At 44.0% G+C, this 144,179-nt stretch overlaps 1 protein-coding gene across 3 annotated transcripts; it reads right to left on the bottom strand.

The window, feature by feature from the left end:
- Positions 1–11,601: 11,601 nt before the first annotated feature.
- Positions 11,602–102,085, bottom strand: SLC25A42 (solute carrier family 25 member 42). Of its 3 annotated transcripts, XM_040417419.1 has the most exons (8): positions 102,003–102,085; positions 82,561–82,681; positions 45,376–45,490; positions 31,820–31,845; positions 25,687–25,853; positions 17,737–17,853; positions 16,136–16,287; positions 11,602–14,022 (listed from the first exon to the last, which is right to left on the bottom strand). In XM_040417419.1, the coding sequence occupies exons 2-8, from the start codon at positions 82,633–82,635 to the stop codon at positions 13,697–13,699; spliced, it is 978 nt and encodes a 325-aa protein (XP_040273353.1). In that variant the 5' UTR covers positions 82,636–82,681; positions 102,003–102,085; the 3' UTR covers positions 11,602–13,696. The 3 variants fall into 3 exon arrangements, with proteins under 3 accessions (XP_040273353.1, XP_040273354.1, XP_040273355.1); XM_040417420.1 differs by lacking the exon at positions 45,376–45,490; XM_040417421.1 differs by lacking the exons at positions 45,376–45,490; positions 82,561–82,681; positions 102,003–102,085 and adding an exon at positions 40,722–40,771.
- Positions 102,086–144,179: the final 42,094 nt, after the last annotated feature.

Here is a 144,179-nt window from a genome sequence, read left to right on the forward strand (position 1 = left end):
TAGGGCCTGAGTCACAGGCTTCATCTCCCTATGCTTCCGGAGCGTTGTAGGAGCCAGGTCCGCATAAATGTGCACCTCAGGTGGGAGATCAGGCAGGGCCGCCAAATTTCGTGCGGCGTTTAGTATCATGTCTCTCACCTCCGGATAGTGTAATTTTAGAACCACATCCCTAGGGGTGTCAGGGATGCGTGGTTTCCCCAGGGCCCTATGAATTCTGTCCATCCGTAATTAACTCGACTGGGCCTGAGGGAGTAAGGCAGTAAACAGAGTGCCTATTGTGTTTGAGAGGTCCTGAAAGGATTCAGGTAAGCTCTTGATACGCAGGTTCCCTCTCCTGGACCTGTTTTCCAGGTCCTCGATCTTCGTCTCAAGGGCTTTTAACTGGAGGGAGTGTGAGTCAATGTCCTCTCTATCAGCGCCTATGGCGTCAGGTCTGAGACTCTGTTCCCCAGTTCGCCTATCTGGCGGGAAAACTCTGCAACCGCTTGTGAGAGTTCGGTTTTGAAGAGGGCTGCAATATTGGCATATAGATCTGCCTGACCTGCTTGCGATGGTACCGCATCCGCGCGGAGTTCACTTTCAATAGAGGAGGCTGGGCTCGCCAGGGAAGCTGCCTTGTCAGCCATGATGGAATGCCGCGTGGTCCGGAAGATCTCCGGTATAGTCTGTGGTAGCCGGTGTTCCTGGGGTTTTTGTTCCCCTCTTGCCTCGGGCAGACTTCTGCGACCCCTGCATGGGTGCTCAGAGCTTGTGGAGCCGAACAAACGGCGCTAATGTAGGGAAAATGCCAGCGGTCGGAGCGGAGCTCACAGAGACATGTCTTCCCTGTAAGCCGCGCGCATGCGCCCCGCTTAAATGGTGAAGAATTAAACACAAACATTGTAGAACATTTCATTGTACAATGATTAAAGGGAAAGTGTCATCAGAAAATCAGGTTTTATGTTAAACATTTTTTTTTTTGAATTTTGGTGAGTTTGTTTTATTTTTAAATGTATATATTCCCGCAATTTTCACACTGGCCACAACACCCAATAATAAGTCATGATTTCTTGTTATGTTCAGGTAATGTCTCAGTAGCCATCTCGTTATCATTATAGGCAGAATTACAATGACAGGTAACACCTCTGTGTAGATGAGACATGATACACCACTCACAATAGGTGATATCACAGCTTATCAGCTCCCTCCTGACCTCTGCACAGGTGACAGAGCACACCTTAAAACACTCCCATATAACTCAATAGGGTCAACTCCTGTCCTTTGTCCCTATAGCCCATGTAGCTGCTCTCCAAAGAGAGGAAGTATTAACATATTTTAGACCTAATGGTCAGTGTGAAAATTGCAGGATTATATACATTTTTTTAAAATAGTGACATGGAAAAGTAAAAAAAAAAAAAAAAAAAAAACCAAAAAAAATTGTTTAACATAAAAACACGATTTAAACAATAGATCAGTTTCTGATAATACATTACTTTTAAGCTTCATTTATTTAAAAGCAATATAAAATAATCTGCACGTACACACATGTATATATGTATGGAGAAATAAATAGTAGGAATATTGCTCTGCTTTGAAAAATAAGTTCCCACAACTTCAATATTGAGGAGAAGATAGAATAGCTTCCAAGAGCTTTCTCTGGCTATGTGGGATTAAATGCTCATAATAGGCTGCTCAGTGGTTTAAGAAGGCATGATATAATAAGGGCAGATAATTGGGCTGGATATCTGGAAAGTGTCCGGTGACAATGACTAATCATCAGCAGAATATTTCAGGTGCTAATATATTCAGGGCTGCAGGCCGACTGCTCTCAGGGGGTCTCACCCAGACGTGACCCATGAGGTTGGGACAGAGCGTGTAGGACACAGTTCAGTCATGTTCACACGCAGTCTTAATAGAGGCTAACTAATGAGAGGGGGAAGGGGACACAAGGAGGGATGTCTGAGCTACGTAGATGTCACAGTAAGTATTAACAGCCCTGGGATTCTGATACCAATGATCATTTGTAAGAGGTCATCTTTACCCAGGTCTATTAAGGAGAATACCGGAGGCATTTATTAGGATGGAGAACAATTTGTAGCAAAGTGAATTCCATGAAAAAGTGAATACAGCAAACATTAACACCAGATGTGCCATCTTTCTAATTCATCAGGGTTCTAAAGTTTATATGGGTAACTATGGCTTATTATTCAGATCACTATGGCCCTGATTTATCAAGATTGGCGTGTGCTATGCTGGTCTTGATGGACCCGGTGGCATTTAATTTGTCTTTGTCATAAATTAAATGCCTCCTCCTTCAGTCCGTGCGCCGGACTCAAAATCTACTCTAGCATCTAGCTGCCATAGATTTCAGTCATCATTTACATCAGTTTCTGTTGTAAATGGTGATAAATGTGCTGGGCCAGATGGTCCTGTCCGCTTTTAGGAAACTTCTGAAGGAAGAGTGAAAATGCCAGTTGCAACTAAATCTAGTTCCAATGGCATTTGAAAAGTCACCGGGTTTTGCGACTTTTTAAAGGCTCATGCACACAAACGTGATTGGCCTAGGAAACGCGGTCCGTATGTCAGCTGCATTCCTTGGGCCGAACATGGCTAATGGTATTTTACGATGCAACCAGTCTATCTGATCACGAAGCTATTGCTGTGTACTGACGTCATCACGTCAATACACTGAAATAGCCCTGTGATCAGATACAAGCTGACTGTCATAAAATACTATGTAAGGTCTCATGCAAACGACGGTTCTGTTTTTTTGCGGTCCGCAAAACACAGAAGTCGCCCGTGTGCCTTTCGCAATTTGAGGAACGGAACAGGCGGCCCATTGTAGAAATGCCTATTCTTGTCTGCAAAACGGACAAGAATAGGACATGTTATTTTTTTTGCGGGGCTACGTAACAGAGCAACGGATGCGGACAGCACACGGAGTGCTGTCCGCATCTTTTGCACCCCATTGAAGTGAATAGGTCCGCACCTGAGCCTCAAAAACTGCAGCTCAGATGCGGACCAGAACAACGGTCATGTGCATGAGGCCTTACAGTCAGTACAGGGCAGGGGGGCCTACAGTCGGACCGGAAGATGAAGCCAACACCACAGAAAGTGTTCCCCGGGCTGATAACGGTCCAGGCAAGAGCCCATAGGGGAGATTTATCATTCCCATACTTCATGGATTTGGTGCTAAAAAGTTGCATGGCTGATCACGGTCGTGTGTTTGAGCCTGTGTGAAATCTAATCTGCTCTAAATTGTAACATACATTATGGTTAAAGGTAATACAGAGTGTTAAAAAATGGTCAAAAAGCTTAGATCTTGTGGACCACAACTAAGGCTACTTTCACACTAGTGTTTCTATTTTCCGGTATTGAGATCCGTCATAGAGTCTCAATATCGGAAAAAACCGCGTCCGTTTTGTCCCAATTCATTGTCAATGGGGACAAAACATAACTGAACAGAACGGAACAAAATGCATTCAGTTCTGTTCTCATACCGGAGAGCAACCTGCAGAATGCGGATCCGTCCTCCATTGACTTTCAATGGAGTTCATGACGGATCCGTCTTGGACATGTTACAGATAATACAACCGGATCCGTTCATAATGGATGCAGATGGTTGTATTTTCAGTAACGGAAGCATTTTTGATGAACCCTGCCGGATCCAGTAAAAACGCTAGTGTGAAAGTAGCCTAAGGATGAGTGGGAAGCTGAGTCTACAGATGTAAAGTATAAACATACAGGAAAATATATGGACCTGTACATATTTACTAAAATGGCTCATTACGCAGTAAAATAAACAGCCTTTTCACAAAAGCAAATAAAAAAAAAACTTCTATAAGGAATCCTGCACAGAAGGGTAATCGGGATCCCTGTCGTATGGCTAACGAATAGACAGCCCATAATGTCCCATGGACCCATGGTGTACCTTTATGTGCCTTGTACTTTTAAGCAGAAGCGCATGGAGGGAAAAAAATGCAGCATGCTGCCTCACAAATCGTGTTGAGACTTGAATTGCAGTCTGTGTGCTACCACCCCATGTGCTTAATGCCTTAATCACAATTTACACATAAAAGTTGATCTACCCGAATGAGCAACAATAAACTAAATATAAAATGAAATGCATCAGTGTGCCAAATGAAGCCTACTATCGCCCTCTTGTGGAAATTGTACATAAAAGCATCACGAATGGTACTTTTGCAAACCACACATTGTTAGACAGCATTAGTAAATCTGCCCCACACAATCAAGTCACATTATATGATCACTTCCTACTTTCGTCATCAGCAGCATGTAGCTTATGAAGGAAGTCACATGTCGTGAGCTGGCTTTGTGGGAATATAAGGTGTTAGCCTGTCTGCACACATATCCCTCGCTGCAGTCATGGGTCCAAAGGGGCGATTTATCAGAGTTGCAAAAAACGATGATTATTGGCTTTCAGGTCAAGGGTGGCAGTATTTCTGAAACTGCGGAGTTTGTGGTAAAAGTGTATCGTCAGTGGACAAATGGCACCACTGCCTAATAAGTAACGTGGAAATTGTGGAACACCACATGCCATTGAGTGAGAAGTGAATGTTGGCTACAAAAGTGTGCAAGGACGGACTGACGCTACAGTGGAGCAGCTCACCGCCAAAATGAACCAAGGGGCTACCAGACGTGTCTAAAGCAATAGTTCAGTGAACTCTACAGCGTATGGGACTCTGAACCAATGGATGATCACGGCCCCTCTGCTAATGAATTTGTATCGGCAGAAAAGGCTTCAATTTTTGCTGCATTATCAGAATTGGACCTCTGCTGAATGGCAAAGGGTTGCGATCTCCAATGAGTCATGATTTCTGCTTCATTGAATGGATGGATGGATGTTGGCGTGTCAGGCAAAAAACATCAAAGAACAAACATCCTGCAACCATTGCTGGAAGAACACGAGCTGGTGGTGGCAGTGTTATGGTCTAGGGCAGTGATGGCCAACCGCCGGCGCTTCAGCTGTGGTGAAACTATGACTCCCAACATGCTCCATTAATTTCAACGGAGTTCTGAGAACAGCCAAGCAAGTGTACATCTTGGAAGTCGTAGTTTTACCACAGCTGGAGTGCTCAAGGTTAGCCATCACAGGTCTAGGGAATGTTTTTGTGGCATTCTCTGGGCTCACTCATCCATGTGGAAGGCACGCTCAACCGATTCAGATATGAATCCATACTTGCAGACCATGTACAGTCGTGGCCAAAAGTTTTGAGAATTACATAAATATTGGAAATTGGGAAAGTTGCTGCTTAAGTTTTTATAATAGTAATTTGCATATACTCCAGAATGTTATGAAGAGTGATCAGATGAATTGCATAGTCCTTCTTTGCCATGAAAATTAACTTAATCCCAAAAAACACTTTCCACTGCATTTCATTGCTATCAAAGGACCTGCTAAGATCATTTCAGTAATCATCTTGTTAACTCAGGTGAGAATGTTGACGAGCACAAGGCTGGAGATCATTATGTCAGGCTGATTGGGTTAAAATGGCAGACTTGACATGTTAAAAGGAGGGTGATGCTTGAAATCATTGTTCTTCCATTGTTAACCATGGTGACCTGCAAAGAAACGCGTGCAGCCATCATTGCGTTGTATAAAAATGGCTTCACAGGCAAGGATATTGTGACTACTAAGATTGCACCTCAATCAACAATTCATAGGATCATCAAGAACATCAAGGAAAGAGGTTCAATTCTTGTTAAGAAGGCTTCAGGGCGTCCAAGAAAGTCCAGCAAGCGCCAGGATCGTCTCCTAAAGAGGATTCAGCTGCGGGATCGGAGTGCCACCAGTGCAGAGCTTGCTCAGGAATGGCAGCAGGCAGGTGTGAGCGCATCTGCACGCACAGTGAGGCGAAGACTTTTGGAAGATGGCCTGGTGTCAAGAAGGGCAGCAAAGAAGCAACTTCTCTCCAAAAAAAACATCAGGAACAGATTGATCTTCTGCAGAAAGTATGGAGAATGGACTGCTGAGGACTGGGGAAAAGTCATATTCATCCGATGAAGCCTCTTTCCGATTGTTTGGGGCATCTGGAAAAAGGCTTGTCCGGAGAAGAAAAGGTGAGCGCTACCATCAGTCCTGTGTCATGCCAACAGTAAAGCATCCTGAGACCATTCATGTGTGGGGTTGCTTCTCATCCAAGGGAGTGGGCTCACTCACAATTTTGACCAAAAACACAGCCATGAATAAAGAATGGTACCAAAACACCCTCCAACAGCAACTTCTTCCAACAATGCATTTTCCAGCACGATGGAGCACCGTGCCATAAGGCAAAAGTGATAACTAAGTGGCTCGGGGACCAAAACTTTTACATTTTGGGTCCATGGCCTGGAAACTCCCCAGATCTTAATCCCATTGAGAACTTGTGGTCAATCCTCAAGAGGCGGGTGGACAAACAAAAACCCACTAATTCTGACAAACTCCAAGAAGTGATTATAAAAATAATCGGTTGCTATCAGTCAGGAATTGGCCCAGAAGTTGATTGAGAGCATGTCCAGTCGAATTTCAGAGGTCCTGAAAAAGAAGGGCCAACACTGCAAATACTGACTCTTTGCATAAATGTCATGTAATTGTCGATAAAAGCCTTTGAAACGTATGAAGTGCGTGTAATTATATTTCACTACATCACAGAAACAACTGAAACAAAGATCTAAAAGCGGTTTAGCAGCAAACTTTGTGAAAACTAATATTTGTGTCATTCTCAAAACTTTTGGCCACGACTGTACAATGCTGATTGTTTTCCTTGGGGCAGATGGGATCTTCCATAAAGACAATGCGACCTATTACATAGCTAGAAATGTCCAGCATTGGTTGCTTGAGCATGACCAAGACTTCCAAGTACTTGCCTAGCCCCCTAATTCTCCAGACTGACCCCCTTGTTTGTTGTATTCGCTCTAGGTTCATCCCCACGCTCCCTCCAGCAGCTGTGGGATGCACGCTCTAGATACCCATTACCACCTAGGAGGACCTTATTGAGTCACTCTCATTCCGTCTCGCTGCTGTCTGTGCTGCACACGGCGGTTACTCTGGATATTATCTGGTAGTCATAATAATGTGACTTGACTGTGTATTTAGTCTAACGAGGTGTCAGATTTATCACGGTGGCTGAAGGTGGCTAATAAATATGGCACACCTTTAGATTGTCTAGTATAAGTTTTTTCAACCTATAAGTTCTCTTATTTTATATAAAAATAATCAGCAGGCACTCACCATCTGTATTTCACACATATATAACACATTTATTATTATTTAAAATTTAAAATAAATTAAAAAAAGAAAATGGATAACAATATACCTTAATATACCTTAATTGTGCACACAGTATAGAAAGTTAATAACCATATGTTAATATATAATGGATAAATGTGGTAGAGTCAATTTATAAAAAATCGATTAAATATTCCAATAAAAAAGATCGATTAAATAGTCAGATAAAAAAAATCGGATAAGTGGTCGAATAAATAGCAGAGAAGTGTCTTTAGATTATTTCATATAAAATTTTCGGATATTATATGAATATAATTTTGAAAATTCGCTAAGTAAACTTGTCTTCTTATTCTTATGGGTAATCCAACATATTCCAGTGTTAAATTAGTTGCAGAATGTTCATAATATATTATAAGTTGATCAATTTTCATACATTTCCTTAATTTATACCATGGAAGATCTGATATTCACAATAGAGCACTGCAGCTATATAGTTTATCAGTGGGTGATTTTCGAATTAATAGTTTAGTATAGATAGTCTTGTTATAAAATTCGATTGTGCTTGCTGTGGAGGCGTCCCTCTCACAGTTAAGCTTACTCACCCAGGTCTAGAGCGCTTGTCTATGTGATGTGTTTATTTCGTTCAGCTGTCAGCATCTCACATGGCATTGGATGGAAAAAAGATGAAGTTGTTGGAAATCTTGTATGATCCTTACTTTTTTGATTCTTTGATCTTTAATCCTGCAGGATGATTTGGTCTGTAGTTTGGTTTCTTTAATCCGCCAGACGCGTTTCGAGGTGACTGATAAACTATATAGCTGCAGTGCTCTATTGTGAATATCAGATCTTCCATGGTATAAATTAAGGAAATGTATGAAAATTGATCAACTTATAATATATTATGAACATTCTGCAACTAATTTAAACACTGGAATATGTTTAAATTGACTCTACCACATTTATCCATTATATATTATATATTAACATATGGTTATTAACTTTCTATACTGTGTGCACAATTAAGGTATATTAAGGTATATTGTTATCCATTTTCTTTTTTTTTATTTATTTTAATATTTTAAATTTTAAATAATAATAAATGTGTTATATATGTGTGAAATACAGATGGTGAGTGCCTGCTGATTATTTTTATATTTACTTACTTGTTAAGAGATTGGGTGAATCACTTGCAGCAGAGCACCATTACCGCGGTGTCAAACAGAGTGAGCCACTATAATTCACAATTTAAGTATACAATCTCTTATTTATTTATTTTTTTATCATTCAAAACGTTTATTTTTTTCCAGAAAAAGTATTGACAAGGTTACAAGGTAAATACAAGATTCTTACTGGTGAGTGTGTAGAATACATAAGGCAACAATAGTTTTTCAATACAATTGGGAGCCTATCCCAATAACAATAATAACCGCAAAAGAGGAATAGTACCAAAAAAATAAATAAAAAAAAAAATAAAAATAAAAATTCAACAATTACAAGGGACGAAAAAACAAGACACGGACAAGAGAGAGAGAAACGACAAGGGAGAAAGGAGGGGAGGAAAGGAGGGAACCCTATACGAACACTTGCTGCAGACACGCTTCCCGGAATTCGTCAGAAGTGCGAAACAGCTCCCAGGGACTCCATACTTTAGTAAAACGAGCAACATCTGGAGGGGTAACACAGATCAGGTCCTCCATTCTTTGGTGGAGAGCAATTTCCTCAAACCACTCCTTGAGTACAGGGGGGGAAGATGACTTCCAATGACGAGGGATGACCGTTCTAGCGGCTTGAAGCATATATTTCAGGAGGGAGGCTTTGTAGGCTGGGATAGTCAGGTCAAATATGGACAGTAAGAGGGATTCAGGCGTATTGGGAATAGGAATCCCTGTCACGCTCTGCGTGACTTTATGCACTGAGTCCCAAAAAGGTCGCAGGAGGGGGCATTGCCACCAGACATGAAGCATGGTGCCTTCTTCCGACAGACATCTCCAACAGTTATTGGAAACAGTCGGGAACCATTTATGTAGGAGAGCAGGAACTCTGTACCATCTAGACAGGACCTTATAATTTGTCTCCTGCGCCCTTGTGGGAATCAGCGCCTTATGAGTCAGGAGGAAGGCTCTCCTCCACTGAGAAGGGGTGAGCTGCACATCCAAGTCACGTTCCCAGGCTGAACAGAAAGGGGGGAGTTGGGTAGAGTGTTGGAGGGTGAGTAGGTTGTAGATGGTGGAAATATCCCTGAACACTGCCGAAGGGGCCAGACACATTTGTTCGAATGACGTTAGGGATCTAGACAGAGCGTGGGTTTTGCGCATGGACGAGTAAAAGTGTTGGAGCTGGAGATATTGAAAAGTGTGACCGGGGCGAGTAGTAGAGGGCTCTATTAGCTGATTAAGAGGTTTCAACGAGGACCCATGTAGGACATGACAGAATCGGAGAGGGCGCAAGCTCGTGCCTGTCAGGAAAGAACGGGCGGAGCTGCCAGGTGGAAAATTAGGATGATCTGTAATTGGGGTTAAAGGGCCCTTGACGTCAATAAGAGAAAGGCTGCTGTGTATGGAGGCAAGTGTTGCAAGGGTGTGGGTAGTCGTGAAGGAGGGGCTAGGGGCAGAGACACTAGATGACCCAATAACCCAAGGGAGAACCAAGAGCGAGGTAGGGGAAGAACCCCGCGCCATATGCACCCATTGCTTTGCTGAGTCCACTCTCAGCAAGTCCAGAAGTCTGGCGTACGCCGTTGAGTAATAGTATAATCTACAATCTCTTATTTTATGCCAGAATTTTACGCCCAAACTCTGGCACAATTGTTATGCATAAGTTAACAATTGAAGCCATACTCCCTTTCCTGCTAACCCATGTCAACTTGCCATGTGAGGTGCAAAAATTATCATGATAAATACAGCGAACAGCATTTAAGACATTTTTAATAACAAATCTGCCCCTTTGGCTACAAAAATAAGTGCATAAGTTGGCCTCTGCAATAGGGCCCATTCACATTTTATTCATATACTGTTGTACCCAGCAGGACTATACCAATATTACTAAAGGTAAGTATTTTGTATTTGCATAGGTAAGTGTACGCACACGGGGCACGTAGATTATCCATCCCAATTCCAAACCTATTTTATTTAATGCTGCAAATACTTCTAGGGGAGAATACTTTTTACATACAGGCTGTGGTGAACCATGTCTTGCAGGGGAAAATAAAATTTCAGTGTGCCTCTGTATAAAATTGGAGACACACCAGTGGTCTATTGAATTATGAGGGAGCCATACTCAGGATCTAAGTCCATGGGTCCTGGTTGGAATCTGCAGTCTGATCCTTTGTTATGCTGGACAACAAAACACTACATGGGAGACCTCCATCTCATGAAAGATCATACTGCAGATGCCTATGGAGAAATGCTACAGAGCACTAAGCTTTCAAGTGGTTTTAATAGGCAACACTGTATGAAAAATTGCACATAAAACCGTAGAATCTTAAAAAAGTGTAAAAGCAGATATGTCTTCTCAAATGATACAAAAATATAGTTTGACTAATATATGTTATCCATCGGAATTAGCCTACCATGCAGATCACACAATCCCAAGTTTAAAACAATGAAACGATACACCTTGTCATTTTAGAATGTTTTATTAAATATACAATCTCTTGCAACAATTATTTAAAATATATGCATATACCGGTATATATAACTTTTCCAAAAGTGCTGGCACTGCAAAACAGCAGAACAGAGGGCAAAAAGCATCAACTCCTCTAAATTGTTAGCTATTAGAGAAGAGAAGCACTTTAGCAGCATGGCTGTCTGTTTTGTAGTTGTGCGTCACTGGGCAATGTGCTTTATCATAGGGAGATATTGGTCTGCCGGCTCTAACAGATACGTTTTTAGACAGCTAACCTCTATCACATATCCAAAGAACAAACACTGTTGAAAACATATTAATACAACCACAGAAACACTCTCTACTATGTAAAAGTCGCCATTGAGTTGCTTTTGTGCGTTTCTTATCATTAAACCAATTAAACAATCCTGCATCAGGCCACTCTAAAGATGGCCATACATAACAAACTAAAGTTGATCAAAGTGGTTGCATTTCAACCAAAATGAATGTTCATCATTTGAACAACGAACAATCGTTTTAGGCTACTTTCACACTGGCGTTTTGGCTTTCCATTTGAGAGATCCATTCAGGGCTCTCACAAGCGGTCCAAAGCGGATCAGTTTTGCCCTAATACATTCTGAATGGAAAAGGATCCGCTCAGAATGCATCAGTTTGCCTCCGTTCTGTCTCCATTCCGCTGCTTGCAGCGAAACTGACACGATCTGGCGCAATAGAAAACGGATCCGTCCTACATTGACTTTCAATGGTGTTCAAGGCGGATCCGTCTTGGCAATGTTAAAGATAATACAAACGCATCTGTTCTGAATGGATGCAGACGGTTGTATTATCTGAATAAATCTGTCTGTGGAGATCCATGACAGATCCGCACCAAACGCGAATGTGAAAGTAGCCTAAGCCGACAGATGACAGACCATCAGCGCCTGAAAAGAAGTTGGCCGTGTTTGATATTCTTTCATTCAAAGAAAGATTATTTGTGAACAAAAGATCTTTCTTTGAAAGAACGTTCCCAGAAAGATCATTCATCCATTGCCCGGTTTAACTGAATGTGTATGGCCAGTCTGAACAACTGTAACGGCCAATATGGACTATAATCTGTGTGGTCACGTCTATGAAAGGAACATTCACCAGATGATTGTTGAGTCAACTGATGTTCAACTGTCAACCAACTCTTATCCAATGTGTAAAGCCACCTCAAGGGCCCTATGAGACCAAACGTCTTTGTGGGTCAATTATTGAGAACAAGCATTCCACACAATTGCCCTGTATAATTGTGCTGCCAATCAGCCAATAAATGAGCAATCACATTTGTCAGATGATTTGCATTGTTCATCAGAATAAAAAATGCATTATTATTAGCAGCTCATGTCCATGTATGATCAGGGATGTGCTGCCAATAATCAACAGAGCAGAGTAAGAGAGAAATGTCTGCGGTAGCGATCATTTCTTTCCCATTCACTATGCATTGGTCTGTGTAATAGGCCGATGAAAACAAACGCCGATCAACGTGTTTGTTCATCAGCTCTCATCCTGCGTGGGCAGTGTAATAGGGCACTAAAGGGGTTGGCCCACGTAAGACACTTATCTACCCACAGAATAGGTGAGTAATGTCAGATTGCTGTGGCCTCCACCAATCAAGAGAACAGGGGTCCGGGGTCACGCATCCATCTATGGGACTGACTGAGATAGGTGGGCACTGTACAGTTACAGTTTCAGAACACTCACAATTAACAACTGTGTAAGTTTTAAGGCATTGTCCAGGATTAGAAAAACATGGCTGCTTTCTTACAAGAACTCCGCCACACCTGTCCATGAGTTGTATCTCATATTTCAGCTTGGCTGTAAATACTACACACAGAGCGTGGATAAGGTGTGGCGCCAAAAGACATGGTGGTCTAATCCTGTGCAACTCCTTTAAGGCTAGGTTCACACTGGTCAGTTTTCTATAGCTTTTAATGGGTGAACCTGCCCTAAAAGAGACCTAGAATTATCTGGATCCATTAGCTGAATTATGACAGGGGTTCAGCTAATGGGACAGAGTAGGCACAAGGTAAGCAAATGTCCTACAGCTGCTCTGCCCAGTACAGAAGGCTGCTGTGATCCCCGTAAACCCTTATCACCCTAACCTTTTGGTATAAAACTACTGGTAAATAGGGATTATTAATCCCCAACAGACATCCTTATTCATATGAACGTGTAGGCACATAACAAATTTCCATGTGTATAAAGTGCCTACTTGTACACAAACACACAGCAAACAAGCAGCATACTTAGGAGCGTAGACAAAATGTGCACAACTATGTGCAAGTATACATATTTTTCACAATAATGGCACTTTACATCTTTTACTGCAGCTGAAAGGGTACAATTAGAATTTGTGTCTTTCAAAATACAAGTGAAATTGTGGTAAACGATGGTACATTTGGCTTGTACTATCCTGTTTATTGAACCGGTACCGCAGCCCTTGAAGCCCCAAATATCCGTTTTGATTTTAGATACTGCCTGCATTACTGGTATTCAAGTGTCTAGAAGAGATTTATTAAGAAAGGGTAAAGCCAGCACGAGGCATCTCTGGCAGACAAGGAAGCAGGGCACAGAAAGGCTAATGAGCATCTCTGAGACAGCTTCCACTACACCCCCATTCCATACAATGGCACTGCTATCTCCTCTTTTAGCAACAGCAATGTTTCTCCTGTAGCCATATTGTTTTGGCTAACTAAACTAGCACCACTTCCTTCAAAAACGCAAAGCCAACCTTTTCCTTCACACTGGGAAGAAGAAATTTGTGTTTCTAACGTCTTCAGTGTCAAAAGGATCTTTCCGAAACAGCAAACAGGTTAAAAAGTACCATCAAAATGACCGTCCACTCTACCGTTGAACATCAGACACTCGCTGGAGCTTCTTCAGAAGAATCTGTGTGAGATCAAAGGTAGTAAAGCTTATACCGACTGCCACTGGCCCCTTTACCCAGTTCATGCTGAGGCCTTTATACAGTCCACGGATAAGGCCTTCTTCTGCCACCACCTCCTGCATGGTTCCAAGTATGGAGCTGTATGTATGTCCAGTTACGCCAGCAGTCTGCATGCGTCTCCTCACTACATCCAGTGGGTAAGAGGCCGACTGACCAAGGAGTCCAGCGCAGGCTCCAAACAGCAGACGTTCAAAAGGGTATGGTTGAGCCCTGCCGCTATTCTCTAAAATGACAAACACAGAAAAGTGACACTGCTTTAACGATACTGGTTAGATCTAGTCCGACATAATAAGTGAAGAGAATCTAATGAACTATTACATCTATCAAAATGTACTCTAACCTGTGCTTCTCTCAGCTGTCTGGCAAAGAGTTACTTCATAACCTGCTCCAGGACACCGTCACACATTTTCTCCAAAAAACATAGTTTTGGGACTATTTTGAGAGATAAAGCAATAATTCTGGTGCACTTAGAATAAGATAATAATTATCTTGTACATGACAAATAACCCTTTTAAAGAATATGGTGATCGTTATCCTGCTGGACTAAACCATAATCAAAGTTAGAACTATCTGTTGTGTATTGGAAGCTTTTGTAGACTATGGAGGCAAGTCATTGCATACATTATCAGTGGAGGTTCTAGCTGCCAGACACTCACACATGACTAAAGGCCCCTTTAAGGTGGATTTAGACAGGCAGATAGTCGGGCAAAGTGTCGGGAAAGAACGTTCCTGCGGATGCTCCTTCCCAACAATCTGCCCGTCTAAATGGGCAGCCGATCACCCGATGAACGAGTGGAACTCTCGTTCATCGGTTGAAATGATCGTTAGTGCAGGTACATAAATGATCATTTCTGGGTAGCAGATGGTGCACTCTGCTGCAGAGAAACAATGCAGCTGTATGAGCATGAGCGATAGCAGTAGTGATCTCTAATCCTCATACTGTGGAGGTGATCGCTGCATGTAAATACAGAGCTTCACCTCCACTTAACAAGCAGCCAACTGTTGGGAAGGAACGATTCCTTCCCGACAACCTGCTGGTCATCAGCCCGTGTAAGGGTACTTTCACACTAGTGTTTTTCTTTTCCGGCACTGAGTTCCGTCCTAGGGGCTCTATACCGGAAAATAACTGATCAGTTTTATCCCCATGCATTCTGAATGGAGAGCAATCCGTTCAGGATGCATCAGGATGTCTTCAGTTCAGTCTTTTTTACTGATGAGGCTTTTTAGAAAACCGTAGCATGTTGTATTCTTACCTCCGGCCAAAAATCCTGAACACTTTGACTGAACACCAGATGCAGAATTTTTCCCATTGACTTGCATTAATGCCGGATCCGGCGCCGTGTGTTCCGTCAAACCGGATCCAGCTTTTGCATGTTAAACCCGAAAAATGTGCAAAAAAAAGTTAAAGTCCATAAATGGAGGATCCGTTTTTTCCAATGCATTTTTTCATTTTGATCAGAATCCTAAATGTAATCCGCTTTCACACGTTTTTCCGGATCCGGCAGGCAGTTCCGGCGACAGAATTGCCCGCAAGATTTAAACAAAGCTAGTGTGAAAGTACCCTAAATCCACCTTTACACAGACCAACACAGCAAACAATTATCTGAAGCGAACCATTCATTTCTGATAATTGCGTGCTCATCAGAGGAGGTGAGAGCTGTAATCATCTCCTTTGTATAAAGAATCGCTTGTGCCCATAGAGAACTACTGTTTCTGGGCAGCAGATGGTAGTTTAGCCAGCACAATCTGCTGCCCAAAAACGATGATTTAGGTGTCAGCACTAGGAATGCCTTCACCTGATGAATAAGTGATGGCTACCTTGTTGGGTGACTACCGGCACCTTTTCAGAAGGTGATCATCTGGAAATAGTGTTCGTAGGATTGCCCCAACAGGCCAGTGTAAAAGGGGGCCTTAATTCACTTTTTTTAAAGGGGTTACATTGGAAGCCTATCAACCTTGGTTACTTGGGTCACTACCAGGGATAGTAGAAGCAGTATGCACTATACATGATAGGTTCATACCCCTGTGGAACATATACAGCCTGGAAATCACTGCATCCTTGTTTGATCTAGAAATTAAAGTAGAAGGTACTCAGCTGACAAAGAATATAGTATGTAGCTAAAGCTGCTTGTACGTTTTACAGAACAAAGTGCGGCAAGATCCCTCTGGCAGCAGCTTAGCTCCTGCAGGATCAGATTATTAGGCAAGTTGAAATCCAAGGCGGCAGGGCAGAGTTAGGACAACCCCACATACTTATTAAAGAGTTTGCCAGTGCCACCATAATCATTTGTGCATTAGGTACCTTAATATTACAGTAATGTGTTGGGTCTACTCACCCGCATGTAGCTTCTTTAGTGTCTCATAAGTGAAGAAGCTGATTCCAGCATAGGGAATGACACCTAGAATAGTAGGATTGAATCCTCGATACACAGACTTCAAGCCTTCTTCTTTGGACATGCGTATGAAGACCTGAAAAATGCTACTGTACCTGTAATATATAAAACATTACATCACTAACTAGAAATTGAGCTATTAAGTAAAATTTTGAAAGAATTTTTTAAAATGTTATTTTTACTTTTCCATGTGACTATGTTTAAAAAAATAAAATAAAAATAAAATATAGCAGTTTTCGCACTGGCCACTAAGCCTAATAGGTGCCACTTCTTGTGCTGTACAGATCACTTTTCAGCAATCATCTCATTATCACAGGAAGGATTAGAATATCAGATCCAGGTGATATCACAGCTTATCTATTCTGCACAGGTCACAGAGCAGGCCTAGAAAACTCTCCCATAGTCAACGACGTCCCCTCCTGACCATTGTGTCTATGGCCCATTTGGCTGCCGTAAAGCAATTCTTTAAAGAGGACCTTTCACTAGAATAGTAGCGCTGTAGCGCTGGCCAATCGCAGCGCTCAGCTCATAGCCTTAGAGAAAAAAAAAACTTTTCAGGCTATGAGCTGAGCGCTGTGATTGGCCAGCGCTACAGCCTGGGAGAAGGAGACGCCGGCAGGCTCCACCCAGTTGAGCCAAAAATCGGCGCATTGCCTATAGCACAGACCTTTCACTTACCAGTAGGAGGAGCTCCCGGCCGGACACAGACATCGCAGCTTTTCAGGTAAGTATAATGCTTCTATTTGTTGCTAAGTAACCATGGCAGCCAAGACTGCAATAGCGTCTTGGCTGCCATGGCAACCGATCGGAGCCCCAGCGATTTAAACTGGGACTCCGATCGGTACTCTCCGCTGCCACCAATGATGGGGGGGTGATTTTAATTAGGGAGGGGGGGGGGGGGGGAGAGGGGAGGCCGCACTGGTCACAATACTTGGAATCCGCACTGGCCGGGCCACCAATGAATATAGAGGGAGGGGGAGGCCGCACTGGTCATATTTAATACTGGGGAGGGAGGGAGGGAGGGGGAGGGCGCACTGGTCAAATTTTAATACTGGGAATCCACACTGGCCACCGATGAATATAGAGGAAGGGGGGCCACACTGGTTACAATTAATACTGGGGAGGGAGGGGGGGCCCGCACTGGCCACCAATAAGTTAAATACAGGAGGGGGGGGGGGGGGGGGGGGTCTGCCCCCTGCTGCCTGGCAGCATCTGCCAGGCAGCAGGGGGCAGTCATGTACACAGTTCTCAGTATATTCTAACTTGAAGCGTCCCCATCACCATCTGTGAAAAATCAGATCTGAAATAAACAGTTATGCAAACGGATCCGTTCTGAACGAATGCAAGCGTTTGCATTATAGGAGCGGATCCGTCTGTGCAGACACCAGACGGATCCGCTCCTAACGCAAGTGTGAAAGTAGCCTTATAAGGCGCAATAACTCCGAAAATAAAAAGCCTGTTGCATGGCAGAATGCTGTTACAAGATTAAATTGTGAGTGTATTCATTCAAATAAATAACTGCTTCTAGACCGTGGTAAACTTACATCTCCTTAGGTGTGACAGCCATACGTGCACGAACCAGATCTAGTGGATAAGTCAACATTGCAGCTGTTGTACCTGCGAGAGCTCCTGCCAGAAGGCGGGGGATGGGCGTCAAAGCACTGGAGGAAAAAGAAGAAGAGCCATTTTTTCCCTTAGTAAATTTGAGGATGAAAGATATGCAATCTTTAAGTAAACTTTGTACATATGTACAGGTTAGTGTACTAACCAGATTGGTAGGGTAGTTTCACACAAACAATTTTTCCTTTTTTTTTTTTTTTTTAGCAAAAAGGGCAGAAGCCACGTTACAGGAAATCATAAGGCTAAATGCACATGATCAGGATTGCGCGCGGATTTGCGTGTGGAAAATCTGCACCATAGGTCATGTACATAGTACTCTATAAGAATTTAAAATTCTTAATGCACACGATTTTTTCCGCACGTATTTTGACCTGCGGTGCGAATTTTAAAGTCCGCAGCATGTCAATTTGTTTTCTCCATTCACTTAGTAATATCCGCATGAGGAAAATCTGCACCAATTGATGCGGATTGACCGCACGGATTTGCCTGCAAACACCTGCAGATTTCAGTGCGGATTCTCCGCACATGAATCCTGAACGTGTGCATGTACCCTTAGGCCCCTTTCACACGAGCGAGTATTCCGCGCGGATGCGATGCGGGAGGTGAACGCATTGCACCCGCACTGAATACTGACCCATTCATTTCTATGGGGCTGTGCACACGAGCGGTGATTTTCACGCATCACTTTTGCGTTGCGTGAAAATCGCAGCATGCTCCTCTTTGTGCGTTTTTCACGTAACGCAGGCCCCATAGAAATGAATGGGGTTTCGTGAAAATCGCAAGCAAGTGCGGATGCGGTGCGATTTTAACGCACGGTTGCTAGGAGACGATCGGGATGGAGACCCTAACCTTATTATTTTCCCTTATAACATGGTTATAAGGGAAAATAATAGCATTCTGAATACAGAATGCATAGTAAAACAGGGCTGGAGGGGTTAAAAAAAATAAAAAAATCATTTAACTCACCTTAATCCACTTGCTCGCGATGCCCGTCATCTCCGTCTGACTCTTTTACTGTATAGGACCTGTGGAGAGCATTAACTATAGTTTAAGGACCTGGGATGACGTCACTCCGGTCATCACATGGTACGTCACATGATCTTTTACCATGGTGAATCACCATGGTAAAAGATCATGTGACGTACCATGTGATGACCAAAGTGACGTCATCCCAGGTCCTTAAACTATAGTTAATGCTCTCCACAGGTCCTTTACAGTAAAAGAGTCAGACGGAGATGACGGGCATCGCGAGCAAGTGGATTAAGGTGAGTTAAATGATTTTTTATTTTTTTTAACCCCTCCAGCCCTGTTTTACTTAGCATTCTGTATTCAGAATGCTATTATTTTCCCTTGTAACCATGTTATAAGGGAAAATAATACTATTTACAGAACACCGATCCCAAGCCCGAACTTCTGTGAAGAAGTTCGGGTTTGGGTACCAAACACGCGCGATTTTTCTCACGCGAGTGCAAAACGCATTACAATGTTTTGCACTCGCGCGGAAAAATCGCGGGTGTTCCCGCAACGCACCCGCACATTTTTCCGCAACGCCCGTGTGAAAGAGGCCTAAGGCCCCTTTCACACGAGCGAGTTTTCCGCGCGGGTGCAATGCGTGACGTCAACGCATAGCACCCGCACTGAATCCTGACCCATTCATTTCAATGGGTCTGTGTACATGAGCGCTGTTTTTCACACATCAGTTCTGCGTTGCGTGAAAATCGCAGCATGTTCTATATTATGCGTTTTTCACGCAAGCAAGTGCGTGTGCGATGCGTTTTTCACTGATGGTTGCTAAGAGATGTTGTTTGTAAACCTTCAGTTTTTTTATCACGCGCGTGAAAAACGCATCAAAGCGCATTGCACCCGCGCGGAAAAAACTGAACAACTGCTTGCAATCGCAGACAAAACTGACTGAACTTGCTTGCAAATGGTGCGACTTTCACTGAACACACCCTGAACGCATCCGGACCTAATCAGTCATGCTCACGTGAAAGAAGCCTAAGGGTCCATTCACACGTCCGTATGTGTTTTGTGGATCCGCAAAACACGGACACCGGCAATGTGCATTCCGCATTTTGCAGACCGCACATCGCCAGCACTCTCCTAGAAAATGCCTTTACTTGTCCGCAATTGCGGACAAGAATAAGACATGTTCTATTTTTTTGCGGAACGGAAGTGCGGATCCGCAAATGCGGATAGCACATTCCAGCCCCATTGAAAATGAATGGGTCCGCACCTTTCCGCAAAATTGCGGAACAGATGCGGACGTGTGAATGGACCCTAAAACTGCCAACACGGTTTTTTTTTTTTTTTGGATGCCATTTTTTTTTTTATGCCTTGCCATGTTTTTTTTAAATTGTAGTGAGTTCTGGGTGTGGCAGTTTTTTCTTCTGGCATTTTCCCATAGATAAAATTGCCACCGATATAACACAAGTAAAATGTTGTGCGGTTAAAAAACACCACTATTTTTTTAAAAAGCCAAAATACCCACCCCCAATAAAAAATGTAGTCCTGCACGTGGGTGTGGATGAACACACATAAGATCCGCACTAATTTCTGTGCTGATTTTTGTGGGTCTCTGCAGCATATCCGCACCTAAATCCGCAATGTCTAATTTGGTGCAGATTAGATGTGGTTTTGCTGCAGAGGTGAAATCCAAAGCTAAAACCGCAAACATAACTGACATGCTATTTATTTTGAAGTCCGCAAGGCAGGTCAATTTCTGCACGGAAAATATCTACAAAGTGTACATGAGCTCTGTGTAATCCGATACACTTTGCTGGTGCTGTAATACACTGCGGTAACACCACACATTCTGCAGCGTGGGCAGGTGGCTTTCGGCTGTTGCCTCACTGCATCTTTCCTTGCCTTGGGGTGCCGTTTTTAAGTCATTTTTTTCCTGACTTATTTCCTATAGGGAAGTCTACGGGAAAACATAGGAAGAGAATTCCACATTCAGAGTAGGCTGGAATAAAAAATTAAATTAAATTGCCACACTACCACAAAGAAACTGTTTTATAATTTCCTGTTGACCGGCTTCCAAAAAAGAACATAGTATGAAACCACCCTTAGGGCCGTTCCAGACGAGAGTTTTCACTGCGGGAAACATGCTCCATGTGGGAGCGTGATTTCTCAGACTGGACACTTCTCCTATGGCAGAACCGTTAGGCATTATAATGACTTCTAATGCTGCGTGTCTCATGTTTGCCCACGACTGTAATGATTGGCACTCACATAATTATATTACAGTGGAAGTCAGGCAGCGACACACAGCATTATAAATCATTATAATGCTGTGCAGTCCTGTCACAGAAGTGTCCAATCTGGGAAGGCATGCTCCCATGCGGAGTGTATTTCATACAATGAACAAGCTCGCCTGAAAATAGGTTTGACTCAGCTACACACCTAAACATACACATACAAAACAGATTTTACAAGTTTTATTATTCATTAAAGGGAACAGGTCACCATGAAATGCAGCGTAAGCTGCAGGAAACATGTTCTAGAACAGGAGGAGCTGAGCAGATTGATATAGAGTTTTGCAGAAAAAGATCCAGAAAAACATATTCATTTAAACCTCTACTTTTATGCATAGGAGTAATGTGGGCGGTGATTGACAGCCTTCCCTGTAAGCTTGGTCATGCAGCATTGACACATGACTCCAATGCATGAAAAGAGCAGAGATTTCAATGTATAAATTACGCCTGCAGGTTGCACTGCATTTCATGGTGACAGGCTCTCTTTCGCATTAATAAAAACTACTTGATTCAAAAATACTACTAGTTTTTCACAGAGTGAGGTGCACACCTAGAACATGTAGGACATGTCACACAGACGCCCTCGTATTTAGGTGACAAATAATCACCAATGATGCGCCAATGCTACAGCCCTTCATTCCATACAGTATACGCTCAGTCTCTATAGGAGGGGGCCGAATCCTTGTTCTTTCACACACTTCCATTCAGGAATCAATTTTTATGTTTGATTGAAACAGAAGATTTTGAGAAAATTGAATGTCTATTTGAAAGGAGGACATATTCCCTCACTTTCCTGCTACAGAGCAGTCAAGCAAGACATCATGTTGCTCTTGTAAATCAGTATGTGATTCATATGAGGCACATGACATCCAACAACAAGAAGGCGGCCTTGTGACCAAGGGCAGGCTGTGTGATCTGTACATATTAAATGCACACAAAGCGCACTCTGTTCAGTTACCTAATGTACTTCTATTTTGTTTTGTCATATTTCCTCCTTTTCCAATTCAACCCCTTAACCCATAACGCTGTATATATACGGTGTTATGCGCCCGCGGGTGTATGGAGCGAGCCTCTGCAGTGACCCTGCTCCATATGCGCCATGTGCCGCCTGTTTCATACAGCCGACACCCGGCCGTACTGACAGGGAGCAACGATCGCGCCGCCCCCGTCATTTAACCCCTCAGGTGCCGCTATCAGCGCTGATCACGGCACCTGTGAATGAAGGCAGAGGGATGCAGTTCCCTTTGCCTTCCGATTGGAGCCCCAGCAGTCAAATTGGGGGGCTTCGATTGGTTGCCATGGCAGCATGGACGCTTTTGAAGCAATCCAGGCATGCCATTGCATTCTCCATGGCACAGCTCATAATGAAGGGAGTAAAAATCCTATTCACCCTAATAGATCTCTATTAGGGTGAATAGGAGAGGGGATCAAAAGATCCTGTGTACAAGGCCCCTATCGGGGCTAATAGTTATAAAAAAATATATTTAAAAAAAGTGAAAAATGAAAAAATACACCAATATATTAAAAGTTTGAATCACTACCCTTTCCCAATTTTACATATAAAAATACATAAACAATAATAAAAAATAAATAAACAGATTGGGTATCGCTGCCTCCGAAAATGTCTGAACAATTAAAACATTTTAAAAAAATTCCTGTGTGGTGAATGCCATAGCAGAAAAAAAATTGAACAACACGCAATTTGCTATTTTTTTGTCATTTTGTTCCTCCAAAAAATCAAAGCGATATAGCGATGCAAAGAAAAAAAACTAAAAAAAAAACTGTTCAGGTTTGGTATTGCCGCATTTATATTGAGCCGCAGAATAAGAATGTCAGGTCATTTTTAGTGCATAGTGAACGCTGTTCTGTTTTTCCTTTTCAATTTTGCCACACAAAGAATTTTTTTTGCGTTTTCTAATACAAGACATGGTAAATGGGGATGAGCGAATCGACTTCGGATGAAACATCCAAAGTCGATTCGCATAAGATTTTGTTTGAATACTGTACAGAGCGAGCGAGCTCAGATGAGCCAATGGTATTACTTCTCGAAGTCTCGTAATAACTTAAAAAATTTATTTCTACTGTTAAAAACCTTTTACCGAACTCGGGGTCGGTTGCAAGGTACCATACTGACATAAAGCTGTCACTGTGATTCTGTAGAAGAAAGGTCAGGCAGAGGTACAAAGCATTATCAATCATGATAATGCCCTGCTCTTCTGTAAGTCCAGAACGCAGGATCCCTCTCTCACGCGGAGCATTAGTCCCACAAGGAACACACTTGTGTGAAAGAGCCCTTAGGCTTTCTTTGTGTCTCAGTTTTAGTTACAGTGGAGGTATATGTTGGAACTATTCTACGACCTATACATCTGATGTGTCCATATACCTGCATACAACCAGCAAATGCCAAAAAAGCATCTTTTTGGCATACGCTGGGCTGGTATGTGGCATACCGTACTTTTCATTGTTTGGGAAAGTCCAATATAGTTTTGTATGAACAGGGACACAGTACAAAAGAAAAGAAAAAAAAAAGTTTCTTGACGTGCCTGATATATATCTCCAATGTAGGAGAAATTATTTGGTTTTGTTGGTGACTGATGTATGCACTGTGTGTTACAGAACACAATTCTTATAATGTATGTGTAATAGACACAATGTTAGGTTCAGATCAAGCAGTGATGTCTATTAAAGCTGGGACTATAGTGAAGAGGAGGCAGTTGCATTGCATTGTGTAAAAATCAATTGAGCATGTATGTCTGAATCAAGAACTCTGAATCTAAATGATATTGTGCGTTGTGATGAATTATTCTGTAAGCAATTAATGATCAGCAGCGTGACCATGTAATGTTTAACAAGCTGGAGAGCAAATCACTATGCTGGTATCTACTTCACCTACAGAATGTCAGCAAGTGTCCCTGAGGACTACTAAACAGGAGTGAGAACGGCTACCATCATCATAGTTTCTGGAAATTTACAGAGTGCATTCGACACCATCCACTCTACATAGAGTACTGCCTTCTCCATACTTCAGAAATAAAGGGCCAGAATGCCAACTCATCACCAATCCACAGATTAATTAAGTGCCTGATCAGTGGGGGGCTGACTGCTCAAACTCTCACCGATCACAAGAGTCCTCATTTAAATGGTGCGGCAGTCTCATGCTTGACCCCTGCTCTATTCAAATGGAGGACATGGAACCCCTGTTCTCATAGAAAAATAGAAGAATGATGGTAGGAAAAGACCATATGGCCCACGTGGTCTGCCCTTATATTATTTCCTTTTTCACTTTTTTCTTATGATAGATACATGTTGGTGTCGGGCATGTTTAACTTGATTTTATAGCCACATCTGCTGTAAGCTTGTTGTCAGCAACTACTACTCTCTCTGAGAAACTATACTTTCTGATATTTTTTTGTCTGCCTCCCAACTAATTTCAGATTGTGCCTTCTTGTTCTTGCCTTCAGTTTCTTATTTGAAAGGGCTGTCCCATTACAACAACTTATAACCCATCCACAGGATAGAGTGGTGGACACGCATGCACGCTGTCAATTCATCTCTATGGAGATGCTGGAGATAGCCGGAACTTGTACTTGGCTATCTCCGGCAGTCCCATGCAGTTGAATGGTACAGCAGTGCAAATGCATGTCCGCCACTCCATTCAAAAGCGGGAACACAGCAGTGCAAATGCATGTCTGCCACTCCATTCAAAAGGGGAAACACAGTCCACAGTTCATGTGATTGGTGGGAGCCCCAGTAGTCAAACCCCTGCTGATCACTTACCTCCTATCCTATGGATAAGGGATAAGTTGTTGTAATAGGACAACCCCCTTTAAAACATTTGCCCCCCTGGATCGTATTTTATCTTTTGTCTATAGGTATTTAAAGGTTTTATCAAGTCATTCTTCTTACTGAAGGCTATACAAACTAAGGGTCCATTCACGCGTCCGCAATTCTGTTCCGCATTTTGCGGGACACAATTGCAGACCCATTAATTTCCATAGGGCCACACTATGCTGTCCGGATCCACACTTCCGGGTCCGCAATTCCATTCCCGAAAAAAATAGAACATATCCTATTCTTGTCCACAATTGCGGACAAGGTGCCGGCGATGTGCGGTCGCAAAATGCGGAACGCACATTGCCGGTGTCTATGTTTTTGTGTATCCGCAAAACACATACGGATGTGTGAATGGACCCTTTGGGGGAGATTTATCAGACCGGTGTAAAGTAGACCTGGCTTAGTTGCCCCTAGCAACCAATCAGATACCAACTTTCATTTTTCAAAGGAGCTGTGAGTAATGAAAGGTGGTGCTATGGGCAACTAAGCCAGGTTTACTTTACACCAGTTTGACAAATCTCCCCCTAATTTCTTCCTTGACAAGAGATACTTACTTCCTCCTTTCCCCTCTATAATCTGTGGATCAGACATACGGATGTGGAAAGAACATGGATGACATCCGTGTGCTGTCCGCTTTTTTTCTGCAGACCCAGACCTCTGAATGGGCCCGCTTGCAATCCTCTCCAAAAAATGTAGATTGGATACACATAAAAATTATGTTTGTGTTCATGAAGCCTTACACAAAAGATGACAGTATCTTCTGAAGTGCATCTAGATACTTACGCTCCTTGAAAGCCATAATAGCTGCCAAGCAGGTTTTTATACTGTTCATGAGCACAGAACTGTATGGCAGCATAGGGGATGACCCGCACCATAGTGGCCGAATTGCCTCTCCAGAGACTCAGGAATCCCTCATTGAGGTAAGTGCGATATATCAGCCTGTAGGCTTCCTGTCAAAGAGCAAACAGTAATTCGTACTATATATGAACATCTGAGTGAGGATCCACATTTCATTCAATTATTTTTTAGATTAACAAACTATTTAAAAGAAAACAAAACAAAAAAAAAAAAAAAAACACTTGAACACCCCTAATAACTGTTCCGGCAACTAATTTTAAAATCATTTGGGGTGACCTCAGAATGGCCTTTTTTTTTTTTTTTTTTTTTAAATGAACACATGGAAGATGAGGCTGCAAATGTACACATTTCATTTTCCCTTTCACATATAGTGAGATTTTTAAAACTCTCGCCCACATGCTGCAGAGATATTCCACAACTATATCAGCGGATAACTTGACATGCTGCGTGGAATCCACATCATGTCAACTAATGTTACGGATATCTGCTGCAGATTTTACCCTTTGTAATGCAGAGGGTGAAATCTGCAGCAAACACACAGCATTCCCTTGATAATTTCTGCACTATTTGGTGTAGATTTTTCCGCTGTAGAATATTGCCAGGCTGTAGATTTTCCAAAGAAGAAACTCTTTGGTGGGTCCGCTAGGTGTGGCCACTCCTTAAAGGGTTTGTGTCACTTCAGCAAATAGCATTTATCATGTAGAGAAAGTTAATACAAGCCACTTACTAATGTATTGTTATTGTCCATATTGCCTCCATTACTCGCTTGATTCATTTTTCCATCACATTATACACTTCTCGTTTCCATGGTTACGGCCACCCTGCAATCCATCAGTGGTAGCCGTGCTTGCACACTATAGAAAAAAGCACAAGCCTATGTGAGCTCCCACAGTCACAGCCGGCCCTTTTTCCTATAGTGTTCAAGCACGGCCACCGCTGATGGATTGCAGGGTGGCCGTAACCATGGAAACGAGAAGTGTATAATGTGATGGAAAAATGAATAAAGCCAGCAAAGGAGGCAATATGGACAATCACAATACATTATAAAGTGGCTTGTATTAACTTTCTCTACATAATAAATGGCACTTGCTGAAGAAGTGTATAATGTGATGGAAAAATGAATAAAGCCAGCAAAGGAGGCAATATGGACAATCACAATACATTATAAAGTGGCTTGTATTAACTTTCTCTACATAATAAATGGCACTTGCTGAAGTGAGACAACCCCTTTAAAGTTAGACTACAGTGAATACTGCTGAAAGAACTAACTACTGTGAGTGAGTGGGTAAACTATGCGGGGAGAAAACCCTGCTACAGAACAAACAAAATAAGCCATTGTAGATTGTTGATAGAATGGCCTCCTACTAAAGACCATTGCTGTGCCTGAAAGTTTTCTGGGTTGTGGCCCACGGCACCAAGTATTCTTACATCTAAATGCAGAACTGCCTGCAAGTAATTAAGAATTTCTTACCTACACTTTCAAATGACATTTCAGAAGAAGAAGTTTAGCAAGTTCTGTACTCCAGAATTCTTGCATAAAAAAAGTCACTGAATAGGGTTTACGACTTTTTGGGTTTATTTTTTATTGGTATTATTTATGCAAACAATTTTGCAATACTTCAAATTTTTTTAGTAAAAAATAAAAAAAAAGTGGGAGAAAGAGGGCGTGGTTAGCCCATCGAATGAATTTATAGGAAATCTGTGACAGTGAAAATGTCAGAGCAGGAGAGGCTAAGAAAATCGATGTATAGTTTTATGGTAAAAGATTCAGTATAACTTGTATATCATTCATTTACATTCCTGCTCATTCTGGGCTTTGAAGACAAGGAGGCGGTCCTATCAGTGACTGACAGCTATCTCTGTATACACAGTCATAGAGGGAAGGCTGTCAGTCACTGATAGGACTGCCTCCTTGACATCAGTCAGTGACTGACAGCTATCTCTGTATACACAGTCATAGAGGGAAGGCTGTCAGTCACTGATAGGACCGCCTCCTTGTCATCAGTCAGTGACTGACAGCTATCTCTGTATACACAGTCATAGAGGGAAGGCTGTCAGTGATAGGACCGCCTCCTTGACATCAGTCAGTGACTGACAGCTATCTCTGTATACACAGTCATAGAGGGAAGGCTGTCAGTCACTGATAGGACCGCCTCCTTGACATCAGTCAGTGACTGACAGTTATCTCTGTATACACAGTCATAGAGGGAAGGCTGTCAGTCACTGATAGGACCGCCTCCTTGACATCAGTCAGTGACTGACAGTTATCTCTGTATACACAGTCATAGAGGGAAGGCTGTCAGTCACTGATAGGACCGCCTCCTTGTCATCAGTCAGTGACTGACAGCTATCTCAGTATACACAGTCATAGAGGGAAGGCTGTCAGTCACTGATAGGACCGCCTCCTTGTCATCAGTCAGTGACTGACAGCTATCTCTGTATACACAGTCATAGAGGGAAGGCTGTCAGTCACTGATAGGACCGCCTCCTTGACATCAGTCAGTGACTGACAGCTATCTCTGTATACACAGTCATAGAGGGAAGGCTGTCAGTCACTGATAGGACCGCCTCCTTGATATCAGTCAGTGACTGACAGCTATCTCTGTATACACAGTCATAGAGGGAAGGCTGTCAGTCACTGATAGGACCGCCTCCTTGTCATCAGTCAGTGACTGACAGCTATCTCAGTATACACAGTCATAGAGGGAAGGCTGTCAGTCACTGATAGGACCGCCTCCTTGTCATCAGTCAGTGACTGACAGCTATCTCTGTATACACAGTCATAGAGGGAAGGCTGTCAGTCACTGATAGGACCGCATCCTTGTCTTCAGTCAGTGACTGACAGCTATCTCTGTATACACAGTCATAGAGGGAAGGCTGTCGGTCACTGATAGGACCGCCTCCTTGACATCAGTCAGTGACTGACAGCTATCTCTGTATACACACAGTCAGAGGGAAGGCTGTCAATCACTGATAGGACCGCATCCTTGACATCAGTCAGTGACTGACAGCTATCTCTGTATACACAGTCATAGAGGGAAGGCTGTCAGTCACTGATAGGACTGCCTCCATGACATCAGTCAGTGACTGACCGCTATCTCTGTATACACAGTCATAGAGGGAAGGCTGTCAGTCACTGATAGGACCGCCTCCTTGTCATCAGTCAGTGACTGACAGCTATCTCTGTATACACAGTCATAGAGGGAAGGCTGTCGGTCACTGATAGGACCGCCTCCTTGACATCAGTCAGTGACTGACAGCTATCTCTGTATACACACAGTCAGAGGGAAGGCTGTCAATCACTGATAGGACCGCATCCTTGACATCAGTCAGTGACTGACAGCTATCTCTGTATACACAGTCATAGAGGGAAGGCTGTCAGTCACTGATAGGACTGCCTCCTTGTCATCAGTCAGTGACTGACAGCTATCTCTGTATACACAGTCATAGAGGGAAGGCTGTCAGTCACTGATAGGACCGCCTCCTTGTCTTCAGTCAGTGACTGACAGCTATCTCTGTATACACAGTCATAGAGGGAAGGCTGTCAGTCACTGATAGGACCGCCACCTTGACATCAGTCAGTGACTGACCGCTATCTCTGTATACACAGTCATAGAGGGAAGGCTGTCAGTCACTGATAGGACCGCCTCCTTGTCATCAGTCAGTGACTGACAGCTATCTCTGTATACACAGTCATAGAGGGAAGGCTGTCGGTCACTGATAGGACCGCCTCCTTGACATCAGTCAGTGACTGACAGCTATCTCTGTATACACAGTCATAGAGGGAAGGCTGTCAGTCACTGATAGGACCGCCTCCTTGACATCAGTCAGTGACTGACAGTTATCTCTGTATACACAGTCATAGAGGGAAGGCTGTCAGTCACTGATAGGACCGCCTCCTTGACATCAGTCAGTGACTGACAGCTATCTCTGTATACACACAGTCAGAGGGAAGGCTGTCAATCACTGATAGGACCGCATCCTTGACATCAGTCAGTGACTGACAGCTATCTCTGTATACACAGTCATAGAGGGAAGGCTGTCAGTCACTGATAGGACTGCCTCCATGACATCAGTCAGTGACTGACCACTATCTCTGTATACACAGTCATAGAGGGAAGGCTGTCAGTCACTGATAGGACCGCCTCCTTGTCATCAGTCAGTGACTGACAGCTATCTCTGTATACACAGTCATAGAGGGAAGGCTGTCGGTCACTGATAGGACCGCCTCCTTGACATCAGTCAGTGACTGACAGCTATCTCTGTATACACACAGTCAGAGGGAAGGCTGTCAATCACTGATAGGACCGCATCCTTGACATCAGTCAGTGACTGACAGCTATCTCTGTATACACAGTCATAGAGGGAAGGCTGTCGGTCACTGATAGGACCGCCTCCTTGACATCAGTCAGTGACTGACAGTTATCTCTGTATACACAGTCATAGAGGGAAGGCTGTCAGTCACTGATAGGACCGCCTCCTTGACATCAGTCAGTGACTGACAGCTATCTCTGTATACACACAGTCAGAGGGAAGGCTGTCAATCACTGATAGGACCGCATCCTTGACTTCAAAGCCCAGAATGAGCAGGAATTTAAATGTATAAATTACAAGTTATACTAAATCCTTTCGCTTAAGACAAAGGCCTGTTTCACATCTGTGTTGCGCTGCCAGAATTATGTCAGGCCCCATTAACTATAATGCTCGCAACCTGGCGAATATGGCGAGAATCAGCTGGACGAATATGGCGAGAATCAGCTGGACGAAATGCGTTTGGCTGATTCTCAGCATGTTTGCCGGGTTGGGCCAAATCTCTACCAGTTTCCATAGTGAATGGGGCCAGCGGGGGTCATGTAGCATCAAGCAGTGCAGGATTCAGACATCTCTAGTGTGAAACTAGCCTAAATATCAATCTACTCAGCTCCTTCTGCCCACAGATTACACTGTGTTTTCATGATGACCGGTTCCCTTTAAGCAAAATGTATTAACTGCGACTTTTTAAAAAGTCTCAAGAATTGTTGCACTCTTACTCCAGTAATGGAGTGGTGTAAAAATTTAAACATCTCAAACTGCAAATATGAAAAATTTAGCACAAGCGAATGTCAACTCCTGCAAAACAAATTTTTAAAGAGGACCTTTCACTACAATAAAAAATCTAAACTAAGCATACAGACATGGAGAGCGGCGCCCAGCGATCTCCCTGCACTTACTATTATCCCTGGGCGCCGCTCCGTTATCTTCATATGTTCAGCTCAACTGGATGGAGCCTGCCGGCGTCTCCTTCTCCCAGGCTGGAGTGCTGGCCAATCTCAGCGCTCAGCTCATAGCCTGAGAGTTTTTTTTTTTCTCTCAGGCTATGAGCTGAGCGCTGCGATTGGCCAGCACTCCAGCTTGGGAGAAGGAGACGCCGGCAGGCTCCACCCAGTTGAGCCGAACATATGAAGATACCGGAGCTTATACCGGGAGAACGGAGCGGCGCCCAGGGATAATAGTAAGTGCAGGGAGATCCCTGGGCGCTGCTCTCCATGTCTGTATACTTAGTTTAGATTTTTTATTGTAGTGAAAGGTCCTCTTTAAATTCCCCTCATGATAAGTTTCCTCCTACATCTGGCCATTATATCAGCTGTATCTGCTATTTATCACAAGTTTATCCCTGTAGGCGCCATTTCTAATTCTCAGTTGTCTGTGAGCTGGGGAGTGAAGGCTAGCTGTTATCATGTCTCCTATACACTGCTTACATAAAATAGAGGAGAATCTGCTTACAGAAAAGTACTATGAACTAAATATGTGAATAAAGCAATTCAGGTGAGATTTAACACTAACTATTAGCTACTGCAGGCTCAGTGTGTTTATCTGTGCCTCTATTCTAAATGCTTCTTCAGCATTTTCTCTCAATAGACTTATATGTATCGCGTTTATCCATAGGCAGATTTAATAGACAATTCTCCAATTAGTTAGTTTAGGAAAGGGACGGGGGAGAGGAACCTGATGGGTCTTATATTTACCGCTAATACAGTCTGTTGAAAGTGTAGTGACCATTTAAGCAAGTAACTCTTACCTTAGCAGAGAATCTGTTTGAAGACACTGTATATAAGATAAAAGAACATTATATTAGTGGCTGGGCATACATACAACAACTGTTTACTATACATGTCTTTTAGTGACTGTGTGACACAAAGACCTGAAGAAGAGGTGCATGACATTGGTGTTCTCTGAATTGTACCCCCCCCCCCCCCTCCCTCCTCAGGCATAACAGTGCACAAGTTTTTCTTGGACTGCTTCTTTAATCATTTATTCAGAGAATGACCCAGATTCTTTTTCTAATCTGTTTTTATTTTATGATGGTAGATTTTTTTTTATTCTATTTCCTGAACATGATTATGGGGGCTGCCATCTTGACGGAGCTTGTGTTAACAGCATTCAGAGAGTTACGGACATAGGAATCTGTAGTCTAGAGATGTTCATAGACTCCTTCAGGAGGGTTTTCTAGACATGCCTTAGGATCTGTACAGAGGTCACTGTGGAGTGGTCAGGAGGTTGTAGATCTTTTACAACTGGGCAAAACACTTTAATCAATTTATAGCGGTTTTCAGGGCTCACAATTTTGATGGCTTATCCTCAAGACAGATCACCAATATCAGATCAGTTGTGGTATGACTTTTGGTATCCCTGCTAAAGGGGCCTCTGAGCTTGTGCGAGCTGTCAAGGCTCTTCACGGTTTACATGGGTTCATATAGCTGCATGCTGTTGCACCCCCCCTGATCTGATGGCGTATCATGAGGATAAGCAGTCAATAGAGTTAATCGAGAAAACCTCTAACCTATCAGAATCATAGATTCACTCGCTGCCAACATTTTACTGAAAGCAGGAAGCGCACTTAACCACTTCCCAACCGCCCATTGACTATAAAAGTCCTTGGGCGGTCGGTTTATCTCTGAATGGACGTTCTGGAACGTCCATTCAGAGATGGCAGCTGCACGCTAATTGTGCAGCTGTCGAGGTGGGACCCGCTGTCAGTGACAGCAGGGCACCCCAGGGAGAAGGCAGGGACCGTTCCTGTATATACAGATTGCTGTATACACAGAGCTCAATGAGCGCTGTGTATACAGATCAAGAAGCGCTATCCCGCTTCCTGTCTCGGCCCGTTGGTCATGTGACCGCCAGGGCCAGGGGAGTGCAGGAGCTGTCGGGTCTTCCATAGACCACGATCAGCCCTGCACTGAGGCTGTACAGCGCTGTATTATGTTGTACAGCCTTTCTGTGGGGTGTATTTCCCCTGCAACTGGCGCTACTATGTCAGCCCCAGTTACAGGAAAATCAATAGTGGAAAAAAAAAAAAAGTTAAGTTAAATGTCCCCCAGAGGTCTTGTATGACCTGATGGGGGTGACAAAGTGTAAAACAAAAAAATAAAAAAATAGTGTTTGGAAAAAATATAAATAAAAAAAAAGTTTAAAATTTTTTAAAATAAATTTCCTCTCAAATCAGTTATTCAAAAAATGCAAAAAAAACAAACAAAAAAAAAAACGGCTCTATAATAATATCATATGATCTACCCTATCAGGTGAACGCCGTAAAAAAAAAAAATAAACATTGCGCCAAAACAGTTTTTTTTGTGAGCTCCCATTCAGAGATGGCAGCTGCACGCTAATTGTGCAGCTGTCGAGGTGGGACCCGCTGTCAGTGACAGCAGGGCACCCCAGGGAGAAGGCAGGGACCGTTCCTGTATATACAGATTGCTGTATACACAGAGCTCAATGAGCGCTGTGTATACAGATCAAGAAGCGCTATCCCGCTTCCTGTCTCGGCCCGTTGGTCATGTGACCGCCAGGGCCAGGGGAGTGCAGGAGCTGTCGGGTCTTCCATAGACCACGATCAGCCCTGCACTGAGGCTGTACAGCGCTGTATTATGTTGTACAGCCTTTCTGTGGGGTGTATTTCCCCTGCAACTGGCGCTACTATGTCAGCCCCAGTTACAGGAAAATCAATAGTGGAAAAAAAAAAAAAGTTAAGTTAAATGTCCCCCAGAGGTCTTGTATGACCTGATGGGGGTGACAAAGTGTAAAACAAAAAAATAAAAAAATAGTGTTTGGAAAAAATATAAATAAAAAAAAAGTTTAAAATTTTTTAAAATAAATTTCCTCTCAAATCAGTTATTCAAAAAATGCAAAAAAAACAAACAAAAAAAAAAACGGCTCTATAATAATATCATATGATCTACCCTATCAGGTGAACGCCGTAAAAAAAAAAAATAAACATTGCGCCAAAACAGTTTTTTTTGTGAGCTCCCCTCCCAAAAAACATGTTAATCAATCAAAAAGTCATATGTACCCCAAAATGGTAGCAATAAAAACGTCACCTCATCCCGCAAAAAAGACCATAGCCAGAAAAATAAAAAAATATGGCTCTAAATATTCATCACATGATCCATCTCTTTTTCCATCACCATGGTAAAAGATCATGTGATGGATCATGTGATGACCGGAGTGACGTCACCACAGGTCCTGTTCCTGTAATGAATGCTCACCACAGGTCCTGTTCAACAAAGGAGACAGACGAGAAGCTGGGCAGCGCGATCAAGTGGACTAAGGTGAGTTAAATTATTATTATTATTTTTTTAACCCCTCCAGCACTATTGTACTATGTATTTTGTATTCAGAATGCTATTATTCTCCCTTATAACCATGTTATAAGGGGAAATAATAATGATCGGGTCTCCATCCCGATCGTCTCCTATTCACTTCTATGGGGCCTGCGTTGCGTGAAAAACGCAGATTATAGAGCATGCTGCGATTTTCACGCAACGCACAAGTGATGCATGAAAATCACCGCTCATGTGAACAGCCCCATAGAAATGAATGGGTCCAGATTCAGTGCTGGTGCAATGTGTTCACCTCCCGCATTGCACCCGCGCGGAATACTCGCCCGTGTGAACTCAGCCTTAGTCTCAGGAACTCTGGATTGGGATGTGAAATCAGTCCCTGATGAAAAAGGTTCTTCCTGGATGGAAGAGGCCAAGGATCCGAGATGGAGAGTTTCTTGAGAGAGGAAAACCAGCTTCTCGTCGGCCAAAATGGGGTTATTGGAATTATTGTTGTATTGTCTTGATGGAGGTTTTGAATCACTTTTGGAATGAGTGGAAGCGGTGGAAAGGCGTAACTGAGACCCCAGTCCCATGCTAAGGCAAATGCATCTAATGCCCAGGGATTGTCCCGGGGCTTTAGGGAGCAGAATCTTGCCACCTTCGTATTCTCCCTTGAAGCAAACATGTCCACTTCCGGAACGCTTCATTTGTCTACTACAGTCCTGATCAAAAGTTTAAGACAACTTGAAAAATGGCAAAAAATCATATTTAGCATGGCTGGATCTTAAAGTTCCAAGTAGAGCTTCAACATGCAAGAAGAAGAAATGGGAGTGAGAAAAAACATTTTTTGAACATTCAATTTAATGAAAACAACGAATAAACTGAAACAGGCTGTTTTTCAGCTGATCAAAAATTTAGGACCACACCTCCAAAAAAAAACTAACCCCCCCCCCCCCCCCAAAAAAAAACAAAACTGAAATCCAACTTCCAAACCTGAATTCAGTAATGAGTAGCTCCGCCGTTATTGTTTATCACTTCAAAAATTCGTTTCGGCATGCTTGATGCAAGCGTTTCCATGAGGTGAGTGGGAACATTTCTCCAAGTGGTGAAGACAGCCGCACGAAGGCCATCTACTGTCTGGAACTGCTGTCCATTTTTGTAAACTTCCCTTGCCATACATCCCCAAAGATTCTCAATTGGATTTAGATCAGGGGAACACGCAGGATGGGCCAAAAGAGTGATGTTATTCTCCTGGAAGAAATCCCTTGTCCTGCGGGCATTGTGTACTGTAGCGTTGTCCTGTTGAAAAACCCAGTCGTTACCACACAGACGAGGGCCCTCAGTCATGAGGAATGCTCTCTGCAACATCTGGACATAGCCAGCGGCCGTTTGACGCCTCTGCACTTCCTGAAGCTCAATTGTTCCACTGACACCCCAGACCATTATGGCGCCCCCTCCACTGTGGCGCGTAGAAAACATCTCAGGTGGGATCTGCTTGTCATGCCAGTAACATTGGAATCCATCAGGACCATCAAGGTTACATTTTTTCTCATCAGAGAATAAAACTTTCTTCCACCTTTGAATGTCCCATGTTTGGTGCTCTCTTGCAAAGTCCAAACGAGCAGTTCTGTGGCGTTCAAGGAGACAAGGTCTTTGAAGACGTTTTTTGTTTCTGAAGCCCTTCAGTCTCAGATGCCGTCTGATGGTTATGGGGCTGCAGTCAGCACTAGTAAGGGCCTTAATTTGGGTCGAGGATCGTCCAGTGTCTTGACGGACAGCCAATTGGATCCTCCGGCTCATTGCTGATGAAATTTTTTTTGCGTCTTCCACTTGACTTTTTTATTCCATAACCCTCAGGATCATTTAAGAAATTCCAAATTACTGTCTTACTGCGTCCCACCTCAGCAGCGATGGCGCGCTGTGAGAGACCCTGCTTATGCAGTTCAATAACCCGACCACGTTCAAAAAGGGAGAGTTTTTTTGCCTTTGCCATCACAGCGTGTGACTTCCTGACAGAAAATGACAATGAATCCACATCTTTGCACAGATTTGGCCTTTTAGAGGCATGTGGTCCTAAAATTTGGATCAGCTGAAAAAAAGCCTGTTTCAATTTAATCGTTATTTTCAATTAATTGAATGCTCAAAAAATGTTTTGTCTCACTCTCATTTCTTCTTGTTGCATGTTGAAGCTCTACTTGGAACCTTGTTAAGATCCAACAATGTAAAATATGATTTTTTGCCATTTCTCAAATGGTCTTAAACTTTTGATCAGGACTGTATTTGTCGACAACAATATGTTTCTCAGGGGTATATATTTCTGCAAACTTATAATTAAGTATTTATGGGCCTTAATTTATATAATTTATATAAATTAGAATCATTTTAGGGTGGGCATCTGGTATTTGCACAGATATGGCCTTTTAAAGGCATGTGGTCCTAAAATTTGGATCAGCTGAAAAACAGCCTGTTTCAGTTTAATCGTTATTTTCTATTAATTGAATTGTTATTCTTGTTGCATGTTGAAGCTCTACTTGGAACCTTGTTCCAACAATGTAAAATATGATTTTTTGCCATTTTTCAAGTGGTTTTAAACTTTTGATCAGGACTGTATCATTTGAAAGATTTCTGTATTTAGAGACCATTCTGTCTGGTCTAACTTCCCCCGACAGAGAGTCTGCCTCTAGATTCAGCGACCCCTTGAGATGAATCGCCGAAATGGATCTTACGCTTTGTTCTGCCCAGTTGAAGATCTTAGTGGATAAGGACAGGAGATTTTTCGACTTTATTCCTCACAGATTGGAGAAGTAGGCAATAGTGGTCGTATTGTCTGAAATAATTTTTAGGTGGGAACCCTGAAGATTTTCTTCCGCTATCTTTAGGTATTCCCATACTGCCTTCAGTTCTCTGAAATTTGATGACTGAGAGCTGATAGACTGGGGCCAGGAGCCCTGATAGTAATAATCTCCCACTTTCGCTCCCCATGCTGACTGACTTGCATCCGTCATGATTTGTACATAGGGAGTTCTCTTCTATACTACTCCCCTAGAGAGGTTCCTTGAGACTGTCCACCAACATAGTGATGTTTTTACCATGTGAGGAATGAACACTCTAATCTAGAGTAGAGTAATCTGTTGCCTGTTCCAAACTCTGATAATCCAAGTCTGAAGAGGTCGAAAATGCAGTTGACTCCAAGGTACTGAGGGTATGCATGATGTGAGTAGGCCCAGTAGACTCATTGCTTCCCTTATGGTGATCTTTTTCTTTTGAAACAGTCTGACTTTCTCTCGCAGTGATTTGATTTTGTCTTGGGGAAGAAAAGTGGATTAAATATGAGAGTCTAGAATCACCGCCAGGAAACATATTTTTGTTGACGGTTGTAGGTTTGATTTGTTGATGTTCACTATCCACCATAGTTTTCCCAGTGTTGACAGGAAGGTGTCTAAATCTGCTAATAGGTGGTCTGCAGTATTGCCAATTAGGAGAAAATCGGCTAAGTATGGGACTAAGATTAGTCCTCTTTCCCTCAAATATGCCACCATCTCGACTACGAGTTTGGTGAAAATCCTGGGAGCGGAGGAAATTCCAAATGGAAGGGCCGTGAATTGATAATGATGTATTAACCCTCTATGGTCTCTGATGGCGAACCGCAGGAATTTTTGGGAGTTGAGATGAATTGGAACATGGTAATAGGCGTCCTTCAAGTCCACCATGCCCATTAAGGAGTCTTTTACTAACAAGGGTATTATGGACCCTAGGAACTCCATCCTGAATTTTTGTTAAGATATGAATTTGTTCAGAGATTTTAGATTTATTATGGTTCGAAATGAGCCCTCTTTCTTTGTTACTAGGAATAGACTAGTCTTGCACTCCCTGCTCGATCTTGTTCTGAGCTGTCAGAGATCTGAGACGGGACACAAAGAACTTGTTTGGCGTCATTGTTGATCACTGGGTTTGTTCTGGGGGTTAAGGAGAAAACCCTTTCCTCTGCCCCCTTTGGGGTAGCTCCAGCGTCCTGATTTTCCCTTTCCTCTATACAATCTATCCTGGCCCGAGGAAGAGCGAAAGGGATATTTTTTTCTATATGGTAAGTCTTCGGGAAAACCTTTTTTCTTGTCTGAGGCTTTCTCCAAGATCCTATCTAGCACGGGCCCGAAAACATATTCCCCCGAAAAGGGAATGGAACACAGCTTCATCTTTGAAGTTTTGTCTCCTGACCAAGACTTCCTCCAAAGGACTCTGCGAGCCACTTTGGAGAGGCCCGCGTCTTTGGCTGAGAATCTTACCGACTCAGCAGAGGCATCCGCCAGGAAAGTCGTGGCTGATTTTAGCAAGGGGATAGAGTTTAGACTCTCCTCTCTAGGGGTATTATCCCTAATATGGTTTTCAAGTTCGTTTAGCCAAAGGAACATAGATCTAGCGACAGATGTTGCTGCGATATTTGATTTAAGGGTAAACATCGCTGCTTCCCATGATTTTCATAACAGACTGTCAAGCGTTCCTTTCCATGGGATCCTTTAACTGGGATGCGTCTTCAAAATGCAATGATGTCTTCTTATTGACCTTTGCCACTTGCACGTCTATTTTAGGGATCTCATTGAATATTTTAGATTCAGCCGGATCAAATAATAGACGGTTTTTGAAATCCTTCGACACACCCAGGCGTTTTCAGGGTCAGAACATTCCTCTAAAGTCTAAAACTATGTCTCTTATGTTCTCATTAATGGGGAATACTATTTTTTTTTTAAACCTTAGACCCCAAACATTTCCTCCTGGATGGAATGGGTTTTCTGCACCTCTTCCACCCCCATAGTGGCCCTCACCGCTTTTAATAGATCCGGCATTTTGTCCACAGCTAAATAGAATTTTCTATCGCCCTCAGAGAATTCCGTCTCTGAAGCAAGGTCCTCACCATCCCAATGCCTGGATGAGGAGGCATCCTCCCCCAAGTATTCGTAATCCGAGGAGGAGGGTGATCTTAATTTTTGTCGCTTAGGGGGAAGAGGTCCCCTAGGAGTCGTAGACAAATTAGATAAGGAGGATTTAACTTCTTCCTGTATCATAGCCCTAAATTTGTCCATTAGTGAGGGATGTTCCTCACAAACAATACTTGCAATACAGTCATTGCATAATCTTTTATGGTGGTTATCCAGTAGCCGTTTGTAACATGATATAAATTTTGACAGCTTCTTTGGATTCTTCTGCGCCTCCTTGGAGACCTATGAGGCGAGAACAGACCAAAGTCAGGATGAGGCCTGTATATCAACAGCGAGTGCCGGTCTTTTTCATTGATTATATATATATATATATATATATCTATCTCTATATATACACACACACACATACACACATGTGGTTAACCCTGGTGAAACACCTTTGTGTTTAGAAAAGGAGAGGGGGATCAATAATGGCTCCCTGACCTGACCATAGTGCACCCCGAACATAATGAGCGAAATCTCAAATTATTTCTCCCCACAGGGGAACTTACGGAGGGCAGCACTGGAGCATCCAGCTCCCGTGGAAACGTGGCTCTGGTCCCGACATGCTGCCACAATGTACCAGACCTCAGATCAGTGTGGCTCCTCTGCTTGATGCCGGCCAGAATGATGCACACCGCTCTAGTCACTTCCTGTATCCGCCGGAAGTGACGTATTTAGAAAGCGCCGAACGCAAAAACCCAGCTTACCCCACCAGGGGCAAGGCGGGAGACGTTGCCTCGGGAGCAGGCTCCAGATCAATTGGAGCGAGCCCTCCCCATCCCCCCCGCTCAGCATTAGTACGGGACCGCAGGATGACATGATCTACCCCATCATATGACATGATCTACCCCATCAAGTGAACGATGTAAAAAAAAAAAATATAGAACAATAGAAAAATTTGTGACTTCACCTCCCAAAAATTAGATAAAAAGCAATCAGAAAGCCAAATATGCCCCAAATTGGCGCCAATAAAAACCACAGCTTGTCTCGCACAAAATAAACCCTCACCTCATTCAACAAAAAATAAAGTTATTGCTCTTAAAAACCATGACAGAAAATTCCATGTTAGAAAATCCAGATGCCTCTCCTTCGATTCTGAGCCCGGGCGTATCCCCAAATAACAGTTTACGATCACAATTGGGGGTGTTACTGTATTCAGGAGAAAGTGGGTAGCAAATTGGGGGGGGGGGGTATTCTCCTGTTATCTTTTGTGAAAAAGAAAGTTTGGGCCTAAAGGACCATTTTATTGTTAAAAAAAAATATATATTTTTTTCATTTTCACACGCAAAAATTTAAAATTCTATGAAACAGTGAAGTGCTCGCTGCACCCCTTAAAAATTCCTTGGGTGGAGTAGCTTACAAAATGTGGTCACTTTTTTGGGGGTTTTCACTGTGGGGATACCTAAGGGTCTCTTCAAATGCAACATGGTGCCCAAAGACCATTCCAGCAAAATCTGCCCTCCAAATATTATATGGTGCTCCTTGCTTTCTGTGCCCTGTCGTGTGCCCAAGCAGCAGTATACGACCACATAGAATCAAGGTAATAAATATTGAGGTTTATTTTGTTGTTAACCCTTGATGTGTTCCAGGAAAAAAAAATGATTAAAATGGAAAATCTGCAAAAAAAGTGACATTTTGAAATGTAACCTCTATTTTGCTTTATCCATAGCTGCACCAATCTCCAGCAAGCACCCCAGCACCGCCATCTGTGCCCCAGCACCCCCCAGGTATTTAGGGAAAGGTTGGGTTAGGCAGGGATATTCAGGGAAAGTTAGTGAGAAAAAATAAATAAAAAATACACATTTTTCCCCCTTTTTTTTGTTAGTCTTTTTTTTTTTTTTTTTGGTCTGTTAGGTTTAGGGTGAGTTTGCGAACACCTGTGCCCCCACACACACGCACACTGAATAAAGATTTACACGCACACACACTCCCCTATGGCCTGCCGGATGTTCTCAGCCGAGGAGGCATACGCCCATCTTGCCTCAGAGTCCGAGAGTCCCAGTGAGGACGAAGATGACCCCACTTTCCTGTTGTCATCCGCGTCCTCCTCATCATCTAGCGATGATGATGACGCCGCCAGGCGGAGCAAGGGGACCGCCATGCTAGGGACCCTGTGGCCCACCCTAGTACGAGAAGCTCTGGGGCTCATACTAGTTTTCCAGCCCACCAGTTAAATCCACCGGAGCCCCCTGCCGGTGAACTTGTCTGGTGTACCCAAGAGCGATTTGAGCCCGTGATTCCTGATTTTGTAGGCCAACCAGGAATCCAGATTTCCACAGTAGGCTTCACTGAATATTACTATTTTAGTCTTTTTTTCAGTGACCACTTTGTAAATCTGATGGTGGAGCAGACGAACCTGTACGCTCAACACCCGGGCTCCTTTTTGGCTAGGCCCGGTGGCTGGACCCCAGTCAGTGCAGCCGAGATGAGGACGTTTTGGGGCCTCGTGCTGCACATGGGCATAGTCAAGAAACCTAGTATCAGGCATTACTGGAGTGGGGACGTCCTCTACCAGACCCCACTTTACAGTACAGCCATGACACGCTCCCGGTTTGAGGCTACCCGGAAATGCTTGCATTATTCAGATAATGCAGCATGTCCCCCCTGAGGTGATCCTGCCTATGACCGCCAGTACAAAATCAGGCCGGTAATCGATCACTTTGGGGTCAAATTTGTACAGAACTATATACCTGAGGGAGGTCGCGGTTGATGAGTCTCTCATTGCGTTCAAGGGGAGACTCATTTTCCGCCAGTATGTTCCCTCAATGCGGGCAAGGTATGGCGTGAAGCTGTACAAACTTTGTGAGAGTACCTCAGGGTACACTTACAAGTTTCGTGTACAAGGAGCGAGATTCCCGTATTCAACCCCCAGAATGTCCCCCCACTCTGGGTGTTAGCGAGAAACTTGTGTAGGACCTTATGCACCCACTGCTAGATAAGGGTTACCACCTGTACGTGGATAACTTTTATACTAGTATCCCCTTGTTCCAGTCCCTCGCCGCCAGATCCACGTCCGCTTGTGGGACCGTGTGCAGAAAAATCAACGTGGCCTCCCTGCCCACCCCCTCCAGGTACCTATCCCCAGGGGTGAGACCTGTGCCCTTACCACTGGAAACCTGTTGCTGGTCAGATATAAGGACAAGAGGGATGTCCTTGTACTGTCCACAATTCATGGTAACAGCATCACCCCTGTCCCTGTGCGAGGTACCGCGGCAACGGTCCTCAAGCCCGATTGTATCGCCGACTACAATCGGTATATGGGAGGAGTTGATCTCTCTGATCAAGTCCTCAAGCCATATAACGCCATGCCCAAAACCCGGGCATGGTACAAAAAAGTTTCGGTCTACTTGGTGCAGGTTGCCTTGTACAACTCTTTTGTGCTGTCCCGGAGCGCTGGCAACAAAGGGACATTCCTTCAGTTCTATGAGGCAGTCATCCATGACCTGATCTTTTCTGACCAGGAAAGAGCAGGCCGGAGTACCTCGGGAACTGGAGGCGCCCGGATCGTCCCTGACCAACACTTTCCAGGTGTGGTCCCCTATACTGGAAAGAAGGGACGGACCCAAAAAAGGTGCAGAGTGTGTCACAGGAGGGGGATACGGAAGGACACCACTACTCAGTGTGACACGTGCCCCGATCATCCGGGCCTCTGCATTGACGGTTGCTTCAGGGAGTACCACACTTCCATCGAGTACTAAATTTATATCCCAAATTAGCCAATGACAATCGGATAAAAAACTGGTTCTCAGTAGAATTTAAAAAAAAATAATTTAAAAATATTATTTTCTAAAACTAAAATAAATAAAAAAGTAGACCTATTAGGTATCGCCGCGTCCGTAAGAATCTGCTCTATAAAAATACCCCCCCAACCCCTCAGATGAACACAGTAAAAAATAAAAACGGTGCCAAAAAAGCAATTTTTGGGCAAATTTTCCATGTTAATCAGTTTTTTTCCCAATAACAAAGCAAGGGTTAACAGCCAAATAAAACTTTATATTTATTACCCTCATACTGCAGTTTACAGAAACACCGCATATGTGGTTGTAAACTGCTGTATGACCAAACGGCAGGGCGCAGAAGGAAAGGAATGCCGTATGGTTTCTGGAAGGCAGATTTTGATGGCCTTTTTTTTTTTTTTGCACCATGTCCCATTTGAAGCCCCCCGATGCACCCCTAGAGTAAAAACTCCAAAAAAGCGACCCCTCAAGGTATTCAAAACTGATTTTACAAACGTCGTTAACCCTTTAGGTGTTCCACAAGAGTTATTGGCAAATGGAGATGAAATTTCAGAATTTCTATTTCTGGTAACCTTGCCTCACAAAAAATAGATAAACCAAAAATCATATGTACCCTAATAATAGTCCTACAAAACTGCCACCTTATCCCGTAGTTTCAGAAAAATTTCAAGATTTGCTTCTAAACTTCTAAGCCTTGTAACATCCCCAAAATATAAAATATCATTCCCAAAATGATCCAAACATGAAGTAGACATATGGGGAATGTAAAGTAATAACTATTTTTGGAGGTATTACTATGTATTATAGAAGTAGAGAATTTGAAAATTTTTGGTAAATTTGGTATTTTTTATAAATAAAAATACATTTTTTTGACTTCATTAGGTGTCATGAAGTACAATATGTGACGAAAAAACTATCTCAGAATGGCCTGGATAAGTCAAAGCGTTTTAAAGTTATCAGCACTTACAGTGACACTGGTCAGATTTGCAAAAAATGGCCTGGTCCTTAAGGTGAAATAAGGCTGTGTCCTAAAGGGGTTAAAAAAGTTGACTTCTGAAATTTTTAAGAAAATTTTCCAAAATTGCTTCTAAAATTCTAAACCTTCTAGCGTCCTAAAAACATAAAATTACATTACTAAAATGATGCCAACATAAAAGTAGACATATGGGAAATGTTAATAAATATTTTATGAGGCATCACTATCTGTCTTAAAGGTAGAGAGAATCAAATTTAGAAAACAGTGAATTTTTTCACATTCTCGTTAACTTTTGGATTTTTTTTATAAATAAATAAAGGTAAAACATTTTGACTCAAATTTACCATTAACATGAAGTACAATGTGTGACGAGAAAACAATCTCTGAATGGCTTGGATAAGTAAAAGCGTTCCAAAGTTATTACCACATAAAATGACATGTCAGATTTGCAAAATTAGGCCTGGTCAGGAAGGGTGTAAATGGCACGGTCTGGAAGTGGTTAACATTTATGTTTAAATACCAAAATGGCTTTGCTTATTCAATTCTAGCAGCAGTTCTTAAAGGGAACCTGTCACCTGAATTTTAGGTATTGAGCTGAGGACATGGGCTGCTAGATCGCCGCTAGCACATCCGCAATATCTATTCCCCATAGCTCTCTGTGCTTTTATGGTGTCAAAAAAACTATTATATATATATATATATATATATATATGTAAATGAGGCTACTAACGTTTCCGGAGCCCAGCCACGCCCACTGTGAAGGAGCCCAGCACCACCCCGCATACTCCGAATCTCCTCCTTGCTCCCCAACATCACAAAGCTAGAGCGCCGTAATCTCACGATGCGTGAGCTAGCGCATGCGCAGTGTTGGTATAGTGTTCCTTCCCTGTGCTGGCATCAGCCTCAGGGAACGAACTGTGCATGCACTAGCTCGCGCATCGCGAGATTACGGCGCTCTAGCTTTGTGACGTCGGGGAGCAAGGAGGAGATTCGGAGCGGTGCTGGGCTCCTTCACAGTGGGCGTGGCTGGGCTCGGGAAACGTTAGTAGCCTCATTTACACATACATACATATATATATATAAAATTGTTTTTTTGACACCATAAAAGTACAGAGAGCTATGGGGACTGGATATTGCGGATGTGCTGGCGGCGATCTAGCAGCCCATGTCCTCAGCTCTATACCCAAAATGCAGGTGACAGGTTCCCTTTAACGATTTTAGCACAATTTTAGACCAATCTAGCATATGAAAATGTTGCTTTAAAATAAGCTTTAAATACAGTATGCAGGGAAGATCTTTGGTTGTAAATGTACCATACTAGCCAGGGGACTTGCAACATTTACCTTGGAAGATGATTTTGGTTCGATCCAGTGGGGCAACCGCAGTCTTGGCAACAGCACCCGCCAAAGCTCCAGACATTAAGGAGTTAAGGACTACTTTACCATTTTTGTTTTCTTTCTATAAAGTAAAGAAAAACTGTATGTTATAATGTCAATGTGCAACCCAAAAAGACGTACTGTAGTAGCACCAGTAAGAGATGAAAGTACTGGATCTTTTATTCATACCACATGTTTTGCTCTATCCATAGCCATCATCAGCAGTGATGGACAGTTCGCATTGTTCGCCAACGAACACATGCAGGCTGCCATCTTTTCTCACAAGTCCGGCGATGCACAGGTAAGTCCTTACCCGTGCCTGTGCCGGTCTGAAATCAAATGCGGTCACCGGGAGCAGGCAGTTCCGAGAACAGCCGCCGGGGACCTTCATCGGGCTGTTCTCAGAACTGCCTGCTCCCGGTGACCGCATTTGATTTCAGACCGGCTCACGGCAAAGGCACAGGTAAGGGCTTACCTGTGCATCGCCAGACTTGTGAGAAAAGATGGCAAACAATGCGAACTGGCCATCACTGATCATCAGGTTAATACAAAATCTCAATGAACAATCATGGGACATATACAATCAGGTCCATAAATATTGGGACATCGACAATTCTAACATTTTTGGCTCTATACACCACCACAATGGATTTGAAATGAAAGAAACAAGATGTGCTTTAACAGCAGACTGCCAGCTTTAATTTGAGGGTATTTACATCCAAATCAGGTGAACGGTGTAGGAATTACAACAGTTTGCATATGTGCCTCCCACTTGTTAGGGGAACAAAAGTAAAAGTAATGGGACAATTGGCATCTCAGCTGTTCCGTGGCCAGGTGTGTGTTATTCCCTCATTGTCCCAATTACAATGAGCAGATAAAAGGTCCAAAGGTCATTTCCAGTCTGCTATTTGCATTTGGAATCTATTGCTGTCAACTCTCAAGATGAGATCCAAAGAGCTGTCACTATCAGTGAAGCAAGCCATCATTAGGCTGAAAAAACAAAACAAACCCATCAGAGAGATAGCAAAAAACATTAGGCATGGCCAAAACATCTGTTTGGAACATTCTTAAAAAGAAGGAACGCACCGGTGAGCTCAGCAACACCAAAAGACCCGGAAGACCACGGAAAATAACTGTGGTGGATGACCGAAGAAATCTTTCCCTGGTAAAGAAAACACCCTTCACAACAGTTGGCCAGATCAAGAACACTCTCCAGGAGGTAGGTGTATGTGTGTCAAAGTCAACCATCAAGAGAAGACTTTACCAGAGTGAATACAGAGGGTTCACCACAAGATGTAAACCATTGGTGAGCCTCAAGAACAGGAAGGCCAGATTAGAGTTTGCCAAACGACATCTAAAAAAGCCTTCACAGTTCTGGAACAACATCCTATGGACATTTTTTATTTTTTTTGGCTCCTTAACCGCCTCCAGACCGCTTAACGCAGGATTGCGTTTCGGCGGCGGTCGATTTGTTCCTCCTTCACGCTTCGGGGCGTGATCTCGCGAGACGCGAGATTTCCTGTGAAGGCGCGCACACAGGAGCGCGCGTTCACAGGATCAGGAGGTAAACGAGTGGATGTACAGCCTGCCAGCGTTGATCATTCGCTGGCAGGCTGTAGATGCGATTTTTTTAACCCCTGAAAGGTATATCAGACGCTGTTTTGTTAACAGCGTCTGATATACCTGCTACCTGGTCCTCTGGTCGTCCCTTTTGCTTGGATCGACCACCAGAGGACACAGGCAGCTCTGTAAGTAGCACCAATCACCACACTACACTACACCCCCCCCCTGTCACTTATTAACCCCTGATCACCCCCCTGTCATTGATCACCCCCCTGTAAGGCTCCATTCAGACGTCCGTATGTGTTTTGCGGATACGGACGTCTGAATGGAGCCTTACAGGGGGGTGATCAATGACAGGGGGGGTGATCACTCCATATAGACTCCCTGATCACCCCCCTGTCATTGATCACTCCCCTGTAAGGCTCCATTCAGACGTCCGTATGTGTTTTGCGGATCCACGGATCCGCAAAACACATACGGACGTCTGAATGGAGTCTTACAGGGGGGTGATCAATGACAGAGGGGTGATCACCCCATATAGACTCCCTGATCACCCCCCTGTAAGGCTCCATTCAGACGTCTGTATGTGTTTTGCGGATCCACGGATCCGCAAAACACGCTATAAAGATCACTTTTGAGGGGAATGGCGAGTTCATAGAAGATTTTGGACAAGTTAGCGGAAATTGATTTTATTTTAGTTTTTTCTTACAAAGTCTCATATTCCACTAACTTGTGACAAAAAATAAAATCTCACATGAACTCACCATACCCCTCACGGAATCCAATTTTTTTTGACATTTATATTCCAGACTTCTTCTCACGCTTTAGGTCCCCTAAAATGCCAGGGCAGTATACATACCCCACATGTGACCCCATTTTGGAAAGAAGACACACCAAGGTATTTCGTGAGGTGCATGGCGAGTTCATGTAAAATTTTATTTTTTGTCACAAGTTACTGGAATATGAGACTTTGTAAGAGAAAGAAATATATATATCATTTTCCGCTAACTTGTGGCAAAAAATATATATTCTAGGAACTCGCCATGCCCCTCACGGAATACCTTGGGGTGTCTGCTTTCCAAAATGGGGTCACTTGTGGGGTATTTATACTGTCCTGGCATTTTAGGGGACCTAAAGTGTGAGAAGTAGTTTGTAATCCAAATTCGTAAAAAATGCCCTGTGAAATAGTAAAGATTCTCATTGGAATTTGGGCCCCTTTGCGCACTTAGGCTGCAAAAAAGTGTCACACATGTGGTATCGCCGTACTCAGGAGAAGTAGGGCAATGTGTTTTGAGGTGTATTTTTACATAAACCCATACTGTGTGAGATAAATATCTCTGTAAAAGACAACTTTTCCCATTTTTTTATACAAAGTTGTCATTTGACCAAGATATTTCTCTCGCCCAGCATGGGTATATGTAAAAATACACCCCAAAACACATTGCCCTACTTCTCCTGAATACGGCGATACCACATGTGACACTTTTTTGCAGCCTAGGTGCGTAAAGGGGCCGAAAGTCCAACGAGTACCTTTAGGCTTTACAGGGTTGCTCACAATTTAGCCCCGCCCAAAATGACAGAACAGTAAACACACCCCACAAATGACCCCATTTCGCAAAGTAGACACCCCAAGGTATTAGCTGAGGGGCATATTGAGTCCATGAAAAATGTAATTTTTTGTCACAAGTTAGCGGAAAGGAAGACTTTGTGAGAAAAAAATAAAAATAAAATCAATTTCCGCTAACTTGTGCCAAAAAAAAAATAAAAATAAAAAATTCTATGAACTCGCCATGCCCCTCACGGAATACCTTGGGGTGTCTTCTTTCCAAAATGGGGTCACATGTGGGGTATTTATACTGCCCTGGCATTTTAGGGGCCCTAAAGCGTGAGAAGAAGTCTGGAATCCAAATGCCTAAAAATGCCCTCCTAAAAGGTACTCATTGGAATTTGGGCCACTTTGCGCACCTAGGCTGCAAAAAAGTGTCACACATGTGGTATCGCCGTACTCAGGAGAAGTAGGGCAATGTGTTTTGCGGTGTATTTTTACATATACCCATACTGTGTGTGAGAAATATCTCTGTAAAATGACAACTTTGTATAAAAAAAAAATGGGAAAAGTTGTCTTTTACAGAGATATTTATCTCACCCAGCATGGGTATATGTAAAAATACACCTCAAAACACATTGCCCTACTTCTTCTGAGTACGGCGATACCACATGTGTGACACTTTTTTGCAGCCTAGGTGCGCAAAGGGGCCCAAATTCCAATGAGAATCTTTACGATTTCACAAGGCATTTTTTACGCATTTGGATTCCAAACTACTTCTCACGCTTTAAAGGGACACTGACAGGGCCAATAAGCATATTGAGGTATATATATATGGCAGTACAGGTCTTATAATGGGTATTACAATCATCTAAGTATCCCCCCTGTCCACCTTATACATACAGTAAACTTAAGTTTTATAACCTGCTCCAACGGTCTTCAATCTGCCCAAGGGGCGGCGTTTCACCTCTCTTGCGCCCAGCCAGCCTCCCCCAACTGCCGCTTTGAAGCGCCGCCCAGCTCATGAATATTCAGTTTGCTGGGCGGCTTCTGCGGTCCCCGCTCTGAAGCGCTGCGCTTAACAGTGCCCTGCGCATGCGCCGGATCTTGTGAAGTCGGGGACAGTAAGCGCCGCCCAGCGAAGTGAATATTGATGAGCTGGGCGGCGCTTACTGTACCGGACTTCACAAGATCCGGCGCATTCGCCGGGCACTGTTAAGCGCAGCGCTTCAGAGCGGGGACCGCAGAAGCCGCCCAGCAAACTGAATATTCATGAGCTGGGCGGCGCTTCAAAGCGGCAGTTGGGGGAGGCTGGCTGGGCGCAAGAGAGGTGAAACGCCGCCCCTTGGGCAGATTGAAGACCGTTGGAGCAGGTTATAAAACTTAAGTTTACTGTATGTATAAGGTGGACAGGGGGGATACTTAGATGATTGTAATACCCATTATAAGACCTGTACTGCCATATATATACCTCAATATGCTTATTGGCCCTGTCAGTGTCCCTTTAAGTCCCCTAAAATGCAAGGACAGTATAAATACCCCACAAGTGACCCCATTTTAGAAAGAAGACACCCCAAGGTATTCCGTGAGGGGAATGGTGAGTTCATGTAAAATTAAATTTTTTGTCACAAGTTAGTGGAATATGAGACTTTGTAAGAAAAAAAATATATATATAATTTTCCGCTAACTTGTGACAAAAAATTAAAAAAAAATCCATGAACTCACTATGCCCATCAGCGAATACCTAAGGGTGTCTACTTTCCGAAATGGGGTCATTTGTGGGGTGTTTCTACTGTCTGGGTATTGTAGAACCTCAGGAAACACGACAGGGGCTCAGAAAGTCAAAGTGAGTAAATTCACATTTTTGCACCATAGTTTGTAAACGCTATAACTTTTACCCAAACCAATAAATATACACTTATTGCAATTTTTTTTATCAAAGACATGTAGAACAATACATTTAGAGAAAAATTTATATAGAAATGTAGTTATATTTGAAAAAATTTACAACAGAAAGTGAAAAATGTCATTTTTTTGCCCAAATTTTGGTCAATTTCGATTAATATAAAAAAAAAGTAATGTCAGCAGCAATGAAATACCACCAAATGAAAGCTCTATTAGTGAGAAGAAAAGGAGGTAAAATTCATTTGGGTGGTAAGTTGTATGACCGAGCAATAAACCGTGAAAGTAGTGTAGTGCAGAATTGTAAAAAGTGGTCTGGTCATTAAGGGGGTTTAAGCTAGGGGAGCTGAGGTGGTTAAAATCCTCATGCTGCAATTTATCAATATATAGGGCTCTTACTCATTTTCGTTCAGTAGTTTCTTCAAAAAATTGACTTTTATAATATGTAAATTACCTCTCTACCAGCAAGTAGGACGGCTACTTGCTGGTAGCAGCCGCATCCTCCTTTCATAAAGACGCCCCCTCCTCATGTTGATTGACAGGGCCAGCGAACGCGCAAGTCCTCTGGCTGGCCCTGTCTGCGTTCAAAATCTCGCGCCTTCGCCGTAACGGTCTTTAGTCGGCGCAGGCGCACTGAGCGGAGGACGCTCGTTCGGCCGCTCCTTCCTCCATGCGCCTGCTCCGATGACGTCACATCTACACCCGAAGCAGGCGCACTGAGGAAGGAGCGACCGTTCTCTTATCAGTGCGCCTGCGCCGACTGAAGACCGGTACGGCGAAGGCGCGAGATTTAAAACGCAGACAGGGCCAGCCAGAGGACGAGCGTGTTCGCTGGCCCTGTCAATCAACACGAGGAGGGCGCGTCATTATGAAAGGCGGATGCGGCTGCTACCAGCAAGTAGCCGCCCTACTTGCTGGTAGAGAGGTAATTTACATATGATAAAAGTCAATTTTTTGAAGAAACTACTGAACGAAAAGGAGTAAAAGCCCTATATATTGATAAATCGCAGCATAAGGATTTTAAGGAGCCAAAAAAATAATAATATGACTTTAGGGGGGTGACAGAAGCCCTTTAACAAGAGGCACATATGCAAACTGTTGTAATTCCTACACCGTTCACCTGATTTGGATGTAAATACCCTCAAATTAAAGCTGACAGTCTGCAGTTAAAGCACATCTTGTTCGTTTAATTTCAAATCCATTGTGGTGGTGTATCGAGCCAAAAATGTTAGAATTGTGTCGATGTCCCAATATTTATGGACCTGACTGTATAATGTTTATATAGAATTTTTTTTGTCTAGGTACTATAATACCCATAGGTCTCATAAGTGTGCTAGATAAGATCAATTTGCAGGATAACAAGCTGAACTGGATGGACAGATGTCTTTTTTCGGCCTTATAAACTATGTTACTATATGTCTCCCCCTTCGTATTTGGGACTTCTACTGGCTGATTGTTTAAAGGGGTTGTGCAGTGTCATAATACTGATGACCTGGCCTTAGGATAGGTCATCAATATCAGACTGGTGGGGGTCCGATTCCCGGCACCACCGCCAATCAGCTGAATTGGAAGTTGGGATTACACTGCACAGCCGCTACAATCTAGATGTTGTGCAGGTAACCAATGGAGAGGATGCAGCAGGCCTCCTCAAAAAAGTTGGACATCCACTGATCTTATATTGATGACTAGGGATGAGAGAATCGACTTCGGATGTTTCATCCGAAGTCAATTCGCATAAAACTTCGTTAGAATACTGTACGGAGCGAGCGCTTCGTACTGTATTAGAATGTATTGGCTTTAATGAGCCGAAATTATTACTTCAAGAAGTCTTGCGAGACTTTGAGTAATAACTTCAAAAATGAATTTCTACTGTAAAAAATCCTTTTACCGAACTCGGGTTCAGTTCCAAGTGGTATCTTCAGTATCTTCTAAAGTCCTGCTAGATACTTACGCTCCTTGAAATCAGACCAGGACCAAAAATACGTTTGTGTGCATGAGGCCTTAAATGGAGTCTGTCACCAGGAAATTTACTGTTAAACTAGACACACAGGCCTCATGCACACAACCATATTTTGCAGTCTGCAAAACACGTATGACGACCGTGTAAAGTCTGTGTTGCATAGTTTTTTTTGTTACGGACCCATTAACTTCAATGGGTCCATGGACTGCATTTTGTGGCCAAGAATAAGACATGTTCAATACAGACGTCATCCATATTCCATATTTTGCGGACTGCAAAACACAAACTGTGGTGTGCATGAGGCTTCACTTAGTGATCCTTTGCTTCATTCTAGTACTTTTAATCCATATGTAAATGATCAATTAAAGAGATATTCTGGCTGTAGCATATCCCATCCACAGAATAGGGGAAAATTATTAGATCGGTGGGGGTCCTACCACTGAACCTGCCAGTTCATTTTGAGATGTCCCTGTGGGGTACTGGGGGTCGCTGTTTTAGTGATCAGTTAGAGAACCAGCAGAAGGACACCCACCAATCTAATAGTTATCTGCTATCCTGTGGAGGAGCCTGGCACTGACAATCACAGAGGAGAGAGAGAGAGGATTCCACAGTATGCAGTTTTGACCCCTCAAAACTGCACTATAAAGGGGACAGGGAGAGAGAGGCATATATACCTCATGTGATAATCATACTTGACAAAAAAAATGGCACGTGCCAAAAGGTGGCCCCTTAGTGTCCAATCAGGAGACCGCTAGAGATGTCACTCAGAGCAGAGGAAATGGTCACAAAGCGTCTAGAGCACAGAATGGACCACTTCCTGGGCACCTGTGCTCGTGGCACCGAGGGGTTTAAAACTTAAATTTGTCTGTCATGCAACCTGCATAACCATCCCATCAGGTATGTATGCACTGCTCTATCCCATCACCTTTATAGTTTTGTCAGCAGTGTTGAGGGGTGACAAATGCTTGTACTTAGGGCTGCAACGAGTACTCGACTAAATCAACACAAAAAAATCCTCAATGCAAATTTTTTGCATCGAGGACTCGTTTGTGTCACGTGACCACGGAGTGGGAGTGAAGCGCTTGCTATAACTCCCGCTGCACTAGGAATACTCGCCTTTCCAGCAGGGGGCCTCCGGACACTTCGCAGCACGTCCATGGTCTAGCGCTGCACTGACCTGACGGGCTGTGTGACTGACGTCATGCGCAGAGCAGCGCAAAATGATGGAGTGTCGGCGGCGCACCTGCTGGAAAGGCAAGTTGGTGCGACTAAGGCCGGGCGCCCAGAGTGCACAGTGTCATAGCAACCAATGACGCTGTGCACTCCAGATGTCAGGAGGAGCAGGGAGGGGGGGAGCTGCTGGCACAAGGGGGGAGAGCTGCCGGCACAAGGGAGGTAGAGCTGATGGCACAAGAAGTGGGGGGGAGGGAGATGCTGCCACAAGAAGGAGAGCTGCTGGCACAAGGGGAGAGAGCAGCTGGCACAAGGGGGGGGGGGAGAGCTGATGCCACAAGGGGGGGGGGGAGAGCTGATGGCACAAGGGGGGGGGGGGGAGAGCTGATGGCACTGGGGTGGGGAAGAGCTGATGGCACTGGGGTGGGTTAGAGCTGATGGCACTGGGGTGGGGAAGAGCTGATGGCACTGGGGTGGGGAAGAGCTGATGGCACTGGGGTGGGGAAGAGCTGATGGCACTGGGGTGGGGAAGAGCTGATGGCACTGGGGTGGGGAAGAGCTGATGGCACTGGGGTGGGGAAGAGCTGATGGCACTGGGGTGGGGAAGAGCTGATGGCACTGGGGTGGGGAAGAGCTGATGGCACTGGGGTGGGGAAGAGCTGATGGCACTGGGGTGGGGAAGAGCTGATGGCACTGGGGTGGGGAAGAGCTGATGGCACTGGGGTGGGGAAGAGCTGATGGCACTGGGGTGGGGAAGAGCTGATGGCACTGGGGTGGGGAAGAGCTGATGGCACTGGGGTGGGGGAGAGCTGATGGCACTGGGATGGGGGAGAGCTAATGGCACTGGGGTGGGGGAGAGCTGATGGCACTGGGGTGGGGGAGAGCTGATGGCACTGGGGTGGGGGGAGAGCTGATGGCACTGGGGTGGGGGAGAGCTGATGGCACTGGGGTGGGGGAGAGCTGATGGCACTGGGGGATAGTGGAGCTGATGGCACGGGGGGGACTGATGCACTTGGGCTGATCGCACAGGGGGAAACGAAGGGTGCTGGGGACTGATGATAGGGGTCTGATGAGTTTTTATAAAGGAAAACAGTCTATTAATTCATTTTTTCTTATTAGAGTACTCAAATAATCGTAAAAATAATCGATAGAATACTCTATTTCTAAAATAATCGTTTACTGCAGTCCTACTTGTACTCAGCTATTTCAGGTAGTCCCATAGAGTTGATGGAGTGGCCACAGTTATGCATGTCCCCACTCCATTTAAACATAGGAAAAAGGGCCAACATGCCTAGTGATTAGCAGAAGTTGTATCTGCGCTGATCAGACACTTATACCCTATCCTTTGGATAAAGGACAAGTTGTTGTAACAGGACAACCTATTTTAAAGGCTCATCAAGTTAAGGCTGTATTAGCTCTGCAGATAAAGCAGATGATTGTCAGGATGGAAGCGTTTCTTTCTGGAAATCGCTTGGTCACTAGCGGAGGAGACCGCTCCTATAACATGCAGCAATCTCCTCCACAGTCTGGGGAGGAGCCATCACTATGCCATCGCTTATCCCCACACTGACTAGTTGTTTGCCGACAGCATATCTTGATTAGACAGATCTACCGCAGGCAAACTATTATTTTTAATCCTGTTGAAAGATTTGGATTGCGTTTGCTCTTTCATCTGGTAATCGGCAGTAGTATTACACCCTGTTCCAATTTACTATGCAAATGATATTTTTTTCATTTACCTAAATAATTGATGTAAATAACAGTCAGCATAATTCTCATGTTATCAACTATTAGGCTAGGTTCACACCTGAGCGTTTTACAGCGCGTTCCTACTCGCTGTAAAACTCAACAGGCAAAAACCAATGATCCCCTATGGGCATGGTTCTCACCTGAGCGTTTTACAGCGCGTAGGAATGCGCTCTAAAACGCCCTACGCCCCAAGAAGTACAGGAGCTTCTTTGGGGCGTATGGTCGCGCGTTCCCGCACATAGACTTCCGGGAACGCACGACAATGGGCGTTTGCTTGTTTCCCTCCTGCGTACGTAAACGCCCGATAATATCGCGCATACAGAGCGCATTCAAAGTACGCTCAGGTGTGAAACCACCGTTAAGAGTACAATTCAAATTTTATTGAACAAACCTCCTAATGAGAACAGTATTTTTTTTAAATATAAAAAACTTACAATGCACTGTTCCAAATTATTACGCACAGTAAGTTTCAAAACATTTTATAGGTTGTAAAGAACTGGAAATTGACATTTGTTGCATTTGCAGCATATTTACTGAAATCAAAACCTATTTCAATCAAACTTTTAACAACATTTTAACTTTTTAAACATTTTAACAGGTCACGTTACATTTTAACATAGGACCCCTTATTTGATAGCAGCTTCACAAGTCTTGCATCCATTGAACTTGTGAGTTTTTGAACAGTTTCTGCTTGAATTTGTTTGCAAGATGTCAGAATAGCCTCCCAGAGCTGCTGTTTGGATGTAAACTGGCTCCCACCCTCATAGATCTTTTGCTTGAGGATGCTCCAAAGGTTCTCTATAGGATTGAGGTCAGGAGAGGATGGTGGCCACACCATGACTTTCTCTCCTTTTATCCCCATAGCAGCCATTGATGCAGAGGTATTCTTTGCAGCATGAGATGGTGCATTGTCATGCATGCAGATGATTTTATTACGGAAAGCATAGTTCTTCCTTCTGTACCAGGGAAGATAGTGGTCAATCAGAAACTCCACATATTTTGCAGAGGTCATCTTTACACCTTAGGGGAGCCTAAAGTGGCCGACCAGCTCTCTTCCCAAGATTCCGGCCCAAAACATGACTCGCAGCCTTGTTGGAACAGGGTGGCTGTTCTCCAACCATCCACTACTCCATCCATCTGGACCATCCAGGGTTGCACGGCACTCATCAGTGAACAGGACTGTTTGAAAATTAGTCTTCATGTATTTTTCTGCCCAATGCAGCAGTTTCTGCTTGTGAGCATTGGTTAGTGGTGGCCGAATAGAAGGTTTATGCACAGTTGCAAGCCTCTGGAGGACTCTACACCTTGATGTCCACCAGCAGCTTCAAATATCTGTTTGCTGCTATGTAATGGTATTTTAGCAGCTGCTCTCTTGATCCGATGCATGGACCTGGCAGAAATCTTCCTCAATGTGCCTTTATCTGCACAAACCCATCTGTGCTCTGAATCAGCCACAAATCTCTTAATAGTGCGATGATCACGCTTAAGTTTTCGTGAAATATCTAATGTTTTCATACCTCGCCCAAGGCATTAAACTATTTCACTCTTTTCGGCAGCAGAGAGATCCTTTTTCTTCCTTATATTGCTTGAAAATGGTGCTCTACTTAATAATGTGGAACACCCTCTTTTAGTAGTTTTTCCTTAAATTGGGCTCACCTGCCAATCTAATTACCACAGGTGTCCGATATTGTTTTTAGTGATCAAAAGAGCCCTGAGACATCCAGGAGTTAAACTGAAAAACAAAATATTTAATCTTTGTGACACTTAAATAGAATTTGCATGATAATTTGGAACAGGGTGTACACTGCCAGATAATCGCTAATGAGCATTACTACGAAAATTCGTTAGCAATGATCTGGCAGACTAATACACCCTTTAAAAGCAAACCAAAGAACCCTATTATTTGCTTTCATTTATCTTACTTTATCTTACTGTAACAGTCAAATGTGGAGATCTCGCCCTGCCTTTGCCCTGAGGAACTAAAACCTCCTCCCATGTATGCCTGAATTATTCATTCTCATGTGAGGTAATATAGTTCTGGAACTGACAGATATATTAAGTCATACCTGCTGAATAAAAAATAAACTAACTCTGCATACAGACTCAAAAGAGTACTTACCCAGAGTGGGTGCTGACCACAATCTACATTTTGTTGTTAGTCAGGATCGTGAAAGCTACAGACTGCAAGTCATACAGCCAGATCTGCACAACACTGAGCTGATCCAGCAGTGTCAACTGTAAGACACATAAAGGGTCCATTCACACGTCCACAAGTGTTTAGCGGTCCGCAAAACACGGACACCGGTGGACTGCACATGTCAGGCACTTTAAATAGAAATGCCTTTTCTTGTCCATGTCTGCGGACAAGAAAAGGACACGTTCTATTTGTGTGCTGTCCGCATCTTTTCTGGCCCCATTGAAAAATTTATGGGTCCGCACCCGTTCCGCAAAATTGTGTAACGAATGCGGACCCATTCATGCGGACGTGTGAATGGACCCTAAAGAGAACCCGTCACCAAGAAACTCATTCCCAATAATTGTCTGCTCATCAGAGGATGTGAGAGTTTCATTTACATGTAGCAATCACCTCCACTGTATGTGGACGATGGATCACAGCTCGCCACAGATAATCATTGATTCTGGACAGAAGATCGCTGTTTAGTCAGCACAATCTGCTGCCCTGAAATTATGTCTTAGGTGACGGCATCATCCATGTTTTAATCCCATGAACGAGGGTGATGATCGGCGACACCTTTACACAGGGTAATTATTGGGTACAAGTGTTCCTAGGAATTCTCTTTCCCAATAACTGCCCTACTATCAATAACTGATCAGACGTTCCCCGTGTACAACTGAACTCAGAAAGAACAGATGTTTAAAGGGAGTCTGTCACCTCATTTTCACCAATATAACTAAGGCTACTTTCACACCTGCGTTTAGGTCGGATCCGTCTGGTGTCTGCACAGACGGATCCGCTCCTATAATGCAAACGTTTATATCCGTTCAGAACGGATCCGTTTGCATTACCATGAACAAAAAAAATAAAATAATAATTTATTTTTTTTTTTTTGTTCATGATAATGCAAACGGATCCGTTTTGACTTTACATTGAAAGTCAATGGGAGACTGATCCGTTTGAAAATTGAGCCATACTGTGTCAACTTCAAACGGATCCGTCCCCATTGACTTACATTGTAAGTCTGGACGGATCCGTTTGCCTCCGCACGGCCAGGCGGACACCTGAACGCTGCAAGCTGCGTTCAGGTGTCCGCCTGCTGAGCGGAGGACAAACGGAGCCAGACTGATGCATTCTGAGCGGATACGCATCCATTCAGAATGCATTAGGGCTGGACGGATCCGTTCGGGGCCGCTTGTGAGCCCCTTCAAACGGAACTCACAAGCGGAGCCCCGAACGCTAGTGTGAAAGTAGCCTAACAGCACTGCCCCACAGAAGATTGCAAATACATTTCAAATATACCGGTGTGTACTTTGTGTCTTTATTCCATGTCCAGGAAAAGCACTTTTATTCTTCTGGAAAACAGCTCCCAAGTACCCAGCTTTGAGCTTTGGCCCCCATGTAGAGCTGAAGTCAGAAACAGCAGAGACTGTCACCACAAAATGTGTGCAATCTGCATGCAGCATGTTATAGAGCAGGAGGAGTTGAGCAGACTGATAAATAGTTTTGTGAGAAAAGATTCTATAAAACTTGTATTTTAAATTTATACATTTAAATCTGTTTCTTCTGGCTTCAGTTGGACACAGGGGCCATCTTATCAGTCACTGATAGCATAATTTGTATCACTGCTAGTACATGGGGCCTTAAGTTCAAGAGGAGCAGAGGTTTAAATGTATAAAGTTTTGCTGAATCTTTCCCCAAAAAAATTATATATCAATCTGCTCAGCTACTCCTGCCCCTTGACATGATGCCTACAAGTATTTTTTGTGACTGACCTATAAATAAATTCTAGGAGGCAACATTTATTGAAAAACGTGTTAGCCCCTCCTTTCAGCTACACCCCCTCTTGCAGACACTGAGCTAACCAGTATGTATGCAAGCAGTAGGACCAGTCAGGAGGAGCCAACAAAAGGTAAAGAAAAAAAAAACTGAGAAAAACTCTTGTTCGCAGTTTGGACCCATCAAAGAAAAGCTAATGGATGCCTAAAACCCTGTAAAAACAGGTGGTAGCTGTTCCCACAATGAACTCAGAGAGAAAAGGATTTTACATATGAGTCGCATATAATCCTATTTTCTTGCTTGTGTCAATGGTTACACAGAGACCATGGGATGTCCTAAAGCAGTCCAGGGGGAAGGAACAAAAAACATAACATAACCATCTAAGCCATGGCTGGCTGTAGAACCCTGCAAGTTGCAACCAGGAAAAACATCTTAAATATGACGGAGTATGCATCCACAAGGTGCGGAGAGAAGGCCAGCTAGTGGCCCTACACACCTATAGAGGATAAGCACAATGTTGCGCTGGCCAAGACTAAGACCCCTTTTACACGGGCGTTCCGGATTTGCTCCGGATGCGTCGAGTGTGCATTGCAGGAAGCCCGCGTGAGTAGGCACGCAACTGCAGTCAGTTTTGACTGCGATTGCGTTCCGATGTTCAGTTTTTTCCGCGCGAGTGCAATGCGTTTTGCATGCGCGTGAGAAAAAACTGAATGTGGTACCCAGACCCGAATCCGGACTTCTTTACTGAAGTTCGGGTTTGGGTTAGGTGTTCTGTAGATTTTATTATTATAACATGGTTATAAAGGAAAATAATAGCATTCTTAATACAGAATGCTTACTAAAATGTGGATTGAGGGGTTGAAAAAAATAAAATAAAAATGAACTCCCCTTTTCCTCTTGTTCGCGCAGCCGGCATGTCTTCTTTCTTCTTCTTTCAGGACCTGCAAAAGGACCTTTGATGACGTAATCGCGCTCACCACGTGGTGAGCATGGTGACATCAGCGCAGGTCCTGCTGAATGAAGATAGAACATCCTGGGTGGCCTGGTCAGACTAAACAGGTCTGGACACCCCTAAAAAGTGGGTCTAACAAAGTAAAAAACAACTGAGAAATGGTAGGGGAAGAGAGCCCCAAGTGGGTGCAGGAGGAACTATTAGAGACGAACAGGATGCTCCAGACAGATCCCAGCAGGTTAGAATTGGCCAACTAAAAGGACGAGTGGGGCATTGAACGTAAAGAGCTATTGCCCTGGGGGAAGGAGTTTGTGAAAACCCAGTAAGTACTGTACTGTACTTCCAATACTTGACCGTTGACTAGTCTTCTTTCCCATAGAATGGTGGAATAGAGTCCCAAGGGACTGGACTGAGCATCACTGTGCAAAGGATATCCCTTGCAACTGGTTGTCTCAGAGCACCTTCTCAAATATCGGGAGCAAGAACAAGGAAGACAGAAAAGAGACCGTGGGTGACTAATTAGTAGCTTGTTCGACTACTCAAGCTAAGAACTCAAAGGAAACAGCAAATGGACACCGGAAATGCAATGTCAATCCAAAAGGCAGCTCCAGAAAGATTCCGTGGCAAGACCAAGACAGAAGCATCTGCTGGCATCGGTTGAGAGGCTGCAGGTTCCAGAGGTGAGGAGGGGTGTGGGCCAAGGGAAGACAAGATCCAGGCAATAGAAATGGAGTAAAAACCAGTCTGGGAGCTTCCACTGAATGAGAGGATATGGTCAATACCTCAGCGGTTACAGAAATACTTCAGGGTTAATGTAAGGACTAAGCCTGCAAATGACAAAATTCTACTGGGCAGAGATCTGTAGCAACTCTCAGACTGAAAGGACAAGGGTGTCCAATGAGACAGCCATGTATGAGTAAAGGTACAGAAACAGAGTCTTATGTAGAATTGGATAGCTCTCTAGAAGGGCCAGGAATACTAGACACATCACTTGTAGGCTGCAAAAAAAATCTGAGCTTTAAAGTAGCAGCCTCCAACACCAGCGTCGGACCTAGACAGAGGAAAATGCTTGTGGGGCTTAAAGGGGTATTCCCATCACATACAATGGGGGCATATCGCTAGGATATGCCCCCATTGTCTGATAGGTGCGGGTCCCACCTCTGGGACCTGCACCTACAAGGAGAATGGAGCGTGGAGAGCAGTGTCTGGAGGACCCCGGGTTTCCCAGGGTCCGTCCACCACCAATCGCTCTGCTATTTTCGACGGTCCCATTGAAATGAATGGAGGGCGGCTGCGGATGCGCAGTGCGCCCTCCATTAATTTCCCCGATCCATTCTCATTGTAGGTGCGGGTCCCAGAGGTGGGACCCGCGCCTATCAGACAATGGGGGCATATCCTAGCGATATGCCCCCATTGTATATGATGGGAAAACCCCTTAAAGAGAACCTCACTTACCTTAGAGGGGTGTCCTGAGAAGAAGTTGTGGTCAGACTACTTTTCGCAAGGAACACACCACCTCAGTTCCACTTAAGGCTCAGCCTAGCAGGTCACAATTAGATTGGTAGGCCGTGGTAGAAGCAGGGGCCCCAAGGTTCCATACTAGAACAGAAGAGGAAGCTCCAGTGGGATCCGTGGAAAGGAAGGGTAGGCGATTGGTGCGCTGGGCATGTAGTTCAGACTGCCGGGAATAAGGGACATGCCGCTCTAATCCCACTAAAGAAATGGCTTAGTAGGCTGCAAGGGTTGTGGTCTTTATTAGATAATGAGTCCGGGGCAGAAAACGGGTCGGCTAGACGCAGGTCCAATTCACAGTGTTAGAGCAAGCAGAAGAGGAGGAGCAAGAGTTGTGATCAAGAAGTTGGCACGTCGCTGTGACTGCCCGGCACATTGATATAGAAACCCCTAGATAATTCTTAGTTCTAGGTAACATACGGTACAAGTAAGAGAAACAACCTGAAACCCAGGATCCGTTGGGTACAGTTGAGCAAAAACCTGGATGTTCGTGTTCGACGGGTTCGGCCAAACTTCACAAAAAAAGTTTGAGTTCAGGACCCGAACTTGAGCCCGAACCCCATTGAAGTCAATGGGGACACGAACTTTTGAGCCCTAAAAAAAAGCCATGGAAAGGGCTAGAGGGCTGCAAATGGCAGCAAAATGTGGTTACGAGCATGGCAAGTGCTCTGCAAACAAATGTGGATAGGGAAATGACTTAAAATAACACAAAATACGTAAAAATAAAAAAGAATAATCTTGATCTAGGAGGAGGGGGTCCAAATGGAGTAGGAGGTTGAGGAGGCGGTGGATGTGGCGGTGTAGGTGGAAGCAGCCAACACTGGTTTTTGGTTTTAATTTTTATTTAATTTTTAGTTTAAATTAGGGTAACCCCCTCCAGCCGTGCTAAACAAACGTTCTGACAATACACTGGCTGCAGGGCAGGCCAGCACCTCCAAGGCGTAAAGGGCAAGCTCAGGCCATGTGCCCAATTTGGAGGCCCAGAAGTTGAAGGGGGCAGACCCATGTGTAGGTGTGTGCACACATACTACTCAACCATGTCACACGTTCCTGTGACGTCCACGATCCAACTTTTGATGTTCTTTTCTGCGCCTACCATGGTGATCACGGGTAGCGAGAAATCAGGGTTCCAAGCCGGAGAGGGAGCGTGAGAAAGGGATACCACATCCAAGGGAGGTCAATGGCTGAAATGTGGGACAAGTTATTAAAGCGGAAGGATCGAATGAAAGGAGGGGGTGCGCGTCAATTAAAGATGAATATTAGAAATTTAAGTCCCTGTCACCTATGCAGAGCAGGGGTTTTTCATTGGCAAAAAATGGGTTAATGTCACCCACCAATGGAACAGACGATTTTACAAAAATTAGGTCCCTGTCACCTATGCAAAGCAGGGGTTTGTATACGGCAAAATTGGTAAAATGTCACCTGACAATGTAACAGACGCTTTTGCACCCTGCTCCCTCTTTTGCTGTGCTGGTGCCTCTGTGCGACCACCGCCTCTTCCTCCGAACTACACAGGTCACTCGCATGACCTTGATTTCATGTGGGGTCTAATACCTCATCATCCTCCACATCATCTTCCACCCAGTCTTCACCCCTGCCCTCCTTGTCAGTCTGCAGAAAGCCGCAGCAGTTGGCACCTGTGTTTTGTCATCAGAGATGTGCTGCGGTGGCCTTCCCATGTCCTCATCCTGAAACATAAGTGTTTGGGCATCAGTGCACTCAAACGCTTCCACTTCTGGTGCAGGGCTATGTGGATGGCCCTAGGAAACCCTGCCAGCAGAGTCATCAAAAAGCATAAACAGACCGCTGCATGACTTAGGGCTCAGACTGCTTGCCTGATTTACAAGGGGGTGAGTTGAAAGACAGATGGCCATGGACTGTAGGTGCCAACTCTGATCTTTCAGCAGGGGACTGGGTGGGAGACAATGTGAAGGAACTGGAGGCACTGTCAGCCCCCCAATCTACTATAGTCTGTACTTGTTCTGGCCTCACCATTCGTACTGTCCAAAATGCAGTGTAGGCCACAAATGTACTTTCTAGCGCAAAAGATGAGCATTTGTCACCCAACAATGTAACAGAAGAATTAGTGAAATGTATTTCCTTGTCCACTAGGTAGAGCAGAGGTATATCACAGCCAAAAATTGGTGAATGTCACACAACAATGTAACAGACGAATTAAGCTACTTTCACACTAGCGGCAGGACGGATCCGACAGGCTGTTCACCCTGTCGGATCAGTCCTGCTGCTATTTTGCAGTGCCGTTGGACCGTCCCCATTGACTATAATGGGGACGGGGGCGGAGCTCCGGCGCAGCACGGCAGTGCATGGCGAAAGGCCGCCGGACTAAAACTACTGCATGTCTGACTTTTTAGTCCGGCGGCCTCTCACCGCGCACTGCCGTGCTGCGGCGGAGCTCCACCCCCGTCCCCATTATAGTCAATGGGGATGGAGCGGTTGTCCGGCGGCACGGCAAAATAGCGGCAGGACAGATGCGACAGGGTGAACAGCCTGTCGGATCAGTCCTGCCGCTAGTGTGAAAGTACCCTTAGTGAAATGTATTTCCCTTTCCACTATGTACAGCCGGGGTATATTACAGCCAAAAATTTGTGAATTTCACCCGACAATGTAACAGACAACTTAGTGAAATGTATTTCCCTGTCCACTAGGTAGAGCAGGGGTATATTACAGGCAAAAAATTGTGAATGTCACCCAACAATGTATCAGACAAATTAGTGAAATGTATTTCCCTTTCCACTATGTAGAGCAGGGGTATATCACAGACAAAAATTTGGGATATGTCACCCAACAATGTATCAGACAAATTAGTGAAATGTATTTCCCTTTCCACTATGTAGAGCAGGGGTATATCACAGACAAAAATTTGGGATATGTCACCCAACACTGTATCAGACAAATTAGTGAAATGACTTAAAACAAAATAAAAATATGTAAAAATTAAAAATAATTATCTTGATCTATGAGGTGGAGGTCCATATGGAGTAGGAGGTTGAGGAGGCGGTGGATGTAGCGTTGTAGGTGGAAGCAGCGGTGGAGGAGGAGGAGGTAGCCAACACAGGTTTTTGGTTTTCATTTATTTTTTGTTTAAATTAGGGTACACCCCAAAAGAGTGGGAAATATCAAAAATACAACAATGAGCAATTGCGCTGGGAGTATAACAATGGCTGGGTAAGGCCGGTATACATGTCTATTCTGCACAAGGTACGGACAAGACCTGTGGGATCCATGCCTGGTTGATTTTAATTAACGTGAGCTTGTCCACATTGGCTGTGGACAAGCGGCTGCGCTTGTCTGTGATAACGCCCCCTGCCGTGCTAAACACATGTTCAGACAATACACTGGCTGCAGGGCAGGCCAGCACCTCCAAGGCGTAAAGGGCAAGCTCAGGCCATGTGCCCAATTTGGAGACCCAGAAGTTGAAGGGGGCAGACCCATCATTCAGTACGTGTAGGCGTGTGCACACATACTGCTCCACCATGTTGCTGAAATGCTGCCTCCTGCTAAGCCGTTCCATATTAGCTGGTGGTGCTGGTTGTTGTGGCGTGCTGAGAAAGCTTTTCCACATTTCGGCCATGCTAACCCTGCCTTCTGAGGTGCTGGCGGTGCCCCAGCTGCGTTGGCGACCTCTTCCTCCTCCTCTGCCTTCGCCTTTTGCTTCCACTGTGCCTACGCTGTCAGGTGGTAATGCCACCAGCAGCGCGTCTACGAGCGTGCGCTTGTACTCGCGCATCTTATGATCACGCTCCAGTGACGGAATTAAGGACGGTACGTTGTCCTTGCAACGGGGATCCAGCAGTGTGGCCACCCAGTAATCAGCACAAGTTAGAATGTGGCCAACTCGGCGGTCGTTGCGGAGACACTGCAGCATGTAATCGCTCATGTGTGCCAGGCTGCCCAGAGGCAACGACAAGCTGTCCTCTGTGAGAGGTGTATCGTCTGTGTCCTCTGTATCCCCCCCAGCCACGCACCAGTGATGCCCATGAGCTGGTTTGGGTGCCACCCTGCTGTGAACACGGTTCCTCCTCCTCCTCCAGGACTGTGCCCTGGCTGGACAATTGTGTACCTGGCGTTTGTGGGTGCAGGAACCCACCCTCGTAGCCACTTGTGAATGCCCATGCGACTTACCCATGCGTGCTGCAGCTGAAACTTCATTATCGCCTGCTGCTGCTCACACAGCTTGGCCACCATGTGCAAGGTGGAGTTCCACCTTGTGGGCACGTCGCATTTGAGGCTGTGAGCGGGAAGGCCGAAGTTACGCTGCAGCGCTGACAGGCGAGCAGCAGCAGGGTGAGAACGCCGAAAGCGTGCACAGACAGCCCGCACTTTCTGCAGCAGCTCTGACATATCGGGGTCATTTTTGAGGAACTTCTTCACCAAATTCAGCACATGCGCCAGGCAAGGGATGTGCGTCAAACCGGCTAGGCCCAGAGCTGCTATGAGATTTCGCCCATTATCGCACACCACTAGGCCGGGCTTGAGGCTCACTGGCACCAACCACTCATCAGTCTGTTGTTCCATGCCCGTCCACAGCTCCTGCGCTGTGTGTGGTTTGTCCCCCAAACAGATACGTTTTAAAACTGCCTGCTGTCGTTTACCCCTGGCTGTGCTGAATTTGATGGTGAAGGTGTTACGCTGACCGGATGAGGAGGCGGTAGAGGATGAGGAAGAAGCAACAGGAGGAAAAGAGAAGCGCCCTGCAATCCTCGGTGGTGGAAGGACATGCGCCAAACTGCTAGCCGCCTCAGGCCCAGCCGCCACTGCATTTACCCAGTGTGCTGTTAGGGAGATATAACGTCCCTGACCGTGCTCACTGGTCCACGTATCCGTAGTTAAGTGGACCTTGCCACAGATGGCGTTGCGCAGTGCACACCTGATTTTGTCCCCCACTTGGTTGTGCAGGGAAGGGATGGCTCGCCTGGAAAAGTAGTGGCGGCTGGGCACAACGTACTGTGGGACCTTTCTTTGTTTTGAGGTGTCTACTCCACTGCAGCTCGTGCTTTGCACTTAGATGCCTGGCCATGCAGGTTGTGCTCAGGTTGAGAACGTTTATGCCTCGCTTCAGGCTCGGATTGTCATCATCCGAGACGTGCTGCGGTGGTCCTCCCATGTACTCATCCTGAAACATAACAGGACTCAATCTCCTCCACTTCTGGGGCAGGGCTATGTGGATGGCCCAGGGAAACGCTGCTAGCAGAGTCATCAAATAGCAGAATAGACTGCTCCATGACTTGGGGCTCAGACTGCTTGGCTGATTTGCAAGGGGGTGAGGTGAAAGACTGATGGCCATGGGCTGCAGGTGCCAACTCTGATCTTGAAGCAGGAGACAGGGTGGGAGACAATGTGAAGGAACTGGAGGCACTGTCAGCCACCCAATCTACTATCGCCTGTACTTTGTTCTGGCCTCACCATTCGTAGAGCCGCATTCGGTCCTACCAAATAACGCTGAAGGTTCTGTCGCCTATTCGCACCTGAGGAAGGGGTTTCTCTTGTGTGTGTAGCTGGCACAGATCGACCACGTCCTCTCCCTGCAACAGGAGCTCCACCAGCAGCACCACAACCGGGGCCACATCCTTTATTTGACGCTCTCCTCATTCTTTGCGTTCACCCACCAAACTAACAGATGGTTTATGTCAGGCGACAATGTAACCGCCAATAGTCAACTATTAAGTTCACTGAGAGTAAGGCGGTGCCGGGGTCATAAAGAGGAAACATTTCTTGAGGTCACACAACAGTGTGACAGGCAAGATTTATACAATTACTTCATGGTCACAAAAAATGTTAATTTGTCAACCAACAATGTAACTGCAGTATTGACTGGTTATATTTGACTGTAACAAATGCAGCAAAGGCCCCAGATGTAGGGTCTTGCAAAAAATGGGTGTTTTTTTTAAATCCAGAATATAACTGCAGTATTTAAACCTTGTATTTGACAGTCACAAATGCACATATGCTGTGCTGGTGCACTGAACTTTCACAAAATGGCCGCTGAGGCCCACCAAACTAACAGACGGATAAAAGTTATTTTCACTGGGCTCAGGGCAGGGTAGAAAAACGGTGCACTGCACCCACAAAACAAAGTCGCTGTAGATCGCAGATGGTCAACCAATATTAACCGGACAGAATGATATCAAAACATCGGACCCCCAAGGAGTCATAATAAATCACCAAAAAAATGAAACTGACTTTCGTATGTATGAAAATCCAAAAAACGTTATTATAAAAATATACACTGCTCAAAAAATAAAGGGAACACTTAAACAACACAATGTAACTCCAAGTCAATCACACTTCTGTGAAATCAAACTGTCCACTTAGGAAGCAACACTGAGTGACAATCAATTTCACATGCTGTTGTGCAAATGGGATAGACAACAGGTGGAAATTATAGGCAATTAGCAAGACACCCTCAATAAAGGAGTGGTTCTGCAGGTGGTGACCACAGACCATTTCTCAGTTCCTATGCTTCCTGGCTGATGTTTTGGTCACTTTTGAATGCTGGCGGTGCTTTCACTCTAGTGGTAGCATGAGACGGAGTCTACAACCCACACAAGTGGCTCAGGTAGTGCAGCTTATCCAGGATGGCACATCAATGCGAGCTGTGGCAAGAAGGTTTGCTGTGTCTGTCAGCGTAGTGTCCAGAGCATGGAGGCGCTACCAGGAGACAGGCCAGTACATCAGGAGACGTGGAGGAGGCCGTAGGAGGGCAACAACCCAGCAGCAGGACCGCTACCTCCGCCTTTGTGCAAGGAGGAACAGGAGGAGCACTGCCAGAGCCCTGCAAATGACCTCCAGCAGGCCACAAATGTGCATGTGTCTGCTCAAACAGTCAGAAACAGACTCCATGAGGGTGATATGAGGGCACGACGTCCACAGGTGGGGGTTGTGCTTACAGCCCAACACCGTGCAGGATGTTTGGCATTTGCCAGAGAACACCAAGATTGGCAAATTCGCCACTGGCGCCCTGTGCTCTTCACAGATGAAAGCAGGTTCACACTGAGCACATGTGACAGACGTGATAGAGTCTGGAGACGCCGTGGAGAACGTTCTGCTGCCTGCAAAATCCTCCAGCATGACCGGTTTGGCATTGGGTCAGTAATGGTGTGGGGTGGCATTTCTTTGGAGAGCCGCACAGCCCTCCATGTGCTCGCCAGAGGTAGCCTGACTGCCATTAGGTACCGAGATGAGATACTCAGACCCCTTGTGAGACCATATGCTGGTGCGGTTGGCCCTGGGTTCCTCCTAATGCAAGACAATGCTAGACCTCATGTGGCTGGAGTGTGTCAGCAGTTCCTGCAAGACAAAGGCATTGATGCTATGGACTGGCCCGCCCGTTCCCCAGACCTGAATCCAATTGAGCACATCTGGGACATCATGTCTCGCTCTATCCGCCAACGTCACGTTGCACCACAGACTGTCCAGGAGTTGGCAGATGCTTTAGTCCAGGTCTGGGAGGAGATCCCTCAGGAGACCGTCCGCCACCTCATCAGGAGCATGCACAGGCGTTGTAGGGAGGTCATACAGGCATGTGGAGGCCACACACACTACTGAGCCTCATTTTGACTTGTTTTAAGGTCATTACATCAAAGTTGGATCAGCCTGTAGTGTGTTTTTCCACTTTATTTTGAGGGCGACTCCAAATCCAGACCTCCATGGGCTGAAAAATTTGATTTCCATTTTTTTATTTTTGTGTGATTTTGTTGTCAGCACATTCAACTATGTAAAGAACAAAGTATTTCAGAAGAATATTTAATTAATTCAGATCTAGGAGGTGTTATTTTTGTGTTCCCTTTATTTTTTTGAGCAGTGTATATATATATATATATATATATACACACACACACATACATGTATTCTAAAACAGGCACCACAAGGCGGGACACACAGATGAGGAGCAGGACCCAAGGAGAGGCCGGGATATCAGTGCACAAAAATACAGGGAAAAAGAATACTAGCTGAAAGAGCATACCTCAGAGTCTCATAGCAGCAACGCCCCAAACACAATGCAACAGAGGCGATTGTGGAGACTGAGGTTAAGATGGAAGGAACACAAAGGAACACAATTAAACATACCCTGAATGGTGCAAAGATCTCTCGGCCAACTCCTGACCCAACGCCGTTTCGCCAGTAAATCTGGCTTCTTCTTGGGTCCTGCTCCTCATCTGTGTGTCCCGCCTTGTGCTGCCTGTTTTATAATACATGTATGTACTGTTTATATATATATATTTATAATAAAGTTTTTGGGATTTTCATACATTTTTTTTTCAAAATTATTTTATTTGTTTCACCATTTCACAAAAAATATAAGACTTTGATTACAAATTCAATACAAAAGGTGATACATAGTTTTATCATTTCCATATACAAAATGAAAACACCCCCTCCCACCCAACTGAGTCACTTTTGCAAAGACTGTCTCTTTTAGTTTACTAATCTATTTTCTGTTAGCTAATCCAAATTTGTCTAGTACCTCCTGTCGTATGTCCTCTTAGATTTTTACCTGACTCCCTCACCTCTCCTCATACCAGTACTCAAATGGCTAGATTCCCCAAAGTGCCCTTAAGGGCTTCTAGGCTATACCATTCTGTGTATCTTAATGATTGCATAATGTTTTTAATTTCCTCCTGTGCAAAGCTGTTGGCAATAAAAGTTTTCCATCTTTTAAAAAACCATTTAGTTTTTTTATCTTTATTTGATTCAGTGTCCAATTTGTCCAGATACATAAAGTGAACCATCTGCGCCTTCACCTCATGAAGCCCAGGTACCTCTGCTTTCAACCACCGCTGTAGTAGACATTGCAGTGAAATCACTAGTGCTGCATCTACTATTAATGGGGGAGAATGCTGAGACTCTTCAAAATCATGAAAGAGCATAGCCTCGGGAGCTGGTCTCATATCATATTTCCAGATTTCCCCAATCCAATTTCTGACCTGATCCCAAAATGTCTGCACCTGTGGGCATAGCCATATACAGTGTGTCAAGTCTGCCCTATCTAAAGCACATTTCGGGCAGGCAGTAAGGAAAGCCGTATTCTCCGATTTCCTGGGAAAGGTGAAAGCATAGATGGCTGAGTGAATTAAACGTAAATGCGACTCTCGCCACACTTCACAGGGAATAGCTTTGCACACCCTAAGCCACCCCTGTAGGATTTTTTCAGGTATTACTGATATATTCAGTGTCCTCTCCCATTTTTTGAAGAGAACCTGAGCCGAGGCTTTATTGCCTGATTCACGTAACACCCTATAAATGTGCGATATAGAAAGCCTGGCTTTATCAGCTCCTAAAGAGAAGATTAAAGAATTACCTGCACACTCACCCGTGACATCCCTCAACCTTTCCCTACAGAAAAGATACACTTGTTGAAAGGGGAGCATGTGGGATTTGTCCAGATTATATTTTTGACATAATTCCGGAAAGGTAAGATATCTTTTTTCCGCTATATGGAGAAGGTCAAGCAAAGTTTTTATACCTTTTAACCTCCATGCCGGAAACATCTTATTCGAAACCCCTTGTGGGAATTCAGGGTGTTGCCAGAGCCTCATTACCCTGGAGGCTAAAAAAGGTTTCTTAGCTAGTTTGCGTGGCTCCTTCCAAGCTATCATCGTATCACGTATTATAAGCGAATGTTTCAGGGGCGGTGGCAAGACCTGTCTCCTAGTGTGAAGTAAATTTGTTAGTGGCCAGGGGTGGGCCAACTGTGACTCCAAATCAAAGTTGGAGAAATGGCCAGTCTCGTGTATTCAATCTAAACCGTGCCCAAGAAGACATGCCAAATTATAAAGTCTAACATTTGGTACATTTAGACCACCCAACTCCCTTGGTAACATTAATTTTGCCAAGGCGATGCGAGGCTTCCTATTTGACCACACAAATTTAATAAATACTGATTGTAGGTCACTGACATCGGAGTGCTTTAAAAGTAATGAACCGTTTGTAGGGGGTATAGTAGTCTGGGGAAACATACCATTTTCAGTAGATGACTCCTGCCTGACAGGGACAACGGGAGACTCTGCCACCTACCAAGGTCGCTTTTAATTTTCTAAACAAGGGGAGGTAATTTAGATTATAGAGGGATGAAGGAGACTTTCCTATATTTATTCCCAAGTAGGTGATCTGGGAATCACTAACCCTAATACCCTCACACGAATCGGGAAGTACTCCTTTGGTGTTTAGTGGCTTGAGCGGCATCAGAACACAATTTATCTCGATTTATTTTAAGCCTGAAACTGGCCCAAAAGAGTCTAGGAGGCTCAAAACTTTCTCCATGTCTTCCAAAGGGTCGGCCATAACAGCAAAACATCGTCTGCAAAAAGAGACGTATATATTTCTCTCTTACCCACTTTAATTCCTCTAAAACGTCTCCCCCCTCCAACATACGAGCCAGCGGTTCTAATGTTAGGTTAAACAATAGCGGGGAGAGCGGGCAACCTGACGTGTTCCCCTGCATAATGGGAAAGAAGAAGATAGAAAAACCTGGAATTGCTATCCTCGCCTTAGGAGATGTATAAAAGCGCCAAAATGAATGTACGAACTGGGCCACTGAAAACCCATTCTATCCCCAGGGCCTGAGGCAATTCCAGCTCACAGATGTTAACAAGTCCCCCTGGGGTATGGATTCCTGGAAACCCACTACCGTAAGTTGTTGCGCCAGGATCTATTCTCCAAATCATCCATCTTTTCCCATAAGCGCTTGTTGTCAGCTAAGGCCGATTGGAGCTTTTGGAGAATCGACTCCGTAGTGTCCTCCATTACTTGGTATGTGGCCTTCCACTTCCTCCAGTCGGGTCTCGTGCTGCTGGACTGCCTCCTGCAACTGTCGCATAACATTGGCGACCGACGACGCTAAATCTCCCGCCAAATCCGGGGCTAATTGTGTGGCTACTTCCACCACCAGGTCCTTGTAGCAGATTTGTGGTGAAACACTTGTGCTTCCCGGCGGTTCAGCTGCCGACATCGCCTCACGGAAAATTAGGCGCCATTATTGAAGCAGCCTGTTCCTCAGGCCGCGAGGGAGAAGCCACTCTGCCTTTTGTTTTCTTGCCCATGGTGGTCAGAAACCGATCCATACGTTATGGTCGGTAAGTTAAAGTAATTGATCTTCGATTCCCAACGGTAGACGGGCAATATGAATCTGTTTGTGTCTCAACTGCTACGGAGCTCCTGTGCCTGGCGTCTTCACATGTCGGCGCCGGAACCGGAAGTCCAGTTTCATTTTTCTGGTGATTTTTTTTTCTGATAACAGATTCTTTCCTATTCTCTCCCTCACAGCAGCAGCATCCTATCCCTACACTAATCAGAGCAGAGTGACGTGCAGCGCTACGTGACTCCAGCTTATATAGAGGCTGGGTCACATGCTGCACTGGCCAATCACAGCAATGCCTTTAATATGCATGACTGTGATGGCTTCTAAGGGCACACGAGTTAAATGCTTGTTGATTAGCTGCTCTGCAGCCTTTTAAAAAGCGCCATTAACTCGTCGAACACCGAACTCAAACTTTTACTGAAAAGTTCGGGTTCGGGGTAGAAAAATCCAAAAGTTCGGTACGAACTGTTCGGGTTCGCTCAACCCTAAACTTGGGATGGGGGTTTTGCATGTGAAAAAGAAGGTCAGAGAATTGTTGGTCTAGGCAGGTAGGTGAAAATAACGCATCTTCATCCTCTTCACTTTGACTCCCTGTGGGACTAGCAGAGGCACCCCTTCATTGTTTGGCATACAGTTGTGGTAGTACACTGGAGTGGGGCGGACACAAACAAAAAGGTGACCAAATAGCTGGTGAGCAATAGAGGAGCTGGGCTGTTTCACTTTGTCTTCTTGGAGAAGAGTGGAATGATGAAGTGGGCCAACAGGGGGATGCCATCATCCCTGTTTCCCACCTAAAGGGGATAAATGAAAATCGGTAATTAGTCTTACCGGTAATTGTTTTTCCAGGAGTCCAACATGACAGCACATGGGAGGATGTCCTTATAGGCCTCTGTAGGGGCAGGAAGCAAGAGAGTTTAATAGGCACCTCCCCACCCCCCTATCCAGTGTCTTATAAATCACTACACCGGCATTTTTTAATTTATTTTTTTAACCATATATACCTAGCGATTCTAAATTCACAATGTTAACAGCACACATTGTTATTATATAAGTATATGAGAAATATACATACATTATTTTTTTATATATAAAATATACAAATACACAAATATATTGGTGCTGTCATGTTGGACTATACCGGTAAGACTAATTACCGATTTCCAGGACATCCCCCATGACAGCACATGGGAGAAATACCCAAGCACTTGAACTTTTTAGGGGGGGGGGGGGAAGAGAACCACTGCTTGAAGGACCTTTTGTCCAAACACTAAAAATTCTGATTGGTGAGGTGGTCCAAATGATATAATGTGTCCATGTAGTTGCTCTACAGATTTGATCTATCGTGGCATTAGCTTTTTCTGCCCACGATGTTGCCATAGCCCTGGTCGAATGGGCTTTAATGGAGATTGGACAGTTCTTTTTTTGTAAAGAGTATGCATCTCAAATTATATCTTTGATCCATCTAGCCAAGGTTTGCTTAGTAACTTTCTGGCCTTTATTTTTTTTCTCCTTGCTGAATGAATATATTTGAATCCGGTCTCCAAGATTCTGTTGACTGGAGATATTTAACTATCGTCCTCCGTGCATCCAAGCAATGGAAACGCTCCTCTTTGGCATTTCTAGGGGAAGCACAAAAGGACGGAAGAATTATTTCCTGTTCTTTATGGAAGGAGGAGACTACTTATGGTAAAAAAAAGGCAGGGTCTAATTTTAAGATTTCTATCAAGAATTTTTAGATAAGGTTCTTTCATAGAGAGCTTGAGTTTCCCCTATCCTACGGGCGGGAGTTAATGGCTACCAGGAAGGCAGCTTTCATGGTCAAATAATTTTGAGGAGATATCATTCTAATGGTTCAAACGGAGGTTCACAAAGGGAGTTTAGGACTAATGTTAAGTCCCATGTTGGGATATTTTGTCTTATTGTGGGTCTTATCTGGAAACGGCTTTTAAAGAATCTCTTACCTCATCTATGTTCAGCTAATGGGAAATCTAGGAAAGCCGAAATAGCCGATACTTGACTTTTAAGGTACTCTATTTCAAACCTAAATCAAACCCTTTTAGCAGAAAGTCTAGGATGTGTGAAATGGTAGGCGAGGAACAGTCTGAGTGTTCTGAAGACAACCAGGAACCAAATGTTTTCCAGATTTTACCATATATGGCTGAAGTAACTGGTTTGCAACTATTTTGTAACGTTGCAATAACTTTTTCCGAAAGACCTTGCCTTTTTAGCATTTCCCTTTTAGGATCCAGGCAGTCAAATTCAAGGTTTTCAGATGTGGATGTTTTAGAGGGCCCTGAACTAGAAGATCCTGTCTGCTTGGGAGGATCAATGGCTCTTATATGCACATTGCTCTGAGGAGCGAGTACCAGCTTCTTTTTGGGCCAGGCCGGAGAAATCAATAGCACCTTTGTCATGCTCTCGCCAATCTTCCTCAATATTTCTGGAATAAGAGGAATTGGTGGGAAAGCATATGTGAAATCCATGTTCCAGATTTGTGACATTGCGTCCACTGCTAGAGGATTGTCTCTTGGATTTAGAGAGTAAAAACAGCTTGTCTATGTGTTTACTCTGGTCGCAAATAGGTCTATCTGAGGCTGACCCCATTTGTGACATAACTCCTGGAACACTTCTTTATTTAGCATCCACTCTCCAGGATTGACTCTTTTCCTGCTCAGGAAATCTGCTGTCATGTTTTCTCTGCCCCTCAGATGTAAGGCCGAGATTGAGAACGTGTTTGATTGGACCCAGTGAAAAATTTGATTTGACACCCTCTGCAGCAAGGGGTTCCTGGTTCCCCCTGGTGTTTGAGGTAGTGATGTTGTCTGAGTAGATCCTTAGATGCTTCCCTTTTACAATATTTTCGGCCTGTTTCAGAGTCTTCAGAACAGCTGTTAGCTCTTTTAAGTTTGATGATCCCAGACTCTCTTGAGGTGACCATTCTCCTTGAAAATATAGTTCCTCCACCTGGGCTCCCCAGCCTAACTTGCTGGCATCCATGGTTACCGTCACCATTGGATCTAGCTTCCAAGGAATTCCCTTCACTAGGTTGTCTGGAGTAAACCACCAGTTCAGGGAGTTCTTTACCCCTGTGGTAAGGAAATTATTTTTATCTAGAGATTTTGACTCTTGTCCCACCGAGATAGTATCAGTTTCTGTAATGGTCTTGAATGAAAATGGGCCCAGGGTATGCAAGATGTCATGATGCCCGGAATCCTTATTGCCTCTCTGATCGTGCAACTGTTCTTTTATTACCATGGTATTTTGTTTGGGTTATAGGTAAAAAGGATCTTTCTTTCACTGAATCTAGAAGTGTACCAAAGAAAATCTTCCTGGCTTCCAACCGCAGATCTGATTTGTTGAAGTTGATAATCCATCCCAATTTGGTCAGCACATCCAGTGTTAATTGAAGATAATCTTTCAATATCTTCTGAGATTGGGCTGTTAATAAGAAATTGTCCAGGTATGGGATTATAATTATTTTGTACCGTCTTAGGTGAGCCATCACTTCTACCATCATTTTTGTAAAAATCCTCGGAGCGGACAAGATTCCAAATGTCAGACACTGAAATTGGAAATTATGTATGTGGCTGTTCACTTTTATTGCAAATCTCACATATTTTTGATGATGAGGATGAATAGGGATATAATATGCATCCTTCAAGTCTATTGTGCACATTAATGCTGCCGGGGTGATTAGTGGAATGACTGGGCGGATGGATTCCATCTTGAATTTTCGAAAAGGAGATCCACCTGTTCAGGAACTTGAGGTTTATAATTGAACTTTCCATTAGTTTTTTTTTTTTACAAGGAACAGTTTGGAATAATGACCATTGAACTGTTGATGCGAGGGTACTGGAACAATGGCCTTCATCTTGCTGAGACTGAATATCCAGAAGAAGTTGATTCTGTAGTGTTTCTGAGTGAGGATTGGTTATCTGAAAACGCTGAGGTGGAGGAGACTTAAATTCTAGTTTGTAACCCTCCTGAATGGTTCGGATTACCCAGGGATTTTTTGAAATGGAAACCCATTCCTGGCTTAAAAAAACAAAGTCTTCCTCCCACCGGGATGGCATCATTGTTTACTGGGATTATTTGTGTTGTTCGGGTTGAGAAGGAAACCTCTTCCTCTGCCTCCTTTCGGGTAGTTCCATCTACCAAATTTTCCCTTCCCTCTACTCGATGAGTACTGGGACTGTCTGTTTATTCTCCGAAAGGGCTGCATTTTCTTGGGCTTCTCTTCTGGAAATCCTTTTTTCTTTTCAGCCGCTCTTTCCAAAATAGTATCCAATACTGGTCTGAATACGTAAAAAAAAACAGAAAATGGTATTGCACATAACTTATTTTTAGAAGCTAAGTCGCCTGTCCAGGTCTTCAGCCACAAGGCACTTCTAGCAGTATTTGCTAGTGTTCCACTTCGTGCGGCAAATCGGATAGATTCTGCAGAAGCGTCACCCATGAAAGCTGTGGCCATTTTTAGCAAAGGCAGAGAATCCAGAATTACTTCTCTAGGTGTCTTGAGCTTTAAATGGTTTTCCCAATTGATTGAGCCATAATTCGATAGCTCTGGCTACAGATGTGGCGGCAATATTAGTATTGATTGTTGCCGCTGAACATTTCCAGACCCTTTTAGGAGACCATCAGATTTTCGATCCATGGTATATTTCAATTGGGGCCGAGTCTTCAAATGGGATGTCGTCTTTTTTTGCAACTTTGCTACCTGGACATTTATTTTTGGAACTTCTTCCCATAATTTAGTGCCGTTCGGATTAAATATAAGGCGACTTCGGAATTCTCGAGGAATGGAAAGTTTATTTTCTGCATCTTCCCACTGCTCCAGTATCATCTCTCTGGAATTGACCGGAAACAGCTTCCTTTCCTTTGCCCTTAATCCTCCAAACATCTCGTCTTGAGTTGTTCGGGGTTACTGAACCTCCTCCACCTCCATAGTTTCCGTTACCGCCGATAGCAACGAATCTAAATCTTCTAAAGAAAATAGGTATTTTTTCTGATCTTCAGAAGAACCTGAGGGAAGATTAACTCTTCTTCTTCTTCTAACTCCCCGTCTGAATAATAAGTATTATTGCCCTGTTCGTCTAAATCTGATTCCAGCTGGATTCTAGGTTTCTTTGAAACTGGCGGAGAAATTGGTGGAGGAGGAATCAAGCTCGAAACTGAAGCTTGTACTTCTCTTATCATAGACCTCAGATCAGAGAGAAAGGACGGCTGTTCCTCCTTCAAAAGTTTTGCAATACAATCAGGGGACAGCTGTTTTTTGTATGATCCCTGTAACTTTCTAGGACAGGAAATACATTTCTTTGTTTGCTTTTTAGGTTCTGTCTGGGATCTATGTCCCGGATCCTTTTCCCCCTAGAAAGAAACAAAAGGAACTTTCCCTTAGTAATAGAGTACACCAATAAAGCAGAATAAAGCAGGGCTTGGTAAAAAACTTACATGGGTGCAGGGGTATCGACAGCCATTTCAGGCTTGGTAGACATCAGGGACTCCATCTGGAACAGCAGACAAGCCTGACTGCTTGCTGGTTCCTTTTTTTATATGGCATTACCTAAAGGGTCCGCCCCCTGCTGCCGCTGCGCTCCTCCTTCCTTCTTGGGGACTCTATTTCCTAGGAGAGAGTCTACCCCTCATGCAATGCCCCCATCCAGGCCTCCAGCATGGAACGCTGGGCGCCGCCATCTTGGATCCTGGCGGAGCGGCGTCACTTCCTGTACCCAGAGCATTCCCCGGAAGTGACGTCCCCGCTATGCGCCCGCACGAGGAGGATGTGCACTGCGTTAATAACGGATCCATTTGCATTATCTTTAACATAGCCAAGACGGATCTGTCTTGAACACCATTGAAAGTCAATTGAGGACGGATCTGTTTTCTATTGTGCCAGATTGTGTCATAGAAAACGGATCCGTCCCCATTGACTTACATTGTGTGTCAGGACGGATCCGTTTGGCTCAGTTTCGTCAGACAGACGCAGCATTTTGGTGTCTGCCTCCAAAGCAAAATGGAGACGGAACGGAGGCAAACTGATTTATTCTGAGTGGATCCTTTTCCATTCAGAATGCATTAGGGCAAAACTGATCCATTTTGGACCGCTTGTGAGATCCCTGAACGGATCTCACAAACGGAAAGCCAAAACGCCAGTGTGAAAGTAGTCTAAGTTGGGAAGGCTAGGGAACCTCGCAAAGAGGAACTAGCAGGGCCTTGAGGATACTGGGAGGAATGGCCGGACACCACCTGACCCAGTTCCAGCCCTAGTAGCCTGCGGCTTCCATTTTCTTTTCTTCACCCTAAGGAGGGCCTCTATTGCAACTCCCTGTAGGGACAGAAAGAACACTGTATAGGGGGGTGGGGAGGGGCCTTTTAAACTCTCTTGCTTCCTGTCCCTACAGAGGCCTATAAGGACATCCTCCCATGTGCTGTCATGGGGGACGTCCTGGAAAATAATAAACTAAAAAAATAAAAAGTAGAGAACAGCCCTACATTCGCAGGAAGGTCTGTTCCTACAGACACTGAACTAAAACTGATAAGCTCAGTGTCTGTAGGAGAGGTATAGCTAGTAGGAGGAGATAATAGTTTTTCTGATTATTGTCCACCTCCTAGTGGAAGCAGCTATACCCACAGTCTCTCTGTACCCCAATGACATGATACCCCACCAGCACGTTTACATGCAAGGGGAGAATGGAAAGCAGATCATAGACGGGACCTTTAAGAGTGAAGGCAAGAATCCAGGAAGGAGAGCCGCTCTCCTAAATATGTTGTGCTGAGGGCACAACAACCTATAGTGCTATCGACAAATGGATCTTGAGGTGATGCACACAGTCCCCGCTGGATCCACAGAGAACCAGAACATACAGTAAAGAAACAGTAGAGGAACGGGGAGTGCTGGAGTGGTGCTACCTCAGCAGAATCTTGTAACAAGCAACTAAATGCTTTATTAATAGTTTTCTCTGCAACATGTTTCGGCACCGTACCAGTCCCTTCGCCAGGTAGTAACCAACTGTTGGTTTCTGCCTGACCAAGGGACCGATACTGTCTGGATGTAACCCCACTCCAGAGCTCCCTGTTCTTCTACTGTTTCTTTATTACCCCAATAACATGACAGTGACAGAAGGCCTCATGTAAAACACGTGGTTTTGCAGTGAACTTTGTAACACGTTTATTCTGTCCTGTGTAGACATACTCTAAAGGTGCATTCCAATTTAATGTTATGTTGCATACTAGAATATGCCATAATGTTTGGTTTGGGAGGGTATCTGACCACTGAGACCCCTGATGAGCACGAGAACAAAAAGGAAATGGGTCTAGTGAAAGAAGCTGTGTTATAGTTTCTTGTGCAGCAGGTGCCACTGTGCATGGAAAATCAGTAATGTTCAATTAATGGATAATGGGGGTCTTGGCAATTAGTCTCCACTAATCATTTAGTTATCAGGTACCGTATCTTACTTACTTGGAATGCCCCTTTAAGTCAAACTGAAAAGCTATTCAGTTAAAAGTGAGGTTATTAAAAGATGTGCATGTATTAATTTAGTAGGAAGCAACAAGCTCAGGGCCAGATGTGTAAATGGAATGCAAATTTATCATACAGCAACACTGAATGTCAACCACACCTAGCAAATAAGAGGTAGGCAATGCTCACAGTTAATGGGACCTCCAGTGAGCATTACCACTAATACTTCAGCTGATGGGCCTTGAGGGCATAATTAACACTGTTGGGTGAAAACTACGTGTTGAAAGACTTTCCATGGCAAGTTTAAAGGAGTTTTTTGGTTAGCATCATCCTTTATAGTAATCATTTCTGAAGTTAGCTGTAATCTTGTAATTTTAATCTCAGATAATTTTTATTAAAATTTTTATAAATTGCAAAAATACAGAGAGAAAATAGTCTGCACAATATACATACAACAGTCAATAAAAGTATTACCAAAGCATTACATGATCAGTCATAGAATTAATTCCATGAATACAGTATGTATAATCCAGCATAGTAGAAGACGTACATGAGATCAAGTAATATTGTTACACAATATCCATTGTACAAACCAAGTTTCCCACCCATTTCGGTTTATAACCAAAAGACCGTCCCTCCCTACCCAACTAAAACCCATTACCCCCCACCCGAGCGGTGGAACGGGTCCGACTTCCAAAATCGGTTACGTTATCAATACTTCAAAAGAATAGCCATTGGTGTACTTCTCTTATCTGTTTAACAGGCCATTTCACACCCATCTTATGTTGTTCTAATCATCTTCAGACAGCACATATCCAAAGCTAAACAGAATAAAGGAGATAGAAAGCACAAAGAAACAAGGTCTTTGCTACAACCCACCACACAATTAGGAAAGGAAACTAATCCGGGCACTGTATCCTAATTTTCTCCCAATTTTCCCATATTTTGTTAAACTTCGTTACACATTGTCTTTTAATATATACACCTTTTTCTAAGCGCAGTATATCTGACATCCTATTGAGAAATTCTCTCCTAGAAGGAGATTGGGGTCTAAGCCAATATCTGGCTATCAGTTTCCTAGCTTGAAATAACAAATGCTGTACTCCCAGACGATGATGACGATTTTTGATGTCCAATATCCCGACTACACATGCTCTTGGCCCAGGTGTAACCGTAATATTATATGCATCTTTTATAGAGGCCAGAAGCTCCGGAGCTCCGCAAAATCCCAGAACATGTGTAACAAGGATGCAGGACTTATGCCGCATCTAGGACAATCTGCACCTGCCCGAACACCTATCCGAGCTGTAATCTTGTAATGTATTTCTTTTACCTTTATTGCTCCTAATTTCTGTTCTGGGCTGTGATCACATGACCATGTCCATGCTGCTCTTTATTTCCTGTGAAATAATGTCCATGGGTGACTGTGTCGAGGCAGTGATAGGGTAGTGGTCTAGGTTACTAGCTGGCTGGGTGTCGTTAGGGGCGGTTCTGGAATTGTGGTAGGGAAAAGAGAAGTGCATCATGGGTTTGGTTGGATACAGTAACAGGAAGTGCTACATGTAGGATGTAAACAAACGAGAGTGATTGGTTTCGGGTGTGCTGGCCGTTCTGTACATTGGGGACTGTAATTTGCAGTCCCCAGTGCATGGGGCACCATCCATGTGGCTGCTGCAGACTGATCCAGACCTATTCAACTTGAATGGGTCCGTGATCCGTCCGGACCGCAAATAAATTGAGCATGTTCTATTTTTTTGTGGTGCAGAGGCACGGACAGAAACCCCACAGAAGCACTCCGTTGTGCTTCTGTGGGGTTCTGTGCCTCCGTTCCGCACCGGACTTTCTGGATTGCGGACCTATTCAAGTGAATGGGTCTGCATCCATAATGCGGTGCACAAACGGTCAGGGCCTATATGGCAGACCCGCTATTTGCAGGCAGCAATACAGGCCCATGGTGAAAAGGGGTGAGAAGAATCCAAATTGAAAAAAAAAAAGAAAAACTAAAACATGGGAACATGTACATGTGGTAACCAACTACATAAAACCATAGTAAGCATTGAAAACCCATTTAAAGTGACACTATCAACATACATTTGGGTGCTTCTCCTACCAAAATGTTCAGCTGGCAATGGAAGATGTATCACCAGACAGGACAGATCAGTGCCCAGGCAACAATACAATGCCCGAAACCCTGCACAGTCCGCCTGAAGGTGTCCTGACAGCATCACAAATAACGTATTACTTAATTACTACAGGATCTAAAGATTTTCTTTAGTTCCTTACCATAGCAGAAGGCAGTACAGTATGCTTGCCATTTTTGCTTAGACCCACTTGACTTTCTTTTATACCATTCTCCATACCACGATTCTTCCTCAAAGAAGCTGAAAAAAAACATTAAATGTCCCTTTAGATCAAATGTAAAATAAAACAAAAAGAGATAAATGTCACTGTGAACTAAGAAATCAGTCAACTGTTTGGAATCTACTGCATCGCACTGGGACATATACTCAAAGAGAAATGGATAATTGTACCGTATACATTTATCAAACTGTGGATTTCAATCTTCAACATGAAAAACCTGTTCTTAGGATAGGCCATTAATATGTGGTCAGTGTGAGTCCTAGTGAATAATGAAAAGGATGTGGTGGCCACTGAGCACCATGCCCCTGTACATGCAGCTGATCTATGAGACACATAGAGCGAGACCCCCCACTCATCTAATATTGATGGACTATTAAAGGGAGTCTGTCACCTCCATATGGCCATATACAGCGCTTACATGGCGCTGTAGCACACCTAGACATGATTCTAATGGTACCTTTGTTATTTTCTTTATACATCCAGAAGCAGGAAAAACAACGTTTATTTCATATGCAAATGAGGGCTCGCAAGTGCCCAGGGGCGGTGTTCAGTGTGTAGGTGCCCAGGCTACTCTGCCTTTTTAACAGTTACTCCTCCCCCAGCCTCTAACTTTGCCCGCTCTCCTATTCCCTTGTATCATCCCTAGGTCCGGCCGAGATCCCGCGCCTGCGCACCGCTTCGCCAGCTGGCGCATGCGCACTAGTTGAATTGATGCTGTACCCAAAATGGGAATTGCAGTGTGCATGCCCCGGCCCGGCCCGGCAGTGCGCAGGTGCGGGATCTCAGCCGGACCTAGGGATGATACAAGGGAATAGGAGGGCGGGCAAAGGAAGAGGCTGGGGGAGGAGTAACGGTTAAAAAGGCAGAGTAGCCTGGGCACCTACACACTGAACACCGCCCCTGGGCACTTGCGAGTGCTCATTTGCATATGAAATAAACGTTGTTTTTCCTGCTTCTGGATGTCTAAAGAAAATAACAAAGGTACCATTAGAATCATGTCTAGGTGTGCTACAGCGCCATGTAAGCACTGTATATGGCCATATGGAGGTGACAGACTCCCTTTAACCACCTCCGGACCGCCTAACGCAGATTTGCATTCCGGAGGTGGCAGCGCTGCGCACAATCACGCATATACGCGTCATCTCGCGAGACGCGAGATTTCGCTCCAAGCCGGCCCGCGCATGCGCATCGCGGGCCGGCAAAAGTTAAAGAAGAAGTTCGTCACCAGCCTGCCAGCAACGATCATTGGCTGGCAGGCTGGCGATTTTCAAAAAATCCAATCACAAGTCATATAACAGATCATATTAGTAAATATGATCTGTTATATGGCTTGTCTGCTCCTGTGCTGGTCCTTTTCGTCGGTTGGATCCAGCAGAGGAGCAGACTGAACTGTGAGTACACCAAACACTACACCTTAGCCCCAGATCACCCCCCTACACCCCAATTAACCCTTTGATCACCCCTGTCAATCACTAGTGAAAGGAAAAAAAGTGATCAGTGTAAACTGTCACTTTTTTTTTTTCACTAGTATTGGCTGTTAGGTTTTAGGGATAGTTTAGGCCCCTTGGTTAGGTAGTTTAGCGTGAGTTAGCACCCAGCCCACCGCACCGCAGTCACTTATTCGCTGTTTAGCGTATCGCTAATCAGCATTTGTACTTTTATAGAATCTGTAAGTGATCAAAACTGATCACGGTCAGATCTATAATAGTATTAGTGTCACCTTAGCTCGCCCTCCACCCAAAACGCAGTGTTTGCCCGATCAGGTCTGATCGGTCGCCCACACGTGCGTTCACCCACGCCCGCCCCACCGCAGTGACAAAAAATATATATTTTTTTGATCACTGCACATTCATTTTACACGCACTGCGGCGATAAAAAAATCAGTTTTGATATTTTTTTATCAACCGCAGCGGCCTCCGGTACTTCGCTAGCCTCCCCTTTGTAAGACAGGCTTGCTTTTTTTCTTGGGTAGTCTCAGGGAATACCCCTAAATTTAGTAGTCCAAAATGTCAAACAGGGGGTATTCTTCTGAAGAGGCCTACAGGATTCTGACCCAGTCGGATGAGGAGTGGGAACCCTCATCTGACGAATCTAGCGGGTCAGAATATGAACCTGTAGAAAGCAGTGGCTCTCTGACCCAAAGTTCGGACGAGGAGGTTGAGGTCCCTGGCAGCACCAGGCGTACCCGGCCCCGTGTCGCTAGACCACAGGTTATGCAGGATCCGCTTCAGGAGCAGCAGAGTGGGGCTGTCGCTGCCGGATCACGTGGTGAGGCATACACCAGCAGCGCAGCCCTAGCTGGACCTAGTACCAGCACTGCCGTACAACATGGTGACGTGGCGAGCACCAGAAGGGCAGTTGAAGCTGGTACGGTGGCACGTGCAGTAGTTACCCCGTCGCAGCCACCGCACAGACAGGCCCGTAGAGCCCCTAGAATCCCTGAGGTGCTGGCAAACCCTGATTGGCAGTCACCAACTTCAGCCGCACCTGTAGTTCCCCCTTTCACCGCCTAGTCTGGAGTTCGGGTTGAGACGGCTCAAATCGGTTCGGCCCTGGGATTTTTTGAGCTGTTCTTGACTGAGGAGCTCTTGGACTTAGTCGTGGCAGAGACAAACAGGTATGCCACACAATTTATATCCGCCAACCCGGGAAGCTTTTATGCCCAGCCTTTCCGGTGGAAACCAGTCCAAGTTTCCGAACTTAAATTTTTTTTGGGCCTTCTCCTCAACATGGGCCTGACAAAAAAGCATGAATTGCGGTCATATTGGTCCACGAACCCGATTCATCACATGCCCATGTTCTCTGCTGCTATGTCCAGGGCACGATTTGAGGCCATCCTCCGTTTCCTGCATTTTAGCGACAACACCACCTCCCGTCCCAGAGGCCACCCAGCTTTTGACCGGCTCCTCATAGACCATTTCAACCAGAAATTTGCAGATTTGTATACCCCCGAGCAAAACATCTGCGTAGACGAGTCCCTAATACATTTTACCGGGCGCCTTGGCTTCAAACAATACATCCCAAGCAAGCGTGCCCGGTATGGGGTCAAATTGTATAAGCTCTGTGAAAGGGCCACAGGCTATAGCTATACCCACAAATTTCGGATCTATGAGGGAAAAGATCAGACCCTGGAGCCGGTCGGTTGCAGTGACTACCTGGGGAGCAGTGGGAAGATAGTCTGGGACTTGGTGTCACCCTTATTCGGCAAGGGGTACCATCTTTATGTGGACAATTTTTACACAAGTGTGGCCCTCTTTAGGCATTTGTTTCTAGAACGGATTTGCGCCTGTGGCACTGCGCGAACTAGTCGCGTGGGCTTCCCCCAACGGCTTGTAACCACCCGTCTTGCAAGGGGGGAGAGGGCTGCCTTGTGTAACGAAGAACTGCTCGCGGTGAAATGGAGAGACAAGCGTGACGTTTACATGCTCTCCTCCATTTACGCAGACACGACAATCCAAATTGAGCGAGCAACCCGTGTCATTGAAAAGCCCCTCTCAGTCCACGACTATAATTTGCTCATGGGAGGGGTGGACTTCAATGACCAGATGTTGTCTCCGTATTTAGTTTCCCGCAGAACCAGACGCTGGTATAAGAAGGTGTCTGTATATTTAATTCAATTGGCGCTGTATAATAGTTTTGTTCTCTACAGTAAGGCTGGGAGAACAGGATCCTTCCTCAAATTCCAGGAAGAGATCATCGAGAACCTCCTATATCCAGGAGGTTCCGTGGCCCCATCCACCAGTGTAGTTAGCCGTCTACACGAGCGACATTTCCCCAGTGTCGTTCCTGGTACCTCAACCCAACCGTCACCCCGAAAAAGATGTCGTGTCTGTAGCAGGAGTGGAATAAGGCGTGACACCCGCTATTTCTGTCCTGACCACCCTGCCCTATGCTTTGGTGAGTGTTTCCGGAAGTACCACACACAGGTACACCTAGCATAGGGATTGCATCTCACAGGACAGGCACACAGGGCTATTAGGGCCCTTTTACTCACAACTGCTGCAAACCTCTCCTTTCACCTGGGATAAAGTGCATAACGTACTTTGCCACATCTTTGGGCGATTTGCGCTTTGCACATTGTCCCATGGGGAAGGAGAGGTTTGTTCTATAAAGGTAAAAAAAAACTAAACAAAAAAAAAATTACCGGTAAGTAAAAAAGTTAAAAAGTTAAAAAAAAGTTAATATGTTCTGTTCTAAAGTTAATAAAGTTATTGCGTTGCGGCCTGGTTTTTTCTTTTTTGTTTTATTTTTTTTACCTTCCAGGTGGACCAACCGATCGACTAGCTGCAGCACTGATGTGCATTCGGACAGAAGCATTGCGCTGCTGTCAGATTACACGCAAGTCGGTGTATGCGGCGCTGCAAGACGAGATTTCTCCTCTGCAGTAAAAGATACGTTTGCCGAGGCATATGAGCTGAGGAGGTGGCGGTGTTCATATACTTTGGCAAACACTTGTATATATAAAAAAAATAATCCCGGCAATGATTTATTCATCCACATCGATTGATGTGAATGGAGAAATCTGGTTTGCCAGGGCATACGAGCTAAGTGGGTATGGATGTTGGGCGGAGCTCCTATGTCCTGGCAGACTCCTTTCCCCTCCTTTTTCTTTTTTTGGCAGAGATTTTTTCATCCACATTGATCGATGCGAATGAAGAAATCTGTGCCGTTCATTTTTTTCTTTCAGCCCAGAGGCTGAACGGAAAAAAAAAATCTCATTACCTGTATGCTCAATATAAGGAATAGCAGAAACTCCTAATGCTGGGCATACATGTAATGATAGCGGAGACCCTCAAATGCCAGGGCAGTACAAACACCCCACAAATAACACCATTTTGGAAAGAAGACACCCCAAGGTATTCGCTGAGGGGCATATTGAGTCCATGAAAGATTGAAATTTTTGTCCCAAGTTAGCGGAAAGGGAGACTTTGTGACAACAAAATCAAAAAAATCTATTTCCGCTAACTTGTGCCAAAAATTTTTTTTTCTATGAACTCGCCATGCCCCTCATTGAATACCTTGGGGTGTCTTCTTTCCAAAATGGGGTCACATGTGCGGTATTTATACTGCCCTGGCATTTTAGGGGCCCCAAAGCGTGAGAAGAAGTCTGGTATCCAAATGTCTAAAAATGCCCTCCTAAAAGGAATTTGGGCACCTTTGCCCACCTAGGCTGCAAAAAAGTGTCACACATGTGGTATCTCCGTATTCAGGAGAAGTTGGGGAATATGTTTTGGGGTGTCATTTTACATATACCCATGCTGGGTGAGATAAATATCTTGGTCAAATGCCAACTTTGTATAAAAAAAATGGGAAAAGTTGTCTTTTGCCAAGATATTTCTCTCACCCAGCATGGGTATATGTAAAATGACACCACAAAACACATTCCCCAACTTCTCCTGAATACGGCGATACCACATGTGTGACACTTTTTTGCAGCCTAGGTGGGCAAAGGGGCCCACATTCCAAAGAGCACCTTTCGGATTTCACAGGTCATTTACCTACTTACCACACATTAGGGCCCCTGGAAAATGCCAGGGCAGTATAACTACCCCACAAGTGACCCCATTTTGGAAAGAAGACACCCCAAGGTATTCCGTGAGGGGCATGGCAAGTTCCTAGAATTTTTTATTTTTTGTCACAAGTTAGTGGAAAATGATGATTTTTTTTTTTTTTTTTTCATACAAAGTCTCATATTCCACTAACTTGTGACAAAAAATAAAAACTTCCATGAACTCACTATGCCCATCAGCGAATACCTTGGGGTCTCTTCTTTCCAAAATGGGGTCACTTGTGGGGTAGTTATACTGCCCTGGCATTCTAGGGGCCCAAATGTGTGGTAAGGAGTTTGAAATCAAATTCTGTAAAAACTGACCAGTGAAATCCGAAAGGTGCTCTTTGGAATATGGGCCCCTTTGCCCACCTCTGGTATCTCCGTACTCAGATACCACATCTGGTATCTCCGTACTCAGGAGAAGTTGAGGAATGTGTTTTGGGGTGTCTTTTTACATATACCCATGCTGGGTGAGATAAATATCTTGGTCAAATGCCAACTTTGTATAAAAAAAATGGGAAAAGTTGTCTTTTGCCAAGATATTTCTCTCACCCAGCATGGGTATATGTAAAATGACACCCCAAAACACATTCCCCAACTTCTCCTGAGTACGGAGATACCAGATGTGTGACACTTTTTTGCAGCCTAGGTGGGCAAAGGGGCCCATATTACAAAGAGCACCTTTCGGATTTCACTGGTCAGTTTTTACAGAATTTGATTTCAAACTCCTTACCACACATTTGGGCCCCTAGAATGCCAGGGCAGTATAACTACCCCACAAGTGACCCCATTTTGGAAAGAAGAGACCCCAAGGTATTTCGTGATGGGCATAGTGAGTTCATAGAACTTTTTATTTTTTGTCACAAGTTAGTGGAATATGAGACTTTGTAAGAAAAAAAAAAAATCATCATTTTCCGCTAACTTGTGACAAAAAATAAAAAGTTCTATGAACTCACTATGCCCATCAGCGAATACCTTAGGGTGTCTACTTTCCGAAATGGGGTCATTTGTGGGGTGTTTGTACTGTCTGGGCATTGTAGAACCTCAGGAAACATGACAGGTGCTCAGAAAGTCAGAGCTGCTTCAAAAAGCGGAAATTCACATTTTTGTACCATAGTTTGTAAATGCTATAACTTTTACCCAAACCATTTTTTTTTTACCCAAACATTTTTTTTTTATCAAAGACATGTAGAACAATAAATTTAGAGCAAAATTTATATATGGATCTCGTTTTTTTTTTGCAAAATTTTACAACTGAAAGTGAAAAATGTCATTTTTTTGCAAAAAAAAAATCGTTAAATTTCGATTAATAACAAAAAAAGTAAAAATGTCAGCAGCAATGAAATACCACCAAATGAAAGCTCTATTAGTGAGAAGAAAAGGAGGTAAAATTCATTTGGGTGGTAAGTTGCATGACCGAGCAATAAACGGTGAAAGTAGTGTAGTGCAGAAGTGTAAAAAGTGGCCTGGTCTTTCAGGGTGTTTAAGCACTGGGGGCTGAGGTGGTTAAAAGGGGTTAACATATCCCCTTCTTCCCCCACTTAGCCCCTCTGACATGGGAGAATGGGAGCGGCTGGGCTCCAATGGCAAAAGGGACAGCTTCTTGGGCTTCTTAATAAAGAGGTAATTTGCATATGAATAAAAGCGATTTATTTTTTCTACAGAAATGACATGACATATGGCATTAAAACTAGTATATTTTAAACTAAATCAAGGAGACTGATGTGTTGATGTGAAAAGCTCTGTTGCTAAAAATCCTGATGACAGAATCCCTTTCAGCTATTTGGTCAGTTAACTCCATCAGTTAGGGCTCATGCCCACGAACGTAAGGGCTCCGTGCCCGTGCTGCGGTCCGCAATGCACGGCCACAGACACATTCACTTGAATGGGGTCCGCACCGCAAAAAAGTAGTGCATGCGCTACTTTTTTGCAGTGCGGAGGCACGGCCAGATACACCACGGAAGCACTCCGTAGTGCTTCCATGGGGTTCCGATCCGTGCCTCCATTTCGCATCTCCGTGATTGTGGACCCATTGAAGTGAATGGGTCCTCGATCCGTGATGCGGAAGGCACACGGCCGGTGCCTGTGTATTGTGGACCCGCTGTATGCAGGCCGCAATATGGCCACAGGAGGCACACGGTCGTGTGCATGAGCCCTTATTGTGCTAAAAACACGGAACAGGTACAGATCTTTACATTACACCTGATTTCTGAGTAGGCTTTACTACTGGTTTTTGCTCACAAAAACTGATTGTAATAAATGACCAAATAACTGAAGTGTGAACTCTGCCTTACTTTTATTATATGGGTCAGTTCGATTAACACAATACCAAATATGTATAATTTGTCTTTTTACTACTTTTGCACAATAATAGCACATCTCATTCAAAAATAATATATATGTATTTTTTTAATTGTTGCTTTTCAAGAACTATAATTTATTCATTTTTCCACTGATGTAGCGGGTATTTGGCTTATTTTTTGCAGGATGAGATGTAGTTTTCAGGACTAGGTTTTAGAGGAGGAAAATAAAGAAAAAAAGTATTTTTCATCAGACCTCAGATCAGACCCCCAATGTTAATCAGTCCTCAATTCCCACCAACTAAAATCTATTGTCTATGGGCAGCTTCAGGTTAAAGAGAATCTGTCACACAGTCTGCAGGCAGCATGTTATAGTGCAGGAGGATCTGAGTAGATTGATATATAGTTTTGAAAAGTTTCAGTAAAATTTGTAAATTATACATTTACATCTCTGCTCTTTCTGAGTTCACTTGCTTAGAAAGTGATTAGTAGCATTCTCTGTGTAAGTGTGTATACATAGATAGCTGTCAGTCACTGATAGCTGTACACAGGGGAGGTGTTATCAGTGATTGATAGCATTTTCTGTGTAAGTGTGTATACAGATATAACTGTCAGTCACTGATAGTTGTACATGGGGACAGGTATTATCAGTGATTGATAGCATTCTCTGTGTAAGTGTGTATACATAGATACATGTAAGCCACTGATAAGACGGTCCCCATGTACAACTGAACTCAGAAAAAGCAGAGATTTAAATGTGTAAGGGTACTTTCACACTTGCGTTGTTCTTTTCCGGCATAGAGTTCCGTCACAGGGGCTCTATACCGGAAAAGAACTGATCAGGTATATCCCCATGCATTCTGAATGGAGAGTAATCCGTTCAGGATGCATCAGGATGTCTTCAGTTCAGTCGTTTTGACTGATCAGGCAAAAGATAAAACCGTAGCATGCTACGGTTTTATCTCCGGCGAAAAAAACTGAAGACTTGCCTGGATGCCGGATCCGGCATTTTTCCCCATAGGAATGTATTAGTGCCAGATCCGGCATTCAAAATACCGGAATGCCGAATCCATCCTTCCGGCCTGCGCATGCGCAGACCAGTAAAAATGTGAAAAAAAATACAAGACGGATCCGTCTGTCCACATGACAAGTGGAGAGACGGATCTGTTCTTGCAATGCATTTGTAAGACGGATCCGCATCCGGATCAGTCTCACAAATGCTTTCAGTCACATCCAAATCGGCGGATCCGGCGGGCAGTTCCGACGACGGAACTGCCCCCCCGGATCACACTGCCGCAAGTGTGAAAGTAGCCTAAATGGTCTAAAAGTTTTACTAACTCTTTTCCCATAAAGCCATATATCAACCTGCTCAATAACCTGATGCCTACAGATTGCACTGGCTGCAGTGGTCATGTGCAGTATACTGGCACATCACCACTGCAGTCATGAAAACAAAGCCTGGCAGGAAAGACCAGGCAGCGACAGTGAAACGGAGGACTTTGCACTGGCAAGCATAACTTTTTTATTACTATTATTTTGATACCTAACTCAGACAACACCTTTAAAGGGAATCTGTCACCACATACCTCAATATAAAAGCAAGAACACCATTAGATCCATTATGGTATCTCGATCTAAACATTTTTGTCCCCTTCCCGATCGATCAATTACTGCAAAATGCTTTTTTTTCTAATGCGTCATGTATATGAGCTGTTTGGTGCAATGAAGATGTGCACCCCACTGCACCAAAAGCTATGCTCCTTATTACTGCCAGCCCTGCCTCTCAGCTTTGGGTGACAGGGGCGGGCAGTAGAGATGCACTGCACATGTCTTCACTTCGGGCGCTGGCACACACGCAGTACAGCCCTGATGCTTTCCAGAGGTGAAATCATCTGTTCTGCGCATACACAAATCCCCAAAGCAATGGCACATGCACAGTAACACGGGGCCAGGTGAGGTTAGACCTCCTTCTGGCTTTGTCACTTAAAGCTGGTGGTGGCTGGCAGCTATAAGGAGTGGAGCTTTAGGTAAGGCGAGGTGCAACAATGATGCCCTAGCTGCACCAAATGTAGTGTCCCACTACGTAAAGGTGGGCACTACTCAAGGGTCAATTGGGTCATGTTGTTCTCCACCTCCTGTGGAACATGGTCATGGTATTTTGTATTGCATTGTAATGTGTAATGCCATGTTAATTCCTGTGTACCAGGCCTGCTAGGGGTGTAGTTTCTCCTCCCAAGCTGTAGAGGGAGCTAGGGAACCCCCTAGTACAGTGATGGCGAACCTATGGCACGGGTGCCAGAGGCGGCACTCAGAGCCCTCTCTGTGGGCACCCACGCCCTGGAAAAAGTCTATAGCATACCAATATGCTTTAGACTTTTCCTGCAATTCATCAGCACAGGACGCACTATGAACAGCACAGGCGGCACACTGAATGTAGGCTATTAAGCTATTATAGCTATATGATAAAGTACATGAAAGATATACTATATTGTATTCAGGTTAAATTGCCGTGTTGGCACTTTGCGATAAATAAGTGGGTATTTGGTTGCAGTTTGGGCACTCGGTCTCTAAAAGGTTCACCATCACTGCCCTAGTATATATAGATAGGTCCAGTCCAGAGAGAGTTGTGTGTGGTCAGAAGCCAAGTGTGCACTTTAGCCAGAGGTTAGCTGAAGAGCAGCTTCTAACATGCAGTTAGATAGACGCAGGTTAGGAACCTGGGCTAGGAGAAGAGGTTTCCTCCTGAAGTTATCCTGCACCTTGCCAAGTACAGAGCAGTGCTAATATTATCCAGCAAAGTAGAAAGCTGAAAGGCAGAAGGTTACTTACAGCAAGTGGATTTATACCAAAGGAAGGTTTCCCTACCCAAGGATAAAGCCAGCTATTAGGCATCCGGGCCTTGGAGAAAGTCAGACAGGATTCTGCAGAAAGTACAGCCTGATCTGTGAGTTTATTCCCTCTGAGTTATCTTGCTAAGATTCTACCTGCCATTTATGTAAAGCCTGCCTGATACCAATATCCTTCATATGGAACTGTCTGAAGCCTGTATATAGTTGAACTGTTCAGTAAAAAGGAGTTCTGGTTCACTACAATCATGTGTACCTCAATTATTCCTCCAAGAAATCGGTGTGCCATCGTTACCGGCACTGGCGTCACGAACTGCAAGGGATCTTGCCACTGGCACGCTAAACTTCCAACACCCAGGGCACCTCACCTACCATCCGGCCTGGTCTCTATATACAGAGAGTGCCCCAGAGGATCCATGTGCCAGCCTCTCCATCACTGCTGTACGCCTGCCCAGGGTATTCTACAAATTGTGAGTACCAAGAGCAACCCTCGGTCTGTTAACTGACCCCCGTGACCTCACACTCGCTCCCCCTGAAGGACTGGCGTACTGCACAAACAGCTAATTTGCATATTAGAAAAAAAAAATAGATTTTTGTACTTACCGTAAAATCTGTTTCTCCTGCAGACACTGAACTGCCACCAAAAAAGCCACCTTGCAGGAGCTGCGTCCCCCAATAAACGGAAGAGAAACAGATTTTATGGTAAGTACAAAAATCTAGTTTTCTCATCCGTATCATTGGGGGACACAGTCTTGACCTTAGGACGTTCCAGAGCAGTCCCCGGGGTAGGTCAAAAACTAAGAAGCCATCCTGCCAATCCGAGGACCGCTTTCTGCAAAACTCTACGCCCCAGAAAAGTGTCAGAAGATGCAAAGGTGTACACACTCATTGCCCGAGCAAAATGAGCAGTAACCCAGGAGGGTGGAGCCAGTCTACTGATGCGGTACGCTTCCACAATAGCCAAACAAATCCATCGGGAAATAGAAACTTTGGCGACAGCCAGCCCTCGTCTCGGTCCCTCCGGAATGACGAATAATGAATCTGTCCGTCGGAAAGAGGACGTCTGAAACAGATAGATGCAAATCCAAACCAGATGCCCGCTGATGATGAAGGGCGACCGACAGGCAAGAGCCGGTAGATCCGACACCCTACGGATGGAAAAGACTGCCAACAAAAAAGGCCACCTTGCAGGACAGGAAGCGAAGGGACACCTGCTGCAAAGGCTCAAACTGAGGACTGGAGAGCACTGAGCACCAGATTAACTCCTTAGTGACCAGCCTATTTGGGCCTTTATGACCAAGCGTTTTTCTTCCTTTTTTCATGGTCTCCTTCCAAGAGCTATAACTTTTATATTTTTTCGTCTATATAGCTTTATGACGGCTTGTTTTTTATGGGACAAGTTGTAGTTTTCAATGGCGCCATTTTGGGGTACACAACTTTCTGATTAACTTTTATTAACTCTTTCTGGGAGGGAGATGGGGAAAAATAGCAATACAGCCACTGCGTTTTTACATTATAAATTTTACGGCGTTCATTTTTCGGTACAAATAAAAATATCTTTATTCTCTGGGTCAGTAGGATTACAATGATACTAAATACTTATAATTTTTTTTTACGTTTTACTACTTTTTTTTGCAATAAACCCCCTTTTATTAACCAAAAAAATGATTTTGCATTGCCACTTCACAAGACCCATAACTTTTTTATTTAATTTTTACTATGGAGTTGTGTGAGGGCTTGATTTTTGGGGGACGACTTGTATTTTTCATTGGTATCATTTTGGAGTAAATGCCGCTTTTTGATCGCTTATTACGTTTTTTTCAGTGGAAACTAAGAATAAATTAGAAATTCTGTCTTTTTTTATGGCGTTCACCATAGGGGATAATTTATGTAATATTTATGTAGTCCGGGTCGTTACAGACGCGGAAATACCAAACATATGGGGGATATTTTCTTTTTGCATATTTTTTTATTTTATGGAATTTTTTTTATTTAATAAATGTGTATTTTTTTTCTATTTTTTTTTTACTACTTAATAGTCCCACAAGGGGACTATAATATACAGTATTTTGATTGCTTTTAAAATGTAATGCATTATCTCTATAATGCATTACCGTATTTTTCGCCCTATAAGACACACCGGCCCATAAGGTGCACCTAGGTTTTTGAGGAGGAAAATAAGAAAAAAATATTTTTAACCAAAAGGTGTGCTTTTGGTGGGTTTTGAACTAATGGTGGTCTGTGGATGGCACTGTTATGGGGGGCGACCTGTGGATGGCACTGTTATGGGGGGCGACCTGTGGATGGCACTGTTATGGGGGGCGACCTGTGGATGGCACTGTTATGGGGGGCGTCCTGTGGATGGCACTGTTATGGGGGGCGACCTGTGGATGGCACTGTTATGGGGGGCGACCTGTGGATGGCACTGTTATGGGGGGCGACCTGTGGATGGCACTGTTATGGGGGGCGACCTGTGGATGGCACTGTTATGGGGGGCGACCTGTGGATGGCACTGTTATGGGGGGGCGACCTGTGGATGGCACTGTTATGGGGGGCGACCTGTGGATGGCACTGTTATGGGGGGCGACCTGTGGATGGCACTGTTATGGGGGGCGACCTGTGGATGGCACTGTTATGGGGGGCGACCTGTGGATGGCACTGTTATGGGGGGCGACCTGTGGATGGCACTGTTATGGGGGGCGACCTGTGGATGGCACTGTTATGGGGGGCGACCTGTGGATGGCACTGTTATGGGGGGCGATCTGTGGATGGCACAGTTATGGGGGGCGATCTGTGGATGGCACTGTTATGGGGGGCGATCTGTGGATGGCACTGTTATGGGGGGCGATCTGTGGATGGCACTGTTATGGGGGGCGATCTGTGGATGGCACTGTTATGGGGGGCGATCTGTGGATGGCACTGTTATGGGGGGCGATCTGTGGATAGCACTGTTATGGGGGGCAATCTGTGGATGGCACTGTTATGGGGGGCGATCTGTGGATGGCACTGTTTTGGGGGGGTGATCTGTGGATGGCACTGTTTTGGGGGGGTGATTTGTAGATGGCACCGTTTTGGGGGGGCCCCTTATTGACTGCCGTAAAAAGGCGTATGGGTGATCACTAAGGGGTTAAGGTCCCAAGGATTCAACAGAAGCCGGTAAGGGGGCGCAGCGTGCACCCCCCTCCCCTGCAGAAAGGGAAGCCAAATTCCACTGAAAAAGAATGAGGTCTAGATATCAAGGGCCAAAGTACTGCAGATGTGACAAAACTTGCCCCCCATGGGGGAGGAAGTAGGGATGCCTGGCAGAGACCCCAAACACCAGTGGGACCATGACGAACAAGTCAGGGCTAGAGAACCTGGACCAACACCACCAGCGCAGGCATCCCACAGCAGAAAGGGGGCATACGAGCCCCCAATGGCTATGAACACTAGCCAAGCAGGCAGTAACAGTATGTGGAGAAAGTGCAACTACTCACCCTGCGAAAGAGGAGAAGTAGAAAAGGCTGATGCGTCTCAGAAGGTAACCAGTATCTAGGGGTGACAACAAGGACAGTATGACTGCTCTACACGGGTAGGGGAGCCATGCAAACAATGAACATATGCAAACTGAATAAGTGCATACCCAAAAGCACACGGAGGCAACGCTGATGCTGTCACCGTAGTAGAAGGTAGAGGCAATGCACTACCTTTAAAGGCTCGAAGCCTGCGCCATAGAAATCGGCAGGTTATACCATGCACCGAAAGCCGTACTAATACCCACGCAAAGTGAGCAAACCCATACATATAAGGCCTGGAGGATCTATCACACCTGGTGATGGCAGAACATGATCACAGTGCCACCTATGATCAGGAAATGTAGGCACAATCACAGCTACAACTAGCAAGAAGGTTCCACCCCTAGAAGGGGGACGATGAACAGAAATACAGCTCAATTCTAACCAAATAGAACTAAGGGAACTGCACCCACATCCATCTGTACTAATAACCAGCACTGCAAGCCTCAGCAGAGAGCCCAGAAGCACTTTCCTCAGCACAGTAGCACTGAGGCAAGGAAGGGGTTAAGCAGAAGGCAGGGGCGGAGCTTATCGGCAACTGGTGGGGCTAGAGCAATTACTACACCAGGTTGGATCATGCTTAGCTTCCAAATGCACATGTAGGTTAATCACCAGATTATTAGGGCATTTTTCTTAGGAAACAACCTAATAACACACTGAGCTATTATAGAAAGTCTGGGAATAAGCAGAAGTGTGTCGTCGTCGTCCCCCGCCCCAGAAGGGGACACCTGCCGAAACTGAGGCCTCGGGTGGAGGTAAGCAGGCCTCCATGGGGGATATTTACATGGAAAAACCTGAGGAGGAATGGGGGCCTTGGGGACTGAGAGAATACTCACCCGTCTGGCGTTTTCTGCCCCCCTGGCTCCAGCCGGGTCACCAGCTTTGGTGTGTTACCCCTTGGTGAGGGTAGCTACACCGGTAACAGAGGGGACTTTGGCAGAGACCAGACCTGGTGACCCGAAAGCTGTCGGGAAACAGAGGTTTTTACAGGAACCTCTGGTCCTCCTTGCCTTCTGGAGACCGGGAACGTGCAGCGGGCTTGGGGACCCCCTGGACTCCCATCTCCTGGGTGGGAACGCAGGCAGCTTGGAGACTGCCCTCAGCCCAGCTAAAGGAAAGAAAAAGAGAAAAATGTTAAAGAATGAAAAGAAAAAATTCAGCAGACCTGCAAAGCAGCAAGGTCTGCCTCCTATGGACACTAAGCTAAAACTGATTAGCTCAGTGTCTGCAGGAGGGATATAGCTGAGAGGAGGAGCTAACACTTTTTTTTGCTTAGTGTCGCCTCCTAGAGGCAACAGCTATACCCAAGGTCAAGACTGTGTCCCCCAATGATACGGATGAGAAAGCAGCATTTTTCAGTAATGGAAGCATCGATTGGGTAGGGGACAAAAACGTATGGATCAAGATATCGTAACGGATCTAACAGTGGTCTCTTATTTTGGAGGTATGTGGTGACAGAATCCCTTTAACATGACAATAAACTAGCACTGGTGCTCAGAGCTTCTAAAAGGGATGAAACGTCACCTGATAAGTATAAACTATCACATTCTGTGATCGACTGGAAAAAAAAACTGGCAATGGTCCTACACAAGGATAAGTATAACGCAAAGTACAACCTGTTTGATATTTTGTCACTTGCAGTGACATTATTAAAAGCCACAGACCTGTCCCATGCTAGGTGTGACCGGGCAATACGGTGTGTGCCACAGTTCTTATTGAACCGCACCACTGACTATTTCTAAACTTGGCACCCAGTTCCGGCAATAAAGCCAAAACTTTATACCACTGAACTCCAGAACAGGAACGGAAAATTACCGCAAATTCCGCATAATGCGCATTACCTGCTGATTTGTAAGAATTAATCCACATTTCTGATTAGGTGTCTGACATTTTCTTATAATTATCCTCAAGGAATCAGTTGTCTTGCAGAACTTTTAACAGGACCATGACGGTCACCTACAGCAAGCGTGGATGAAACTGATCCTGCAGGATCAGTATGTGCTCACTGCCAGCAGGGCACTGTGCCATTTTAGAGGAATGCATACTGCACCCTACTTGTGCCACAGGAAACCCTCTAACGGTTTACAATGTCACTGAGAAAAGAAAGTAGGTGACAATGTGCAATCCACAGTTATCTACAGGGATTTTTCAGGGTGCTGGAAGCTGAAAGTTTACTGCAAGTGTATAAGAGCTAAGATCGGGGAAGGAGGGGGTGCTGGCTCCCCCCTCTCTCTCTCTCTCTCTCTCTCTTTTGAAGGCCTGGGCTCTGTCACTGTAAATATATAGTCTGACATTGCAGCAGCCAATCACTGGCCCTGGTGGAGACGGGATCCCCTTGTTTCATGTGACCATTTGTCATGACGTAAGGGAGCCATGTCAGACCAGATATTTACAGCAAGGTAGCCCAGCGGAGCGTCCCAGGCTAGGAGGAGAAGGAGCGTGAAGCAGATAAGTAAGCTTTCCTTTGGGCCCCTTACAGACAAGCGAGCGTCACGCTCCAGACTCGCAGAGCAGCACCCGTCCTGAACTCCCAGCACTGACGGAGTGACACAGCATTATATTGATTTATGATGCTATGTAGAGTTGAGGAATGTATTGGATAACACTGACAACATTATGTCAGTGTTATCCAATACATTCCAGAACTGTAAGGGTTACATAGCATCATAAATCAATATAATGCTGTGTCACTCCGTCAGTGCTGGGAGTTCAGGACGGGTGCTGCTCTGCGAGTCTGGAGCGTGACACTCGCTTGTCTGAAGCGAGGGGGGTGGAGGGGGCAAAACCCCCACCCATTCTTGCACAACCCCTATTCAGCAGGTTGGTTCCTATGACACTGGCTAACCAGCTACATACAGCTGCATTTGGCAGCTGAAGGCATCTGTGTTGGTCCCATGTTCATAGGTGTCCGCATTGCTGAGAAAAATGATGTTTTAATGTATGCAAATGAGGCACTAGGAGCAACGGGGGTGTTGCCATTAGGCTATTGCTACACGGCGACACTGGTCACGGCCAGGATCACTGAGTAGCGGTGATCCCATGGAAATTAATGGGATTGCCGCAACATGGCTGGATTTCTTGTGTCTGTCGCAGTTAACCCGTTTCTATGGAATCACCGCTACTCAGCGATCCTGGCCGTGACCAGTGTCGCCCTGGCCTCACTCCCAGAGCAGGAATCAGCAACCTCTGGCACTCCAGCTGTTGTGAAACTACAACTCCCAGCATGCACAGTTACTTGGCTGTTCTTGTAACTACCATAGAAGTGAAATGAGGATTCTGGGAGTTGTAGTTTCAGAACAGCTGGAGTGCCGGAGGTTGCTGATCCATGTCCTAGAGGCTCCGCTACAACCTCTGCATTTTGATTGACAGGGCTAGGAGTAATAACATTTTCACTGCCTAGTCAGCCAGTTTCATAGCTACAAATCTGCTGACAGATGCCCCTTTAAAGGGTATCCCAGTCATCACAGGTTATCTACTATCGAGAAGATAGGGAATAATTATTAGAACGTGAGGGTCCAACCACTGGGACCCCCACTGATAACAAGAGCAGGGACCCAGTGAATGAAGCAGCAGGTCAGGAACGTGAACTACCACTCCCTTCATCTTTATGGTTAAAACGGCATTTCTTCACATCACTGCTAAGGTTGTAAAGGTATATTGAGGTTCTTGACTGCATTTCGGTATAAAGATTTTTTGGGGTAAATATGCCCATGAACATAACTCAGAACTTGGGTCATGAAAATAAATGGATTGTATCCGTTATGAGAATATGAAGAGACATTAGAAAAAGCAGCAAGCAGGCGAGTTCTCCAGCCTGCCAGTTATACCCGTTCACCCCTGTCCTTGTGCCGGTGCAACCTCCAGCCTGCAAGTTATACCCATCCACCCCTATCCTTGTACAGGTGAGACCTCCAGTCTGCCAGTTATACCCATCCACCCCTATCCTTGTGCCGGTGAGACCTCCAGCCTGCCAGTTATACCCGTCCACCCCTGTCCTTGTACAGGTGAGACCTCCAGCCTGCCAGTTATACCCATCCACCCCTGTCCTTGTGCCGGTGAGAACTCCAGCCTGCCAGTTATACCCATCCACCCCTGTCCTTGTGCCGGTGAGACCTCCAGCCTGCCAGTTATACCCATCCACCCCTGTCCTTGTACAGGTGAGACCTCCAGCCTGCCAGTTATACCCATCCACCCCTGTCCTTGTGCCGGTGAGAACTCCAGCCTGCCAGTTATACCCATCCACCCCTGTCCTTGTGCCGGTGAGACCTCCAGCCTGCCAGTTATACCCATCCACCCCTGTCCTTGTGCCGGTGAGACCTCCAGCCTGCCAGTTATACCCATCCACCCCTGTCCTTGTGCCGGTGAGACCTCCAGCCTGCCAGTTATACCCATCCACCCCTGTCCTTGTGCCGGTGAGACCTCCAGCCTGCCAGTTATACCCATCCACTCCTGTCCTTGTACAGGTGAGAACTCCAGCCCGTCAGTTATACCCATCCACTCCTGTCCTTGTACAGGTGAGAACTCCAGCCCGTCAGTTATACCCATGCACCCCTGGGCAGAAGGGCAATGCAGAGCTGAATGAGACTTGATACCAAAGAAATTCACCATAATCCATAGGAAAGAGCAGTAAAGTCCTTGGCATAGTGTATACCGCCTGCAATCCTAGTGAGCATGTACAATAATCTCTTTCTTATAGGTCAAATCCTAATCTCACAGGTTGAGCTGGAGGATTTGCTGTGAGTTTCAAGGGTTAATATGGCTCTGGGTCTTGTAATCCGGGATAATCCTGTGATCGCAAGTGTTTATCTGCCAGTAGGCAGCATGTGATGTCAGTGTCAGCCCCAGCAAACTGGCAACACACGCTGGGTATACAGCTACGTCCTAAATTTCTATACATTGAGGGCTAGTGAATGCAACAACTCTCCCGGGCACGTGAATACCAACACCTCCAGAACCAATAGTATGGAAGAAACAAATGTTGTGAAGGGGAGGTGGCAGTGCCAACCGAAACATGACAGGGCGCACAGACAAACTTAAATGGAGGCTGGCACAGCATGCCACTGGCCAGGGCACAAACAAACAGTGGGAACATACGCCTGCCAGCAGGTGACACACTCACCTGTTAGCTAGTCCTCGGAAACCCGCTTCTAAAAAGCGTTCTCTGCAGGCCACCGTAGCACAGGCTGAGTAGCCCGGGACACGCCCTGCACACTGTTGCCTTGTGGCTAAGCTAAGACAATTGGTTTGTAAAATCAGAATGACAGGACCGTAAACCAATGAAAATCGACGGGGCGCAACCATGTGTGGCGGGGCTAGGAGGCTGGAGTTTAAAAGATGATTGACGTAAGAATAAACCAATTCTGAAATAAGGGGGTGGGGTTATTAATCCCATGTGGCTGCTATTTTGGGGGGATGGGAGAAGGGTGAACAGAGGGTATAAGAAACAGGGTGAAAGGTGACAGAAATGGGTGGCACCCTGTAGCATTACGTGACGTGTGTAGTGTATATGGTACAGGGCGCATGGCTGCTGCTATGGAGTTTGGGAGATGCGTCTCTTCTACCGGCCCCGTTGGCACTTTGCACAGCTCATGCATGTTCCCGGCTGCATAGTGCGCTCCAGGGCAGAACTTTCCAGAAACACGGAGACATTTTTACCTCAGGAAAGGAACCTGTTGCTGAAGTCCCAGGATAGCAGCTGTCGCCTACATTTCAGCAAGAGCTGAATACAGTATAGGGAACTTAAAGGGGCCCCTGAAACAGTCTCCAAAGTGGTCCCATGTTGGTGCTGAGCCAATATAAGTAGGCGGGTCCAGCAGTACTATAGTGCAGCACACAATACTGCCATAGCATTCATCTCTATCACTGCTGGGGAGGGCACTTTCTTCTGCCAGCCAGGTGCAGTACCAGATGCTCCTGGCATTAAAGGGGTTGTCTCATCACCGCTGGGCTCTGCACCTATCTCCTAAACAGATCAGACAACCCCTTTAATTAATGCTGAGGTCATCAGATTGCTCTCTTCTCAACCGGCGGCCCCTCTAGGCATCAGCCCACCAGGAAACTTCCATGTAGGATCTAGAACAGGGGTGGGCAATTATTTTTTCGATGGGGCCACATGAGAAACTGAAAATATTTTGGAGGGCCGGGCCAAAAGGCTAAACTCAATACTGCATAAAATCACCGCGTCCTGGCACAGGCGGGCGTGATGACATCATCATGCCTGCCTGCGCTGGGATTTCACTACCAAATAGACCTCAGGCCTGTAGCCTATGACAAGTCTTGTCGCCATCTGCAAATTTTAAGGCGCATTGGCGACCATTTTGGTCGCCATCTGGAGCGCTGTATTGCATCAGTGACATGAACACTCTCCACATAGAATGTTATATTACATCAGTGACATCACCGCTCTCCACATATAAGTGATATTTTACATCAGTGACATCACCGCTCTCCACATATAATGTTATATTACATCAGTGACATCACCGCTGTCCACATATAGGCGATATATTACATCAGTGACATCACCGCTCTCCACATATATGTGATGAGCGGTGATGTCACTGATGTAATGTATTACTTACCGGTATATGTGGACAGCAGTGATGTCACTGATGTAATATATTACTTATGTGTGGAGAGTGGTGATGTCACTGATGTAATATATCACTTATAAGTAATATATTACATCTGTGACATCACCGCTCTCCACATATAAGAGGCATATTACATCAGTGACGTCATCCCTTGGCGCTGGGGTGCGCAGCCAGGGCCGGCCTTAGGTGTTCAGGCGCCCTGTGTGAGCTAACCTTGTGGTAGTGTTACCTGCAGTCCTATGTAAAACCACAGATAACACTAGTGCTAAATAATGTAGTAGTGTTACCTGCAGTCCTATGTAAAACCACAGATAACACTAGTGTAGATCATGTGGAAGTGTTACCTTCGTCCTTAGTGTGCCTCCCTGTGTCTATCGCACAGACTCCATGCTGGCGCTGCCTCCTCTTCCATCTTCTTCCCCGCACAGAACGTTCTGAAGCAGCTGCGTCAAGACATAGGAACACTGTGGGCAAGGTGATACACACAGGGAGAGACATACACACAGGGACGGGGACACACACAAAGGGACAGACACACTCACACACACACAAAGGGACGGACACACACAAAGGGACAGACACACACGGACGGACACACACAGGGACGGGGACACACACACAAAGGGACAAACACACACACACAGGGATGGACACACACACACACACACAAAGGGACAAACACACACACACAGGGATAGACACACACACACAAAGGGACAGACACACACACAGGGACGGACACACACACACACACACACAAAGGGACAGACACACACACACAGGGACGGACACACACACACTGGCACACTCAACATCAGCAGCAAGTCCAACCCTTAATGACCCCCACAATCCCTGGGGGGGGGGGGGGGGGTGATGTAGTAGCAGGCAGGAAAGCACACACTGTCCCCCTGTCCTATATGAGCCCCCCCCACCCCCACCAAATACCTGTAAGTTCTGTTAGTTGCTTGGCTTTGGCTGTGGCTGCTGGCTGGGGCTCCGCCTCCTTCCTCTTTCTGCCTGTGCGGCAGCTGCATCACGCTCCAGCAGCCACTGGTCTGCTCTGTTAAAGAGACAGGCAGGCCAGGCAGCAGAGCGGAGCGCAGAGCGGCCGCGGGCCCCGCCCCCTCCTCACTCCGGACAGTGACTCCGTGCTGTTACAGGGCCGGCGGCGGCGGCGGCAACAAAAATGCCGGGGGCCGGATTAAAAGGTCCGCCGGGCCGTATACGGCCCGCGGGCCGTAGTTTGCCCAGGTCTGATCTAGAATGTAACCTAGTTTTTAACCCCTTAAGTACCAGTCCCATTTTTGGTTTTGCATTTTCATTTTTTCCTCCCTATTTTCCATTAGCTTTTTAAATTTTCCGTTCATATAGACATATGAGAGCTTATTTTTTTGCGGGATAAGTTGTATTTTTTTAGGGGAACCATATCATTTACCATGTCTGTTATTCGAAAATGGGAACAAAATTGTGGGTTTATTGGGAAAAAAAACAATCACAATTCAGCCAAGGTTTTTGGGGTTTTGACATCACGACGTTCATTGTGCGCTAAAAATTGACATGACGTCCTTATTCTGCAGCTCAATTCGAATGTGGCAATACCAAACATGTATAGTTTTTTTTTTATTATTGCTTTTAACCCCTTAAGGACTCAGCCCTATTTCACCTTAAGGACTTGGCCATTTTTTGTAAATCTGACCAGTGTCACTTTAAGTGCTGATAACTTTAAAACGCTTTGACTTATCCAGGCCATTCTGAGAATGTTTTTTCGTCACATATTGTACTTCATGACACGGGTAAAATGAAGTAATTTTTTTAAAATTTTATTTATAAAAAAATACCAAATTTACCCCAAATTTTAAAAAAATTGCAAATTTCAATTTCTCTACTTCTATAATACATAGTAATACTTCCAAAAATAGTTATTACTTTACATTCCCCATATGTCTACATCATGTTTGGATCATTTTGGGAATGATATTTTATTTTTTGGGGATGTTACAAGGTTTAGAAGCAAATTTTGAAATTTTTCAGAAATTTTCAAAAACCCAATTTTTAGGAACCAGTTCAGGTCTGAAGTCACTTTGCGAGGCTTACATAATAGAAACCACCCAAAAATGACCCCATTCTATAAACTACACCCCTCAAGGTATTCAAAACAGATTTTACAAACTTTGTTAACCCTTTAGGTGTTCCACAAGAGTTAATGGCAAATGGTGATAAAATTTCAGAATTTCGATTTTTTGGCAAATTTTCCATTTTAATCAATTTTTTCCAGTAACAAAGCAGGGTAAGGGCTCTTTCACACTTGCGTTGTCCGGATCCGGCATGTACTCCACTTGCCGGAATTACACTCCGGATCCGGAAAAACGCAAGTGTACTGAAAGCATTTGAAGACGTCTTCAAAATGCTTTCAGTGTTACTATGGCAGCCAGGATGCTATTAAAGTCCTGGTTGCCATAGTAGTAGTGGGGAGCGGGGGAGCGGTATACTTACAGTCCGTGCGGCTCCCGGGGCGCCCCATGCGCATGGATGACGTGTCCAATGCGATCACATGATCCATGCGCTTGGGGCGCCCTGACGTCACTCTGGAGCGCCCCGGGAGCCGCACAGACGGTAAGTATGCTGCTCCCCGCTACACTTTACCATGGCTGCCAGGTAACCATTCAGATAAAGCTAAATGTCGGCTCCGGCAATGCGCCGAAACGACGTTTAGCTTAAGGCCGGATCCGGATCAATGCCTTTCAATGGGCATTAATTCCGGATCCGGCATTGCGGCAAGTGTTCCGGATTTTTGGCCGGAGCAAAAAGCGCAGCATGCTGCGGTATTTTCTCCGGCCAAAAAACGTTCCGGAACTGAAGACATTCTGATGCATCCTGAACGGATTTGACTCCATTCAGAATGCATTGGGATAATCCTGATCAGGATTCTTCCGGCATAGAGCCCCGATGAGGGAACTCTATGCCGGAAGACAAGAACGCAGGTGTGAAAGAGCCCTTAATAGCCAAACTAAATGCTATATTTATTGCCCCGATTCTGTAGTTTGCAGAAACACCCCATATGTGGCCGTAAACTACTGTACGGGCACACAGTAGGGCGTAGAGGGAAAGGCGCGCCGTATGGTTTTTAGAAGGCAGATTTTGCTGGACTGTTTTTTTTGACACCATGTCCCATTTGAAGCCCCCCTGATGCAACCCTAGAGTAGAAACTCCATAAAAGTGACCCCATCTAAGAAACTACACCCCTTAAGGTATTCAAAACTGATTTTACAAACTTTGTAAACCCTTTAGGTGTTGCACAAGATTTAATGGAAAATAGAGATACAATTTCAAAATTTCACTTTTTTGGCAGATTTTCCATTTTAATATTTTTTTTTCCAGTTACAAAGCAAGGGCTAACAGCCAAAGAAAACTCATTATTTATGGCCCTGATTCTGTAGTTTACAGAAATACCCCATATGTGGTCGTAAACTGCTGTACAGGCACACGGCAGGGCGCAGAAAGAAAGGAATGCCATACGGTTTTTGGAAGGCAGATTTTGCTGGACTGTTTTTTTTTTTTACACCATGTCCCATTTGAAGTCCCCCTGATGCACCCCTAGAGTAGAAACTCCAAAAAAGTGAATCCCATTTTAGAAACTACGGGATAGGGTGGAAGTTTTGTTGGTACTAGTTTAAGGTACATATGATTTTTGATTGCTCTATATTACACTTTTTGTGAGGCAAGATAACAAGAAATAGCTTTTTTGGCACCGTTTTTTTTTTTGTTATTTACAACAGTCATCTGACAGGTTAGATCATGTGGTATTTTTATAGAGCAGGTTGTCACGGACGCGGCGATACCTAATATGTATACAATTTTTTTAGTTATGTAAGTTTTACACAATGATTTCATTTTTGAAACAAAAAAAATAATGTTTTAGTGTCTCCATAGTCTGAGAGCCATAGTTTTTTCAGTTTTTGGGCGATTATCTTAGGTAGGGTCTCATTTTTTGTGGGATGAGATGACGGTTTGATTGGCACTATTTTGGGGTGCATATGACTTTTTGATCGCTTGCTATTACACTTTTTGTGACGTAAGATGACAAAAAATGGCTTTTTTTACACCATTTTTATTTTTTTACGGTGGTCACCTGAGGGGTTAGGTCATATGATATTTTTATAGAGCCGGTCGATACGGACGCGGCGATACCTAATATGTATACAATTTTTTTAGTTATGTAAGTTTTACACAATGATTTCATTTTTGAAACAAAAAAAATCATGTTTTAGTGTTTCCATAGTCTAAGAGCCATAGTTTTTTCAGTTTTTGGGCGATTATCTTGGGTAGGGTATGATTTTTGCGGGATGAGATGACGGTTTGATTGGTACTATTTTGGCGTACATGTGACTTTTTGATCACTTTTATTACCTTTTTTGGGAAGTAAGGTGGGCAAAATTTCAATTTTCTCATAGTTTTTATTTTTTTATTTTTATGGCGTTCACCATGCGGGGAAAGTTACATGACCGTTTTATAGATCAGGTCGTTACGGACGCGGCGATACCTAATATGTGTAGTGTATTTTATTTTTTTAATTTTTATTCAGTGATAAATGTGTTTTTTTTATCTTTACTTTTTTTACTTTTTTTTGACCCAGACCAACTTGGTTCTTGAAGATCCAGTGGGTCTGATGTCTGTATAATACACTACAGTACACTATATAGTGTATTGTACTTTCTTTTACTTACACTTTGTCTGAACAGATCTATGCCTTTAGCACAGATCTGTTCAGCACCATGGACAGCAGGATGCCTGAGAAGGCGTCATGTTGCCATGGGAACCTTCCCCGTCTGCTCGGTTGTGGCCACAACTGAGCAGACGGGGAAGGATAAGGAGGGGGGCTCCCTCCCTCTGTCACCCCATCCTGTCTGGGGGCTGCAAATACAGAGCAGCCCCCGATGGGAGAGGGAGGGAGCTCCCTGACTGCTAACCTTTTCCATACAGCGGTCTGAATTGACCTGCGGTTTGCTGCGATCGCCGACACGGGGGGGGGGGTCACATGACCCCCCCTGGCATTGTGACAGGATGCCGGCTGAATGATTTCAGCCGGCATCCTGTTCAGATTAACCCCTGCGGCGCCGCAATCGCGATTTAAACTTAGGACGTACCGGTACGCCCTGAGTCCTTAAGGATTCGGGAAATAGGGCGTACCGGTACGGTCCTTAAGGGGTTAAAAAAATCAAAACTTTTGAAAAAAATCAAAATTTTCTTTGCATTGCCATATTCTGACTAGTGTTGAGCGCGAACATTCGAATTTTTATCTTGAATATCGCAACTTCGAGATTTTGCGAATATTTAGAATATAGTTCCATATATTCGCGAAATCGAATTTTCGTATTTTTATTTTTTTTCATCTGAAAATATATGATTCCTCCCTGCTTCTTGCTTGTGGGTCAATGAGCCATTGGCCCACAAGCAACTGAATTGAAGCTGGAAGGAAGATGGACCAAGTATGACGAATATTCTAAATAAAGAATATATTGCTGTATATTCAATTTTAGAATATTCGTCCTATTCTAATCTAAACCAATAATCTCGGTTATAATATTAGAGTTCACGAATATTACAACAGAAAAATCGTAATGGTTTAATACGTGTGCCCGAGCGCATGACAAAATCGTTATTTAATCAACTTCAGCATACAACACCCCGACAAGCATCCCCGTCACCATGGGAACGCCTGTGGGTTAGAAAATACCATCGGATCTGAGTTTTCCCTGAGATCGTAAAACCTCAGATCCGATGGTATATTCTAACCCACAGGCGTTCCCATGGTGACGGGGACGCTTGTCGGGGAGCAGTATGCCAAAGTGGAATATTATTGCTCTAACTTCGTCTTTTAGAATATTCTTAATATTGCTCTAACTTCGTCTTTTAGAATATTCTTAATATTGCTCTAACTTTGTCTTTTAGAATATTACGAATATTCTAAAAGACAAAGTTAGAGCAATATTAGGAATATTTGTAAAATACACATACAGTCGTGGCCAAAAGTTTTGAGAATTACATAAATATTGGAAATTGGAAAAGTTGCTGCTTAAGTTTTTATAATAGCAATTTGCATATACTCCAGAATGTTATGAAGAGTGATCAGATGAATTGAATAGTCCTTCTTTGCCATGAAAATGAACTTAATCCCAAAAAAACCTTTCCACTGCATTTCATTGCTGTCATTAAAGGACATGCTGAGATCATTTCAGTAATCGTCTTGTTAACAGGTGAGAATGTTGACGAGCACAAGGCTGGAATTCATTATGTCAGGCTGATTGGGTTAAAATGGCAGACTTGACATGTTAAAAGGAGGGTGATGCTTGAAATCATTGTTCTTCCATTGTTAACCATGGTGACCTGCAAAGCAACGCGTGCAGCCATCATTGCGTTGCATAAAAATTGCTTCACAGGCAAGGATATTGTGGCTACTAAGATTGCACCTCAATCAACAATTTATAGGATCATCAAGAACTTCAAGGAAAGAGGTTCATTCTTGTTAAGAAGGCTTCAGGGCGTCCAAGAAAGTCCAGCAAGCGCCAGGATAGTCTTCTAAAGAGGATTCAGCTGCGGGATCGGAGTGCCACCAGTGCAGAGCTTGCTCAAGAATGGCAGAAGGCAGGTGTGAGCGCATCTGCACGCACAGTGAGGCGAAGACTTTTGGAAGATGGCCTGGTGTCAAGAAGGGCAGCAAAGAAGCCACTTCTCTCCAAAAAAAACATCAGGGACAGATTGATCTTCTGCAGAAAGTATGGTGAATGGACTGCTGAGGACTGGGGCAAAGTCATATTCTCCGATGAGGCCTCTTTCCGATTGTTTGGGGCATCTGGAAAAAGGCTTGTCTGGAGAAGAAAAGGTGAGCGCTACCATCAGTCCTGTGTCATGCCAACAGTAAAGCATCCTGAGACCATTCATGTGTGGGGTTGCTTCTCATCCAAGGGAGTGGGCTCACTCACAATTTTGCCCAAAAACACAGCCATGAATAAAGAATGGTACCAAAACACCCTCCAACAGCAACTTCTTCCAACAATCCAACAATAGTTTGGTGAAGAACAATGCATTTTCCAGCACTATGGAGCACCGTGCCATAAGGCAAAAGTGATAAAAGTGGCTCGGGGACCAAAACGTTGACATTTTGGGTCCATGGCCTGGAAACTCCCCAGATCTTAATCCCATTGAGAACTTGTGGTCAATCCTCAAGAGGCGGGTGGACAAACAAAAACCCACTAATTCTGACAAATTATGAAAGAATGGGTTGCTATCAGTCAGGAATTGGCCCAGAAGTTGATTGAGAGCATGCCCAGTCAAATTGCAGAGGTCCTGAAAAAGAAGGGCCAACACTGCAAATACTGACTCTTTGCATAAATGTCATGTAATTGTCAATAAAAGCCTTTGAAACGTATGAAGTGCGTGTAATTATATTTCACTACATCACAGAAACAACTGAAACAAAGATCTAAAAGCAGTTTAGCAGCAAACTTTGTGAAAACTAATATTTTTGTCATTCTCAAAACTTTTGGCCACTACTGTAGATTGTAATTTAGCTAATATAGTGCTATAATCCTTTTTTTTTGTCTAATTTTTTTGCCTCTTCTGAACTTCAGTTTTGGAAAATATGTACACTATTAAAAAATTACTATAGCACTATATTAGCTAAATTACAGTCTATATGTGTATTTTACGAATATTCTTTAATATTGCTCTAACTTCGTCTTTTAGAATATTCGTAATATTCTAAAAGACAAAGTTAGAGCAATATTACGAATATTCTAAAAGACGAAGTTAGAGCAATATTAAGAATATTCGTAAAATACACATATAGACTGCAATTTAGCTAATATAGTGCTATATTCTTTATTTTTAATAGTGTACATATTTTCCAAAACTGAAGTGCAGAAGAGGCAAAAAAAAATTAGGCAAAAAAATAAATAATTATAGCACTATATTAGCTAAATTACAATCTATATCTGTATTTTACGAATATTCTTAATATTGCTCTAACTTCGTCTTTTAGAATATTACGAATATTCTAAAAGACGAAGTTAGAGCAATATTAAGAATATTCGTAAAATACACATATTAGCCTAGCCATAGTCATAGGAACGTTGCCTTATACAGGAAAAAAATATAAAAAAATAGTACGATTAATTTAATCGCATATTATTCGCGATAAATAAAATAATTACGAATATTCAATTTCGACAAATATAATACGAATATTCGCAAAATATCGCGAAATCGAATATGGCACCTGCCGCTCATCACTAATTCTGACAACAATAATTTTTTTATATTTCCATCCACAGAGTTGTATGAGGGATTGTTTTATGTGGAGCAAACTGTAGTTTTATTGGTACCATTGGATAACTGTTAGACCTTTTGCACACGAATGTGTTCGCCCCGTGGCCGTACTGCAGCCTGCAAATTGCTTCCGCCTGGCAGTGTGTTCGGTGACGTCACCGGCTCTGATGGGCGGGCTTTAGCACTGCCCTAGCCGTTTTACTGCCTAGGGCACTGCTAAATCCCGCCCATCAGTGCCGTTGACGTCACCAGGCTTCCTGGCAGCCCCATGGAGAGCCCGGTACGTCACCGAATCTCTAAAAAAGGCCTGCTCCGATGCTCAAGTCAGGGAGGCTGCCTGGGTGAAAATGGAAGAATGTCCGGGTTCAGACGCGGCGATATCCGATACGTTTATTTTATATTGTTTATATATTTTATATTTTTATAATAATAACTTTTAACCTCCTGAGGGGGCTAGAACCTGGGATCTTTTGATCCCTTGTCGCATTCACCCTAAGGGTCGATTCACACGTCCGTAGAATGGGTCCGGATCCATTCCGCAATGTTGCGGAACGAATCCGGACCCATTCATTCTCTATGGGACCGGAAGAGATGCGAACAGCACACAGAGTGCTGTCCGCATTTCCAGAGCACGGCCCCGATCTTCCGGTCTGTGGCTCTCGAAAAAAATAGAACATGTTCTATTCTTGTCCGCAATTGCGGACAACAATAGGCAGTTCTATGGGAAGGCCGGCCGGGTGTATTGCGGATCCGCCATGCACTACAGACTTGTGAATGGACTCTAATAGAGATTTATTAGGGTGAATGGCATTATACTGCTCTCCCTGCGGAGCTCTTGAGATATTTTGTCTCGGAGAATCAGGAAGAGTGGTCCTCATTCTTGTCTTTAGCCGAGTTTGCCATAAACAACCGTAGACAGGAGTCCACTGATAAGTCGCCGTTTTTGGGGGCATGTGGGTTCCACCCGCAATTTGGCACATTTTCTGGTACTGAGACTTCTGGTATACCTAAAGAGGAATGATTTTCCTCTTCTTTGTCATCTATTTGGCAAAAAATTCTAAATAATCTGAAAAAGATGGGCAACAAGTATAAACGTATGGCTGACAAGAGACGTGTGAGTGGTCCAGACCTGGGAGTGGGTGATTCTGTGTGGCTGTCCACAAGAAACATTAAGTTGAAAGTACCTTCGTGGAAGTTGGGGCCAAGGTTTATTAGTCCATATAAGATCACTGCCATTATTAACCCAGTAGCCTTTTGTCTTGAACTTCCTCAGGCTTTGAAGATTCATAATGTGTTCCACAAGTCGTTGAAGAGATATGTTGAACCGTCCTCCCTGCCTCCCGCTCCGGTCATAGTGGACGGTAATCTGGAATTTCAGATCGCCTGAATAGTGGACTCCTGAATTCTCCGTAGATACCTCCAGTATCTCGTTCACTGGAAGGGTTATGGACCAAAGGAGAGGATGTGGGTTCCAGCGGCCGTTAATGCTAGTCGGCCGGTAAAAGATTTTCACAGAGCTCATCCAGATAAAGTCGGTCCTAGGTGTCCGGAGGCCACTTCTGTCACGGTCTCTAATGTGACAGGTGTCAGAAGATCTAAGAGACTGGCTGCATGTGATGTGATCTGACAGCCTCTTTGGTTTCACTTGTTTTTAGTGTTGTTGCTGGTAATGACCACACCTCTTGTCTCAGGTGTAGCTTAGTGATCATTCCAACTTCTCTATTCAGTCTGGCTTCACCCATCATGCTATGCGGTTGATACCTTAAGTTTGGTATTGGAAGTGCTGGTGTGTGGTCCTCTTCTGAGTTCATGCTCGTCCATTTACTTCAGAAGTTAAGTGTTACTTCCCTTTTATATTTTGATGTTTCCCCTCTGTCTTTTGTTACTAGGCCTCAGGGAGACACTGGTTCTTTCATATGGGAATTCACTACAAGGCACTTAGACCCTATCTGCTACCCAGGATATATTCAATTGCACAACATCCAAAAGCCAAAGAGTTCAGGTCATTTTTCTTGTACTTGCCATAAAACTTAACATTTAATATATGTATTAAAATCAATGTATGTTACCCAAAAATTACTGACTTAATAAAAATTATAAGTGACCACCTGAGTGTGTTTTTTTTTCTTTTTTACAATACTTTGTTCAAGCAGCTGTGAGGGAACCGCTGGGATATTACTTTCATATCCCTTATAGTCACTCTGCTGTGGTTTCACTCACTTTGTATCTCCTTTGTGATAATTTATTATCATTAGCTGCTGGTATTGCAACTAAATGACAGCCTTAGGATACTTTCACACTTGCGGCAGAGTGATCTGGCAAGCAGTTCCGTCGCCGCAAAACGTATGCCAACTGATGGCATTTGTAAGACTGATCAGAATCCTGATCAGTCTTAAAAATGCCTGATCAGTCAAAAAAATGCATTGAAATGCCGGATCCGGTATTTTGAATGCCGGATCCGGTATTTTGAATGCCGGATCCGGCACTAATACATTCCTATGGAAAAAAATGTTGGATCCGGCATTCAGGCAAGTCTTCAGTTTTTTTCGCCGGAGATAAAACCGTAGCATGCTACGGTCTTATCTTTTGCCTGATCGTTCAAAATGACTGACCGGAAGACATCCTTATGAATCCTGAACAGATTATTCTCTATTCAGAATGCATGGGGATATAACTGATCAGTTCTTTTCCGGCATTGAGCCCTTTTGACAGAACTCGGTGCCGGAAAAGAAAAACGCTAGTGTGAAAGTACCCTTATCTATCTGATTTCCACAGCATCTATAGGATCTCCCACTGATTATATAATATAATGCTTAACTCTGTTCTATCCTACTGGCCTGATCTTATAACTAGCTTTCCCTCATCGCTATATTTGTTTTTCTCATTCATAGCTTTCTATGGTTAGACAGGGTGTCTGCAGTACACCCCGCCACATTCATTCACTCATTCGGTCAGTTGTATAAAAACTATGCACGCAGCTCTCCCAACATGTTTCGCCGTGTATTTTATGCTTGGGAGGCGGGTCCTTATATGATATTCTCCAATACATAAGTGCTCCTATCAAAACTACAAGGGGAATGTTGCTGCAGCTGTCCAGGTGGCTGGTCTCAGAGGATCATGGAGGTAAACATGCTGGATGTGGAAGTCCTGGGCTGTTGTGGTTATACCTGGTCTGCGGTTGTAAGGCCGGTTGGATGTACTGCCAAATTCTCTGAAATGCCTTTGTAGACGGCTGATGGTAGACAAATGAACATTCATTGCACGGGCAACAGCTCTGGTAGACATTCCTGCAGTCAGCATGCCAATTGCACGCTCCCTCAAACATTGCCACATCTGTGGCATTGTGCTGTGTGATCAAACTGCACATTTCAGAGTGACCTTTTATTGTGGGCAGTCTAAGGCACACCTGTGCAATATTCATGCTGTCTAATCAGCACCTTGATATGCCACACCTGTGAGGTGGGATGGATTATCTCGGCAAAGGAGAAGTGCTCACTAGCACAGATTTAGACAGATTTGTGAACAATATTTGAGAGTAATGGGTCTTTTGTGTATGTAGAAAATGTTTCAGATCTTTGAGTGCAAAATGGGAGCAAAACCGAAAGTGTTGCGTTTATATTTTTGTTCAGTGTATATACTTTGCTACTCTCACCTCCGATAGGCGCCCACCCTGGGTACCTGCAGTGCGCATGTTTTCTGTGTTAGGTGATAACAGCTTTCACCTCCTCATAGCGCAGAATCAAGGACTTAGACTTCGCTGCCTCCGATTCCTATTATGCGCTTGCCCTGAGACTTAGTCTAATTTCCCTGAAAGTACCTCGGATGTGCCTGCTTCCCCACTTTCACTTATACCAGTCTTTTATTGCGCATGACTTCGGACTTAGTGTCTATTCCATTCTTACCTTTTCTTGCTTTTTCTGATGTTATTCCATTCTTTCCATTTTTTATTATATTTATTTTACTCTTTTTATATATAAAGGAGATTATCACCTATTATTATTGATCATTATTTCAATGTATTATCATAATTCCACTTTTTCTGTCATAATCAGTTATGTACACAATTTATTAATTAACAATATATCAATCAATTTATCAAATCATGAGATACAAATTTGTTTTATATTTTATTTTGTTATATACATATGAACTAATATTTGTGATGTTAAATGATTGTGTATCTAAATTGACAATAAATATTAATCGTTAATATATATTATTAATTGTGATTATTCACCACTTGTGCTATGTGAATTCATTATAGTAAACTATTCACATAATATAATTACTTAATACAAATCTCCTATTTTATTCTATACTACTCCGGTTAATAATCAATAACCACTATATATATATATATATATATATATATATATACAGTGAATTATGAATAATGAATGTGCTTTGATCCCTATAATATTCACTGTGTAATATATTAATTAAACCCTTTGTGACAACAACATTTATACCTTGATATAATGATTATGTATTTTATGAATGATGCATATAGTTAATTAATATTATTTCATGTTTGCTTATACCCATTTTATTTTATCATTGTGTATATCTCCTTTAGTTATTATTAGGTCATAATATATGAATAATACCTGTTGCAGTACTCTACTTGCAACCAAAACGTACCTTTTGATCACCCATACCTCCGAAAGACCTTCTTCACCATCCCCTTTATCCCCCCCCCCCCCCTATTCCTGTAATTCCTCCCACCTGTTCATGACTGGTTTGAATTGTTGTACTACACTATTGTACTGTTATACAGCTATGTACAGTCTTGTGATACTATACCTCATATCTGCATTCTGACATATTACTGTATTATTACCAAATGGTTACGTTATACACTTGAGTGTTACAAAGCAAATTGTACCAACATCTGTGACTTAACTTATTGTCTATGACAAAAAACAATAAAAATTATTTTACAACAATAATATAGGAAGCATGGTTTATCACTATAATCTCTATAAATTGTGTATATGAAATTTTTTGTCAGATTTTCACCATTTTTGGGTTACAATTTAATCCCAATCATAAACAATAGGAAGTACATATAAGCGGCTCACCTACCAATTCAGAAACGGAAAGGTGCACACCCCTCTGGCTCACCCACAGTCTATATTCACACACTTGGATATATATAAAAGTATGGGGGGCACTCAATATCGGGACCACATGGACCACAATACAAATAAATATATAAATCTTTAATAAAATCCTATAATGAAAACCACTATACCTATAAAAATATGGAAATATATAAAAATATAAATATATGTATATATATATATATATATATAAATATAAAGGTAACAAGTGATAAAAACCTCCTTTCTGAGATATTCGATATCAACAGCAGTATATGTACCTAGATACCGTTCATATATAGAAGGATAAGGTGTAAATCCACGTATGCTAAGGAAATACTCAATTGTTCAGTAACCTATATGTGCCTCTCTTTTAGTCCTTCTTGTTTGGATTCCTCCTCATTAGGTATATAACCTCTTTCAGCACACACCAATATAATTCCACAATCTCTGGAGAGCAATTCCTGTGTTCGACACTGCACTATAATGTCCACAATCTCTAGAGAACAATTCCTGTGTTAGACACTGCGCTCACCGGCTACATACATCACATAGAGCCTCAGGTTAAGTGTTCATACTTTACCACTCTACGCCTTGTTTGCGCTCGGTCTTGTACCGTCTTCGAGGTACTTCCTTCTCTTCAGCCTGCCAGGACCTACACGGCGTCCCACGTGATCCAGACGTCTTTTCGTGGCGTCCCACGTGACGGCGGCAGGAAGCAGAGCGTACTTTCTGGGTCCTAAGGTTCCTCTGCTCTGCTGTAATTGAAGATACAATCGGTGTTGCCACAATAGGTATTGCCAATGTCCTCAAATTCCAGATAGCCACTTGATGCCCTTATATCCGAGCCGCATAAGTGGGGTATAGGTTCCTTTGCTGTCCTTTTACCAAACGAGTTTCAAGGCTACAACACGCCCCTTCCACTGATACATTTTTTGATATGTGGAATGTATCTGCAAAATGAACAATCTCCACACGGTGCTGATCCCCGATATTTATATATATATATATATATATTTTTTAAATCAAATCGTTTTTATTAAAAATTTTCCGGATAAGTACATTTATAGATCCAGCATAAGTACATTTATGTAAACAGGTACAAATCCAATTTGGGTACATTAATAAACAGTCTTGAACATACAAGAATGAAGAACCCTACCCCCCCCCCCCCCTCCCCTAACCTGCACCATGCCATATTGTCATTTTGCTTAACTCTCTCTCTCTACCTATGACGTTCGATATTTATCTTTATTATTTGTTATTTTAGTTCCCACATCTTGGTGGAAACTATGTACCAAGTGATCCTTCAAATTTAGGCCTCTACGGTAAGTGATGCTCTGACTTGGAGTGTGGACTGATTCCAATTCTCTGTCCGATCTTAAAACATACCAATGTTTTTTGAGAATCTGATGTATTTCTCTATTATATCCATCAAATGTGCCAATACATCTGATTATATTATTCTCTTTCTTTGTTGAAGTTCTTAAAAGTTCTTGTCTGTTAGTATGTTTGGCCCTATTAAAGGCTTTCCTGATAGGGGATATCCCTGTCGCCCTATCTCGGAATCTCTAATGAGGTCATTACTTTCCTTTATAAACGACTCCTCACTCATACAGTTTCTTCAAGCTCTTAAATATTGGCCAACCGGAATACCCCTTTTAAGGGGAAGGGGGTGCCTGCTAGTCCAATGTAAGTAGCTGTTTGCGGATGTTGGTTTACTATATATCTCAGTTTCAAGTTTACCCTCTACTGTTTTCATTATTTTTAGATCCAGAAAATAGATTTTTTTCTTGAATCTCATAAGTATATTTCATACCTATTTCGTTGTTCAAAGCCTGGGTGACCTCGTGAAATTGTGAATGTCCGCCATCCCAAAGGATGAGGATGTTGTCTATATATCTGCCCCAAAATAATATGTGACAGGCATATGACGACATCCCCTCCGTGAACCCCACGTGATCCTCCCATCACCCTAAAAAAAGATTTGCATACGATGGGGCACATGTTGTCCCCATTGCGGTCCCTTTGATTTGTTTATAATAGTGTTCTTGAAATTTAAAATAATTGTGCTCCACAATAAACTCTAACATAGTTAATAGCAACTCATTGTGACATTGAAAATGTGTGCTTTTAGTGCTCAAAAAGGATTTAACTGCCTGTAAAGGAAGGTGATGTTGAATATTTGTGTATAGTGAATCGACATCCAAGCTTGCTAGTAGTACATCTGATGTTACTGTTGCATCATTTATTTTAAAGGGAAGATCTTTGGTGTCTTTAATGAATGAGGGTAATGATGTTACAAAAGGCCTCAAGATCTGGTCCACATACTCGCTAATTACCTGTGTCGCACTATGATTACTGGAGTCTTCCTGGGTGTTTTGTTCTTTTTTAAATTAAGTAATTTTTTATTAGCATTTTTTAATAATACAAACATAAGGCCCCAACCCCCACATACCCTCCCCCCACAAACCATCATTGCGATGCCCTCCATCTTCCATAGCTTCAACATTCGGTTACAGCAGTACAACTGCATAAAAATTACACAGGCACAAGCCCCATCCCTACAACAATTCCACAAAATCTTGAGAGAAAATTTGTGATCTTATAATCGGAGTTGGAATATACATTTGTTATCGGCCATAACCTCCCCACATTACATAACATATCGTAGAAGCATTCCATGTCTTCTATGAGAAATGGGTGTTTTGTTCTTGTGTACCTTGGGGAGGGCATAGAAAGTTGGAATGGTCGGACTCTTATTATACAGGTAGAAATATTCATCCTTTGAGATTAAATTATCATCTCTGGCCTTTATCAGTATTTTAATTCACTCAGATAATAATTTGTAGGATTTTCTTGTAATCTTCTGTATGTATTTTTGTCTTTAAGTAATCTGATGACCATATCCACATAGTCCTACCTCTCTTGGATGACAATATTTCCCCCTTTATCACTAGGTTTTATTATGTTATTTACATTCCCTTTTAATTCATCTAGGGCAAGAATTTCCGCTGGATTTAAATTAGATACTGCCTGCTCTTTTCTCATTTTAAAATTAATGCCCTGTATAACCAACTGGAGAAAAAGTATCAATCTCTTTTTGAACTGTGCAAAAAGTGGTGTATTTTTTTATTTCAGTTTTAGGGACGTGAAAGGTGGGTCCAATGTAACATTCACTTCTTCATTCCAATGTAACATTCACTTCTTGATTTTCTCTTGTTAAAATCTCCAAAATTTCCACACTCCTCTGTTCCTTCACAACCAGCTTAGTTATATCTGATTTATATTGTTTATATGTCTTATGAAGGGCCAGCTTGCGTGCAAAGAGGTTCACATCCTTGATCCATAAAGATTTGTCACATTGTGGTATCGGAGTAAATGTTAAGCCTTTGCTCAGAAGAGACTTCTGAGCTGGCGATATTTAATATTTTGATAAATTAATAATCCGTTTATCATTTGTGTCCTCTATGGGTACAGGTGCATCTATTTGTTGTAGGCCCACTTCTCCCTGTCTCTCAGCTGTATCCCCGTTTGGCCTAAAAAAAAAGTGGCGCTATTGTTGAATATTTTTTTCCACCGTATTGATATTTGTCTGTTGGGTTGGTACAGTTAGATGATTTGGGTCTTGCCTGCTATTTGTCATTTGTTGCAAAGATTGTGGAAAGGAGAAGGATTGCATAGATGTAGGATTTGGGACATTTATATTCGTATTGGCCCTGGACATGTTTGTGATATTTCTCTTCTATTTTGGGTAGGTCTCTTAGGTGTTTGATATCTTCTTTTTTAATTTTTCCTCTTTATACCTACTCTGCCACTCGATATGCTCTTTACTGAGCTCTCAGTGCCCGAGGTCTCAATATCAGAGTCTGCTTTTTGATATGTATTTCTGATATTATTCCTATTCTTCCAGATATAGACACGATCGTTCTCGAAGTCTATGTGATCTCTAACGTATTTCCGATGTTTGTGTTATTTATTTCTTGCTGTAATTGGTCTATATTCTTCTTAATTTTTGGTTTCAGGTTACTGAATTCAGGATGTTGGCTGAATTCCTGTAACTCTTTTATCTCTTTTTCTAATTGCTGGTCCAATTTGGAGAAATACTGTATTTTCCGGCATATAAGACGACTGCCAACTTTTCCATTTAAAATATAGGCTTTGGGCTATACTCGCCGTATAAGACTACCCTTGCCTGCCCAGCCCTCCCTGTCTCCAAGACGATCTTCTCCAGTCCAGGGAACTGACCATGGCAGCCAGGGCTTCAGTAGCGTCCTGGCTGCCATGGTTTTATTTTCCACATAGGAACTACTAGGGGCTGGGAAAAGATGGTGGGTTCATTGCCATGGGGGATCTGTGGTTGGCACTATTATGGAAGGGATCTATGGATGGCACTGTTATGGAGGGGATCTGTGGATAGCACTGTTATTTGGGGGGGGGTCTGTGGATGGCACTGTTATGGGAGGAGGATCAGTGGATGACACTGCTATGGGGGGATCTATGGATGACACTATATAGCATCTTATGCTATATGTGTCATCCACAGATCCACCCCATGACAGTGTCATCCACAGATCCCCCTCCCTATAACAGTGTCATCCACAGATCCCCCTTCCAATAATAGTGCCATCCACAGATCCCCCTCCTCGCCGCTCACAGGAGTATACATTTAGAAACTGTAATCCGTATCCTGCAGTAACTTTAACTTTAAATCAGCGCTTATCTCTTTGCTACCTTACACTCAGCTCCAGTAACAGCCAGTGCTGCCTAGTGGGAGGTGCAGGCGCGTGACGTCAGTGAGTGAGCACCGCCTGCACTCGTCTACATTGGCATTTTTTATTTCCCTTGTTCTGCTTCATTATAGGAGCAGAATAAATAAAAGAGTGGAAGCAGCATTTTCATCAAATGAAAGAAATGAACACTACCTGATGGAACTTATTAATTGTACTGGGATCTGGTTTCCGTTAGAAAGACAAAAATTGCAGCATGCTGAGCTTTTCTGCCCCATATTTTTTTTACAGAGTCTGCAACAGGCTCCTAAAGGATCCAATGTAGCTGTGAATGAAATATAAAAGGAATGTGTGACCGAACTTTTTTCTAAAATGGCACCCGCTCACAAGGGCAGACACCCTAGGGTTAATGTCCACGATCAGAAATAACACCAATAACAGATATTTAACTTCTGAGATTCTGTGGTCAATTGTGACCACAGCATCTGCGGCTTTTCGCCCCCGGTGCCTGAACAGCCTACCCATGTGTCAATCGAGGAAGCTGTTTCTTCACTGTGATAGGCTAGGTCGAGCTGGAGGATTAGCATTAGTTCTTTTGCAGGCCGGTAGTTGTCATAGGAATACACTGAATCTCCCATAGCATGCAGTGTTAAATCACTGAGGTTTGTGGGACAAGCAATTTTTTCTTAAAAAAAAAAAAAAAGGTTTTTTAAAATATTAAAAAATGTAATAATTCAAATCACCCTCTTTTCCCCATAATTAAAATAAAAATAAAGAATAAAAAAAAAAATCATAGGCATCACCATGTCCCAAAATGCCCAAGCTATTAAAAAAATTTATGTATTTATCCTGTATGGTGAACGCTGTAACTGGAAAAAATTAGCAATTTGCCATTTTTTTGACACTTCACTCCGCAAAAAAAAGGGGGATCAAAAAGTCATAAATATTCCAAAATAGTATCATTAAAAACTACAGATTGCCTCGCAAAAAAAATTAGCCCTCACACAGCTCCGTAGATGCAACTGTTGCAAATATTGATATTAATTTGGGTCCAGCTCAATCCCCTTCCTGTGTATATGTTAGTGCCTGCAGATCTGTGTCCGGTCATCTAGGGCCTTTGAAGTTGTTTTCTAGCTTAGGCTACTTTCACACTCGCGCTTGGTGCGGATCCGTTTGTATTATCTTTAACATAGCCAAGACGGATCCGTCTTGAACACCATTGAAAGTCAATGGAGGACGGATCCATTTTCTATTGTGCCAGATTGTGTCATAGAAAACGGATCCGTCCCCATTGACTTACATTGTGTGTGAGAAAGGATCCGTTTGGCTCAGTTTCGTCAGACGGACACCAAAACGCTGCAAGATCCACGCAGGGATCTAAAAATACACATGACATACAGTATGTTGCAAACTCAGAGTCTTGCCAAAGACCCAACACAAAAAAGGAGAGTCTATTAGAGAAGAAGACAACAATAGAACTATAAAGTAAAAGGTACATATCTTTGAGTGATTTGCATTAAATTGTCGTAAAGTGTAAAGTGACGGGCTTCTCTGCGGGGGAATGAGATGGAGCATTTGTTAAAACTCTCAATCTGGATTGGAAAATTTAGTCCATATTTCCCATTTGGACATTAACTCGGACCACTTATGGGTACTGAGGGCATAACTTTTTCCATTTCGAAATTTGCCTTAACAGATGAGATCTGTTCGCGAGTAGTCAGCGGTGAACTAGATTTCCATGTTTTTGCAATCATCGCTCTTGCTGCTAAAATAATCTGACCAATGACTGTTCTGATCTGCATCGCCAAGTCTGCCAACCCCACAAAACACAAGGCTACAGACGCTGATTTAGAGATCCTGTAACCCACAACACGTTTGAGAAGAAGAAACACAGCTTCCCAGAAAGTAGATACAATAGGACACTCCCACCATACATGTTTATAGGTACCTACTTAAACCACAATTTCTCCAGCAATTTGGAGGATATGAACAATTAATTTTGTGAATATGAGCAGGTGTAATGTACCATCTTAACAATATTTTAAATGCGGTTTCCCAATGAGACACATTCTTAGATACCTGTTTCACTATAGGGAAAGCTGAGAACCATTCTTCCATAGAGTGTATAACCCCTAGCTCATCTTCCCGTTTAAGTACAAAGGGAGGTTTTGTCGTTCTCGCAGGACGTTGTATTGAGTGGTTAGATTTTCGAAAGAACACATGTTCGTGCCCTCGAAAAGATGTCGGATTGTGGAGATGCCAGCCAGCATCCAATCATCCAATTGTATGTCAGGGAGCCATACATTCAAATAATGCAATGGCATGTTCCTTACTGACACTTTGGCCAGTGGACCCATATATGGTAGGAGATTTTTCCAAGCAATAACTGATGCTTTGCTAAGGAGTGGCTGCTGATCTCTTGGAAGCTTTCGGGGATATAAATTGAACAACGAGATAAGAGGAATAAAAGACGCAGACTTTTCCAGTCCCACCCATCTCTTGTCATTATCTCTCACCCACCAATCTTTTGATTGAGCGAGTATATATGCCCAATAGTATTTCCTAAAGTGTGGGATACTCATTCCCCCCCCCCCCCCCAATCCTATGGTCTAGTCATTGTAGAGAGTTTTATCCTGGGTTTTCTACCAGCCCAAACTAAATCCGTGAGCAGTCTTTGGAGAGATTTGAAAAAGAATTTCGGCACAGGTACCACTACCGTACGGAAAACATATAGTATGACCAGCAGCATCATCATTTTGATAATTGCCACTCTACCCGCCCAAGATATCAATGGCACTGAAAATCTAGCAGTCATAGTGGATATTTTTGACAGCAGCGGTGTGTAATTCGCTGAGTATAAGTCTTTACTAGAACTGGTCAGCGTGATCCCTAAATAAGTAAAGGCTGCCAATTGAAGAGATATCGGGAGATAAGTTCCGATCGTGCCGAGGGGTCCACCCCAACCGTAAAGGCCTGGGTTTTTGTTAAGTTTATAGTATGAGACATCTTGGAACAAGTCAATGATTCTTTGCACACCTGGGAGTGATCTCTCCGGATAGGACAAGGACAAAATGATGTCGTCTGCATATAATCCTAGAGTATGCGAGGTGCCCTTATCTGAAATGCCTAAAATATCGGGGGTATGTCTGATCCTTTCTGCAAACGGTTCCATGACTAGAGCAAAAATTATAGGGGACATTGGGCAGCCTTGTCTCGTGCCATTAGAGATAGTGAAGCGATCTGACAAGAATCCTGAAGTAAATACCTTAGCCGAGGGAGAGGTGTACAAGGCTAGTATTGCGGACTTAATGAATCCCTGAAAGCCAAACTTATCTAATGTGGCCGAGAGATATCCCCAATATACCCGATCTAATGCCTTCTCTGCATCCAGCACCAGGAACCTGTTCTGAGGATAAGTGAGGTAACTGGACAGAATCCAGAAAGGAGTTAATAGCCCCCCCCCCCTCCCGGTGGGTTGTGGGGTATGTTCATCATTTTGGAAGTTGTAACGGGATTCATAAAATTGCTTAAATTGATCTGCTATTAGCCTAGGGTATGTAATTTTGTTACCTGTTTTGTCCAGCAGGTAACCAATGCGTGATGAAGCTGTAGCTTGTTTAAGACGCTTAGCTAAAAATGCACCTGCTGTATTGTTATGCACATAACATTGCATTTAGAATTTTTTAAGAAAGTACTCATGCTGGGATGCAAGAATCACTTGTAGGCGATTCCTAAGATCCCTCAGGGTTATGGAATGGGAGGCGTGCACCAAGGCTTTGTTTAGTGAGAGTACCCCTCATCACCGCCTTATGTACATTCCACAAAGTCTGAGTATCCATATCAGGGTTTGCATTTGTGTCAAAGTATGAAGCCAGAGCTGAATTCAATCTATCTTTATAATCTGGATGGGTAAGTATTACATCGTTGAGGCGCCATTGAGACGGGAGAGGGGACTAGAGTTTTTCTGATAACGTGAGAGAAACAGGGGTGTGATCAGACCACGTGATAGACATAATATTAGAGGAGACTACCTGAAGTAGGGACATTTTATTCACTAGGAAAAAGTCGATCTGGGAGTACGAGTTATGGGGAGAGGAAAAAAAATGTATAGTCCCTTTCGCTACTATGCTGACAACGCCACACGTCATAATATCCCTCTTTGTGAGAGTGGAGTGATGCCTCACGGGGGCAGTGGTATCCAACTGATTGTCCAAAATAAAGTAAAACCCCCCACCACCACCAGAATCCCTTTGCTCGCCGCTTCTATCCAGGACCGGAGAGATTCCCAGAATCTTGGTTGATGTCTGTTGGGGAAGTACACATTGAAAAAGGTATATGTAACATTATTTATATCACAAATTACTCCTATATAATGACCGTGTGGATCCACTACCGTGTCATGAAGTGAAAAGGCTACATTACTGTTAATCATTATGGCTACACCCTTACGCTTAGTTAGACCGGAAGCCATAAAAATATGAGGGAATTTCCTGTTAGTGAATTTGGGCGTCTTCATTTTATGGAAGTGAGTTTCTTGTATGAATAATATTTCACATCGGAGATTTCTAGCTTTCTTCCAGACCATACTCCGTTTGAAGGGACTATTAAGACCCTTCACATTCAAAGAGGCAATAGTTATTACCATATTGGAAGCATATAGTATGTCGTCCTTGTTCCCCTCCCGCGAGAAGCCACGCCAACCCGCATCACTTCTAAAAATAAAGATGCATAGTGTAGGAAGGCGCAAGGATCCGTCATTGACGGAAGGTACGTGTCACCGACGTTCCTGGTCTCGGTGAGATAACCGGTAATTTTGTGTGTCAGCGGCAGCTAATGCTCGCTGACACTGTTTTACTTAGTGTGGCTGTAAAGCCAATCCGGGCCGGTTCTTATTGGGAGCAGCCAAAGAGCAAGGTGGGTGGCTGTTCCCCATGTCCAGGCCAGGTTTTGGGCTGGGAATAAAAACCCAGCCAGCAGTCACAGCTGGGTGTGGATTACCCTGCAATTTCATATTGGATCTGTGAAGCACTGAGGTGTTTGGGTTCCAACCAGCTGGTAGCGTGCTGGAGAGCCGCATGCTGAAAATCAGGCGCCCTAAAGCCTGTGGTGGACGGCTGTGGATTGCCCTGGACAAAACAGTCTGCCAGGTGACACGTTTGTGCTGTGGACTTTATGTGGTGAGAATTAACACCAGGACTCTGCACAGTGTCATTTTTGCTTTGTTGCTTTTTGTGTAAATAAACAATGAACTTTTGCTTTATTACCGTGTTCTTGCCTCTGTACTGCGTCCGCTTACCCTGCCTACCAGAGCAAATCCCTACAATAGCTAGATGTACCTGGTAACAAAAAAAAAGAAACATAAAGATAACGACTGGTAACATAAACTATTACTAAGAACCATCTCACATAGCTTGCCAGTCTCTGGTAAAGGGTGAGACCAAATCTAAGCATCTAGGGGGGAGAATATCAGTATTCCACAGAATACTTGGTGAAACTGTAATTAGAAACCTGAAAAGAAAAAATAAAGAGAGAGCACAAGACTATATTGGTATCATCACAGACCCGAGCCTTGGGGCCCCATAACATCAACTGTTTATTATCCCGGCTTTTGTCTAATTGGAACTGTAGACCATTCGGGCTCGCTCGTGGGCGCCTGATGATGACGGGAGCGTTGGGGCGATTTTCTAACGTCTTGCAGGTTCCACCTCTCCGCAATTTTTTTTTTTTAAAAAACATTGTTTATTGCATTTTCAAAGAAAATTGAAAAAGTAAATCAAGCATTACATATGATATCTGACATCGAATGTTATCGAATGTTGAATGTTATCATTGGTCAGCAAAATGAATGCCCATGGCTACATGAATGCTTTGGTAATGACAATTACAGGCATTTAAATCAACAGTAATTCCCCAATAATCTCTTGGGACCCAAACAATCCCTCCTCAAATGTGTAGTATCTTTTTTCCTCTTTATTCCAGAAGTCTGTTATTGTTTTTGGTCCTTTCCAGATGTTGGTGTTTTCCGTACCTAGTTGAATAAGTGTTAGTGGATTTAGATATTTGGAGCATTGCCAGGAGAGTCCTAGTTTTTTCCTTACTGCTTTCCATGTCGCGTATGTGTCTTTGAATAGAAGGCTATTCCTGGATTTTGTGTGTAGTAATGTAGATAAGTTCCAGGGCCTAAACATTTCTCTCTCTAGTCCATAATTAGAATATTTGCTACATCCCCCTATCCAGTCTACAGTGGCGTAGTAAGCTAGCTAGATTGTACGTTCTTAAGTCAGGGAAGTTTAATCCTCCGGTTTGCTTGTTCAGCTGTAATGTCGCCAAGGATATCTTTGGTTTTTTTGATGCCCATATGAACGCTCTAAAGGCTGTCTCTAATCGTTTGATGTCTGAGTGTTTTATTAATAGCGGGATAGTTTGCATAAGATAAAGTAATCTAGATATACACATCATCTTAAGCATGTGACATCTTCCCAGTAGCGATAATGGGAGTTTCATCCATCTGGATATATCACCTAGTATTTTCTTAATTAACGGAGGGTAATTAAGAGTTTATATTGTGCTTGGTGTCTTCCCAATTAATATCCCTAGGTATTTGATCGATTCCTTTGCCATATTTACTGGAAGCCCAGTAATCTTTCTAAGATGATTTCTTTGTGGGCGTGGCGTTATATCTAGGAGTTCGCATTTATGCTTATTCACTTTGAATCCTGAGTACTCACCGAATTTATCTAAAAGTCTGAATATTCCTCTTATTTGAGTCTCATAATTGGAGAGAAAGAGGAGTATGTCGTCTGTGAAAAGTGCATGTTTGATCTCCATTTTCCCTACAGCTATGCCTTTAATTGTTGTTTCTTTTTCTATAGCTCTCGATAGAGGTTCTAATGCCAAATTAAACAACAGTGGTGAAAGTGGGCACCCCTGCCTAGTTCCTTTCTGTAGCTTGAAAGGTTTTGAAATATATCCTGGTGTGAATATTTTAGCTTGTGGGTCAGAGTAGAGTGTCGTGATGTAGTTCCTAAAGGGACCTTGTAGTCCTATGTGGTCTAGTACTTCCGTCAACCAATCCCACTTGACATTATCAAATGCTTTTTCCGCATCTATACTAAGTATCCCTGGTCTTGAGTGAAGTGTTGAATTTGCCTGTATCGTGTCCAACACTGTGAGAACTTTACGTATATTGGAAACTGCGGCCCTTCCTTGTACGAATCCTACTTGATGAGTAGATATCAGTCGGGGTAAGAATTTGGTTAATCTGTCCGCTAGTATTTTTGATATTATTTTTATATCTACGTTAATCAGAGATATTGGTCTATATGATGCTGGCAATATAGGGTCTTTCCCTGGTTTAGGTAGAATTTTTATGTATGCTGTATTGGTGATAGTTGGTATGTTTTTGTTAGTTAAATATCCATTATATAAAGATGTCAGGATGGGACTTATTTTTTCTTTTAGAATCTTATAGATTTCCCCTGTGTACCCATCTGGACCAGGGGCCTTTCCATAAGCAAGCCCTTTTATACATTCTGTTACTTCCATCTGAGTTATCGGGGCATTTAATATACCCAGTTCCTCTTGAGAAAGTTTTGGAAGGGATAGCGAATCTAGCCAGGCATTCTTCTCTATACTGGGTTGGGAGGTATCAGAGTATAAGTGTGAATAGAATTTTTGTAATATTTTGTTAATGCGTTGTGGGTCATGTTGAGTCTTCCCTTGTGAGTCTTTCAATGCCATTATTGGTGGGTTAGATATATGTCCTTTTGCAAGGCGCGCTAATAGCTTCCCAGCTTTGTTGCCATATCTATAAAGTTGTGCTTCTGCTTGTGTAATTTTTATCCCTTCTTTCTTATGCAACCAATCCTCATATTCCGACTTAGCTTTTTCCCATAGTTTCTTGTTATCCTGTGTAGCATTTGTGCAGTATGTTGTGTAAGCTTGTTCTAATGCCTGACTAAGTTGCTGTAACATTAGGGTGGACTTCTTCTTATGTGAGACATATGGGAGATTATTCTCCCTCTAAGTACAGCTTTCCCTGCGTCCCATAGGAGCTGTGTGTCTGTCGTGCCTTCATTATCTATTGCGTATTCCTGCCACCAGTGATTTAACATTTCACAAAATGCCTCATTTTTAGCCATATTCGTCGGGAATCTCCATATGTAATCTGTTCCTTTTGGCATGTTTTCCCTGAATGTAAGCATCACGGGTGTGTGGTCAGATATTATCATTTCACCAATCATACTAGATGTGACTCTGGTGACATGTTGTCTAGATATGCATATATAATCTAGTCTTGACCATGAGTCATGTGAATGTGAGTAATGCGTGTATTCCCTATTTTCTGGATGAAATAGACGCCATACATCTTGGAGATCTAGGGTCTGTAAAACAGAGAGAAAATGTTGATCCCCCCTTCTTTGACTAACTTAGTGTTTTGTTTGTTTTCTATCTGCTTCCATGTGTCTAACAGTGTTAAAGTCTCCAGCCAGGAGTTTGAACGCCGTGTTGTCTGCTGCTACATGTTTAGTTACGTTCTGGAAAAATACCGAGTTAGATGTATTGGGACTGTAAATGTTATATATACTAATCTCCTCATTATGTACAGTACAGACCAAAAGTTTGGACACACCTTCTCATTCAAAGAGTTTTCTTTATTTTCATGACTATGAAGGCATCAAAACTATGATTAACACATGTGGAATTATATACATAACAAACAAGTGTGAAACAACTGAAAATATGTCATATTCTAGGTTCTTCAAAGTAGCCACCTTTTGCTTTGATTACTGCTTTGCACACTCTTGGCATTCTCTTGATGAGCTTCAAGCGTTAGTCTCCTGAAATGGTCTTCCAACAGTCTTGAAGGAGTTCCCAGAGATGCTTAGCACTTGTTGGCCCTTTTGCCTTCACTCTGCGGTCCAGCTCACCCCAAACCATCTCGATTGTGTTCAGGTCCGGTGACTGTGGAGGCCAGGTCATCTGGCGCAGCACCCCATCACTCTCCTTCATGGTCAAATAGCCCTTACTTTCAAAGTTTTCCCAATTTTTCGGCTGACTGACTGACCTTCATTTCTTAAAGTAATGATGGCCACTCGTTTTTCTTTACTTAGCTGCTTTTTTCTTGCCATAATACAAATTCTAACAGTCTATTCAGTAGGACTATCAGCTGTGTATCCACCTGACTTCTCCTCAACGCAACTGATGGTCCCAACCCCATTTATAAGGCAAGAAATCCCACTTATTAAACTTGACAGGGCACACCTGTGAAGTGAAAACCATTTCAGGGGACTACCTCTTGAAGCTCATCAAGAGAATGCCAAGAGTGTGCAAAGCAGTAATCAAAGCAAAAGGTGGCTACTTTGAAGAACCTAGAATATGACATATTTTCAGTTGTTTCACACTTGTTTGTTATGTATATAATTCCACATGTGTTAACTCATAGTTTTGATGCCTTCATAGTCATGAAAGTAAAGAAAACTCTTTGAATGAGAAGGTGTGTCCAAACTTTTGGTCTGTACTGTATTTGTGCTAAAAGATGGTGTCTTCTACCTTCTGAGTCTGACTCATGACGATAGACCACTAGGGGGAGGATTTTCCGGATTAGTGTAGGTACTCCGGCTTTCCGACCTATTGCTTCTGAACCATATACTTCCCCCACCCATAATTTTTTCATTCTAAAGAAATCATCTTGGTGAAGATGTGTTTCTTGCAATAATGCGATGTCTGCTCTCATTCGTTGTAAATGTTGTAAGACCATCATGTGTTTGTGGGGTGAGCGCAACCCTTTAACATTCCAAGTAACTATTTTCATAATGGTTGTTTGGTGCGAATGACATTAAACGTAAAGATTATTCCTACATTGATTACCGACATGCTGGGAGAGAGCCCCAATAAACATTCCCCTGAACATAATACCTATAGGTAACAGGTGATACAAGCAACATAAACATAACAACATTAACAGTAATATTGCAATGCATCCTACGGAGATGATGTTATTTAGCTTAGCTCCGTTTGATGCTACTTGCATTTTGACTTCTCCTTTTTCCATCATGTTCTGGTCTGAGGCCTTCCTAAACTCCCTCTTTGTTTTTTATGTAAGGCCCGTATATCATTTGAAATCAGATATCCTACATCTGTTTTACTTTAGTCCCTTATAAGGACGTGGTTAGTATATGACATAGGCGTATCCCCAAATCATGGCACATTAATCAGCAATAATATGCCCGCCAACTACACCGCTGTCCTTGTCTAAAGATTAGTATTAAGCATTGCTACCTATCAATACTGGCATATTATCATATCGCGTGGAATTCCTAAACTATTATTTGACTAAACATCAGTATCTGCTGGTTTTGTGTCTGGGTCATGGAGTTTGATTCCCTATGTGTGACTATCTCCTCCACATTGTTTCCCACATGTGCCGCCCCACTCCCTTCATAACTTATGGCGACACATGCGACCACAAGGCAGAAGCCCAACCTCTTGGTATCATCTCCTCACTAATTATTTGATATACAGTCCGGATCAAAAGTTTAAGACCACTTGAAAAATGGCAAAAAAATCACATTTAGCATGGCTGGATCTTAACAAGGTTCCAAGTAGAGCTTCAACATGCAACAAGAAGAAATGGGAGTGAGACAAAACATTTTTTGAGCATTCAATTTAATGAAAACAATGAATAAACTGAAACAGGCTGTTTTTCAGCTGATCAAAAGTTTAGGACCACACCTCCAAAAAAAAAATAAACCCCCCCAAAACAGAAATCCAACTTCCAAACATAAACTCAGTAATGATTAGCTCCGCAGTTATTGTTTATCACTTCCAAAATTTGTTTCGGCATGCTTGTTGCAAGCGTTTCAATGAGGTGAGTGGGAACATTTCTCCAAGTGGTGAAGACGGCCGCACGAAGGCCATCTACTGTCTGGAACTGTTGTCCATTTTTATAAACTTCCCTTGCCATCCATCCCCAAAGGTTCTCAATTAGATTTAGATCAGGGGAACACGCAGGATGGACCAAAAGAGTGATGTTATTCTCCTGGAAGAAGTCCCTTGTCCTGCGGGCATTGTGTACTGTAGCGTTGTCATGTTGAAAAACCCAGTTGTTACCACACAGACGAGGGCCCTCAGTCATGAGGAATGCTCTCTGCAACATCTGGACATAGCCAGCGGCCATTTGACGCCCCTGCACTTCCTGAAGCTCCATTGTTCCACTGAAGGAAAAAGCACCGGAGACCATTATGGCGCCCCCTCCACTGTGGTGCGTAGAAAACATCTCAGGTGGGATCTGCTTGTCATGCCAGTAACGTTGGAAACCATCAGGACCGCCAAGGTTAAATTTTTTCTCATCAGAGAATAAAACTTTCTTCCACCTTTGAATGTCCCATGTTTGGTGCTCTCTTGCAAAGTCCAAACTAGCAGTTCTGTGGCGTTCAAGGAGACGAGGTCTTTGAAGACGTTTTTTGTTTTTGAAGCCCTTCAGTCTCAGATGCCGTCTGATGGTTATGGGGCTGCAGTCAGCACCAGTAAGGCGTTTCACTCACAGGAAGATTCCATGGAGATTCCACGATGTCACCGGTACATCTCCAATATCAATCCCGATACTGACCAGCAAAGTTTTTTCTCCTTCAGGAGAAACAAAACATAGTGCAATACCCAGGGTGTTTAATATTCAGTAAGATTTATTGTACTTACAAACATCGATTGGTAAAAAACGTGTATAGATGCCCGACCCGGATTTCGCCTTTGCTTCGTCTGGGGCGTTACAAACTAATCAGCCAAAGCTGTGGTCTTATACCTTCCAAATCTTATGTCATATCCGGTTTCCCATATCAGGATTCATATATAATCGTATACATTCATGTCGATAAAACATTCGATTATTTAAAATCGCCGACTTTTAAAACACACTCTAAAATCGTATGCAAAATTTTCACACATAAAATCGCCAACACATTGCTACATTAGTGAAATAGTGCCTGACTTCAACGGACACAGAGCCGGTGCCAGTGGGCGTGCTCTGAGTTAAACATGAGCCACACATATGGTTTAGGCATCGTGCTTCATTATCTTTTATACACATTTCATACAGTAAAAAGGATTATACTAACCCCAATACCTACATACACTCACCTAAAGAATTATTACTGTTCTATTTCTCATTAATGCAATTATCTAGTCAACCAATCACATGGCAGTTGCTTCAATGCATTTAGGGATGTGGTCCTGGTCAAGACAATCTCCTGAACTCCAAACTGAATGTCAGAATGGGAAAGAAAGGTGATTTAAGAAATTTTGAGCGTGGCATGATTGTTGGTGCCAGACGGGCCGGTCTGAGTATTTCACAATCTGCTCAGTTACTGGGATTTTCACGCACAACCATTTCTAGGGTTTACAAAGAATGGTGTGAAAAGGGAAAAATATCCAGTATGCGGCAGTCCAGTGGGCGAAAATGCCTTGTGGGTGCTAGAGGTCAGAGGAGAATGGGCCGACTGATTCAAGCTGACGTTGACTGAAATAACCACTCGTTACAACCGAGGTATGCAGCAAAGCATTTGTGAAGCCACAACACGCACAACCTTGAGGCGGATGGGCTACAACAGCAGAAGACCCCACCGGGTACCACTCATCTCCACTACAAATAGGAAAAAGAGGCTACAATTTGCACGAGTTCACCAAAATTGGACTGTTGAAGACTGGAAAAATTTTGCCTGGTCTGATGAGTCTCGATTTCTGTTGAGACATTTAAATGGTAGAGTCCGAATTTGGCGTAAACATGATGAGAACATGTATCCATCATGACTTGTTACCACTATGCAGGCTGGTGGTGGTGGTGTAATGGTGTGGGGGATGTTTTCTGGGCACACTTTAGGCCCCTTACTGCCAATTGGGCATCGTTTAAATGCCACGGGCTACCTGAGCATTGTTTCTGACCATGTCCATCCCTTCATGACCACCATGTACCCATCCTCTGATGGCTACTTCCAGCAGGATAATGCACCATGTCACAAAGCTCGAATCATTTCAAATTGGTTTCTTGAACATGACAATGAGTTCACTGTACTAAAATGGCCCCCACAGTCACCAGATCTCAACCCAATAGAGCATCTTTGGGATGTGGTGGAACGGGAGCTTCGTGCCCTGGATGTGCATCCCTCAAATCTCCATCAACTGCAAGATGCTATCCTATCAATATGGGCCAACATTTCTAAAGAATGCTATCAGCACCTTGTTGAATCAATGCCACGTAGAATTAAGGCAGTTCTGAAGGCAAAAGGGGGTCCAACACCGTATTAGTATGGTGTTCCTAATAATTCTTTAGGTGAGTGTATATATAAACACACCTATGGCATGGAAACTATTAATATGCTGAGAACTACCTAATAAATACCCTTTACACTAAATCCTCTATTAACCCACTCTGTACCTGAACCACCTATTTTCCTACACATACCAAAAAAGAAGCAGCTAATGGACACTTAAAGATATCTGAACTAGTGATTACGTTCAATACATGCTAACTGCCTTCATGTCCCATTCTATGTTGACACCAATGGGTTGTAGGGTGTTCAGTTCATATATCCATTTTGCTTCGAAAATCAAACGTTCCTCAAATAAAATAAGCTCCTTAACATGATAGAAGTGCACCCTCACTAGTGTGTCCCGTGGAGTTTTTTCTGGAGCTGCTTTAGATTTGGGGATCCTATGTGCTCTGTCCAGAGTAATATCCATAGGGGTCAGAGTGGACACCAAGGTCTGGAAAAGGCGTTTAAGATAGTCCATGAGTTCAGGGGTAGAGAGTTCCTCCGGGATGCCCCTGATTTTGATATTATTACGTCTGGACCTATCTTCTGCATCTGTAGCTTTGGTTTTGAGCCACTTGACATCTTCTTCTAAGGTTTCTTGTGTGCGTCCACCAGCTCGTTATGTGCGTTAGAAAATTCTGCCATTTTACGTTCCAAGTGATCAGTGCGTTCACCTATGGCTGAGACGTCGACATGAATTTTCCAAATAAGGGACGAAACAGAGGTATTAATTCCATTTTGCAATAGAGTGAGCATGTCTTTTAAAGTGTCCACTGTTACAGGAGCTGAGGACGTTAAAAATTGAGAAATATCATATTGAGGTAATACTGTAGAGATTATTTCCTCATCACTTTGCACATAGCTCTTTTTGGAGATCGGGCTGTTGCTGTAAGGAGACAAAGATGGTGAGGTGGCAGACCTCCTTTTCTCACTTTCTTCCCCCACTCCCCTGTTGGTGAGGAGATTGTCCCGTATCAGAGAGGGGAAAGCTTCATCTCCTGGGGGACCTGTGTGGGATAAAGTAGGGCTTGTAGGCCGCGGTGATGGGGTGGGGGGGCGCTGATTCATTTAGGTATACTCCGGAAGGGTCTGCAGAGTCAAAGAAATCTATTAGCTTCCTTGGAGCAGAGGCTTTTGCCTTTTTTTTGGTCGATTTAGACCCTCTATTCATTGTTTTACCCCCTTATTGGCGTGAGAGCCCTGAATCTGGAGGAAGGGTATAGAACGCTGCTGCACTGGCTTGATATTACTTTCCCCAGCTATAATTGAGGAGCCGAGCGTGTCCAAGATGGCCGCCAACACTAGGAATTATTTTATTATGGTTGCTTACTATACTTCTATATATGAAAACAACTCCTGCAGTTGTTAGATATTGGGATTAACAACTAGATGTCCCGCTTTGTTGACCCCCTCACCTTAGTCCGCAAATCCCCTCTGCTCGCTGGCCATACACACACTGCCGTGGAAGCACTGCTGCCAATGATCCAAGGCGCTCCACGTGGCCAAAATGTCCGCCGTGACAGAGGTTATCGCTCTCTGCTTGCCCGTAACAGTGCCATTCTAGAGGGCCGATCCTTTAGTGATTTTGTAGCGGGAGTGTCAGCGCTGGATCCCGCTGCTTAGTGCTGCACCGTCCTCCTCACCTCGTGCCGTGCTACACCGGATCTTCCTTGCTGCGTGTAATGTTGTGGGCGCGTGTCACGGGCGCACACCCGATGCAGGAAGGGTCCCTAATGGTGTCCTCCGGTACAGGATACAATAACGACCCGTTTTGAGGTACTTTGCTCTTGGTTCCCATGCTGTGAGCCTCTGTATTCTCTCTGTGGCTGAGAGAGCCGAGGACTAAGCAGCCATCTTCCTCAGCAGCCTGGCTCCGCCCCCTGGATAGGTACTTTTAATGAGGTGACCACATGCACCATTTGTGGTTGTTACAATGGTCAGCAGATGACACACTAAGGCCCTTTTCACATGGGTGAGTTTTCCACACAGGTAAAATGCGTGAGGTAAACGCATTGCACCCGCACTGAATCCGGACCCATTCACTTCAATGAGGCTGTGCAGATAAACTGGGATTTTCACACATCCCTTATGTGTTGCGTGAAAATCTCAGCATGTTCTATATTTTTTCACGCAACGCAGGCCCCATAGAAACGAAAAGTGTGGATGCGGTGCGATTTTCACTCATGGTTGCTAGGAAATGATAGGGATGAGCAACCCCGGACCCCATTAAAGTAAATTCACTGTATTATTTTCCCTTATAACATGATTATAAGGGAAAATAATAGCATTCTTAATACAGAATGCTTACTAAAGTGTTGATTGAGGGGTTAAAAAAAATAAAAAAATTAACTCACCTTATCCACTTGATCGCGCAGTCGGCATCGTCTTTTTTCTTCTTCTTTCAGGACCTGCAAAAGGACCTTTGATGACGTAATCGCGCTCACGTGGTGAGCGTGGTGACGTCAGCGCAGTTCCTGCTGAATGAAGATAGAAGATTACGTCTGTGAGGGATGAGACTCCATCTTGGTGTCTGCAGCAGCCATTTTACATTGTATGACCTTTTTGAAGTTAATAGATCAGGGACTTTTCTTGCATGTTAAAAATTCTGCAGGGAGTAACTTAGCCCCCACCTTTGCTATTTTCGATAGATGGAAACTGCTAGCTGTAAGGCCTCATGCACACGACCGTTTTTTTTTAAGGTCCGCAAAAACGGGGTCCGTAGGTCCGTGACCGTTTTTTCGTCCGTGGGTCTTCCTTGATTTTTGGAGGATCCACGGACATGAAAAAAAAGTCGTTTTGGTGTCGCCTGGCCGTGCGGAGCCAAACGGATCCGTCCTGAATTACAATGCAAGTCAATGGGGACGGATCCGTTTGACGTTGACACAATATGGTGCAATTGCAAACGGATCCGTCCCCCATTGACTTTCAATGTAAAGTCAGGAGTCCCTTTTATACCATCGGATCGGAGTTTTCTCCAATCCGATGGTATATTTTAACTTGAAGCGTCCCCATCACCATGGGAACGCCTCTATGTTAGAATATACCATCGGATTTGAGTTAGATCGTGAAACTCAGATCCGACAGTATATTCTAACACAGAGGCGTTCCCATGGTGATGGGGACGCTTCAGGTTAGAATATACTAAGAGAACTGTGTACATGACTGCCCCCTGCTGCCAGGGGGCAGACCCTCCCCCCCCCCTGTATTTAACTCATTGGTGGCCAGTGCGGCCGGCCCCCCCCCTCCCCTGTAGTTAACAGATTGGTGGCCAGTGCGGCCGGCCCCCCCTCCCTCCCCTGTAGTTAACACATTGGTGGCCAGTGCGGCCGGCCCCCCCCTCCCCTGTAGTTAACACATTGGTGGCCAGTGCGGCCGGCCCCCCCTCCCTCCCCTGTAGTTAACACATTGGTGGCCAGTGCGGCCGCCCCCCCCCCTCCCTCCCTCCCTCCCTCCCCTGTAGTACTGTATATTCATTGGTGGCCAGTGGGCCCCCCCTCCCTCCCCCTCCTAATTAAAATCTCCCCCCCTATCATTGGTGGCAGCGGAGAGTACCGATCGGAGTCCCAGTTTAATTGCTGGGGCTCCGATCGGTAACCATGGCAACCAGGACGCTACTGCAGTCCTGGTTGCATGGTTACTTAGCAATTTTTAGAAGCATTATACTTACCTGCGAGCTGCGATGTCTGTGACCGGCCGGGCGCTCCTCCTACTGGTCAGTGAAAGGTCTGTGCGGCGCATTGCTTATAGCACAGACCTGTCACTTACCAGTAGGAGGAGCGCCCGGCCGGTCACAGACATCGCAGCACGCAGGTAAGTATAATGCTTCTAAAAAGCAGTAGAGTCCTGGTTGCCATGGTTACCGATCGGAGCCCCAGCGATTAAACTGGGACTCCGATCGGTACTCTCCGCTGCCACCAATGATAGGGGGGGGGAGATTTTAATTAGGAGGGGGAGGGAGAGGGGGGGCCCACTGGCCACCAATGAATCTACAGTACTACAGGGGAGGGAGGGGGGGCCGGCCGCACTGGCCACCAATGTGTTAACTACAGGGGAGGGAGGGGGGGCCGGCCGCACTGGCCACCGATGTGTTAACTACAGGGGAGGGAGGGGGGGCCGGCCGCACTGGCCACCAATATGTTAACTACAGGGGAGGGAGGGGGGGCTGGCCGCACTGGCCACCAATGTGTTAACTACAGGGGAGGGAGGGGCGGCCGGCCGCACTGGCCACCAATGTGTTAAATACAAGGGAGGGAGGGGGGCCCACTGGCCACCAATGAATTTAAAACTGGGGAGGGAAAGGGGTGTGCCCCCTCCTGCCTGGCAGCACATGATCTCTTACAGGGGGCTATGATACGCACAATTAACCCCTCAGGTGCAGCACCTAAGGGGTTAATTGTGCGGATCACAGCCCCCTGTAAGAGATCGGGTGCTGCCAGGCAGCAGGGGGCAGTCATGTACACAGTTAAAAGTATATTCTAACTAGAAGCGTCCCCATCACTATGGGAACGCCTCTGTTAGAATATACTGTCGGATCTGAGTTTTCACGAAGTGAAAACTCAGCTCTGAAAAAGCTTTTATGCAGACGGATCTACGGATCCGTCTGTGTGAAGGTAGCCTACGGCCACGGACCACGGACGCGGATGCCAATCTTGTGTGCATCCGTGTTTTTTCACGGACCCATTGACTTTAATGGGTCCGTGAACCGTTGTCCGTCAAAAAAATAGGACAGGTCATATTTTTTTGACGGACAGGAAACACGGATCACGGATGCGGCTGCAAAACGGTGCATTTTCCGATTTTTCCACGGACCCATTGAAAGTCAGAAAGAAACGAAAGAAACGGCACAACGGCCACGGATGCACACAACGGTCGTGTGCATGAGGCCTAACACTTATTTCCTGTATTCTGAATTGTATGCGCTTGCGGTTAACTGACATTTATATTTTCTGTAAGCATTTATATACACTCACCTAAAGAATTATTAGGAACACCATACTAATACGGTGTTGGACCCCCTTTTGCCTTCAGAACTGCCTTAATTCTACGTGGCATTGATTCAACAAGGTGCTGATAGCATTCTTTAGAAATGTTGGCCCATATTGATAGGATAGCATCTTGCAGTTGATGGAGATTTGAGGGATGCACATCCAGGGCACGAAGCTCCCGTTCCACCACATCCCAAAGATGCTCTATTGGGTTGAGATCTGGTGACTGTGGGGGCCATTTTAGTACAGTGAACTCATTGTCATGTTCAAGAAACCAATTTGAAATGATTCGAGCTGGTGCATTATCCTGCTGGAAGTAGCCATCAGAGGATGGGTACATGGTGGTCATGAAGGGATGGACATGGTCAGAAACAATGCTCAGGTAGCCCGTGGCATTTAAACGATGCACAATTGGCAGTAAGGGGCCTAAAGTGTGCCCAGAAAACATCCCCCACACCATTACACCACCACCACCAGCCTGCATAGTGGTAACAAGGCATGATGGATACATGTTCTCATTCTGTTTACGCCAAATTCGGACTCTACTATTTGAATGTCTCAACAGAAATCGAGACTCATCAGACCAGGCAACATTTTTCCAGTCTTCAACAGTCCAATTTTGGTGAGCTCGTGCAAATTGTAGCCTCTTTTTCCTATTTGTAGTGGAGATGAGTGGTACTCGGTGGGGTCTTCTGCTGTTGTAGCCCATCCGCCTCAAGGTTGTGCGTGTTGTGGCTTCACAAATGCTTTGCTGCATACCTCGGTTGTAACGAGTGGTTATTTCAGTCAACGTTGCTCTTCTATCAGCTTGAATCAGTCGGCCCATTCTCCTCTGACCTCTAGCATCCACAAGGCATTTTTGCCCACAGGACTGCCGCATACTGGATGTTTTTCCCTTTTTACACCATTCTTTGTAAACCCTAGAAATGGTTGTGCGTGAAAATCCCAGTAACTGAGCAGATTGTTAAATACTCAGACCGGCCCATCTGGCACCAACAACCATGCCACGCTCAAAATTGCTTAAATCACCTTTCTTTCCCATTCTGACATTCAGTTTGGACTTCAGGAGATTGTCTTGACCAGGACCACACCCCTAAATGCATTGAAGCAACTGCCATGTGATTGGTTGACTAGATAATTGCATTAATGAGAAACAGAACAGGTGTTCATAATAATTCTTTAGGTGAGTGTATATACAAATATGGTCATGACCTTCATGAGACGTGTGTGGATGGCTTTTCCACCCCCTGCCAAGACAGTATAATATTATGTGCATTTTGTTTTGAATAAAGAGAGACTTGTTTGATCACTCGAGTGTCGGTCAATCAATGCTCCAAATGAGTACTCATCATTATAGGCATAAATAATTTGGAACTCAGCATAAATTAGAGTAAGGGGTCTTTGCCCCACAACATCATCAAAGGTCCTTTTGCAGGTCCTGAAAGAAGACGATGCCGGCTGCGTGATCAAGTGGATAAGGTGAGTTATTTTTTTTAATTTTTTAACCCCTCAATCAACATTTTAGTAAACATTCTGTATTAAGAATGCTATTATTTTCCCTTATAACTATGTTATAAGGGAAAATAATACAGTGAATTTACTTTAATGGGGTCCGGGGTTGCTCATCCCTATCATAACCTAGCAACCATGCGTGAAAATCGCACCGCATCCGCACTTGCTTGCAGATGCAATGCGTTTTTCACTGAAGCCCCATTCACTTCTATGGGGCCAGGGCTGCGTGAAAAACTCAGAATATAGAACATGCTGCGTTTTTCACGCAACGCAGAACTGATGCGTGAAAAAAACGCTCATGTACAGAGACACATTGAAATAAATGGGTCAAGATTCAGAGCTGTATTAGGCCTTTTTATCACACGCATGAAAAACGCATCAAAACACATTGCACCCGTGCAGAAAAAACTGAACGCAATCGCAGAAAAAACTGACTGAACTTGGTTGTAAAATAGTGCAAGTTTCCCTGAACGCTTACGGATTTAATCCGTCACACTCGTGTGAAAGAGGCCTTGCACACGAGCGTGACGGATTAAGTCCGGATGCGTTCCGGGCGCGTTCAGTAATAATCGCGCGATTTTGCTTGTGTTTGGCGTTTGTTTTGTATGTGATTGTGTTGCGTTATTGCGTTTTTTTCCGCGCGGATTGCATGCGTTTTTAACGCACGTGAAAGTTCGGGTTTGGGTTAGGTGTTCTGTAGATTTTATTATTTTCCCTTATAACCATGTTATAAGGGAAAATAAAATCTACAGAACACCCAAACCCGGAATTCTTCACTTCGTGTTCTAAAATCTACAGAACACCTAACCCAAACCCGAACTTCAGTGGGTTCGGGTGTTCTGTAGATTTTATTATTTTCCCTTATAACATGGTTATAAGGGAAAATAATAAGGGAAAATAATAAAATCTACAGAAGACCTAACCCAAACCCGAACTTCAGTGAAGAAGTCCGGGTTCGGGTCTGGGTACCACATTCAGTTTTTTATCACGCGCGTGCAAAACGCATTGCACCCGCGCATTAAAAACTGAACAATGCAATCGCAGTCAAAACTGACTGAAATTGCGTGCACACTAGCGTGGGTTTCCCGTAATGCACACGCGATGCATCTGGAGCAAATCCAGGACGCCCGTGTGAAAGAGGCCTAAGGCCTCTTTCACCCGAGCGTGACGGATTAAATCCGGATGCATTCAGGGTTCGTTAGGGAAACTCGCACCATATTTCAAGCCAGTTCAGTCAGTTTTGTCTGCGATTGCGTTCAGTTTTTTCCACGCGGGTGCAATGCATTTTGATGCGTTTTTCAGGCGCGATAAAAAGGCCTAATAGCACTCGCACTGAATCCTGACCCTAAGCCCTCTTTCACACAGGCGCCACGGATTTGGTCCGGATGCGTTCAGGGAAAATCGTGCGATTTTGCTTGCGAGTGCTGTCAGTTTTGTATGCGATTGTGTCGCATTGCCGCCTTTTTCCCGCGCGTGTGACATGCGGATGGCATGCATTTTTCACTCTCGTGAAGAAAAACTGATCTTTCCACTACATTCACCTGTGACTGCAAACACATATAAATACCCCCAGCATGCATTGTTTTGATGGACAGCTCCATTTTTTTGTGGAGTGGTTTTCGTGTGGTTGGTGTGTGTGTGTGTTTGGTATTGGATTTTCCTTTGCAGGATGTCCACTTTCATTGTATCATCCACTGACCATGTCTTCTTGCACTGGCTGGTCAACCGCTGTTTTGGAGAACAGCCAGAAATGATTGAGGAGGAACCGCGGAGGAAGCGTATGTGGGTGCATCCTATCCTTTCGCAGCGGGCCAGCAAAGGTCTCTTTCTTGGCTTGTACTCTGAGCTCCGTGTGCACCCTCAGAAGTTCTTCTTGCCGCATATCGGTGTCTACCTTTGATCGGCTGTTGGGGGAGTTGAGGCCTGCCTTGACTTTCCAGGACACCAATATGCGGCGGAGTGTGTCACCTGAAGAACATCTTATTATTACTTTAAGGTAAGACTATATATTATCACACTCATACTTGAATGACACATTGTTTGCAAATACATAGTTGTTTTGTCAATGGCCTGTGTCTTCTGAACTTTTTATCTTCAATGCTTTAGTACGTAAAATTAGTAGACGTATTTAAAATCGTTCATTTGTATTCATAAACTGTGTGTGCTTAGATTAGTCACACCAGAATCCAGTTCCGCAGGGGTTAATAATTCAAATGCAGCCTGTAATGATGAGGACATTTCACCTGTGTGTATGTTATTTGTCTAGAACTTTATGAAGCTAAATGCTATTCCTTTTTTGTAATTGTCTAAGAATATAAACAATAGCTTTAAAATCTAACACTATGTGCTCGGTTCATTTATACTTTCCAGACATATTGCCATTAAATAATGTCAAGTAATGTACTTGATTTGTAAACGTATGCTATTAAAGTGTATTCGTTTATTTATTTTCTTTTCAGATATCTGGTGACAGGAAATTCTTTTTCGTCTTTACATTTAGATTTTTTGAATGGGAACCTCCACAATTGCTGGCGTGGTACGGGCTACAAGTTCCGCTATTTGGCTGACACTGAAGGCTTCAGTGCTGCCACAACCAAACAGGCAGCAGTGGCTTGCTATAGCCCAGGGCTTCCTGGAGAGGGCTCAATTCCCAAATTGTATTGGTGCCCTTGACAGGAAGCGCATACGGGTTAAGAAGCCACCAAACTCAGGGTCCCAATACTATAATTATAAACA

This window comes from Bufo bufo, chromosome 2, assembly GCF_905171765.1.
Source record: "Bufo bufo chromosome 2, aBufBuf1.1, whole genome shotgun sequence".
Taxonomy (NCBI): Eukaryota; Metazoa; Chordata; class Amphibia; order Anura; family Bufonidae; genus Bufo; species Bufo bufo.

What these genes read in the sequence shown, in the direction of transcription:
- SLC25A42 (XM_040417419.1), bottom strand. Translation starts at nt 82,635, where the DNA reads ATGGAGAATGGTATAAAAGAAAGTCAAGTGGGTCTAAGCAAAAATGGC. An exon ending in CAAACAGATTCTCTGCTAAG is followed by an intron (nt 25,854 to 31,819) that starts GTAAGAGTTACT and finishes GCTCTTTGACAG; the next exon opens with GAAGCCTACAGGCTGATATA. An exon ending in GCTGTCACACCTAAGGAGAT is followed by an intron (nt 16,288 to 17,736) that starts GTAAGTTTACCA and finishes TATATATTACAG; the next exon opens with GTACAGTAGCATTTTTCAGG.